General features: G+C 45.2%; 2 protein-coding genes and 1 long non-coding RNA gene across 6 annotated transcripts; 1 reads left to right on the plus strand and 2 right to left on the minus strand.

Annotated features, from left to right (window-relative positions):
* Positions 1–51,511: 51,511 nt before the first annotated feature.
* Positions 51,512–85,093, minus strand: AARS2 (alanyl-tRNA synthetase 2, mitochondrial). The gene is made up of 22 exons (XM_066611607.1): positions 84,866–85,093; positions 83,363–83,551; positions 81,597–81,742; positions 80,500–80,694; positions 79,860–80,004; positions 77,752–77,897; positions 76,774–76,882; positions 74,473–74,511; positions 73,271–73,382; positions 72,497–72,624; positions 71,820–71,961; positions 69,721–69,890; positions 68,889–69,002; positions 67,086–67,226; positions 65,879–66,016; positions 65,247–65,356; positions 64,379–64,487; positions 58,135–58,257; positions 56,866–56,976; positions 55,187–55,270; positions 54,549–54,659; positions 51,512–52,073 (listed from the first exon to the last, which is right to left on the minus strand). Exons 1-22 carry the CDS (start codon positions 85,091–85,093, stop codon positions 51,909–51,911), a joined length of 2,955 nt encoding a protein of 984 aa, XP_066467704.1. The 3' UTR covers positions 51,512–51,908.
* A 3,294-nt stretch (positions 85,094–88,387) lies between these two features.
* Positions 88,388–98,828, minus strand: LOC136636501 (uncharacterized). Its single transcript, XR_010793527.1, has 4 exons — positions 98,729–98,828; positions 95,024–95,184; positions 93,507–94,129; positions 88,388–88,862 (listed from the first exon to the last, which is right to left on the minus strand). It is a non-coding gene; the product is annotated as an uncharacterized lncRNA (long non-coding RNA).
* Positions 98,829–98,939: 111 nt separating this feature from the next.
* RNF8 (ring finger protein 8) lies at positions 98,940–121,630 on the plus strand. 4 transcript variants are annotated; one of them, XM_066618629.1, is made up of 8 exons: positions 98,940–99,097; positions 101,666–101,794; positions 111,092–111,832; positions 112,071–112,133; positions 115,638–115,727; positions 116,047–116,154; positions 118,252–118,456; positions 121,204–121,630. In XM_066618629.1, the coding sequence occupies exons 1-8, from the start codon at positions 98,948–98,950 to the stop codon at positions 121,407–121,409; spliced, it is 1,692 nt and encodes a 563-aa protein (XP_066474726.1). In that variant the 5' UTR covers positions 98,940–98,947; the 3' UTR covers positions 121,410–121,630. The 4 variants fall into 4 exon arrangements, with proteins under 4 accessions (XP_066474726.1, XP_066474727.1, XP_066474730.1 ...); XM_066618630.1 differs by having other exon boundaries at positions 118,252–118,463; positions 121,204–121,328; XM_066618633.1 differs by lacking the exon at positions 118,252–118,456 and having other exon boundaries at positions 121,204–121,399.
* The last annotated feature ends 4,300 nt before the right edge of the window (positions 121,631–125,930 follow it).

Genomic DNA, 125,930 nt, shown 5'->3' on the forward strand with positions numbered 1-125,930 from the left:
TTATGATGCATGTCATATAGAATGTGTGGGTGAGTGTGTAGAGTGTGATTGTTGGAATTGTCGTATATATTTATGCTTGTATTTCAAAGGTGCATAAATTTTGTTGTGCTGTAGCACAATGACAATAAAGTTACTACTACTACTACTACTACTACTACTACTACTACTACTATCAGTAAGGAGACAGCCTTGAGTTCTCAGGGGAGAGAGTTTCAGATACCAGGTACCACAGCAACAACAACAACAAAAATCCCTTTATGCGTTGCCACCAGCCAAACATCTGAAGGTGGCAACCCATAAAGGGATTTTTTTGTTGTGGTGGTGGTGGTACCTGGTATCTGAAACTCTCTCCCCTGAGAAGTCAAGACTGCTTCCAGCAAGGCCACTTGGGATCACATTCATGTGGGGAGAAACAGTCCCTCAAGTATCTAGGTTCCAAACCATTTAAGGCTTTATTAGTCATCATCAGCTCTTGAGTTGTGCCCACAAACATGCAAGTTGAGCAGCATGAGTTTAATATTCAATGTGCTAGAAAACTAACCTGCTTGAGCAGCCTTTTCAGTAGTCCAATGGGATTAATCCCACCTAAATAGAAAAATCAGAGTTAAAGTGGTATATGGAATTTCAAGTTCAAGGAAAAAGTTAACCTTAAAATAAAAAAATGTATAAATGTTGTGCATTATAGATTCACTTGCTTGAGTGGCCTGAAACAATCCGCTCTGCAGGTATCTTACTGCAATGCTCCTTGGAAGTGTCTTCTTCCTCTGATCTGGATTATGGAGGTGGTGTTGTACAGTAGCTGATGTGTTGTGACCTTCTAAAGAAGGATCTTTAGATCAACACATCTTCTGATCCTTTGCAGCTCTAGAATTCTGTGGCTTTGCAAAATAAATGATAATAGCCAAGGATGGAGACAGTCAGCTATAACATAAGGAAAGCTGCATCTAACTACATTTGAAGAACACAAGGTCAAAGCCAACTATCACATTCTCCAACAGCACCACAAATTTGAATTTGTGTGTAAGTTGGGCAAACACAAAAATAAGAAATCTGAACAGCTGTAGGCTGCACGTGAACAAAATGCACGGCAGCAGGAAGATGGAGCTCTGGATCTTTAAAAGAAAGGCTTTGTAAAATATACTCGGAAAATGATATAAAAGACATAATGCACTTCACCTTAGACAAACTGGTCTAATATTTATTTTGTCTAGTATGACTTTTGCCCAGCAATAACTTTTTATATTTCGACAGCTTGTTTTGTCTGGGACATACATTTGAACATTAATTTTAAAAATTAACCTTCCTGATTGCCAACTATTGCCAAGCAACTCATTTGAAGCTGTTTTCTATAATAGCCATATTAAAATACGTTGAGTATGCTGCGTAGAAAGGAATAGCAATGTTGTAGGAAGTCGAGGCTGCAAAGATCTGTATAAAGCTTGTGTGCCTCACTCTATCCTAACTGAACATTCAGTGTGATCACAAATATAGGAAAAACAAGGTTGCTAGGATGTGATAACTATTCCACAAGATGTTTGAATTACTCCATGATCAGATGCTTGGGGAGCTGTAAGGTGTCAGATCTCACAATGAGTCATTTACCACACTGAATGCACAGTAACTCATGATGTGGTGATCAGATATCACAATGAAAGCCCTTTAATTTTCCCCCCTTATCTTACCAGTATAGAAATAAATTTTATAGATTTAAATACTGTACACCATTTTTCTCTATGGTCAGAGTTCACATAAGACAATAAAACACATTACAACAAACCCAAAACAACAAACAATATCTCTATCAAAACTTTGTACAGATCAAAGTAGGCAGAAAATAAGACTGCAATCAAAACAAAGGACTGCATAGGATATATCAGTTTTTCAGCTCTTACAAAAAGACCAGAGGTTGCTCTATTGGGATGACATTCCACAGCTTTGTAATGACTTCCATAAAAGCCCCCCTCTGAGCTCTTGTGGTTTGCACCTGCCATAGGGATGGCATAGAAATAAGGCTTGCTGAGGATTTCAACTGGCAAGTAGGTTAATAGAGAGAAACCTTTGTACAGTATTGCCTGGGTTCACATTCATGAGACAAATTTCGTCTATCTACATCAGTGACTGAGTAAGTACCATAACTGTACCAAATGACAGCTTACCACAAACTATGTGACAACTTGGTAAGTTGGTTGTCAACATACAGTGCCGGCAACATCTTGGATAGCCAATAAATAAAACCCAACAGCATACTTCCTAACTGTCTCACTGGTGTTTGTCTCCTTATGCACATGTGGATGCTTAACCAGTGGTAAAGTACAAAATTTTCAATAGCACCTCTGTCAAAAATGTTGGGCGTGGGCACATCCATTGTCTCCTCAGCCTTTCTGTTAAGCCTCTTCTATCTTTGGTTTGTTTTTTTGCAGATGAGGATTATCTAATATTGTCATACTTAACAACATTGCTGTAAGACCCTAGTGTGCCTCTGGATTCTTGAATACCATATGCTGACTGTTCCTCTTCTCAGGATTGAGGGATCTACTCAGGAAAGCTTCTCCCTATTTTTCAGGATACTGGAAGCTCTTTCTTCAGTGGTTCAAATAGCTTCCCCCCTTTATTTTAACTTTGGGGAGGCAGGAGGCAACCTGCTCCAACATGGTGTAGTGGTTCTGGAGTTGGTCTTAGAACTGGGAGATTTTGGTTCAAATCCCTGCTTGGCCATGAAGCTTCCTGGGTGATCTTGGGCCAGTCCCTTTCTTTCAGCCTCACCTACCTCACAAGGTTGTTGTGAAGGCAAAAGGAAGGGGAGGAACCATGTGTACCTCCCTGAGCTCTTTGGAGGAAGGACAGTATAAAAATGTGAAATAACAAATAAGCTTGCACAGCTTCTATCTGCCCAACAGGCCATTTCTTACTATCCAGACTTCTGGACCAGAAGCTCTCCACTGCCAATATTTCCCCAGTCCACCTCTCCCCGCACCAAAAAACCCAGCAGTACTGTATTTTAAATACTGGCTACAGCATTGGCTTTGCTCAGGAGGTTTCCTCTCCCATCACAGCTCCTGATGGCAGCTCTTAAAAACAAGAACAGGGCTGGATCAGGGCAAAGGCCCATCTAGTCCAGCTTCCTGTATCCCACCAGATACAGTGGCCCACCAGATGCTTTAGGGAGCACCCAAGACAACAAGAGACCCTGGTGCCCTCCCCTGCATCTGGCATTCTGAGGTAGCCTACTTCTACCCATCACATTTGCACATACCCACCACAGCTTGTGACCTGTGATGGACTTTTCCTCCAGAAATTTGTCCAGACCCCTTTTAAAGGTATGTAGGCGAGATGCACCCTGTGGCAAAGAGTTCCACAGACTAATGATGCACTGGGAAAAGACATGTTTTCTTTTGTCTGTCCCGACTCTCCCGACACTCAATGTTAGCGGATGTCCCTGGTTCTGGTGCTGGGTGAGGATCCTCTTGGAAAGGATCGTCCCAGGAAGCAGCTGCAGTTACCCCCAACACCCTCTAAGCAAGCCTGCCCGCGCACTCACAGGCAGCCCAATCCTCTGCGTGTCTTCTCAGAAGTAAGTCCCATTAGAGTCCATGGGGCTTACTCCCAGGAAAGTGTGGCTAGGATGGCAGCCTAAGAGCCCAATCCTGTGCCTGTCTACTCAGAAGTAAGTCCCATTAGAGTCCATGGGGCTTACTCCCAGGAAAGTGTGGCTAGGATGGCAGCCTAAGAGCCCAATCCTGTGCCTGTCTACTCAGAAGTAAGTCCCATTAGAGTCCATGGGGCTTACTCCCAGGAAAGTGTGGCTAGGACTGGGCTGTGAGACCAGCAGACTGGCTGCTGCTGGGGCTCTTCCTCGCCTTCAGAGCGAGCTCGCCTGCCCAGCCATGTCCTTCCTCGCAGGGGCTGCCCGCAGTCACTGACCGCCTCTGCTCAAGGACGTCCCGCGGGCAGCACCTCTTCAACTCTCCCCAGTCCTGCATCGCCCCTCACCGAGCAGCCCCAAGCGAGGGAAACGCCTCGCGGCCTCGCGGCGTTGCTAGGCAAGCGAAGCGTTGTCAAGGGCCCGGGCGGCAGGGTCGCAGGAGCTGGAGGAGCCCAGCCCATTCGGAGGCGCGGCAGCCTCCAGTCCCAAGGCGGGAGCTCTCCCCCTCCCTTCTGCGGAGAGGACCCGGAAGTGGCCCCAGTGGAGACTGTGGGACCTGAGAACCCAACGAGGGAGTCGCTCAGAGGCGGATCCAGTTCCGAAACTCCAGAGCCCAGGTCAACCAGGTGGGTAGACCTGGGCTCCAGCTGGACTTGGAGCCCACATCTACCTTGCTGGGCAGACCTGGGCTCCCACTTGGGCTCGTGGCTTCCGTGGCCATTTGCTGGGCGGGTAGCTCTGGGCTCCCAGCTGGACATGGAGCCCAGACCTACCTGGCAGGGAGACCTGGGCTCCCATTCCAACTCAGCTCCATTGGCCACGAATGCCCAGCCCAGTGGGAGTCCTCCTGGCTCCCTACTTTGATCCCCGCTGGTGTGACAGTTTGGGGGGGCCCACAGCCCCCCTTGATGCACCCATAGAATGGGGTGACATCCATGTTAAGCTCACACAGCCTGGCCTGTTACTGGCCTGCTTTGAGATGGCATCTCTTCCCTTCTTCGTCCCAGCAAGTGATGTGCAGAATGTGTGAGCTCTGCTTTGTGAAGGGAAAGAGAGCTCTGCTCTCTCTCTCTCTCTCTCTCTCTCTTTCTTTGCCACTGTTTGTATACCAGTCCCAATCCAGGGACCACCACTTTGAATAGCACTGCTCTAGAACACTGGATCTTAGAACCCACCGGAGCAGAGGCAACCCTACACTTTATCCTGGGTCACTAGTCTTAGATGTGGGATTTGTTGAACCTTTTACCTCAGGTAGTGGACTGTGATAGGCAGCAAGCTAGCAGAGGGGGCACTCTCTGCCCCACACCTACTTGTCACCTCACCCAGCTGCCCCATCCTCTTCTCACACACTTAGAGAGTGCACAAGAGGAGGCTGGGGAGGGCTTATGCCATCTTCCAATCCCCAGTTTTGTCACTGCTTTTCCAATCCCCACTGTTTTGGCCCTACTGTAAAGTGGCCAGTAGAAAGAATGCTTGGAGTAAAAGGATTCCACTTTCAGCAGTCTCCCTTATAGACACTTTACAAAAAATGATGGCAGAGCTGGAAGTTGGAGCTGGGAAGCCTGCTCCATCTTCTGAACATGGAAACAGGATAGGATTGCTGGCAAACCAGGGGAGGTGACAGGCACACACCACCATAGTACTCACCATCAGTGGGATATATGTATGCTGGAGAAGTGCATTCTCTATGTATGTGTAGCTGGTAGATGGGTGGCAGAATTTGGGGCAAGTTCAGGTGGCATTTTGGGCTGCCCCTCAGTGACCATAGTGCTATCCAGTTCAACATATATGTAGCTGGGAAGTTTCCAAGCATAGACGCATTTGACTTCAAAAAGGGGGGAAAGTAAAAAGGACCCAAAAGGGGAAATTCCAGATAGTGAAATCTCTTCAGAGTTCATGAAGGTTATTTAAAACTGCAACAACAGGAGGAGCTCCAGTTGTGTTCGGTGGAATATGCCAGAGACTTGCAGGGGACCAAAGGATGGCTGTAGGCTGGATAGAGGTTGGCCATGGGCCACATCTGGCCCCCAGGCTGGGGTTTGGAGACCCCTGACTTAATTAGCTTATGGTGAAATTGATTTCGTTATAAGTCATTTCATTTAAAGTTGCTGTTTCCAAGAACCTACCGACAATGTTAAGTGAGGACTAGCTGTATAGGACTTTGTGTAGGTGTTTAAATCAAGTAGCCAGATGTTTTTGGTAATCGAGGTTCAGATATTGAAGGCTTTACTGCCCTCTGTTAGATATTGAGTTGCTACAGACATAAAAGCAGTATAGCTACTGATCTCTCTCACACATTATTTTGCACCTAATCTTTACATATAGCAGTGAAATGACCTGGATGGTTGGATTCAGCAAGATAATCAGGGGAGTAAAAACTGCAGTGATCCCACCTCATGCTGCAAATACAATTTTATTATCCAGGGTTAAGTCTGCAAAAATGAGGATCTGGGCCTCTTTAATTATTCAGATGTAGTACAGAAAATATTTTCAAAAGAAAGAGACTCAAATGCCACAAGATATTCCCTAGCAGAGTAGAGAATCGAAAGGTACAGACGGTCAGATTTTGGGCCTAATCACTTTGACAACCTCTCCTTTGAGCAAAAAGACAACAGGGATAACAGTCAAAAATGCAGCTTGAATAAGGAGGTAGTATAATATAACACAGTGGACCATCAGATATGTACTCAGGAACACCTGCGCCAACCTACAGCTGCTGCTTCTGTGCAAGAAAAAGTGGGAGAAAGGGTGATGATGACGAGGCAGTAAAGATGCCACTTGGAAAAAGAACACCATGCTGCAGGAGAGGTTATAGCTGCAGTAATATTTGCACACTTTCAAACCTGGCCAAATGTTTGAATTTAAAATGTGAATTTCACATTTAGAAACAAAGGGTAGCATTCCAGCGAGCACATCTGGACTAGGTGGTCCTTTGGCCTGATCCAGCAGGGCTCTTCTTATGTTCTAGGACTGTGGTTCCAAATGGTAGGAGATACCAGTACATTAGACAGGGTGTTGTGCTTGCCGGCTCAGTTTCAGGTCCCTAACATGAAGCTCAGTGGGTGGAACTAGGCCAAACATTCTTTCTCAGCAAAAGCCTTGTCACTGATAACAGGCTGCCTTGAGGCTGGGGCTTTGAAGCAGCTCTATGGGATTTCCCTACAAAGGGAAGGAAGAAGTAAGTCTAGACCAAACAGCAGGTGAATCTGCCAAGTAGGGTCCCAAGTAGGCTTGCTAACTCTGACTGAAGTGGATCCTGGAGATGTTTTTTTCCCCAACATGATGTAAAGTGGGAAATTTTTGGAGGGCCTATTAAAATCTCTCAGGATTGCTTTCAGTAGTCACCTGGAGATCAAAGCTGATTCCTGGAGACTTCAGGGCACTCTTGGGGGGGGGGATAACCCTCATCTGAAACAAAGTTAAATTCCTCTTGTTGAATTCTTGTCACTACAAACTTAACGTTCAGTTATCTAAACCAGTGTTTCTCAAATTGTGGGTTGGGACCCACTAGGTGGGTTGCAAGCCAATTTCAGGTGGGGCCCCATTCATTTCAATATTTTATTTTTAATTTATCAGGCTTGATGCTACCATGGTGTGTGACTGCACTTGGGGAAATGTTACACATCTGTACTTTAACAGGCTACTCTGTATATGCTTTAAACAATGACAGTAAATGGGACATTGCTGGGTACATGTGGGTAGGATTGCAACCCAGGATTGTTAAAAATTTTCCTATTTGATGGACATCACTTCTGGTGAGTCCTGAGAGATTCTCATTCTAAAAAGTGGATCCTGGTGCTAAAAGTTTGAGAACCAGTGATCTAAACCAGGGGTCTCCAAACTTTTTGGCCAGAGGGCCGCATCAAATACCAGGCATGGTGTGGAGGGCCAGAAAAAAAAATTTAAATATAAAATTTAAATAAATAAATTAGAGATGGAACTTAGATGAGTGAATAAATGAATGAATGGGCTCATTCATTCAACCTCTCTGGCCCTCAGAACACCCTCCAGACACAATCAGAGCACAGTTCTGGTCGTGTTCAGTTGAGTGGGCCAGAGGTTTCCAGGGGACAAGAGGTTGGCTGCGGACTGGAAAGAGGCTTGCTGCGGGCCGCATCTGGCCCCTGGGCCAGGGTTTAGAGACCCCTAATCTAAACAATACATCTTTTTGGACTCATCCATCCAGTCTCTTACCTGTGCTATTAGGTATGGGCAGCCCTCCTGCAAGCTCAGGTCATAGATAATGGGGAGAGGGGTTGACAGGAATGTGCTCAAGTTCATGACCGAAATCCGGAGTCAAGTCCCATGTCAGCGATCCCGCAACTCGACTTGCGAGTTGTAACATGTAGCCGTAGTGACTCAACTCATGAAAAGTTTCAAGTCTTTCAACTCAAGTTACGTCATTTGGAGAAACAAGTCTCCCCAATAACCCTTAAGTCTTCCCTCACTCCCCTCAGTCCTTGCCTCCTAGAACCAAACTACCTTGCCGCTGCTGAACTTCTGAATGCCAGCTTCGGTTTCTTCCATGAGGTCTTTTGGTGCAATGTGGAAGCAGCAAAGAAAAAAAGTAGACAACAAGAACAAACACTAAATTGAATAGGAACTCGAGTCCTTTCAAGTCCCAACTCATTTTTAGAGTTACTGGCCCTGAGTTGCAAGTTGAGTTGGGATCAGTGAGTCCACAAATTGAGTCAACTTGAGTTGTTCAAAAACACGTTTTTGGGTGATTTGAGTCAAGTCACTCTGAGTCAAGTACCCATCCCTGGGAGCTGGTGGTAGGAAACTCCTGCATGCAGAACAGTGCGCATGGGTGGGAAGATTGCAGCCATTTATGTTTTCTTTCGACATATCTCTTTTGGAGATGATGGAATGTGTGGAATACACTTATTTATAATTCATAGCCCAGACCTAACTGTATCTGCTTGGAAGTAATTTAGACTGCAAACTACACACACTTAATCCTAAGTGTCAGGCTGCGCGGGGCCCCACTGAACTTAGTGAGACTCACTTCTGAATAAACGTGCTCTGATGAAACTTTATCACAGCCTACCTAAACAGTCTTTTACAGTTACAGTGGGGCCCCCATATCTACAGATCTCGTATCCATGGTTTCACTTATCTGCGAATCAGGTCTGCACCCCCCCACCCCCACCCCCTGCGTGCTGCCTGTGCACACCCCCTCCAGAGCAATGTGATGTTTTTATGCCTTTTAAAGGCATAAAACCTTTCATGCCTATATATCATGAATTGGTCTGAGGTCTTGTTTAGGAATGGTGGCAGAATAAAAATACCTTTACATTTCATAAAGATGTGTTTTTGTGGTATTATTCTAAATTTTTAATGGCATGAAATTGAGAGAGGGAAATGTAGACAGACTATTGAGAAAGAATTCCTTATACAAAACTCGAATGAATTCAAAACATTTTGGCCCCAGAGAATGTGGAGAGCCCCATCATTTGGCACACTGGAAACCAGTCTGGACACAGTCCTGTCAAGCAGCCTGCAGCAAAGTTGCATGTATAATAAGATAATGGGGACACATAAATGGGCACAGAATGGCCTTTCTCTTTGAATCTGCTGCACAACTGTGCTGCAGAAATTGAGCATACTTTTTAAAAGGATATTGTCTCTTTTGGTTGTAAAATAACTTCCTAAGCATGACGGTGATGGAAAATGATGCCATCTTGTCTGCCCAGGTCAGGCAGGCAGCCTGAAGCCGTCTCAGCTTGAATAAAGGACTGGACTGACCTGCTGTCAGCTGAGCTGAAGCATAATTCTTCAGTTAATTTTCCCGTGACCTGTGACCTCATAAAGAGAATGTTTATTCTTTTCCTCTCCTTAAATAAACTTTCTTCATTTGAGTGTTTTCTTCTCTTGTCATTTATTTTTCTTTTATTCAAAGATTTAACTCGTTAAGGCTGCAATCCTCTACACACTTTCCTGGAAGCAAGCCCCATAGGACTTACTTTTGAGTAGACCCACTTAGGATTGGGCTGTAACAGCCCATTTGTGAGCTGCCCAGAGCGCAGGCCTGCCATGGCACCAAGATGGCTACCGTAGCATCCTGAGCACAACCAGGCAACCCACAGTGGCTCCTCGGGGAAAGGGGATTTTTGTCCCCTTCACCTGGGCAAGGGAAGTAGCCCCGCAATGGGGCTACTCGATTCTGCGGTGGCTCTGGAGCCGGCACAGAATCGGAGACTCCCATGTTGAGCCGTGTGACACACGGCTCAGGATCCAGTGGAGCTGAGCTCCACTGGTCCTGCCCTCCTCTCGCCCCACTTCCTCCCCGCCACACCCTGCCCCTGCCCTTTTTCCACCTCCGCCCTACCCCAGAACGCCTCCCCCCACACCCTCACTCACCACTTCTAGGTGGTCCAGGTGGCAGCCAGGCAGCAGAACACGGGCCCAGCACTGGAGCTGGCCCAGTGCCTTGTTCTGGGTTAGCTCCTGTGATGGACCCATGGTAAGGGCTTATGGCATGTTTGTGACAGTGCACATTGGCAGTAAGCTGGTGTGCACAGGTCTGGATTGGGCCCTTAATCCTGGAATGGATTGCAACAGTTTTAAAATAATGAATAAACTGAAAAAATGGGTTAAAATATTCCAAATGAATATTAAAGGTATATTAGAGTGCTAGCCATGCACACTCATAAAGTCCCAAAGTTCAACAAAACCTTCTCCAAGGTAAATTTCATAGGAGTGTAGTCTCACTGCTCAATCCTATGCATATCTATGCATGCACAGAAGTGAGTCCCATTATAGTCAATAAGGCTTAATCCTAGGTAAGTGTGGAAAGAATTGCATTCTTAGTGGAACATGAACTCCATACTGTCTCTCAGGTAGTCATTTGGAAAGATGATGGCCTAGGCATTAACATATACTTCTTGGTAAATGTCTCAGTTTGCCTCTGGCTGAACCTGATGCTTCTTCTCAGGTAAGGTTCTTTGGAAACAGTTTCAAAGGCAGCCCATGAGTGCTCTTGCTGATGACATCACTGCTCCTGCCGTAGGGGAACTTCTGGAGCTCTTCTCCCCCTTGACCATACCGCTGACCTCAAAGCTAGAGGTGGCAAGTGCCCAGAGCAAAAAGAGTAACAGACAGATCAGACAGTGACAGCCTTGTAGCTTATCATAGCAACAAATTGCCCAAACTAAGACCCAAAACAAATGTGCAGAAACCCACATGGAAATCTTGCACATGGGTTTTGAACATGCGATTGGAAAATCCACATGGTTTTACGACATCCGTGAGCCCTGAGAGCAAATGAGACAGAATACTAGACTGTTTCCTGAGGAGGGTTTGCAGGAACAGGAAGTTTACTTCCTCAGAAGGGAAAACCCTCAGGTGTAAACTCTTGCTCCTTTTGGTGGGTAAGTGCTGCTGGACACAAGAAGATCCCAAAGGGTGCTTGAGAGCACCAGAGGAGGTACTAGCACCACTTTTTCCGCAGATAAACCCCTTTTGAGTGAATATGTGGTTGTAAATTCTAGGTGGGTTGACACGTGGTGTGATTTCCCACAGATGTATTGCATATTTAGTCTGGATGTGAAAGAAGGTAGACAGAACTTTGAATGACATAGCAGGTAATTGCATGAGCTAGCTCTCTGAAATCATGTGATTTCCAAGACCAAGAGGATTCTGGTCTCTCTAGAGGTATCTCAATTCCATGTTAAGTGGTGTTTTTTGTTTTTTTTAAGTCACTAGTTCTAAATACATGCAAAGCAGCACAAAATGATAGAATTTTGCAAAGACTGACATTTTTGCATATGACACAGAAACCAGAAGAGAGCCATTTTAAAATCAAATGTACACTCTAGCCAATGTAAGTGTATAGCTGAGTTACAGATTTGGGAACTGTAAATGCAATCATTTCTGAAAATGGCTGTGATTCACTGCAACTGTTAAATCCTTATAGGAATTTCAATTCTTTGTTTTGGTTCTTTTTATTTTCAAACAGGGAGCAGTGCTTGCCGTCATGATGAGCAGTGATTAGGGACCTGAGCATCTCTAAATGTGATTATAAAATACCTGTTTGTATCTCGGAAGGAGAATATAATACATATGTAAAACCACCGAGACTTGTGCTGGCACAAACTGTAAATCACATTTACACACTGGCATCTCTTTGGCGTTGCATGCTTCTGGTGCTTTCCACTCTGCCTGGATCCAAGCAAGAGCTGTGTGTCTGCTGGTAACTATTAATAGATAGGAGAGGGAGTGGGTTTTGTCTCCTACAGTTCTCTGGGATGAATGGTAATTACCCTTAATTAGATTGGATTTGCTTCCACCTCCTCCCTCCCCTTCTTTTTATCAAGGGAGAGAGATGATAGCACAGAAATCATCCCATCTGCTGCTCTTAATTGTTTTGCACAGAGTGGTGCTTAACAGTCCAGGATGCGTTTTTGTCTCACTGGGACCTCTTGCTGGTGCTTTGCTGTGGCATCTCATTGCACCAAGGGAGGTGGGCTTACCAGCTGGCAAGATGGCCTTTAAATATAGAATAGCAAGAAGATGAACCATGCAGATAAACCATCAAGAAAGTGCAGTGGAACGTAGGACGAATTCACTAATTCATTAGAGTCAGGACAACCTGATCAGGGCCCCTTGCCAATCAAGGGAGGATGCTCACAAGAGGTTGACCAAAGTGACACACTTACTAGGAAGTAATTGAAATGCGTGGGATGAATAAGTGTGTTAGATCAGGTTGAAAACGTGTTTCCAGCCTGTCCCACTGAGCTCAATGGGACTTCCTCTCATTAGTGCACATAGAATTGCCAACAGAGGGTGATAAGCGTTATTCACAGAAAATCTGCTCCTCGATAGAAAAATCAATTTAGCATTTACTGTCATTTTAGAGGTCAGTCCCTTTTCTCTCTAATTGCCAGCCTCCTAGACGGAGAAATCATGTTCTGTTCTATCAGAACCACAATTAAAAAAGAACAGAAGATTTCTACATGCACTTCTTCAGTTTCCCATTACTGAAAATCCTCAAAAGATGATGAAGAAATGGCTTCAGGCTGATTATTACTGTGTGGGGCAATGTTTCAAGCTTGGAGCGTAGAAGTGGTTGGAAGAGGGGGGCAAACTTAATAGAAGCTTAATAGAAATCATTAGAAGGGACTGGCAGAGCTAATATAAACAGTGTCCACAGAAGAAAAGAGATGAGGTGGAAATTGGTTACAGTTTAATTAATCTTCGCAATAAACAGTTCCCTCCCATTTTTGTTCTCATATCATTTTGACTGCTTTCTTCTTCCAGGTTCCTTTCCATAATAACCAGAAAATGATCTGGCTGAACAGAATTTTAAGCACACAGTTCTAAGTAATCCTAAGCACATTTCTTTGGGAGTAAAACTTACTGAAATCAAGGGGACTGATTTCCAAAGAAATATGGTTAGAATAATGCTGTTGGCATCTCTGCCTGTACGACAATAAATGGTTAATGATGAGTTTCATGTTGAGGAAGACACCCTCCTATCAACACTCAAGTCTGAAGTGAACTAAACCCAGAAGCTATATGAAATATCAATGAATTATCCCAAATTTGCAATGCCCCTTTCAACAACCATCATCAAAAGAATGTTTTTCATTCTATCATAGGAGGTGATCACCTAAGTCAGTGAAACTGTACCACTGTAAGTTGTCAGTGCAGTCCTGTAAGAATCCCAGAAAAGTGGATTTTTAACTGAGTAAAATCTGACTGCTTTCTGTGTATCTGGTGTGTATTTATATTGACAACGATATGAATAATTAGCCAGTGTGCACTCCCATTATTCTAAGAATCCAAAGCCTTCTGGGTGTAGCACACTGTCTCTCTCCCTTTCCAGTACAATTCAGTTTGGTTTCAGTCATTCTTGGAATGACAAGTTGATACAAAAGTTGACATGCCTAATCCATCATGTCTCCAGCCAGCATGGGATCTTCTTGACATTGGTGTAAAGCTAGAGTCATGTATCGAGTGTCAATGAAGTGATGAAAAATGAGGCATCATTTAGTTTTTTTAATGTCAGGCACTTGAACATGTTTCTACGTGCACTCATGGCAGCTGAATCAACCTGGTGTGTAACCTCTGCTCTGTTCCCCAAAGGAGAAGTGCCAAAGTTCAAACCTACCTGGAGGTCATACTCTGTGGAAAGGAAGACTAAGCTCCAGTCACAATTGTTCTATGTGCCATATTTGTGCTATTTAGTGGAAAATGGAATGCACACAAAATAATTTGAATAATCCTCTCATTATTTCCCACATGCCTGCATGACTAGCAAGTTAGACAGTAGTTATTTAGGTAGGAGGTGGTTTGATGGTAGCTACCTCCTACAGAAGCAATAGGTAAGTGGGTGAGTTTTCCTTAACATGGCATTATCTGTCCTTGCCTAAGATCTCAGTTGTGCTCCAGACAGTGCAATGGTCTTCCCTATTACCACTTGTGTCCTTGAGTTGGGCCTTGCCTGCCTCCTCTTCACTGCTGTTACTTAATACTGGACTTAGTGATACCAGAGATGTCATGGTTGTATCCGTTTCCACTGAGGAACACTCATTCAGCAGGAAGAGGCTTCAGCCCCAGGTGATCAGAGCAGGCGTCTCTGTCCATCCAGCTTGGCAAGGACAATGTCATTTAGGCTGAGGTAATGAGCGCTGGACACTGATGGTATACGACAGCTTGGGAATTTGTGCTAAGAGGGCTGCTGAGTTGACACTGTCCTTCAGTGCCCTTTTCTATGCATCCTCGGCCCTTCCAATGGTAGCCGAGAACGATGATGACAGGCCCTTGGAGCCTGTAAGCTACACATCACTGCCCTGACGAAGTGACTCTGTGACAGATCCACCTTCTGTCATTGCTTTAACCAGCTCACTGCTCTAGGCACAGGCAAGAACCACTGCAAGGTACTAGGAACAAGGGACACCCCTTATTCCTTTCTGAGGCTGGGCAGTATAGAAGAAAAAATCCAAAGCCAGGAGTAGTACTGCTGCAAACTGTCAGTGCCTTAATAAGAATTGGGTAGAAAACTTGGTTCCTACTACACATCAGGCCTAGTTTGGGCATTCCTGATGTGCAAAGAGCCACACCAGCTGCTGTAAGATATGGGATTCAAACTCCTGCTTCCAAGTAATAGAACTCTTAAGGAAAAGTTCCTGATATTTGAATAGGTTAAATACACAATGACTTCCAGAATTCATTCCAAATCTCTTATAGTTGTGTATTCTTCAATATTGTTCAAATCAGTGCTGGTGCCAGGTTGCTGAGGGGTCACTGCTTATTCTGTGGTCTCCACTTGCCTTCTCTTGGTGCATTGGGCAGTACCTCCTGTGTTAGTCCTGAGGGTTCAGGGATCTCCAGTGGGCATGGGACTGACCTAGCCAACCCCAGACACTACTTCTGATGCAGTTGAAGAAATTATTAAGGAATGTATGCAAATTATCCTGACTTTTATTCTCTTGATATGAAATTCAAGGTGTTCTGACGGGCATAAGAAGCATGGTCCATCAAGGATCCACAAGGCTTTGGTGTCTGGATGCTGAGGGCAGCCTCAGTGATGCTGGAACGCACCATTCGTTCACGAATCCACTAAGGAGCACATATTGAGCTTTACATTGAGGTTTCTGACTCTTCCCCCTCCGAATAGGGCTTAGTCAGAGCTGTGTCTGAAACCCTGGAGAGCTGCTGCCAATCAAGTGCAGATAATATTGAGCTGGAGGAACCAATGAAATGACAGTGTTGACCCCGAATGAACACACACACGATTCTTTGGATTTTGGAGAGGCAATCAAACAGGCGACAGGAGAATTCAAAGAACTTCTTAACGTTTACTCGTTTGCAAACGGGACCTCCACACATGTAGAGGACCCAGAAGGATTACAATAATGCAGGTTTTATAGGGAAAAAATAACATACAGGCAGACGCCTAAAACAACATTTGGCATGTTATCAGTACAGGATGTTGATCTGAGGATGGCAATTCAATACACATCGGCAGTTTGTTTACAGAGATATCCCTTAGAGGGGGTCTGGTACTCTGACTCATCCCTTTTACCCTAACCTTTTTATCCTCGTTTGTTGATTGCCCTTATCTAGGACCTTTCTGTTCACCCTTGGAGGCCCATATCACAGTTAACTGGTTCTCTGAGAGGGATAGCTTTTTGGTCAGAGAAGAGCCTTATGGGTGAACCGGGATATTTCCATATTGTGAGCTGGGCATATTGTTATCAGTGTAAAGCAGCAATGTATCTTCATATACTTAACCCCTGTTCACAATCACCAATCCCAACCAAAGCAAGGAAAGGCTTAGGTTCATCCTCATCCTTCTTTCTTCAGAGCTCTATCCCAGTGTTTTGCGAAGCTGTTTTTCTTCCCTCCCCTTCTTACAGTCACTGAATTGGCTTTCCTCTCCCCTGGGCATGGTCTAGTGATGATATCACCACCTTGTTTGCTGCTTGCTTCAGCCTCCCCAGGGGCTTGCTGCCTGCTTTCCACTCTCACCCAGGATGCTCTGAAGATCAGCACCAGTGTAATCATTGTCTGTCTTCTTGGGTGTTCCTGAGGGTGAGTTGTGATGGTCACAATATGGAATGAGTTATGACGGTTGCTGAGTGTTCATATGTCGGCCCTCAGTCAGGGAGATGTGTTTGGCCAATGAGCAAAGAGGGTAGAAGTGAATCATCTGGCCATGACCACTGAAACTTAACATCTATCTTTGCCATTACTAGTGTACTGAGTTTCAGTTTTTAGTAAGTGACACCACTACAGTAATACATGTTTTCTGAAAATATTATGTGAAAACTCCCAGACAGTGAATTGATTTGGACATGTGTTCACCAGACTCTGTACATTTTTGTGGGGCAGTAGAAAGTGTGCCAATTTTCTTTTATCCAGTGCACCATTCCACTATTGTACATTTGAACAACAGACACCTGCAGCAGTGGGATGACATGCTAGTGGGGGGAGAGACATGCACTCACATACTTTCCACCATATGATATGGAGAGGGCAGTAAATATATTTTCCTGACCACTGCGGCCACTGAAGGTCACACAGCAACGGAATCTCTTAACAGTGTATTTGGCACATACCTGTACAGGCTCAATGATAGAATCATTAGGTGGATTTGTAACTGGTTGGACAAGCATACATAAAGTGTGCTCATCAATGACTGTGCATCAATGACAGTTTTGAGTGGTGTGTCCCACAGCTCAGTCTTGGTCCTGGTTTTCTGTATCTCTTCATCAATTACTTGGATAAAGGGCTACAAGGAGGCATCAACAAATTTGCAGATGACATCAAGCTGGAAGGAGTAGTAGTAAAGACAACAGAAGATGAGGTAGAAGCCTTCAGGAAGACACTGACAGAATGAAATGCAAAAATAGGCAAAAATAACCAAAGAAGCAGTTACAGAATGGGAGATACCTGGCTTGGCAGCACAACATGTGAGAGGGATCTTGAAGTTGCAGTGGATCACAGAATGAACACAAGTTAGCAATGTGATTGAGCTCCACCACTACAAGGCTAATGCAATTTTAGCCCATATTTGTAGAACCGCAGCTTCCAAGTCATATGAAATAGGTGTTTCTGCTTTACTCTGCATTGGTCAGATCATACCTGATATACTGTGTCCAATTCTGGGTACCACGCTTTAGGAAAGATGCAGCCAAACTTGAGCTGGTTCAGAAAAGAGCAATGAGGATGATCAGAGGGCTAGAGAACAAGCTGTACGAGGAATGGTTGAGAGAATTTGGTCTTTCCAGACTGCAGAAGAGAAGGCTGAGAGGGGATATGATGCCATTCTTCAAATATCTGAAGGGCTGTCATATGGACAAAGGAACACATTTGATCTCGACTGCCTTTGAGAGTAGAACTAGATCAAATGGATACAAACAGCAAGAGAGGAGATTTCAGCTGGATATCAGAAAGAAATTCTTAATGGTGTGGGTGGTTCAGCAGTGGGACGGGAGGTGGTGGATTGTCCCTCACTGGAAGTCTTCAAGCAGGGGCTCAACAGGCATCTGCTGGAGACGCTGTAGGAGTATTTCTGCTCAGGCTAGGGATTGAACTAGATGACCTTGTGGGCACCTTTCAGCTCTATGATTCTGCAAATGGAGAAGACCAGACTAGAAAAGAGAGTTGAGATGATATAGGGTTTATTAGTAGTTAACAAAAGGCTTATTGACCTTTCCCAACTTTATATTTGTTTGATTAAGGGTGCCTAAATATTTCCAAAATAACATAATTTTTTTTGGAAATTTTGCCAGTTACCTTGTAACTTGGACTTTATGGTATTTCTTTTTTATTAAGAGATGACCTTGCAGGTTCCATCCAACTCTATGATTCTATAAGTGGAGGAAACCAGTCTAGAATAGAGTGTCAGGGTGATATATGGTGAGATCAGGATGGCTCAATGAACATAGAGGGGGTATTTGCTATGTTTTCTTACTGCGGGGGCTCGGAGATACACTGAACCTTTACCCGGTTAGTCCCAGTTCAGAGGAAATGGGTCAGTGAGCCAAGTAGGCTGCTCTGCCTTTTCAGGAAGGTGAAAGGTGACTCTGTGGTTTGTTCCAGGCGACTGATTCTGACATTCCTAACAAGGCAGAAGGAGGAAATTAAAAGCATAACTAAGCAGATGAGGCAGCTCAGGCAGCTCGAAACAGGGTAATGTCAGGGGCCAAGAAAAGAGGTGTCCATGGAGGCAGGCTCTCAATTATTGATGGCGCTTATAAATAAATGCAGGCACAGGGAGGGGGAGGGAGCATCTTCCAGCCAAGGCAGGGAACCTGAGTGCCTGGTTGTTCTAAAGGTCAGTCAGTTCTGCATCTCTTTCCCCCTCATCTCTGTAAAACTCAGTGATATTTGAGTTGATGGATTTGCTTCCTTGTGTACCTGCCAGGATCCCAAGGGAGTGGACGAAGCAAAGCGAAGGGGGAGGGAATGCCTTTGGAAATGTGGGACAGCGGGCAATCGAGGAGACAACAAAATTAGTGGAGCAGCAAATTCCAAACCGAGTGGAAGTAATTTCCCTACATGTGAAAATAAGATGCACATAGTTTGGATTTGTCCTGTCCTCCTGGCCCTGTATCTTGGGTACAGTATTATGTTTTCATGGCAGAATGAGGCACAGGCTGATAGAATCCAGAGAGCATTTGGAGATCTTTTTCAATGGGGCAACCAAAGTACTTCAACAGTACACCTAAGAAGTCCCAGACAGACCCCTTAGAAATGCTGTTTGCTACCTCCTAACCTTGGTGTCAAACCAGTCACAAAGAGCAAAGTCTCCCAAATGTTGTTAGCTCCACTTGGCCTCCATTCCCTTAGCTTACTTTTAAGTAGATTGTGTACAAGTGCATCTGAAGCTTACCCAAAGGAAGTGATTACCTGGTTACATCCCCTCTGTTCAAAAAGTACTCCCTTTATTAAAACAAGGAAAGAAGATTTGTTTGGCAAATTCGTTCTTAGTAACCTTCTGTTTTGTTTGGTGATTATTCACAAATATATTGTTTTGTTATGCATAAGGGAATTTATGTTGATCAGCTTCGGGCTCGATCCTATGCAATCTCCAGTGCCGACACAGCTGCAATGCAGCCCCAAGGTAAGGGAGCAAACATTCTCAGGCCTTGAGGAAGCCCCTGTGCCCTGCCCCCCACTGCAGAATGCAGCTCATGCCCTGTTGGTACGGCTATATCAGCGCTGGTAAGTTGGATGGGATTGGGCTCTTAATCCTGCTAATTTATTACAAAATTTGTGGTTTTTTGTTCACTAAGTAGGTGACAGGTGCTACTTGCAAACATTTGCTGGCATGTTCACTTACTACATTTTAGGTGGACATTTAAAGCATAGTTGGCATCCTTCAGTCTCAGAAGACTATGGTGTCGCGCTCTGAATAGTGTTCTGGAACAGAGTGTCCTCTCCAGTGCACGAAGCCTGGGTAAAGTAGATATGGAGGATAGGCTGTTTCCCATGCAGCAAATCCCCCCTCTCCATGTCGCTGGAATGGTCCAATGGAAAGGCAGAAGCCAGTACGGTTGGTTCCAGCAGCGTCGCAGGAGTTGCCAGAACGTGACTGTGTTCAGCCATGAACTACCTCAGGGACTCCGGCTCCGGATTTTGCCTGGAGGTTGACTCCTGAAGCCTTTTCCATAACTGGATGTAGCCACAAGGCAGTGGAGGTTTGGGATCAGAGTTTTCCTTCTCTCAGATGAGCTGCCTTCCCAGGCTGACGAGCCCCATCTACCCGGTGGCTGTTTAGTCGCCTCTTACAACAAGTACAGCCAAACCGAGGGCCTATTCTTTATTCTTTATTCTAAGAATAAAGCATAGGCGTGCACTAAAATGTATTATGCACGCTCTTGTCCTCAGAGATTAACAGATGGCCTCATCTGTGAATGGACATTCTTCTTCGAGGTATCAGGTATCCTCAGACAGTGTCAGAGAGAATCCTCACTACTTATCACAGCACAAAATGGAACAGAATAAAACGTAAGGAATGTCACCAGATGAATAAGTGGAAATTCATGCTCTTGGTTCACATTTACCAAGTCACATTTATATAACTAATAGCTGCCTAGCTGGGGTAACTCTCGCTTGAATGTATTTCCCCCCCAGTATCACATGGATGGATGAAATTGCTCCTGTTGAACTTGCCTGTTCACAAAGCTGTTAAAACACAGGAACATCCTTTTGTCAGGAGTCAACAACACTGTTGCAGGAACGCAAGTGAATTCTAGGATATCCATCAGTGTCTTGTGTTGAACGTTAATCTTCTTGGCCTTTGGGGCTTGTAAATAAAAAGCATTTTCTTCCAATCATGGCCGCATGTCTTCATGCTTAGGAGGCAGACACTCAAGGAGCCCCCTCTGCCACAGCCTAGAGTACTCAGCTGCTGCAGCATCTGCACTGCCAGCCAGCACTGAACAGCTTGTTAGAACCTGAGCCAGGACTCTGTGTTGGGAAGGTGAGTGGGTGAGAAGCCCATCTGTCTCACATGGCAACATGACTAGAAAAGGTTCCTCTGGAGCACACGCACCAAGAGAGATCTGCCTCCTGGGGAAAGGAAAGAGCACTGAGAAAGTTCTAAAATGTAATAGGAATGGAAGGGGAAAAGCTCAGGGCTCCACATCCTCTCCTGGCACTGGGAGGAAGATCATCAAAGCCCATAACTCTTGCTTTGCTTCCAGGGTCGTCATATATAAATACACCAGTCAAAACTACCTCCTGTGTCTGTGTCTTTTTTGCTGCTGAGCCAGGCTAGTGAAGAAGTAACAGTACTAGAGGGAAAGGCAGGCAGACAGAGGCTGGGCTGTAGCTCCACTCCTAATGTCTGTATCGCGGCTATATGTAGTAACTGCTCTATAAGTGATACTGAAATAAGGGCCTCTGTCTGACGGCCTTTCTCTGCAATATTAATTCTTCCTTGCGAGGCTGGCTCAGAGCAAGTAGAACAAGTGGGAGTGGGATATTCAGGTTAGAAGTGGAAATTCCTACAGCTGGAAGGCAAATCCTACCATTGGACCAGAGCCATAAAACTCAAAAGCAAGTCTTTCTCAGGAAACCTCCTCTCCTCTCTAGCTTCCAGTCCAAGACTGTGCATAGATTGGGGGGTGGGGGTGGACAGAGAGGTAGATAGACATTGATCCATCCACACATGGCTGGGGACCCTGCTTTCGGCAAGGTTCCTAATCACATGTACAGAGCCTACATGTGTATACTTTGGACAGATGTGGGCTCTTTTGCAAGTAATACCAAATGTTCATAGAGAGTGTGGGAGAGGCCAGCAGGCAAGAGCAGGCACAATCCCTTTTCCCTATGTTCATTAGCTGCGCATAGTCATATGTGTATGTTTGTATATTCAGTGGCGTAGCACTGCATGATATATGGGAGAAGGTCAAAGAGATGAGAGTGCTGAAACCAATCTGGGTTGACATCACCTGAATCCCTTTTGTCTTCCAGGATGGTGTCCTTGCCACAGGAAGATGAACAGTGGATCCCCGCAGAGCTCCACTGCAGCCCACCCCAGGAGACAGAAAGGTTATGTTCTGAGTCACCGTGCTCTCATCTCAACAGGGCACTACTGTGTGCACACCATGCAATTCTCCCCACCAACACTGAGTGTGCAACCCAATCCAGAGAACAGGTGTGGCTAATGCTGTTGTCAAGTCCTTGTCACTCTCTCTTTGTTTCTCCTTGTGTCCCTCAGGCAGCCATTCACAGCTGAAGACATTGTGCAGATCCCAAGGAAAGCCTAGAGCTACTTCTCTTACAATGATCAGTAAGGACCTAATCCTATGCAGTGTGCGGCAGCTCACTCTCAGCATGCACTGTCACAAACATGCCATAAGGCACATTTGCGGGGGTTAGCACTGGCCCAGTGCCAGAGCTGGCCCAGCGCAAGCCCACACTGTGACGGCACTGGTCAGAGGCTGGCAATCTGCCACCAGGCGCTCTGTGCAAAGCGCCTCTTGGCGGAGGGGTAAGTTGGGTCATGGGGGGAGGCGAGGAGGAGGTGTTCCGGGGTGGGTGGAGGGCAGGGGGAAGGAATGGCAGGGGAGGGAGTGGGGCAGGAGGGAGTGGGACCAACTGAGCTCTGCCGGCTGCTCAGCCCAACACAGGACTCCTTGATTCTGCACCAGCTAAAGAACCACCACAGAACTGAGTAGTTCCATTGCGTAGTTCCATTGAGTAGGTCCCCCCTTACCAGGGGAAGGCAACAAATGTCTCGTTCCCCAAGGAGCCACTGGTGGCTGCCCAGTTGCTCTTAGGATGCTGCGGCAGCCATGTTTGGCGCTGCAGCAGCCCTGTGCGCCGAGCAGCCCAGGATTGGGCTCTAAGAGCTCCGAAATTCCTATTGGTCATTGCAGATGAATGGACTGTGAGTCCATTAGGCCCCATGCATGTCTACTTGGTGGTGGCCTTGCTGGTGTTTCAGGGACCTGGATCCCGGGTGTGCATGCATGGGATTGAGGACCATGGGGCATCCTCCCAGTAGCATGGCTTGGCTGGCTTTGTCTGACTGTGCTTGTGCACTTGTTCCTGTGGGGATGGGGGTCAGGCAGGTGTCTGGGTATGAGCTTGTAGGGGGTATTGTGTGGTCCACCACATTGGACCAGCACTGACCAGCATTGGTGGGTTGCTGGGTAATTAATGCACACACATGTGTTTTCTATGGTGGTACCTATGGTGGTGCTACAAGCAGGGCATGAATGCACAATGACTACCCAGCGTTGAACAGTTGCTGGGCGACTTCCACGCATGCATAGCAGTTGTCCGACAACCCAATGGTGTGCTGCAGTCATCACGGATGTGCATATTTGTTATCGGGGTGTTGGGTGAGCTGTGGTTCAGGCCACGCCATTCTTCCTCCTCAACCCTGGCTTTGCAGGCTTTGGGATATGGTAGCTGTCACACCATTGGCAGGGTGGCATCATGTCCATCTGAATACAATGGGACTTTGGAGCAGAAATGCATAGGATTGCATTGTTACTTGAAAGAGAAAGTAGGCTCGGTGTAAGCAACTAAATGTTACAAGAGCCAAGTGAATAAAAGGAGCAATCCTTTGAAAATCTGAATGACCATTAACCCAGAGACTCCAGTTGTAATTGGCAGCATGGGCTGTTGACAGAACAAAAGATAATGCCAGAGAGAGCAGATATAACACCAGTTGTATTTGATTATGTACATGGCCTTGCTTCCCACAGGCTTCATTTAGAGATCCAGTTTAGTCGGGGGGGGGGGGGGAGCTTCCTTAGAACAGCCCTGGTCCCATTACAGTGACCTTACACGTCTCCATTTGATTAATGGGTTGCCTGCCAGTTATGGTGCAGTAAAAGGAGTGCTAAAGCTTAACCATGCCTGAACTAATCTCCTCCTGTAAGGACCTGGGATATAAACCTTCTGCTGTGACGTCTAGTAGTTCTCTCTGAATAGTTTCTTTATTCTTTATAAAGAGCCTCATGTTGTTCTTAATGGGGGATTTTGTTCCAAAGAGGAAAAAAAGTGACATTTTTAGGAAGAGCAAACAGTGTGGCAATATGATTCAGACATATGATTGCTTTTGTTCCAGTTCAGGAGTGAGTTTCCTAGCTAAAAAGTTGGTGTACATGTCTGTTGCTTATTCTGCTCTCCAGACCTTGACTGTGTCGTGGTATCAAAGGTTTTTGCTAAATTGACACCTGAAAAATAAGTCCATTCTGTGCTGTGGATTTGGAATGCTCTGGAAGAGGAAAGCATCCTCTTAATATTTTATGGAAGAAGAACCAACCAGGTCAATACAGAGCAGATGGATGTTCATTTCAGAGTTTGGAAAAGGAATGCTTATCAGAGAAGAGTGAGACCAGACCAATGATTTCCTAAGAGCAGTAACTTGCCAGTGGAATGTTATAGTCTCCCAGTAAACACAACTGGTAGAAGTGTGGCAGATTACTGAAGATCCAAGGCTGTCACCTACTGGTAAGTTTCAGTATTGATTGCACTGAAGTAGAATCAATGGACTTTTCTTCCAGAAGAATTTATATATTTCTGATTTAAATAGTGCAATGGAACTGAGTTCTTATTGATCCATAGTAAGAGAAATGAAAATACAATTAGTTGTTTCTCTGTTTTTACCATGGGTCAATGTGAACCTAGGAACAGATCCTTGATCCGCTATGCTTCTGCTGCAAACATGGAGATCAGCTGGTTACTTCACTGTCAATATTATATGCATGGAAATCCATAGATAAGATGTCACCAGTATTTCTTGTGAGCAGAGACTTGCATGTGTTTTTTTCAGCCACTTTGCACCTCTTCCCCTCCCTGGTTCAAAGGGGAGCATTGCAATTTTTAATTTTGTTTTTAGAATATACTTTGTATGATGGTGCAAATTTATGTTCCAGCAGTCTCCATAATGGGGAGGAACATAGAAAAAAAAAACATATGCAGTGGTGACATATGAAGCACACAACTACATTGTGTTCAGGAGAATTTTTCAGAGTTAGTTTTGAGGCCAAGGGCTGTCCTGGTGGCTACTGGCATGGAGAGCTTCCATGCAATTACCTGAAACCACCAATATGGTCAGCAGCTTTTCAGTGTTATCTCTGCTGCATGGAGAGTTACCACAAAGAGGTGACTTCTGGAAGCCTTTTTAGTGTGACTCAGGGCTCAATCCTCTCCAACGTTCCAATACTGACGCAGCCACAATGCAGCACAACAAACACTCCTTTATCTTGAGAAGGCCTTTGTGACTACCCCCCACTGCAGGATGCAGCGTACACCCTGTTGGAATGGCTGCATTGCCACTGGAAAGTTGGATAAAATTGGGCTCTGAAATGTATGAAGTGACCATTGGGGGGTGGAAGATGGTAGAACCAAACCATTCATACAAATCTCTGGGGTCAGCTCCTGTTCCCTGCCTCATAAATAACTGAATGTGCATGAATACAGCATAGTTCCTACTATTCTTAATACAGGAACCCTGGAAGGAACAGCCATTCAGGTTGTCGCTGTAGTAATCATATGCAATGTAAGTCAAAACCACATCAAATGGAAGGAAGCAACCTTTCACTGTTGACATGGTCAGAATCTTTCCAGGGCCATGTCAAGTTATTGTGGAGGTTGACTACTTCATTCACTCTGGGGTCAAGCAGAGAGAGCAGCTACAGCAGGTGGAGTGCTAGAGAAGCCATGGCCTGCTCTGGCACTCAGCAACTATACTAAAATCCTTAGCTTAGCAACTGCTGTTTGACAGGGGGAGGTGCCCCAAAACATAAAGGGCACTTCACCCATAAACCAGCTACACAACACTCATTGCTGCGGATCAGGTGGACAGCGCAGGGACTTAGTGAGGCTTAGAAGGCTACTTTGCCCCACCCAGAGACTGACTCAGTTGCCACCAACTGTAAACACCTCCCCAGTAAACAGGTTCTGTTGTGTGTAAGCAAACAGAACAGAGAAGGTGAGAGAACAGCTAAGCGTCTTCTCAACAATGTCCCTTGAAATGCATATTGCAGAAGAAGGACCCAGAACCAAATCTCCAGAGGCAGGTTAGTATCATTTCATCTGAGCATTGGTATGATTTAGAAGAAGCAGATGGGTTGGAGATGAGACTTCTGAAGTAGACTTCATGTTGGATTGAAGAACTGGAACAAAGCAACAACCTGACAATTGAATCACATTCACAGGAAGTTGCCCTTTTCACTGCCCTCACATATTTATGTCCCAATTTTGCCCCACCTAAAAGGGATGTCCCACAGAAAAAACAGAAGCACTTGACTCCCGAGATGAATCTTTCAAATTGTTCTTTATCCCCCCAGCTGAGAAGCATTTCCTTGAGGACAAATTTTCAGATTTACCATTTAAAATGCAAGTTATATTTTTAGGGCATTTAGAGTAGATGGCAACTTTTCTCTGTCAATTCACACAGACACATTTTATTGATAGGAGAATCATAAACGCATTAATTCAATTAAGAGATATACATTTCTTGTTGGCTACAATGTTCCTTATGGAACAGCTGTGATTAAAAACCACAAATTACCTCTGATTCTTCAATTAATTGATGATACAACTTAATCTTTTCAGTAAGCCTCATCATAACACGGAGAAGATTTTATTTTTGGGGTGTCTAATGGGAGATGTTATAGAGATGGTGGTTCTGAAGTTATGATTGCAGCTTGTACTTACTGGGTCTGAGACCATATGAATGAACCACTGGTTTTCTGAGAAACTGTTAAGAATTAGTTGTCACTCAGGGTTCAGTTTAACTCTGGCTTTACTTGTTTCAATGTCTAACCAATAATTCAGTACAGCCTCTGACGGGGATTGTTTATGCATTGATAGTGTCTTTAACTACTTATCTAGGGCCCTATGAATGTAATGAATGTATGAATGCTTATGCTACCTGCTACATAGTGTAAAGAGAATTTTTGGGGTATGGCATAGCCATGTTATATGCTATTCAAGCAGTTTCCTCATGAGGAAGCCATGGCATCAGCTTCCTCATGGGGAAGCTGCTGGAATTAGCATATTCATATGCCATCCCACCAAAACTAGAGCCAGTCAGGTAAAACCAATGCTATCTTTAGTTTCATCACACCAAAAATATCCTAAATTCATTTCTCAGTTTGACCCCTGCTGAGCTTAATGCTTCTCATCTAGAGTCCTTTGATAAGAGTTTTGAAGGCAACATGTGAGCATGCCTGCTGAGGACATCGCTGCTCTTGCTGTAGGCAAAGTTCTGGAGCTCCATTCTCCCTCAACTCTATCTCCAAGTTTAACTAAAGGTTTTATTGCCTTTCTATCAATGCCAGGCAACCAATCACCACTACTTCGCCATCTCAAAGGAGTCAAATGGGTCCAGCTCTTAAAGGAGGCATGCGGCCAATATCTCTCAGGGCTCTTCATTCCAATAGTGTGAGGATAGTAGGATGTGTTATCCTTCACAAATTTGTAACCCTTTCTAGTTGATTTCTCCCCCTTAATATGCTGAGCACAAACTCCTTTAAGCATTTCTTTGTAGAATGTTCCCTTTGTGAAGTTCACAAATCATAACATCACATCTCTTTCCCAAGTGGCCTGCCTGCACTTGCCTGTCCTAAGTTCCTGGTTTGGCAGATATAATTATATATTGTTGCTTAGAAGCATTGACCAAAAACACCTTGGTTTGTTTGAGAAGCCTGAATTGTAATTGTCGTGTAAGGAGACAAGTTAATAGAGGAGAGCAAGCAATAAGAAGTAACAGGATCACACCAATGCTCTCAAATAGGATTAGTTTACTCCAGCAGTTACTTCAACGGAAAAATATTTTGCTCCTGTACTGTTGCCAGGATTAACTCAGTGGGAAATAAATTATTGCATTCTGCAATTAGTGCAGAATGCAGCGGCCCATGTGGTCACTGGAGCTAGGCGGTTTGACTTGGTCAGTCCGCTTCTCCGGGGACTACATTGGCTGCCCATTCATTTCCGGGCCCAATTCAAGGTGCTGGTTTTGACCTTTAAAGCCCTATACTGCTCTGGGCCAGGCTATCTTAGAGATCGCCTACTCCCGTACAATCCGGCTCGTCCTCTCAGGTCATCAGAGAAGGCCTTTTTACAAGTGCCGCCGCCTAGGGAGGTACGTGGGGCGGCGGCAAGAAATAGGGCCTTCTCAGTAGTGGCACCAATGTTGGGGAACCCCCTTCCCCTTGACTTGAGAATGTCTCCCTCTCTTGAGTTTTTTCGGCGAGGCCTGAAGACCGTGCTCTTTAAACAAGCCTTCTGATTCCATGGCCTTTTTAACACTTTTATACATCTTTTAGTTTCTTTTTGACAGGCTGGATTCCTCTATGATTTGCTGTTTTATGCTCTTTTTATTCTGACTTTATTCTGACCACTGTTTTTATGGCCTCTGTTAATGTGTTTTTAATGTTTTTATCTGTGTTAAATCATGCTTTTCAAAATTGTTTTTACACGTTGTAAGCCGCCCTGGGTCCCTTTCAGGGAGAAGGGCGGGATACAAATAAAGTTGTTTATTATTATTATTATTATTATTATTATTATTATTATTATTATTATTATTATTATTATTATTATTTCTGTTCACTTCAGGTGTGTTCCCACCTACCAACACAAAGTGTTTAATGCTATAAGCCACAAAGTTTATGCCGAAATAACATTTGTGTGTCTTTTAATTGCCACCAGATTGTTCATGAAAGCAGTGAAAAGCAACCAACACAGCTACCTCTTCACAATTGATTTAATGCTGAAATTAAAGCTGGAGTCAACTCATGGTTTCAAAGTCCCACGGGGAAAACAATTAAAAACTGTCAGGACACAGAATTTGTCAACTCTTATACTGCTCTCTCTTGATTTGTCTTGTTTGTTTTAGGACATGAACTGCTAGAGGAGTTGCTGACTTACGATGACCTTTTCCTGGAGTATTTCAATGCTTTTCTAGCTCTGCCTGTAAGTCAAGTTCACATTTTGCCTGTTACCTGAGCTGGTTCTGAGGAAAAAACGCAAAGTTAGTTCCCACGGAACAAAACTTGGTCATCACATATTTATGGGTGTGTCTTTATTTGAATAGAAGCAAATCTAAATTTTCCCATTGAATAGAACTGAAGCTGAGGACACAGGTGGCCAGGGGACAATTAAAAGCCTCCCTAAAATAACTGCACTTGTTAAAAGATGGGTGGGGACATAGTGAGAAGATCAGAAGATAGTAAGAGACAAAAATGAAGGGAACCAAAACTGTGATGAGGACCCCATGCCCAGATTATCAAGGATAGGAAGAACATTGATAGAGCTACGGCCTTAGAGAGCAGAACATTTTCAGATCAGTTGAGAGAACAGCAGGCAGACAATCATGTTTAGACATTCCTAGTGAATGGGTGGAGATTTGACTAGTTCAAGAGTAGGAAACATCAGCAGTTTGGGAGAAGCTCAGGGTAAAACTCATTCTTGGTCTAAGTAAAACTTGAAAATGAATGTTAATAATCTAGCCATGCATGGAAAGGGTCTAGGAAAGAAGCACACAGCCCTGATCTTGAACGGAGACAATAGATTTGTTCACATTAGTGAAAGAGTAGTATGGCCATCAGAGTGTGGAGCCTCTCAGCTCCCTCATGGTGCCCGCCTCCTGACTGTGCATTGGATGTTATCACTGCTGTCAGCATGAAGGATTCAGGGCTTGACCCAGTCAGCTGGGTCCTGAAATCGGCATGAGCACTTAGCAAATACTCCAGCTGGTCTAGGAAGGAGGTTTCTCAGAGTTGGCTTGGCTGTGAGTCACAGAGTAAAGACAAATGTAACATATCATAACCCAAATCCTTCTGGGGCCTTGTGTTACCAACTAGCATTTCAACAAGGGTTCTGTGACTAGATTTTTACAGGGAAATTTCTCATAGGATAACATGGAAGTTGTTGTGAGATGAGCTCACCTTGGACTATATTTTTTGTTTTAATGGCCCATCCCTGGTGGAGATGGTTGTCTCCTATTGTGGAGTACCCTGAAAAGAGTGCACCAGGTGTGCATCACTGCTCAGGAAGCATGTGTCTTGAATAGCGTAAGGCTCTTGATTGAATTTCTAATGAAGTTGGTGTGGGAAACTAGGGTCAGAGGTACCTCTTTTGTGACCACAAATGGTCTTGTTTACCTCAGACAGAAAGTTCCCATTATGTGGCATTGCCTACAGTGTGAATAGGCTGACCAGGCAAGGTATGACTTGTCATGGGATTTTCTGAAGAGCAAGGCTTCTCAGTAGGCAACAAGGGGAGAGGGGAGTTGTTCCAACAAACCAAAGTCTAGCCTTTTACCCAAAGACCTGTGGGACCTGCTGCTTCCATGCCAGCAACACAAAAAAGCAACACAAGATGTGGGTCAGATTTTCCTGGTATGCACCCAGCACAGCATATGTGTATATATGTGTCAGGCAACAATTGCTATTGAAAGATCTGCTGTTATTGCTCAAAAGCACAACCATATCTACCTTCACCGTATTCTTCCTTGATCTAAGAAGTGACCTCTGCACTGGCCTGCCAGTCCTCCATGTGACGTGTCTCCACTTTCCTGCCTGAAGGAAATATTTTTATCTTCCAAGCAGGCTTTCCCTCTTAGACTGCGTTATGATCGACTCACAGGATGGCTGCAGGAACTAGATGGCTTCCTCTTGGAATCTGTCAGCCGACAGGAAGTTGGGCCAAATTCTCCTTCCTATGGAGCAACGGAGGCAGAGAGGGAAAAGTGCCTGAACTGGTTAGCGAGCGAGCGCTTCCTCCCGTTTCAAAGGTTGAGTACTGAGATGTGTTTGGATTTCCTTGCCTTCTGCGTGACAATCTGCACTGTTCATTGTCTTTCCATTGAGTGTTGCCAAGATGCAGATACTGTTTTCTCTGTGCTGGACTTCTCTACCTTGGAGGAGCTAAGTTCTGTCTCTGCAGCTGCCACTGCAATGAATTCCTAAGTGTTTATGGATTGGTTTGCAATCTGTGTGATAGGCCTGCTCCAAGCCAAGTGGGCAACCAAAATGGTGCCAAATTCCTTGCCACCCTTTCCTCATTTTTGACATGTGCGCCAGTGTGCACACAGTCTGTTACTGTTTCCACCTTCTCCTTGTATCCTCTGCTTCTAAAGCCACTTCTAAAGTACCTGGGCTGGGAAGATCCTGGGAGGAGAACTTCTCAGGTCTCTGCATTTCCCCCACCTGATTGGTTTCAAAGAAGTGGCAGGGGAGGAAAGAAGATGGAGGAGGAAAACTGATGTAGGTGATGGCCCTTCTCCCAATTTCAAGAGCAAAAGGGCACAGGATCTACCTCCTCCTACAGCTCCACCACCATTGTCTTTGGCAGTGCTGCTGGAAGAAGGAGGTAGGCTGCACTCTCCTCTCACTCGCTCTCCAAAAAGACCATGCACAAAGAGGGTGGGGCTGCATTTGGGAAGGTGGTGGGTCATGCAGGGCACCCTTACCAGTTTGCTACCTCCCCCAGCCTGTCACTTGAAGCAGCCACTTCACCTGGCCTCATGGGTGGGTTGCCACTGCTGTTGGGGCATCTGCATTACCAAAGGCTATTAGAGTTTTGCTTTAGGTTCCTGTCTGTGGCTTGGTTTCTCTGAATCATCCTCCATCACAAGTTTCTGCCTACTGTCTGTAGCTTTCAGTGGTTGCTTGTTTCCTCCCTAGGACTGTCTTTTATTTGGAGTACAAATTAGCAAAGCTGCTGATATGCCCACTGGATGACAAGTACCCCGTGAGCCGCTATGCAATTCGTGGCTACAGTCGTCAGTCTGACACGGTCGCTCTCTCCAGCATCCCCAGTCATCCTTCTACAACCAGGCAGCCTACCGGGGTCCAAAGCTGTATCCTGCTCAGACTTCCCAGCCAAACACGGAGCACCCCAGTCTGCTTGGGTGAGTCTCCCAAAGCTCCTCTTTGCTATGTCTACTGTACTTTCAGGAGGGGCTCTCATCAGCATTTCTCAGTCCCTTTCTTTTGCCTGGAAGTCTCTTTGTACAACCAGTGCTAAGGTTGCTGTTAGGCTGCCACTTGGACTGAGAAAGGCAGCCTGGCAAATCCATCTTTCCTCTTAACCTCAACAGGATTCTGATATTCTTAACACAGATTATATGTGAATTGTAATTACTTGCAATTTCTTTGCAGTGTTGTGCAAAGCAGCTGCTCTGTCTGTACCCTGTATTTTCAGCTCTGTATTTTTAGTGGCAACTGAGCTAGGTATTAACGTGACTCAACTGAAATTGACTCTCAACTCTCCTACTGGATCCCAACACATAGTTTGAGAAACTCTGGCCTAGATGGGAGTTAGGAGCTTGGTGTGTGGGGGTGGGTGGGTACACATGCAGAAGTCTCAGGTTCAATCTCTGGCATCTCCATTTGGGCCTGGAGGAGACTTCTGGAGAATTGCTACCAGTCATCCTTAACTTTCACTTCTTCTCTGCTCCTCTGCAGGCCGCTCTGCAAGATTTTCTGGGCAAATTCCCATCGAGTTCTCCTTGGAATTCCCAGGAGTCTGGAGTTTGGGCCAGTCTCCAGCTGGGGAACGTCTGAGTAGGCTACAGCTTCAGAGACTCCTGACAGACTCTAGTGTGGAAACTGCAAAAGGTGAGAAGCCTGCAACCAGGTAGAAGAAAGTGGAGACTTTTATTTTAGCAACATATCACATTAAAGCCCAGTTCACATGCTAGCTTTGTGTCTGCAGTCAATTCACACTGGTGATGTCTGAACTAGGCTTAAAACGTTGACTGTGATAGTCACCAAAGGATGGGGGCAATTTGACCAGGTGTTGAGAGGATGGTCTTGGGTCTTTCCGTCCCTAAATTGCCCTTAAAAGTTCTTTGAATTCTTCAACTGTCTGTAGTCTAAATGTCTCTGCAGTGCTGCACTTCCAGGGGTGGCTTGGTGTCTCTGGGCACTTTTGTAGATGGCTTCCTTGGTGCGGAAATGCTGAAAGCTAAATAAATAAATAATAGACAAGTCCCCAGACCAATTGATCAATTCTGTCTTCAGACCCTGAACTCACAGACAAAAGAAGAGATCCTCAGACTGATCTGTCACATGGGCGTCTGCTCAGACATATGTAGGAAGTGGCTGGGGAAAGGGTGCTTTGTCTTGGCCCCTGGAAGAAAGGACATTCAAGACTGAGGTAGTTGGTCTTGGTTCTGATCTATGTTCTCGTTATAGGAAAGCTCAGGAGTGGCGTCACAATTGCTGGTGAGTCAGTCATGTCTCCAGTCCATCTGAGCAGAGATACTCTTGTCCCCTCGCCTGACCAAGAGTGTACTGAGCTTCATGTGGGAGGGTAAGCTGAATACATCTGCTGTGCTGATCCAAGGGGCCCTCTTGATAGTGTCCCCCCAATCAATTGCTGGATACAGTCTTGCGGGCAACCCTTCTAGTGGTTTTTGTATGATGTCCTCTTGACAAATACAATGTATTTGAACAACGTTGTATCTACAGCACATCATGTCTGGTGCTGCTCACTTTTAACATGACTTCAAATGCCCATTTTCCATTTTGGGAGGCTATCCTGCTGCACTGTTCCACTGGAAGGAAATGCAAGCAGAAGGATATCATACTAAAGGTCCAGTCCTGCCAGCTGTTTAGCTGGTGTGAGTCTGGGGAGACTCAGGGTGGGGAAAGGGGGATGGGATCTGTGTGTGCGGCTGCTACTGAGATCCTCCCCCTCCTGCTCCTGAACCACCCTGACTCCCCCCACTTGCCTCCGCTGCCAACCTATCTGCTCTGCCAGGTGTCTGCGGGCCACTGTCCCGTGCAGGGGGCCTCCAACCATTTTTGCTGGCAGACCTGACGGTGCAGCTCTCACGCCATCAGTCCAGGACTTACGGTGGTGAATTGTGAATCTGCCACCATAAGTCCCAGATAAGAGTAGGCTGTAAGGCTGCAATCCTATGCCCACTTACACAAGAGAAAGTCTCATTTAATGTAATTGGACTTACTTCTGAGTAGACATCCACAGATCTTACTGTAAGGTGTGTGAACTCATTGCCTGTTTTAAACACACTGACTGCTTTGATCAGCTTTTGATCTGCTCTATTTCTTCTTTCAGAGGTTCTGGAAAGCCCATTTCAGGAGGCAAGAAAGTTTTGCAGTTTGACTTGAATGAGGCAGATAAACCTGAAGGTGGGCAGAAGGACTCTTGTCTGTCTCATGGCTTTGGAAGTGCTGCTCTGCAGCAGCTGAAAGAAGACCTCCTGGGGACTGTGAGTAACTAGTCATCCAGCTAAGAAACGTGGTTTGGAGAGGTTTCCTCTCTATTGCTTCTGAGCCCTCCTTGTAGTACCCACATCTGCATGGATCACATTGTATGCTGGCTACCAAAGTCACGAGAGGAAAGAGGATTATCTCAAGAAATCCACAGAAGGGCTAACTGATGGTCACGTTCTATTCTTTTGGGACCACTAGGAGTTGTAATGTTGCCTTGGTGCATCCTGAAGGAGTGAGAATAACAGTCTTGCACGTGCACACTGAAGAGTAGAGTACTGTTGTTGACACTGAGACTTTCTGTAATAGTAGGGAGACCTTGATGGAGATTATGTACAGATGTAACAAAGGAAGAGTGCATTCCCTCTACTGGGTTAGTTATGTGCTTCCTGATATGCCTGAAAAAGGAGAACCTGCCAGTTTCTTCTGCCAGGGTCCTAGAGAGCTGACAGCAAATTTGGCAAGCACATAGTGAGACGAGAGGTTCTCCCTGCTGATAGGATTTCCACTGATTGTCCATTCATAAGCCAAGTCTACCTGAGAATGGGCCAGTGTGGAGGCAGAAAGAGCCTGCTTTTAATAAACGAGCCACTGCTTCTGCAATGTTTCTTCTCATTTCTGTTCTTCCAATATCAATAGTTCCACCAGTACACACACACACACATTCTTTCCAACATCTTGTATACGTTTTCCCTAGAAAGAACCTTCAATGTGTGGCAATGTGGTGATCTTCCTTTCTCCAAGAACCAGCTTTCTTCCCTTCCTCCTTTTTATTGCAGAAGGCTGGTATGGACCACTTCAGGGAGTTCCTCCATGGTACTCTGGGGATCCACCTTCTAGACTTCTGGGTTGACTGTGAGGATTTCCTGGAGCACTCCAGGCACTTGGAAGCCAGTGCTACACCCCAAGAGATCCAGCTGTTCTTCTTCAGTGCTGTTCGGTAGAGATGCAAATGAATTTCTCAAACTATGTGAAGGGGATATCTTGTGCTAACATGGCAGGGGGGAGCTGCTCAAATTTTTACTAGGGTTGGTGATGTTGTTCTTTCTTTGAAAGGAGCCTTCAAGCCAAGTACAAGTTGACTACACCTCCTGTCTCTCAGGTGAGTGATGCTCTGGGGTTCAGGTGCCCTTGCCTTTATCCTGGTCACAGCTTTAGCAGCCAGAATCTTCACTCTCCCCAGGGAAACGGACAATTCTGCAGATTGCACAGCTTGGTTTCTAGTATCAGGGAAAAAACAGAGACCCAGCGATTAATCATAGGCCCCCTACCACCTCCCGTATCTGGAAATGCCTTGCTTAATTACATAGTAGGCCCAAGTTAGGGGTGGGTTGCTTCCCAACTTTCGGAAAACGATTAGGTCCCATTGCCTCTTTCTAACCTCTGACTTATGCCAGGTTTGTTATGTTTTTGCCCACTTTTGCACTGGAACTCTGATGTTAAAATAGCACATTGTGGGCACAATCCTAACCCCTTATGTCAGTGCTTTCCAACACTGGCTTAAGGGCAGTGCAGCTCTGCGGTAAGGGAACAAACATTCCCTTACTTTGAGGAGGCCTCCGTGAGTGACACCCAACTGCAGGATGCAGCACACGTCCCATTGGCACTCCTATGCCAGTGCTGGAAAGTACTGACATAAGGGGTTAGGATTGTGCCCTGTCTATGTAGCAAAATGCTGTCGTTTTTTCCCCCTTTGCCTTCACCTTGCAATAGTGAATTCTGCACTTGATGGTAACTAATTGCTGGCAGTGTGACACAGTCCAAGAACACAAAGATTTTTCCCGTAGGAGAACTGACAATGTATGAAAGCAGAATTTGGAGAAAGAAAAGGCATACCTGGCCCCTTGGGGTCTTGCAAAAGTCCAGGGAGAAAGTAATTTAGAATAAGATGAAACCAGTTTATCTCTCCAGTTTAAACCAGGCAGCAATTGGAAAAATGACACGATGCCTGATGGCCCAATCCTATGACTGCCTACTCAGAAGTAAGTCCCATTAGAGTCAATGAGGCTTACTCCCAGGTAAGCAGGGATAGGATTGGGCTGTCAGTCTGCACTGTCACATAATTATTAATTGGAAATTACCTGTAATTTTGGCTTGGCTGCATCAAGTAGAAATACGAATGTTCATGTTTTCATGCATGGATCTTAAAGGTCTCTAGCTACAGTCAGGTTTAGGAGTAGGAAACTGGGATTTAGGAGTAGGAAACTGCCTTTATACTGAGTCAGACCAGTAGTCCACCTAGCTTGATATTGTCTGTGCTTGCTAATAGGCAAGCAGCTCTCCAGGGGTTCAGCTCTCCAGAAGAGTTCTTCTCTGGCCTACCTGGAAATTAACCTGGAACCTTCCGTATGCAGAGCAGATGCTCTACCACTGAGCTATGGTTTCTGCCTCCTGAAAGCCATTACAAATGAGTTCGTAGTGGGAACGTAAAGTGATGCACATTGGTTTGTAATGTGAATGGCAAGAGTGCTCATTCATGTGGCAAATGCGTCTTCTGCATGAACAATGATCAGATCTGACTTGACATACATAGTGTGAGAGCACCTTATTTATAGGTGATTTGAACCTGGCCATGTACTAAAATGCTCTGAACCCCTTATAGGTGTATCTGCACAGGCATGGTTGCTCCCATGCCAGCTGCAATCTGTGAAAAGGCAGAGAACCTACATGGATTCTCTAAAAGCACATTTGGCATGCTCCATGAGGGACACTGAGGGAGCTGTATTGCTTGCTAAACATTCTACCATATGGGTAGAAGACTTTACTAGGACTCATCCAGTGAGAGGACAAGCATGGAGGTGGGGGCAGAAAGTCAATTGCAAGCAAGTCTTGCAAGTGACAGCAAGTCACTTGCTTGTAAGCATTTGAAAGAATTGTGAACAGCCCTATTTTTCCATCTGAAACTACTCTTACTGTCCATCTGCTGGCAGGAGCAGCTTGAAGAAACAACGAGTGATGAGGAGACAGCTTTTGCTGCCTTGAGCAGGAACCAATATGATGCTCTGAGGCGCCTGCGCTTTTACTGGGTCCCCCGATTTCTCATCCATTACCAGAGGATCAGGCAACTGAGGTTTGTGCTGGGAGGGATCATGAAATTCGTGGGGGGAAGCCAACCCAAGACATTCTGGCATCTGAGGTAGTGTGCCAAATGCTGCCCCTCTTACAGGGTGATGTGTCAGCCTCCTCTTCTGCCACTTCCTGAATTAGAAAAGGAAGAGGGGAAGAAGCAGAAGAGAGTAGAGGAGAGAGTAGTAGGCTAGCGTGACACTCTAGCCCAGTGATTTTCAATATTTTTCATCTCACAGCACACTGGCAAGACACTACAATGGTCAAGGCGCACCATCAGTTTTTGGATAATTGACAAGACACACTGTGCTGTCAGTGGGGGGGGGCTCACATCCCCCAATGGCCCTACTAATAAATGACCCTCTCCCAAATTCCCGTGGCATGCCTGAGGACCATTTGCAGCACACCAGTGTGCCACGGCACAGTGGTTGAAAATGGCTGCTCTAGCCTACTACTCTCTTCCCTTTACACCAGTGGTCAGCAACAATTTGGCCATGGAGGCAAGAATTTGGTGATGACATCATCATGTTATTGCTGAACTTCTGGGTTGTTGAGCTCCCAGAAATGGCTCTGCGTGGGCTGGATGACTTTGGGTGGTGGGTGGATCCGGCCCAGAGGTTGTAGGTTGCTGACCCTGCTCTACACTTTCGCTTAACTCTTCAGCCTCCTCTTCCCTTTCCAATCCAATCTAATCCAATCCAATCCTTCCAATGGGAAGGAGGGACAGTGGAAGTAAGTGAGTGGATGGAGGTGAGTATCTCTTACCAACCTGCTGCCTGAAGCAACTATCTCAATTGGCTGCATGGATGGACCGGCCTTGAGCGAGAGCATAAACCTGGGTGGAGCAGGGGGACAAAAAGCATTTCAGCCATGTTGGACCTGCCTGGGGCCAGAAAACTAACTTCCTCAGATGGCAGTGGGAGAGACCTTTACAGGAAGGCAAAGAGGGCTGAAGCAATTACAGCAGAGAACTGGGCATGTGGATTGCTCTAGTTTTGGCTAGACCATTTACCTTAAGTGGAGCCACTCTAGAATCGCGAATTCATGCCATTTCAGATGACTGTCACATGAAGACAGCTTGAAATTACTGCACAAGTCTGTTGTTCCCACAAGCCATGGTGGCCTGCAGAGGTGCAGCAGTTCACCATGCAGATTGTTCACCACATCTCTTAAACCTCTTCCTTTATACTTTTGTAGTAATTGTGAAAATGTCCTCATTTGTGTCGTGAGAGACTGCACATATGTAGAAAAGTTCCTGTGTAGCAACCTATTTTTTTTGTACCACCTGAGAAGATACTTGGTGAAATGTACCTTCTCTCTCTATCCCAGTGTCTTCCTATTTCAATTGGAAGATTGAAATGTTAAAATGAAGTAATGCTACCTAATTATTTTAACTTTACTGTAGTATTGAGCCCAATTCAGAGTTCCAGATGAAGGAGCAGTTCCACTTGAATTCTGACTTCCTGCCTTCTCTGAACATGGTCTTGTCACTTCCTGTCATAGCTGACCAGAGAGACATGATGGGTGAAATGAAAAGCAACAAAGATTGGAGAATGGTGTGCGTATCAACTATTTAAAGCTCTGAATGCAAGTTTAGTTTGTCTCAGTATTTGTGTCTGTGTGGTTTCAGTGATGGTTATTGTGGAACATGATGCTGTATAAGGATTTGAGTTTAGAGCTGCTTTGAATGGTCCTTCCTGAACTCTGAACCGATTCAGTGGCATAGCTAAGAGGGTGCAGGGGGTAGCAGTTGCACCGGGCATCAAACTTTAGGGGGGTAACAAGCTGAGCTTGACACTAGTTACCAAAATTGTGAAAATCTTGGTATGTATGAATAATACCATCATGTTATATATCATTGGAAGGGTAATTTTATGCTGAATGCAATGAAACAAACTGCATTGGAATATTTTTATTCTATCAAAAGTTATGGCCAATTAACCATAAAATGAAAACAGCTGCCTTATGGAACAAAAAGTGGATTTTCTTGTCTCAAAACTGACCTATGAAACTGATTGTTCTGAGAGGCAACAACATGTTATTATGTTATTGACATGTTGTAATGGCATGTTATCATGATGAAGCATGAAACCAATAAGGTGTTAATATGAGTCAACTCTCATTTCCATGTATCATAATACAGTTACCCCTGCTAACTGGGTAAAAAGGCACTTTTTCAAGTGGTGCCCTTCTTATATTTAGCAAGGGGGAATAACCATCCCTCTTCACCCCAGCACAGTGTCTCTGACCGATAAGGGGCACACTTTTTATTTATTTACTTAATTAAATTTGATTTTGTCTGGCGGAGGCTACAAATCTTCTTTTACCCCAGGTAGTAGATAGAGCCCAATCTTGTGGTTGGCGGCATAGCTCCGTGCTGCCGGCCACAGTCGCAAATGTGCCATAAGGCACGTTTATGGGGCCCACCACCGGGCTCCCACCAGTGCTAGCCCAGCGTTGGCTGATGCTGGCCGGGCATTGGCCCAGGTTCCGTGGCTTGGTGGTCTCCCAGACAGCCAGGCTGCGGGACGGGAGGTGGGGCGGGGATTGGGGTGTGGGGGAGGTGTTCCGGGAAGGGGGAAGGCCAGCAGGGGCAGGCGGGAGGCAAGCCGGGGGGCAGGCGGGAAGAGGATCTGTGGAGCGGAGCTCCGCAGGATCTGGGGCGCTTGTGGAGGGCTGCGTGCCCAACACGAGCGCCTTTACCACTGACCTTTTGGTCTGTGGTAAAGCGAGTAGCCCCATTGTGGGACTGCTTACCCTACTCAAGGGAAGGGGACGAAAGTTCCCTTCTCTCGAGGAGCCTCCTGTGGTAGTGCGGGAGGCACAGGATTCGGCAGCAGCCCTTTTCAGTGCCGCTGAGCATGGGCGCTCCGGGCAGCTCAGGATTGGGCTGCCCGCTAGGCCACTGGCAGAGCAAGTGGGTGGTGTGCTGCTGGGGCGAGGAGGTGGGTTCCTCCCAAGTTTCACTTTTTTAAAAGCCCGGGCGTGATGTCACTTCTGGGGCAACATTTTGAACTGAGCACCGGGCTACACGATCATTAGCTGCACCACTGATGCAACTCTCTGCCTGCCTTGAACCAAATAGGATACGTTTTTAGAAAGCTAATGTGTTGTTTTCTTTCTGACCAATGCTGTTACCCTTTTGTAATCCTAAATAACTTTTATGACTTCCTGGCACCTGAAAAGGTATGCCAAATGCTGCTCCCCTTTACCTGGTGATGCGTCATCTCTGCCACTCCCTGATTTGGGAAAGGAAGAATGGAATGGAGAAGAAGAGGAAGTGTGGGGGAGCGTGGGGGGGGGGGTTAGAGTATTGGAGATTCTAGCCCACCACTCTCCTGTCCTCCATGTGTCCTCTTCTGCTCCATACCCCTCTTCCTTTTCCAAATCAGGAAGTGACGTGCACATTTAGGGGCAGATTGAATGATCCCACATGTGATTATGCTGCAGCAGGATGGCAAGGCAAATGGAGGAAACATGTTCACCCACAATGCTCCTCCACATGATGCAGAGAGACTGCAGATGTGACCAAATCAAGCCATAGTCCAGGTTTCAGAAACTTCCTTCTAGAGGGAGGGGGCAGGAGCTCCAGATGGACTCAAGGGCTGGTTGATGGTGAAGATGTCAGCCCATAGAAGCAGGCCCTTCATGGATCTTCAGAGATCTCTTTTGCAATATGATTTTAAAAATGCAGTCTTTTTTCTCAACTGCTTCACCAGCACGTGGTCTTTAAGCACACAGGCTTGCTATTTAAAATATGGTTACCTGCTATTAGGGCTTTTGGAAAGCTCAGTATTAGCTTGATCAGGGGTGCCCAAACCCTGACCCGGGGGCCACTTGCAACCCTCGGGAGCTCCCAATCCAGCCCGCAGGGAACCCCCAGTCTCCAATGAGCCTCTGGCCCTCCAGAGACTTGCTGGAGCCTGTGCTGGCCCGACCCAACTGCTCTCAGTGTGAGGACGACTGTTCGACCTCTCACCTGAGCTGTGGGATGAGGGCTCCCTCTACTGCTTGGTGTTTCACGTCTGTGATGCAGCAGTGGCAGCAAAGGAAAGGCTGGCCTTGCTTTGTGCAAGGCCTTTTATAGGCCTTGAGTTATTGCAAGACCTTCATTCATTCATATAAGTTCCATCCCTAATATATTCATTTATGCAAATTTATTCAAATTTTAAATGTAAATGAAGTCTTCCCCCCCCCCCCGGCTCCTAACACAGTATCAGAGAGATGATGTGGCCCTCCTGCCAAAATGTTTGGGCACCCCTGAGCTAGATGTAATTGTGAGGCTGGCAGTCAGGTTCCTTCAGGGTGTTCACTAGCAATAGAGTCCACTTGCATATACAGTGGGCCCTCCTTATCTCTGGGCTTGGCCTCTACAGATTTCAGTTTTGCTGGATGCTGAGCCCACAGCTGGAGGGTCTCAGAGGACCTCCCAGATGCAACCAGACACAACCCTCAAGTCATACCTGGAAGGTGTTCTGCGGCCCTCCGGTTGTGGATGTAATTATCTCTGGAATTCTGTATCCACTGAGGGTTCTGGAATGGATTCCTTGCGGATATCAAGGGCCCACTGTATTTATGGTAATTGCTTCATCTGATGAGAAGAGCTTCAAAGTGAACTTAGAGAATTTGGATGCAATTTGGATCTCAGCTCCATTGTCTCTAGCAGCAAAGCCCAGCATGATGATTTAACTCTTCACCACTCCTTTGATATCTGTCCTTTTGGGATTCAGCAACTGAGGGAGAGTGGAAGAGGTGGAATTCATCCAACTGAGCAGCTGGGCCTTCCAGCAGACCCCTTTGAAGTCATGACAACCACCCGGTTTCTCCAGGCTTTGATGTGTGATCTGGGGGAAGGCGATGGCTTTCTTCACTACTTGACTAGGTGAGTTGAGAGGCTTCTGAGCTGCCTGAGGGCTTACTATTCCACATCAGGGGTAGTTATGCTTTGTCAGAGAAGGATATTCAGTGGTGGATATATATTCTAAAACAAGGTCATGCCAGTGTAGTCATTCACAGATCAATCACACCTATTAATTACTTACTGGCAGCATTCTTCCAATTCACCATTAATTTCATTGAGCTCCAAACTGAGGTATGATCCTTCCCTGTTAACTTTCCAGGTATGAAGATCCTCAGATGGTTCATAACCTGTTGCTGTGGAGGAAGTTGAAGGTATATGGGGCAGCATGGAAGCAACAGTCAAGCCAACCTGAAATCCAGCATATTGCTTGGCAGATCTTTCACACATTTCTGGAACCTTCTGCAGGATGCAACACAGGTGAGCCAGTTCAGAATGCTGAGAATGGGGGAATCAAAATCTCATCCAGGTCCATCCTAGTGACTACATGCCTAGATGTAGTTCCTCAGAAGAACTTCCATGGCTTAACAAATATACTCTCCAATGCTGGAGTTCTAAGCCAGCTATTCTGCTTCTTGTTTCCCTGCAGGGCTTAGCTCCAGTATGCCAGAATATATCCATCATCTTGAGAGGGTGCTTCACTTTGATGAGGGGGACCTGAAGCCTTCCATTTTTGAACCAGTGACTCGCTATGTACTGGCTCTTCTGGGAGGGGTATGGCTTGACTATATTCACCATGAAGTTCCAACTTTCCTCCAGTGAGTAGCCAGATGTCTTAGATGTTCCAGTCTGGATTGTAAAAAGAATATATTCCACATGTTTTCAACTGGAAGGAGTTATCATACCCTGTCATACCCTAACAATGCCAGGTAATGGCTTGGGTTCAGATGATCCAAAAAATCAGTGGTTTGTTGGAATGTGAATGTGAGCTGATGGAACACCAAGATTTTACATTCTCCCTCACCTCATGCTTGAAGAAATCATGATTTGTTACCCTGTAGTACTGACTGTTGTTTGTTGTCGCTTACAAACCAGGATGTGAAATCAAGATCAAATTCTGATTTCATACAATGGATTATAAAAACCAGAGTTAAATTACAGAGCCAAGGTTCAGAGCTGTGGCTTACCAAACCATGGTTCCTATGTGTGCAAGGTAAAAAGGAGGGGGTGTGTGTGAACTCTGGACTCTGCCAGCTCACATTCCTGATCCAACAAACCATGGTTTATTGGAGCACCTGAACCAGGTCAATAGTGAAAGGTGGTGCAATCTGAGATGACAGATCCAATTGTTTTCTCAAGCAAGGAGGTTTCTGACAGTAAAACAAGATAACTGATTGAGGCTGCAATCCTAACCACACTTTCCTGAGAGTAATCCCCATTGAACGAAATAGGACTTACTTCTGAGTAGACCTGATTAGGCTTGTGCTCTGAGTGAGACATTATTCCTTTCCCAAGTAGCCTTGTCCTAAGAACATAAGAAGAACCCTGCTGGATCAGTCCAAAGGCCCATCTAGTCCAGCTTCCTGTATCTCACAGTGGCCCACCAAATGCTTCAGGGAGCACACAAGATCAGAGACACAACCTGCATCCTGGTGCCCTCCCCTGCATCTGGCAATCAGAGGCAGCCTGCCTCTAAAACCAGGAGCATGCACATACCTATCATGACTTGTAACCCCTGATGAACTTTGCCTCCAGAAATTTGTCCAATCCCCTTTTCAAGGCATCTAGGCAAGATGACATCACTACTTCCTGTGGCAAGGAGTTCTACAGACTAATTACACGCTGGGTAAAGAAATAGTTTCTTTTGTCTGTCCTAACTCTCCCAACACTCAGCTTTAGTGGATGTCCCCTGGTTGTGGTGTTATGTGAGAGGGAAAAGAGCATCTCTCTAGCCACTCTGTCCATCCCCTGCATAATTTTGTATGTCTCAATCATGTCCCCTCTCAGGCGCCTCTTTTCTAGACTGAAAAGCCCCAAACGCTGTAGCCTTTCCTTGTAAGGGAGGTGCCCAAGCCCAGTAATCATTTTGGTTGGTCTCTTCTGCACTTTTTCCATTTCCACGATATCCTTTTTGAGACGTGGTGACCCAAACTGGACACAATACTCTAGGTATGGTCTTAACATTGATTGGTACAACGGCATTATAATATTGTAATTTATTGTCAAATAATTCTTCAACTTGCAGATTGCAAGAGAAACTTATTCTCATCTGATCCATTCTCTTTGTTGCAGGAACTGTGTTCCAGCATCGTTTTTTGATGTCCAAAGCGTTGGGAGCAAAGACCATACAGTGAAGCAAGAAAGACATAAAAGGTACTCTGCAGGGCTGACAAATTATTTCTACGGAACTCTTGGCCAACTTTTCATTAGAGGGGAGACCTCCTATCTAAATAAGGTGAAGTTATGATTTTGGGATTATTTTTCAGTGCTGCAGTTACCTTTATATCTCTGGCCTTTATCCTCTTGCAGGATAAAGAAGCAGAAGCAAAATACCTGGTTTCATGACCTGAAAGACAGAAGAACGCACAAGAAAAAGGCCAGGAAAAAGGCCATTCTCAAGTCTCATGCCACAGGCAGTGCTGACCAAGAATCCAGAGAAAGGACACCGCATTCCCAAGATGCACCAACCCCTCAAGATGTGCCGGACCTGCTCAGCAACAGCATTATTTTAAATGTCTATAGAAAGGCAGCTCATAAAATGCAGGATGCAGAGCTGCAGCTCGTGCTGGGGTTGTTGCAGGAAATGGAGGCCTGTCAGGATATGCCCCAGAATGTAAAGCACCTGGACTGTGCAGTGAAGTTTCTAGAAGTCGTGGACCAAGTGGGGGGTCTGGGATCAAGTACGTGTCTCCCGAAAGAGCTGAAAATGAGGCTGAAGAACGAGGTGGTCCAAGGAGAAATCAGCGACTTCAGCAGGCATGAAATGAGGCTTGCTTTACGTTCTTTCATTGCCCCTGCTTTTGAGCAGTTTTGGGATGAGCTGAGTGAGGGGCTGAAGAAACACGGGGTGCAGCCCTCCCACCTCCCAGAAGAGGACTGGTGCAAGCTGGAACCCTTCTTGCACTCGATTGCTGCCAAAGTGGCTCTCAGGCATTTGAGGATACAGAAAGCTGGACTGGCAGCCACAGCTCAGCCTACCAGGGAAGACAAACCCTCTTTCTGGCAGGCTCTCAAGAATGCTGCCGAGGGCTGGCCCACCATAGAGATGCTCCATTTCCTCAAACACCTTCAGGTCCATGGCCCTCCTGTGCTGGAGAGTGGCCTGCAGTTTCTTCTGGAGCTGCAGAAATTCAAGAATGCTCACCATGCCTGGCCTGACCTGACTCTCCTGAAGAAGAAGGTCGTCGTGATACGCGACTGCTTCCTTGCCTCCCAGATTGAGCCCCGGCTACAGGTACAGTTTATGCGCTTGATTTCTACCCTGCCTTTTAACCCAAAGTGGCACATGTAGGGTTAAGTGCCCAGTCCTATCCAGCCTTCCAACACTGATGCAGCTGTGCCAATGAGCATGTGCTGCATCTGACAGTGGGAAGAGGGTAGTCACGGAGGCCTCCTCAAGGTAAGGGGACTATTTGTTCCCTTATCTCAGGGCTGCACTGCAGCTGCATTAGCGCCAGAAAGTTGGATAGGATTGGGCCCATAGTTCCATGAGGACTGCTCTTCCTCCTCTGATAGGGAGCATTGCTATGGGAGTAGTACATCCTGCTCCCCAAACCCAGTTCTCGTTGAGTAGCTGTGGCTGTTCATGTCTCCTCTTGCAGATTCCTGCTTGCAGTTGGATTGTTTCGTTGCCGGGGTCTACGCTTCTTCCTGCTTTCCCTCTAGGGTGGGCAGGTTTTGTTGCAGTCCAGGGTGAAGAGGCAAGAGCCAGGTGCTGCAGCTGCCCCTCAGGAGAGCTGCTGAGTGATGGCAGTTGGATGCTCCATTGCCTGACTGTGCACTCCTTCCTCCCTCCCTCCCTCCCTCCCCTGGTCATATCACTGATTTGTTGCAATTCAGAAGCCTTGATAAAGGACTGTGTAGCAGGGATATATTTCAAGGTTCTGCAGGAGACACAGAAGTCCAAGTAACAGCAGTTTTCAGGAGGTCAGTAGCTGCTAATCCAGTTGTACATATTTCCTGCAGCATAAGTCCTTGTACAATAATGAAACTCTGTCATCCTCCTCCTGCTAGAAGGATTCAAGGCAGCTCTTCCTAGCCCCTGGCTCATCTTCTCTAGGGTTCTGCCTGAGCACAGCTGCTGTTTCTTGGCACTGGGACTGAGAAGCAGGCTTTACACCCAAACAGAGGCCAAAGGAGCAAGAAAATAATGTGAGTCAGCGCACATGCCTAACCTTGAGTTAATGCCTCAGTTTTTTGTGTGTTGCTGGAGAGAGGGAAGGCAAGCCAGGATTCCCACAGGCTCATTTGGCACACTCCCAAATCCTGGATGCTGAGTGTGTGTGGCTTGCCCTCCAGGTGGCAGTGGACCCTCAGAGGCTGGGGAGAGCAATCAGGGCAGCTGGGCAGGCCCTCCAGAAGGACATTCCAGCACCACCGCCCAGCTTGTTTGACGAGCTGAAAGATTCAGTCTTCAACCTCCTGCTGCCGTACTGGGCTGCCTTCCGAAAGCAATGGCGCAAGTGGTCCCCTGCGAGTGCGGAGAAAGCCCCAGGTGGGTTTATTGCCACTCAGAAACCCAAAGAAAGAAAACCACATAGCTGCACACAGAATTCATGGGGGCCCAGCTCTTCCTTCCCAGATTTGGCTTGCTTCCTGTGGGGTCTCAGAGGTACATAATGATCACACCAATAGAAGTAGCAGGTAGCAAATGCCATCATTAGCAGCATCTCAAGGTGTCAAGCCAAGCAGGGGCTCAGGAGAGGAAACACGAAGCTGTAGGGCTGGCAACACAAAAACAGGGCAGTTGCTTGAGGCTGCCTCAGTAACTATGACAGCATTTCATTTGCTTCAAAAATCCACTTTGATTGTTCTGAACTTGCCTTGCCTTGCCTCTTTCTGTGGGTGTGACTACGGTATGTTGCACAGAGGGACTTCTCATGCAGCCTGACCTTCTTACAAGCTCCCAAGTATGGAGGAGAATGCAGTAGCTGAACTGTCTTTGAAAGGCGATGAGAGAGCCTGGTAATCAGGCATCTATCTGGCTACAGCATACAATGTGCTCCCTTTCTAGTCAGAATGTTATTTGACCTGGGTTGTCGTTGTACAACTACCGCACATTTATGTATAAATGTAAGGCAGATTGAGAAGCAACTGCCTCAAGTGAGTCAGAGAGTGATCCATTTAGCCCAATACTGTCAAGGTCTCCATGGTGACAGGTAGGTTGTCCCCAAACCTGCAAGCCAGGATCCTTTCAACAGGACCTCAACAGCATTCACCCCTGTTGGTGTGAGCAGAACAAGTGGGTGGACTGCAGAAGATGGGGTGGTAAGAGCCAGTTCAAAGTGGAGGGCAAGGTATGCCATTTGGCCAACTCAAAACCTTCCAATACCAAGGAGCAGAGGGAAGAAATAGCTCTAGTGAGTTGGACTCTCATTCTTTGCAGTGCTGAGAAGAGAGCTGCTCCTCCAGAAGAGACAGGCCATCGCTGAAGGGCCTCCAGGGCCAGCACAGCCTCTCCAGCTGCCACCATTGCAGCAGCCCAGAGGAGTCCCAAGAGGCAGATGGCAGGATGGCCTGACTTACACATTCTCCATCAGTGAAGGTCTTATGCTACAGGTCAGTCTGCCACACTTAAGCTTTACATAGCGTTCAGTAGTCAGAATCTGCTGGGAGGGGAGTTGAGAGCATGGTGTTTTCCTTGTTAAGTGATGCAGGCTGATATTCCTTAGGGCAGTTCCCAATCTGCTTCTAATCTCAGAAAAGATGACTTCCTCATCTTTTGATGAATTCAGTCACATGAATGAATTGCAGGAACATGCCGGCATGCAAAACGCTGTAGCTTGCTCTTATGAAACCAGCTTCTAGGAGCTGCACAAACAAGCATGAACTGTGGCTTCAGCTGTGAGGTTTACTGCCAGCAACAATTTTTCCTTTTATATCTAAGTAACGCTGGAGACCTGGTGCCCATAGATGAGCTCTGGTTTGTTTCCCTGTTGAAGGAGTGAATTAAGATGCCAATAGCTATAGTATTTACTGCCTTCAAGATTAAACAGAATGAACAAACTAAGATATATATCATTGTCAGAATACAAACAGTTAATACAGGCTTTGGATATATATGCATTGGAAATAACACATTAGACCCCAGTATATGAATGAAGAATGGCCCCATATTTATTTTGCCATTTCTTCAAAAGACTGAAGCATCCTTTAATGACACACTTACTTATGTAAACTGTCCATGCGACTGCCATCTCATTTAAACATGCTTACTGCATGTGCCAGTGCATGCAAATGCAGTATTAGCACACCAGAGATCCGTGGCTAAAGCGGCCTTTCAGCTGGCTTATTTACACTGCCTATAGCTTCGGGCATTGATTTGTGTACTGCAGACAAGCTTGTGCTCTTGCTCCCCCCCCCCCAATTCATTCAGAAACTGTGCTACACTTCCATGTGACTGTAGCCGGGCAGAAGACAGGATGTTAATACAGAAATCTCTCTTCTTCTTAGAATGTAAACAAAGAAACCAGAAGCCAGAGCAAAACTAGCTCCTCTGTGTTTGGAAATAGGAAAAGGTCAACTGGATTTCAGCTTCCCTCAATTCCAAATGTGCCAGTGCTGGCTTGAGCCAGGAAGACAGACGGGGCAGCGGTGGCACTGACTGGCAGCCAGAAGCATCCTGTGAAGAGTTTTACAAATAATCTTTTGAGACATACTAGCACAGGCAGGAGGTAATTCAACTGCATGTCCTCCTCCCCCCCCCCCCCAAACACGTGCTGCTGGCCAGGGCACCAGAGTCACCAAGTTTACATTCAGCAGAGAATGCCAGCGAGCCTTTAGGTGCCAAATATTGCCAGGGTTGACTTCAGGTCCCTACTGTCATTCTTTCCTAATGCAAGATATGTGTCTGCTTGCCTGAGATAGGTCTTAGCTCTTGCTAAACACAGAACTGAGGCAGCTTCTGGGGGATGTAGCTGTTGACATGGATCCTGAGATGCACAGAGCCTCAAAAATAAACTAAAGCTTGTTTTCCCTCCAGAGAAGAGTCACTGGCCCCTCCTGAAGACTTTCATCTCCTACTCTATTAAACTCATAAAATTTCAAACAAACAGTTACAGCAGTGAAATAACACTAGAAGTTAATCTACAAATGAAGTTTACAAGGCACAGAGCAGCTGCACTCAACATGGCATTTCCAGCCTGAGTTTTGTGCTACAAGTGTCCCATATTGCAAAAAGTCCCCATTCATTATCTGGCCTCCATACTCATTGGTGAACAGAATAGGGTTGCTAGCCTCTCCTTCCTTCAAAGTCCAATGAAAATCTTTTGGGGGGGGGGGGAAGGTTTGAGGCACCAAAATGCAAGGGTGTGGCTTTAGAGACACTGTCTATGGCAAAGAACATTACTGGCTTGTGATCAATATAAAGGAGCAACAAAATATGGCATAAGTGGTGTTGACCCAGCGACAGATGAATCCATTTAGATTGATGCTACGCCACCAAAATCTTGTTCATAATTACAAGCAGGTGGGTGCTGAGTTCTAATTACCTACAGTCAGATCGCACCTTACATAAGGGTTATGTTTTTAAGTCAGTACTTAAGGTGAAAATCACATTGTCTAAATTACCTTCACATCCCAAAAATATGTATTAAAAAAGTAAAATCACATTTTAAGACATGTGGGAACTAAGGGAGTAGCAGATTTATTCTTTCATCTCACACTCACTCCAGGGCATTTAGTTAGTAAGTGGAATAGTGAGCAGAATAGCCCATTAAATTTAAATATGGGCTATTCCGTCCACTTACTAAGGGCGCAATTCTAACCCACTTTCCAGCACTGGCATAGCTGTGCCAGCGGGGCATGTGCTGCATCCTGCAGCTGGGGGGCAGCCATGGGGGCCTCCCCAAGGTAAGGCAATGTTTGTTCCCTTATCTCCAAGTCGCATTACCCTTATGTCAGTGCTGGAAAGTGGGTTAGGATTGCACCCTAAGAGCCCAATCCTGAGCTCCCATGGCGCGCGGCTGTGGTTGCACCAAAATTGCCTGCTGCCGCATCCTACATTACCACTGCGGCTGCAGGTGGCACCTCAAGAGGAGACTTTCACCCCCTTCCCCTAGGTAAAGGGAGTAGCCCCACAATGGGACTACTCGTTTCACCACTGACCAAAAGGTTGACGGTGAGGTAAGAGCCTTTGTGTCAGGCGCCAAGCCTAACATGAAGGCTCTGGATCAGGGGGAGTGTTGCTCCACCGGTCCTGCCTCCCTCCCTCCCCCTTCTCCCCGTCTCCCCCTGGAACACCTCCTCCCCACCCCAAACCCAGCTTCCTCTTCATGGCTTGGCAGTCCATGCGACTGCTGAGTGGCAGAGGCCAGGTGCCTGCCTGGTGCTAGCCCAACAACAGCCAGCACTGGGCTAGCATAGGCGCTCACCTGGCATTAGAGCTTGCAAGCATGCCTTATGGCATGTTTGCAACAGTGCACGCCAGCAGTAAGCTGGTGCGTTGAGCTCAGGATTGGGCTCTAAATGCACTGGAATGAGTGCAAGATGGGAGAATTAATCTGCTACTCCCTTTAAATTTGAACTGTTTCTGAAATCTACAGATATTCCTAATAGAGAAAAGTTAATAGATAAGATTTATGAAATTGCAAAAATGGCTGTATTAACAGAAAGAATGAATGAAAGATTTAGATAAAATAAGAAGATACTGGAAGCCATTTTACGATTGAATAGATAGTATTGGATAAATATTATCCAATTGTGTAGAATGGATTGTGTAGATTAAGTTAAGTATTTTAATGATATATGTGGTGACGATTTATATGGATAAGTTTGTGTTTAGTTTTCATATGTTGTATAAACTTTGTTTTATAATGCATTTTGTGACCCAATGGCCAATATCCTCTTGTGTAACCTGTGTAACCCTATACCTAAGTTTATACCATAATCCCTGTCCCGTATCTGTAATAAATAAATAAAAATTTGAATTTTTTTTAACTGTTTCTTTTTGGTTGTTGTTCCCAAGTGTGTATATTTAAATTTGCCCAAGTAAAATGCACATATGATACTACCTGACTGTAGCATATATAATCAATGTTGTTTTATTCTTGTTGACTCTCTGCCAGTCTCTATTTTATCCACTTAAGTCACTTCCTAGAAAGAAATTCATAATCTTTGTGACATTTGATTACATTTACAGCATCTAGCACAATGAGCAATACAAACAGATTCTAAGCCCTCCAGTCAGTGAAGTCTGTTCTGTGTACAGCACCGAGCACACACTGCTGCGGCAAAATAAAGGCTCTGCAGCAGCAAGAAACTGCATTACAATTACCCAGTTACCAGTGCTACTCTATTATCAGTGCTGCATGCATTCATTTAGGAAAAATATGTATTAAGTGAATAAATATGTATTATAATATGTACTATACTCTGTTTTGGGAGAAATTTCAGAGAGTGGGATCTGTGCAGAATGTTTCAGAATGCAGCCAGCGTTGGGCTACAAGTGTATGCAAACCCAACTGGGAGTACCTTCATTGAGCTTTATATGACTTTCTTATGAGTGCTCATGCATCGGATCATGTTGCTCAGTTTCCAGACTGCTTTGTACAGGCTGAACGTCGACAAGGAGGAAGAGATCACACCTTGCTATGCATAGGAAAAATAACTCAGCAGTCAGACATAAGCACACCCGTCTATGGTCTTTATCATCAGTGTGGTAGGGCTGAATAGTTCATTTTCTCTTGCCAGAGTCCTTGTGTCACAATGTGGCAGACTCATTATGCCAGTATCCACAGCTTTCCTCTGCACTGACATAGGAAGACCCCAGTCTTGCTCTTCCTACAATATAATCTTCAAATCTCAAATCATGTTTTAATCTCTCCGAGTACATGGGCCAGGTCAGTCAGGACCATACAGTCACCAATAATCCAGTCAGAAACTGCAGTCCAAGGCAAATCCACAGCAACTGGTGCTGCTGAGCAAATGTGTGCAGATCTCATGGGAGTCTCCGTCAAATAACTGTCCTGCCTCAATGTTCTTGCACACGATGCACTGCAAGATCAGTCAGGCGTCAGAGTTTATTCTTTGTATATTCCATAGCTGCAATCAAGATCCTCTGCAAATCGCTGGTGCTCCCCATCCCCCTGGCCACTACTGTGGAACCACCTGCCTTGCCCTCCATTTGAGTACAGACAGCCAGGGCCCAATCAGCAGCAGAAAACATTGGCAAGGAACTCTGGGGAGGGAGAGAGGGAAATAGAGAAGTTAGCTGAATGGCAGACTGCAAGAAATGGGCTGAGTGGTTCTCAAACTGCGGGTTCCGGACCCACCAGTGGATCACGATCCAATTTTTGGTGATTCGCAAAACTGACAGGACAGATTAGGCTATGTGCAGCAAGGGTTAAATATGCTACTTCTTTGAGGAGGGCACTGCTGCCCAATCACCATTATAGCCACACCCTTTTGCACCTATAAATCAGGCAGCAGCCTCTAGGGCTGGGATCGGCAACCTGTGTTTTTAGAGCCGCATGCAGCTCTTTCAGCCATCTGCTCTGGCTCCTGCAAGCTGGGATTTAAAGGGGCAGGAAGGGCGGCTGCTGCTCTGGCTCCTGCAGGCTGGGATTTAAAGGGGCAGGATGGGCAGCTGCTGCTCTGGCTCCTGCACGCTGGGATTTAAAGGGGCAGGATGGCGGCTGCTGCTTTCCCCTTGGGCAGAGGGGGAGATGGTTTTGTGCAGGACGGGCTGCTGCTGCTTTCCCCTTGGGGGGAGCAGGAGATTGTTTTGTGCTGCGGGGGAGGGAAAGGGGGGCTTGGCCGCTCCTGCCTGGGAAGATGGTGTGCTGGGGCTTCGCCTGCTCCCATAATGCGCTGTGCACCCTCTACGTCGTGTATATGGTGAGTGTGGCTGACAGCAGCCAGGCTCCCCTTCTGGCTTCCTGCCACCCTGAGTGTGGCTGGCAAGGGGTGGGGGCGCCAGGCAGGTGGGCTTCCAGTGGGGGGTCGGTGGGGGGCGCAGAGGCAGGAGGGGGAGCCCAGGCAGGGCTGCCTGGGTGGGGGGAGGCAGGGGCAGCTCCCAGGAGAGGGCAGAAGGCGCCTGCAGTCCCCTTGTGGGCATCTCCTGTGCACACAGCTGTGGGGTGGGGCTTGGCACAGTGAGGCAATGGGGATGACCTCACTTTTGTCTTGTAGGGCAATAGGTGAGGTAGAGCAGTGGGAGAGGGGGGAGTGTTGACTTTGCAAGGGTGGGTGGGTGGGGAAGAGGGAGGCTGTGGAAGGGCTGCCTGTGTAACTCCGTCTTTACCTTGCTTTTCTGGGGTGCCATGGGGAGCAGGAGGGCAGAGATGGGGCTGTGGGAGCCTTAGAAAGGGGTGCTCTTTCAGGAGCAAGAAAGATGGGGGTTGACCTGGGGAAAATGAAGAGTGCTAAATTCAAGGGTGCCGTCTTAGCATGCACCGCCCCAGTATGTGCCCAGGGTGACCAGAGGTCCTCTTATTCCAGGACATGTCCTATTTTTTAGCCCCATGTCCTGGAAAAGAACTTAAATGTCCTGCTCTTCCCTGTGAGCAGGCAACGCATCCCCTCTTGTAATTAATAAATTATATGTAATACAGTTTTAAATTCAATAATAAGTAATTTTAAATTAGGCACGTGAGATCAATAATACAATATATAATAAATATATAATCTATATATTGATCAATATATACTCAATATAGATGAGTGTTTTTAGCTTTTATTTTGTGGTCCTACATTTTTCTTCAATATCCTACATTTTGGGGTGACTTGTCCTCTTTTATTGTTATGACATCTGGTCACCCTGTGTGTGCCTCAGAGTGCCGTCTCAGGGCCCAATCCTATCCAGTTTTCCAGTGTCGGTGCAGCCATTCTAATGGGGCATGCACTGCATCTTGTAGTGGGGAGTCAGTCACAGAGGCCTCCTCAAGGTATGGGAACATTTGTTTCCTTATGTTTGGGCTGCATCAGTGCTGGAAAGTTAGATAGGATTGGGCCCTCAGTCAAGATATATCTATCTTGACAATAAGGATATTGTCTGGTTAGCACAGGAAAGAGAGCTTGCAGCAGATCATAAAGGTAAAAAAAACTATATATGCAGTGTTATCTTCATTTTAGATGTCAAAAGGGTTTTGTGGCTCCCGAGGTTTTCTTTTCTCCGGAAAAGGGGTCCAAATGGCTCTTTGAATGTTTAAGGTTGCCGACCCCTGCTCTAGGGCCTCAAATGTTTGAGAACCACTGGGCTAGTGGATCAAATGTAAGCAGCCTGAACTCATTCATTTCCTGGGCTTTTGGTGGTCAAAGCAGATATCACAGATGCAAAGCCAAGAAATGGCTACATAATACAAATGTATAAATTCACTGGTAATCTACAGAAAACAAACAAACAAAAAACTGGTGCTATTCTGCCCCACAAAGATCTTGTAAAGACTGCCAAGAAGTTGGCCGATTCCTAGTGTTCCCTCCAAACTAATGGGAGTGTTGGTCTATAATCCTTTATGGTCACTGAATGAACCAAGACAGCTGCTACAAGTCAAATCTTGTGTTTCAAACTGGAATAGATTTTACTCATTTATTTAAAGGATTTATATCCCATCTAAAATATAGGGCACTCAATGCAGTTTCTTCTCATGCACTGCATTGAGTCTTTACAGAACTGTAGAGGCCCTTCACAAAGGAAAAGACAGGACCGGCTTACCTTGGATACCTGGCAAGCACAGAACACCTGGCCAGAAGCTTGTGGACTTAACAACATCACTGACGCCCCTGGTACTTTGTCACACAGCTGGTTGACCGCTTTCATCAAGACCTAGTAACAGCAGAGCAAGGAGGGGTGAAAACCAGGCCCTTTGTGTTTGTGACACTCTCCTGGTCTTTTCCTTCCACAGGCACACTGCTCTCAAAATCCTACAGCTTTACTCTCATTCTGATTACAACATTTAACTTCCAACATTTGGAAGTATATCTTGATGGTCTAAAGTTTCTATGGGACACTAAATGCAGCAGAAGAGGAATTGGGTGATGATAGTCACGTCTAGAGGTAGCAAAAAGAGAGCTTATAGGGTCCTGGTTACCGGTCAAATAGCCTGCAAGGAAAGGGGAACCCATCCTCAGTAAAGTATTCAGAGCCAGTCAGTTCACTCTTAATGGATGTTTAACATACTGAGCAATTCTGACATATCTCCTCTAGCCTTCCAAAATTCTTCTGAACTGTGAGCTCAGCTCACAGTCCTTCCTGCAGTAGCACAGTCAGACCTGCTTAAAAGTAGTTAAAAAATCCAGCTTGGCCCTCATATCTTGCCTTCCAGTAGAAATACATGGCTGGTAGACACTCACCGAGGGAGAGTCAACAGGGATAGTATCAACGATGACCGGCTTGTTGGAATGCTTTGCAAGCAGGTCCTGCACCTTCTCTGCAGCCTGGAAGAAAACGTGTATGGTAAATCAGTGACAGGAATGGCATCGTTGACCGACACCAGCTTGTTCCATAAGGAGAGGGAGTGATGAAAGCGAAGATCACTCTCAAACCTTTGAAGAACAATGATAGAGGATTGTAGTTCTAACCATTTACTGACTCATTTTGCTGTATAAACTGCTTTTGTGAACTACTTTTTGTTGAAAAGTGGTCTATTATTATTATTATTATTATTAATAAGGCAGCTTCTCTTTCTGCCCACAGCACTCACACCAGGCATCCTGATCTGCCTAGAGACATACCTGGAGAAGGGACTTAAGAGAATCTGGCCTCCTGGTAGTTTGGCCTTGACTTTTTAAATAGCAGTTTCACATATATGGCAAATTAGCTCTGAGGTGGAAGTGAGTCAAGAACACCCTGCTGAACCAGGACAGAGTCCTGTCTATTTCAGCATCCTGCTTCCCACAGTGGCCAACCAGATGCTTCTGGGAAGCCACAATGGGTTCAAAGGGCATGAAGGCATCCATTTCCAATGCTGTTGGCTGCACCCCAACAACTGGCATTCAGTGGCATATGGCCTCTGAACACATTGCAAAATGGACTTTTAAAAACCCTACATTTGATGAACCCCTGAACTGGATCTACCATGGGAGAAGTACAGTGGGTGGTACTTTCCAATGACTAAGCAATGGCTTAATCTGTTGAGATGTATGCAAAGCCCTAACATGCAAAGAAGAACTAAACGGGTTGCCCAGCGCTGGATGAGAAATCAGCATGTCAGCCACTTTGTTCTGCATATTCTGCCATGAGCTGCTGCTTAATCTGATGGCCCTTTAAAGGAAAACTATTTATTCCTATCTGTGTTTATTAGCACCTTCTTAACAGGAAAAGTAAGGCTGCAGTCCTGTGCACATTTACTTGGGAGTAAGTTCCACTGAACTCAGTGGAATGTACTAAGTAAACCTGCACAAAATTGGCCTGCTGGGCTGGGAAAACAGCTTCCATTTGGTCCAAGGCCTTGCGCTAGAGACCAATAGGATTTTGATTTTCCTTTGAACAGCAAACTACTATGACAGAAGCCACATCTCTTAATCAGAATTTAATTCACACCACTGGTTACAGCTTTTCTGTACAGAAGAGTCATGCTCAGTAACAGATACCCTCTCTCTAGGCCAGTGTTTCTCAAACCGTGGGTCAGGACCCACTAGGTGAGTCACGAGCCAATTTTAGGTGTGTCCTCATTCATTTCAATCTTTTATTTTTAATATATTAGACCTGATGCTGCCATGGTATGTGACTGCATTTGGGAAAATGTTACAGACTGGAACTTTTAGCAAGCTACTAAGTATATTTTTTTAACAATGTTAGTAAATGGAACTTACTCCTGGGTAAGTGTGGGTAGGATTCCAGTCTAGGATTGTTAAAATTTTTCCTGCTCGATGATGTCACTTCCGGTCCTGACATCACTTCCAGTGGGTCCTGACAGATTCTCATTCGAAAAAGTGGGTCCGGGTGCTAAATATGTGAGAACCACTGCTCTAGGCATAATTTTCTCACGATTTCAGAGTAGAGAGCTGATCTACTGCTGGATACCACTTACCAGTTTGGTTTCCAATTTCCTAACGGCAGTATTGGCTGTTCGCTGCAGAGTTTTGAGAGTGGCGTGCAGTTCCCTTTTTTGCCACTGAGGCATTGCAGTACTTTCCACTGTCTGAAAAACATACCAGCTCCATAAGCACATTTGCTCAGGTACAATTCCTAGCATTTTAATTCTTGAGAAGATACAATGGATTCTTGACCAGGTGAGACAGAACCGTCAAAGAAAAAGTGTCCCAGGGATGCAGCTGAGGGGAGGGATTTTTATTCCTACGGCAAAGGAATGGAGTCTCTTGCCTCCTAGCGAGTAAAGCTGTAATAACACTCTTGAGCAGAGGCATCAGCTAGCTCTTTGGACATGGTGGTCATCCATGAAAAAATACCAATCCTGTAGCGGGTGTGATGCTGCCAGCTGCCCCAACTACACCTCTCCAACACTGTGGTCATGCTCCTGTTGATGGTCACTCATTTTGCTTAATCAAGGACAAAAGGTGGTGGAAGGAGAGACAGAAGGACAAAAAAAAGCCCACTAAGGCCACATGTGATCTGACCCACTAGCTATCAAAACAGGAGACATCCCAAAATTCTTGCTACAGTGGGCTGGCCACTCAGATGGCTGAAGAAGACCTCAGGAAGACCTTCATCATGGGTTAAATCAGTGGTCTTCAAACTACAACCTATGGGCCACACCTGATCCACCAACACATTTGGACTCGACTGCCAAGTCCAGTGACATTACAGTGATGAGTGCTCCCTCATTCTTTCTTCTCTCTGCTTGCACACATCTTTATCCTGGGTTGCTGTTACTAAATGCCCAGCTATGTATGGGTCAGGGAGGTAGCAAGCAGCCCCACAGATGCAAATATCACAAGTTTTTTTTTTGCACATCTTTTTCTCCTATTGTCAAAATTCTTCGTTATGTGCAAAATGTACATATTTTCAATAACTGACCTGCCCCAGCCTATCATAAGAGCGACGTGGCCCTGGCAGCTGAAAGCTTGGTGACACCTGGGTTAAGTGATCAAACCACCCTGCTCCAAAATCATGCATCTTGCTCCCTTGTACCATGTACCAGAGATGCTTCAACCAGACAGATGCAGACCACAACACAGGCAAACTAAATGGCTCTTCAGGGAATGCGTCAATCATTCAACAGGCATCAGAGAATCTAAGACTGTTGGAAGCAACAAGAAACTGGCAGAGATACAGGTCATATACTAGTTTTAAATCCACTTTCTTGGGCCCTTTTGGCAAGAAGGCAGGCAGCACTCACATCAATCAGGAGGCCCACTTCCTTGGAGAGTCTCTGAGCCTCATCAATGGAGGCCTTTCCACATTTCACTTGCACACAAAGAGAGTTCACATCTTCAGCCAAGGACTGGCCAGCTTCCCGGGCCTAGGAGAGTAAGAAAGAGCACATTTCAGAAGAAACTATCTACAAAGAGCGCAGATATATGAAGTGCACAAGGGTCTGACTATAACTCAAAGTGTTAAATATTTAGGCTGTGATCCTGTACATACTTTCCTGGATGTGTTTTCATTAAACTCACTTCCGAGTAGACACGTATAAGAGTAGACTTACTTCTGAGTAGACATGTATAAGAATGCTTGCAATGACATTTCAGGGGCTACAGCCTGGGGCTCTGCTATTCTTGTATTTGTGTGTATTTTTTTTAAATTAATCAAGGAAAAAGTTTTGTGGATCCCCCCCCCCCCCCAAGTGGGATCTCACTGGGTATTTTTCATCACTAAAAAAAACATTCCAGAAAAGAAAAGGGAGACCAATCCTTTTTGGAAAACACTCTACATCACACTGAAATCAGAACATTATCACTGATTAAATGTGTCCTCATATTGCCCAATCAAAAATTAAATATTAAAATGGGAATCCCTGCCATAGATTCCAAAAATTTACGTTCTCCATTATGAGGTGTGACAAGGAGCCTGAAGAGAAGTCAGGAGAAGAGTTTTTTTCGCTCTCCCACTCCTACTTACTAATTCAGCTGTCTGGAACCACATTGCCAGGCAGTCCAGGAACACTTAGAGCTGCCAGATTACTGCAGTGCCATGAAGTGTAGATGCACAGATGAGAGAATTTTAAGAGAGACAGCTTCTGCTATCCTGATCCGGCAGTGGCAGGAGAAGTGCTCTTTGCCAGTATTCTTCCTTCTGAAGAGTCATGGAGGACCATTATTATGAGTGCAAAATAGATCCTGTCCTGTTTTGAATTTGACAAATTTAGGCAGATTCCTCCTATATCAAGGAGGGACAAGAAGGAGCAGCCAGTGTTGGAAATGTCGGTCAGGCCCCGCATTTTGTCATTGGAGAACACACAAGGGAGATCTATTTTAATTGGTGGCCAAGCCAACCACACTAACATATATATGAATGCTTTCAATCCTAGCTCACAGTTTGATGGGCTTCAAGAGCTTGTGCTGATGATACAAATACTGTCCTGATATGCCAAGATTCAGAGACTGATGGGACACCTTTCACCAGACAATTTGCAGCAATCTGATCAATCCAATGTGGGACTGCTTTTCAATAAGATCCTACTTCATCCCAAGGAAATTAAGAACATATTATCAATGCCTTTATTTTGAAAAGGGTAGCTTCCCACTCTCCCACAAATAACAGCTTTTTTCCCCCCAAGAACAGAAGGCAGAGGATAGAATAAGGACAACTCAGATTATCCTCTTTATTTTATTGATCAGCTTACAAAATGAAGTTTCTGACATAATGAGAAGCTGATCTCACTCCTCCTCCTATCCACTAGGCTCCAGGTTACTCAAAGATGGAACAGAGCCAATTCACTCTCTCTATGGCATGCTAATATTTTAAAGACACTGGTGATGCAGAAACGATGCCACTGAAAATCGTTTCTGAAAATTAGTGTTCGAACACTGAAAATTAGTGTTCGAACACTGAAAATTAGTGTTCGAAAATCAGAACACTAAATGTGTCTACTTACAGGCAGATGTTCCATTTGCAAGGTACACAGTAATTAGCAACCAGAAACACATTTGCTTTAGCATTTTAGAAAAAAAAACCCCAAAGACTTTAGCTATTGCAAACATTTGTTATACCTTGAAGGTTTCTATATATACACTCATGCAGAATAATCCTCTGTAGCCACCATGTGTTTTTCTCAACAGCTGCTATGGTTTGATAGCAAGACTATATTGAAAAATGCTATAAAGGATTTTTAGCCGTTTCCTTCAGAGGCCAATTTCACAGCTAAATAACTTTGTTACACAATGAAAATTCAGATCCCAATGTTGTGAAAATGTTCCCTCCAGTTATTTTTTTCAGAAAGACAGATCAGAGGAGTAGAGAAGGGTTAGCCCTGCTTCCTGCCTCACTTCCCTAAGAGGGAAGACTACTTTTCCGAGGTACAGTAGGCTGCGTTGCCAAAAAAGGAATATTCCCAGAAGTTTCTTAGGAGGCCCTATATAAGGAAGGAAAACAACTTGCTTGGGGCTTAGTTGTATGGACTGAAGCCACTTCAGGTAACAGGGAATTGTTACATCACAGATGCCATCCAGAGGGGCTGCAATACTGTCCTGTGGGTAGGTAGGTTATGTACAGTTGATTAAGAAGTGCAGGGGGGCCCCCATATTCGTGGATTCACTTATCCATGGATCGGGTCTGGTCCCCGTCCCCCCCATTGCACGCACGCCCTCCAGAGGAGAAGGGAGCTCTGTTCCCTTTGCTTCAGGAGAGGGTTGGCCTCCCTGACTACAGAGAAAGGCATTTGCCCCTATCCACGATTTCAGCTATTCTGGGAGGTTCTGGAACAGAACCCCCATGTATAAGTGAGCATGCTTATATTGCTATAAGACTATAATGCTGACCGTGTTATAAATTTGTTAAACCATTAAATTCACTAATAAATATTGCGTTTTACAAGCTACTGTATTTAATTTTCTGTGCTCTCCTATTGGTTTGGTCACCCAATACTGGGGAGACAGGAACCATGAAAACTGGATTTCCCCAGGACCAAGACAGAAATGGTTCAAGTCGCCTCATCTCCTTGTAGCCTATCTGCGATCATTCACAAGTTTTTGCATCTCTGAACTCCACCCAACTAAGGAGCACATAAGGCCTGTTGTTGTTTACATGATCCCTTAGTTCTGAATGAAAGAGTGGTGTGATAAGGACCACTGCTTGGAAAGCTTTTGAGGCCTCCCTCTCTCCTAGGACCCAGGGTGGAGTACAACCAAACAGCAGTATAAGCTGCAATCACAGTCAATACATTTTTCAGTTGTTGAAGCCAGCTGTACACATATCAGAGGCTGAAGGAAGTTCAGAGATGCTCAACCCAGACTGTGTAAACAGGCCTAGAGAGTGTTCAGATGGACAGTTGCCCTGGCAAGCATCCCAACACTTCAATCTATCTCTGTCATGTTTGTGGTATTGACATCTGTGGGATCTCCAAGCAATGTTCAGCAGAATGAGACAAACTCCACAACAGGACCTTGAAATGGTAATCTGAGAATCCACTCAGAAAAATAAGTCCCAGTCACAGGAAAGTAGGAGCTGCAAGAGCCGATTTAGCGCAGGACCGTGACCCACTCTTGCTTCTCCCTGCTGTCAGAAGGTCTTAGCTAGAGACAACATGACAGTCCCTCACATCTGCTTGCCAAACAGAGCCTCAAGTGCAGGCATTCCCTCCAGAATGCACATAAAGGGAAAACTGTAGGTCAACCCAAACCATTCACACAAAGCTGCCTTGGGTCAGAGCTTCCAGTAATCTGGGCAAGCCTGCCCTGAAATCTTCACTCTCCTCTGGCAGTCAGAGCCTTATGAGAAATGTAACCGAGATGGAGATGACTCAACAAGCAACACAAGCATGAGAGATGATCACAGCTCCTCCAACACATCTAATCATTTGCCTTCACAGCTGCAAGGAGGCAGCAGATGATGGCAGCTTCCCCACTATGCAGGTACCAAAGTTCACAGGACCTTGTGCCCTTGAGTAATGAAGCAGATTTCCAGAGGCAAGCCAGATGGGATCACTGCTCAACAAAAGCCAGAGCAAAATACTGGCAGAACGCTGGGGTAGAACGGGACCAGAGCAACAGAAGCACAAGGGGCCCATACTCACAAGCCAGTAGCATAGTGCTTACATATATCCAGTGCTGTGACCCAGTTTCGGGAGACAATCTGAATACCATGTGAAGCAATGGCACTATAATAAAACACAGCAAGAGTTCATGCCCTACTACATTCTTGTTGAAGATAGCAGAGAGGACAAAAAAAGCAGAGCTTGGAAAGTGCTGGATGTATCTGTTGAACAGGTAGAGCCTGTGCAAAGACACTAATCATCAAGGCAGTGAAACATCAATGGCCCGTACAGCTTCTTACCCCCTGACAGGGACATGCTTGCATCCTCATTCTCTCTCCCCACTACCCTTGGGTCTGCCGCCCATACAGAACTATCCTTCCCACCTTGCCCTCCCAAATCTTAGTCAATGATGGACTGGATGGAGGCCAACAAGCTCAAATTCAATCCAGACAACACAGAGATGCCATTAATGAGACAACCAAAAACTGGATTGTCAACTTGTCCTGGACTGGGTTCTGCTCCCTTTAAAGATGAGGTTTGTGGTTTCAGAGTTCTTCTAAATCGGGCTTTGATCCTGAATGTGCAGGTGATGGCTGTGGCCTGGAGTGCCTTTAACCAACTTAGGCTAGTATGCCAGCTGCCTCCTTTTTTGGGTCAGGCAGGTCTGGTTTCAGTTACCCATGATCTGGTGACATACAGTTTGGAATACTGTAACACACCCTTATTAGGAGCCATCTCTGAAGACTGTTTGGAAAATCCAACTGGTTTAGAATGCACTTGCAAAGTTATTGACTGATACCAGGGTTGCAACCATGTCACACCACCCGCTCTGGTTGCCTGGTTTCAAGGCACAATTCAAAGAACTGGCAATGACCTATAAAGCCCTTAATGCAGCCATTTTCAACCACTGTGCCTTGGCACACTGGTGTGCTGCAAATGGTCTGCAGGTGTGCGCGGGAGTTTGGGGGAGGGTCATTTATTTATTTGGGGGGGGTGAGCCCCCCACCAACAGCATGGTGTGCCTTGTCAATTGTAAAAAAAAAATCGATGGTGTGCCTTGACAATTTTAGTACCTTGTCAGTGTGCCGTGAGACGAAAAAGGTTGAAAATCACTGCCTTAATGGTTTGGGACCTATATACTTCGATGACTCTCTTCCGGCCATTCGGCTCTGCCTGTTACATGAAATCATCGTGTATGACCTGTTGCTGGCACCACTGCCTTTAACTATAGAGTGGGCAGTGACTTGCAACATAGTATTTGGGTAGTTGTGCCCAACCAATGGAATACATTCCTAATTGAGATCAGAACTGCCCCTTCTCTGCTGGCATTGCAAAACAGAGTCCAAACTTTTGTTTCTCTATCTAGCCTTCAATTTTTTTTCCATTGCTGTGGTGGCTCCCAGGGATTTTTGGATCTCTTGTGCTGTCTGTTTGGCTGTGGTGGTGGTTTGACAATTCATGATGCTTGAGGCTTTTATTTTTGGGGTTTTATTTTGCTCACATTGTTTTATTCTTTTCGTAAGCTGTCTTGAACTGCCAGACAGAACTTGAAAGGGTGATATAAATGCTTAAAATAGTCTTTGCCACAATAAGCAATTATTATTTATGCCAAACAAAGTTTCAAAACAGTTTTTCAAGGTTGTTTGCAGATTAAAAAAACATGGTTGGTGGAATCAATAGCTGCTGAGAAATCCAGAACTAACAAGGTTATACTCCAATTGTCGCTCCCCCAGTAACTGTCAACCATCAGGGCCACCAGGGCTGTTTCTGTGCCACAAAGAGGCCCGACACCAGACTTAGCCAGATCCAAATGGATACTTAGGGCCCAATCCTTTCCAACTTTCCAGCATGGGTGCAGGTACAATGCAGTCCCAAGGTAAGGGACAAATGTTCCCTAACCTTAAGGAGGCCTCCATGACTGCCTCCCCACCAAAGGATGCCGCACACGCCCCATTGACAAGGCTGCACCAGCACTGGAAAATTGGCTAGGATTGGGCCCCCAGTCTCCTCCAAAATAGCCTGACACTGAATGGCCACCACGTTTTGAAGCACCTTGCCCAGAAAGGGCAGGTTTACAATCCCCTTGGTCCAAGGAACTTTTTTTAAAGATAGGCTTTATGACCACTACTTTCAAGGCAAGCTTATATAATTGATTCCAAGTTGCACCAATGAGATTCTTTGAAGCAGAACTTGAGGGTGGCAGGAGGCCTGGCAATCCTAATCGTTACACTGGAACTGAAGGGCAGCTGTTTGTGAGCAGGAGAATGAGGCAGCTGATAAAAAGCAGTGATGAGTGTTGGAGAAAATAAGGTTGGGTGAAACACTGGTAGAGCTCTCCAGTGACTGCACAGTGTAACAAGTGAACAGGCAACGGCAGGACTGTGGGGATGATTACAGAGCACTTGCACCCTCAGATAAAAGCAAGTCAGTGTCATCAATATGACCTTACCTGCTTGGCTTGCCCTCTGGTCACTGCAATGATGTGGCTGATCCCTTTGACCAGCTGCCGCTCAGAAACAATAGTGAAGTCCTGCACAGCTCCTGTCTGAAGAAGGTGCCTGGGCAGGAGAGAAGGGGAAACAAATCCAGGCCTCAGTATTTTCACTACTTAGGCCGGGGGGTGGGGGGGGTGGAGGCCTAACAGCACAGGAGAACACAGGCTTTGCATGCCGAAAGGTCTGAGGTTCTATGCCTGGTAGCTTCCCAGTTAGAGGATGTCATGTTGCAGAGCTGAAAAAGATCTTTCCAACCTTGGGGAGCCACTACCTTTCCAGAAATAAAAGAAGGGGGTTGAAATAAGGCAGCTCCTTCTATTTAGAACCATGGGTCTGGCATTACAGGAATGATAGACGTTCTAATTGGACCAATGGGATTTCAAGTCCTTGCAAGAGATCTGAAATTCATTCGCAGGGCATGAGCAGTGATAAATAACCACAGTGGAACAAAAACAGAAAATGAATCCACATTTCAGCATCACTTTTTGTTTAGAGAGTCCTTTCTAAAGCAGTTCTGCCCCCCCCCCAATATAGCAGAACCAATCATTTCACAGTAATAACTGAAGCCACGAAGAAATGGAAGGAAGCTCACCCCCAAAGCCACGAATGATACCTGCTGAGGAAGGCTCTAATCACTAAGTAATATTTGCTAAGTTACAATGATGAAGGGGAGCAACACCAATTCTGATCCTTCCCTTGAATCTGGGAAAACACAGTTGTTTTTCAAGGAGGGAGAGGGAGGAAAAGAGTTCACAAGCACAGTTACAGGCCTCTGCAGCAAGTCTCTGATCTGGGAGAATGAGGGGCCAGGACAACACTTACGTGCCACAGCAGAGCTCCACAGAGGTGTGCATGGCATCCTTGGAGCCCTGGGCCACCACTCTCTCCACTGGAACCCCCACAGACACAACTCGCACCTGATCTGGGTACACCTGAAGAAGGACAAAAAAAAAAAAAAAGGAGGAAGCCCAGATCAGCAAAAACACCTCAGACTGCTCCCAGTATAACTACTCAGCCGATTTTGCTTTGGTAAATTGAACAGGAGAAAGGCATGCAGCACACATCTGTTGAAGGTTCAAGGGGTTCAATTCACTTATCTAGTAAGGGGAATTATTTGGCAGTTGCACTAAAAATAGAAGCAGGGGAAACTGTGTCAGCAGTTTCAGTGGGAGTGCTTTTAGTGATAGACAGGAAGGAGAGAGTACCACAGTTTTTGAGCTCTTCTCTCATTCAGTTATAGCAATGGAGATATACAGCTTGTTTGGTTGAATCTAGCTACAAGGCAGAAGGCTGTTTAAAAAAAAAGATCTTCTGCAGTCCTCCTTTCAGGGATATCACCCTGCTGGATCTGAATCTGCAACCCCCTCCAAACTGCATCGAGGCCATAAACGTTTTGGATATGACTTTGATTAAATTAAGACTCCTGCTTTTGTCAGTACATTCTCCTGTCTTACTTCATCCAGTTTCCGGAGTCCTTCCACACCCCTTGTCAGCTCAATGGGAACTTCTGCTGTGTAGACAAACTCATTTCGCTTGATCAATTCGTGCATCACATCTTCTATGTCTTGCAGATGATGTGTCTTTACAGGAACCTGGTGAAGGGGATTGTATGTTCGTTAGAGAGATGCCAAGTTAAGCTACATGAGGAATGAAGCACTGGAAGAGGGCAGAGGCCCAAGAGGCAGGACGATGGCATTCTATTTCAGGTTTTAACAGTACTTGTCCTCCTTTTATGTCTTCATTTCCCTGCCTATAAAATAGAGCTAGTGCTCTTCATACTGATTCCCTAGCTATTTTCTCAACACTTATAACAATCCTTGGGAGAGATGCAAAAGCAGCTTATCAAGATTTACAGTGCAATCCTAGGCATGTCTACTAAGAACTAAGTCACCAAAAGTTCAGGTACGCTCTGAAGGTCAGATAAACATTTATTCCCAAGTAAACGCACATAGGATTGCATCCCTAATGAATCAGGCTCTTTCAAATGCAGTTAGTTAGGAAAGTACACAAAGCATATGTCTCTATATCAGTACAAGACAGTAATTGTGCTCTCAGCTAGTTTCACCGTGGTAAAGGCTCCCACCATACTTAGTGCGAGAGCAGCTTTGGACTGCACCTTTAGTGTAATCCACTGGTGCAAGTGGCAATACTACATGGTTGACAGTTAAATAATAATAATAATAATAATAATAATAATAATAATAATAATAATAATAACAGGTATTTATATACCGCCTTTCTTGGTCTTTATTCAAAACTTTATTCAAGGCGGTTTACATAGGCAGGCTTTATTAAATCCCTATTAAATGGGGATTTTTACAATTTCAAAGAAGGTTCTTTCTTTCAAGAACGACTACATTCAAGGTGTTTCATTCCGATCTGGCTTCACATTCTGGCCTCCATCCTCCCATGCTCAGAGCAGATGGAATTGCTCGGCTTCAGCTTGTCAGCTGCTCCAAGGTCGCACGGTGCCGGTGGCCTCGAACTGGCGACCTTGTGGATGTTATCTTCAGGCAGATGGAGGCTCTACCCTCTAGACCAGACCTCCTGCCCTGGAGGAGAGCAGAAGTGTCAGGTTTACTCTTGCAGACTAACTTCATAGATGCTCTGGCTTCTTCGTCCTCACTGCTTCAACACTGCATGCCTCAAGATCTTAGTTACCTTGGTGCTGACGTCGAATCGCAGGTGCTCAGCGGTCACATGGGATCCCCGCTGCTCCGTACTGTCTCCTAAGACCTGGTGAAGCGCAAAGTTCAGCAGGTGGGTAGCAGTGTGGTTCACCATGCAGGCCAGCCGTTTGACCTGAAAGTTAATGTAGAAGAAATGCTCCAAATAAAAAGTGAGGCCTGGGCACCGAAGCCTTTTCCAGTAAAAGGGAGGAAAGTAAGGGCAAAATACACAATGAATGTGTTGTGCAGTATCTGTGAACATATGAAAGTGCCTTGTAAAGCCAGACCACTGGAGCATCTACTCCAGAGCTATCTGCTCCGGCTGGTAATGGCTCTCCAAGTTTGATCCAGGGGTATACTACTACACTACTACTACACAGACCTACTACTACTTGAGATTCTTTTAAACTAGAGTTGCCAAGGATTGACTCAAGAACCTTCTGCATGCAAAACATGTAATCTTCCACAGGACCATGGCTCTTCCTCCTCCAACCCACTTTTGTTAGCACCAAGGGAAGCACAGCATATCATGCCTGTGTGCAGTGGGGCAATGCCTGCATCCGTAGTGTGATAACACCTAACAATGCACTAACTCCACATTTGTTTTTTCTTATTCTCCTAGGAATGGGAGGGGAAAGAGTCTGCACAATGGGGTAAAAACAACAACAAAAACCCCTGGGTCCTTGTTATACCTCCTGAAATACAACTCTTGATTTCCAAGACATTCACTTCATAGCAGTGATTAATTTAAACTCTTTATACTCCAAATCAGTGAATGGGTTCGATAAAGAAACAAGGTAAATAATAAAAAGGGAATGGCCTTCTCAGTTGTGGTGCCCTTCCCCTTTTTATTATTCAGCTTCTTTCTTCCTGATTATGGAAGGCTGTCTCCAAGAAGACCTGCCTGACACTTACCTTTTTCATTTTCCTAAGCTTTAAATCTGCAATGAAAATTGTTTTTAACTGTTGCTTGTTTATCTCTTTTTCATAATTAAAATATCTCTCCTCTCTAATCAGGGCAGTAGTTAAGGCAGCTTACAATTAGAAATACAACACAATCAAAAACAGAAGATTGTTTTAGATTTTATTGGCTAAGTTGCCTTGAAGATTTTCGTGCAGTGAAGGGTAGAATATAAATAGTAACGAGAAATAATAAAAGCAAACTTGAACAACCTAAAAGATTCTGTATCACATGTCAAACTCCTAATGTGATATTTCACTTCTGCTATGTACCTACCATTACAGAAGGGTAGTTTCCCCAAAAAGCCTTTGAAGGTAACTTGCCTAATAAAGACTATTCATTTCACTTGGCAGTGACCTATCTCAAAATGGTGTTGTAATGAACTATGATCAAAAAGCACTTCACAGATTCCTGTGTGTGGGGCACACAAGAGAGAATTATTGGGGATTTCTTCCTTCTATTCTAGTTAAAAGTTATAACACTTTATTGCTTATTAAGAACAGTAAAAAAAATGATTGAAAGGAACATAGCGTGCAAGTGCAATGGAGGTAAAATCTGAACTCTGTACAGGATTTCTATACCCTGAACCCCCTTTCGTGGCTATGATGTAACATTCTTTCACTCCGTTCCTTTCCTGTCCATCAAGGCTGTTATGTGGAAGACTTGAAAACTACTTGAAAACCACTACTTTGGTGGGCCGCTGTGAGATACAGGAAGCTGGACTAGATGGGCCTATGGCCTGATCCAGTGGGGCTGTTCTTATGTTATTATGTACTGTACAAGACACAGAATAAATCCAGACATTCCCAAGCATCAAAAAGTAAGAACGATTACCTCATCCACAAAGAGCTGAACTTGGTCCCCAACCTTCAGGGTCTCAGAGACTATCACTTCATGGACCACGTAGCCTCCAGAGACTTGTACCGACTCCACTGGGAAAAGCACATCCTCAAAGACAGACAAATGAGAAGATTAGTACAGACGCTTGATTCTTTTCCCAGAGCAGATCCAACAGAGCAATACAGGGAACTTGGACCATTTTAGCAGCTCTGAAAAAGCATTAATTCAACGACCTTTGAAAACTCAGAGATTAACCTCAAGTACATAATGAAATACACAAAACACAAGTCTTCTGTGCCCAGCAATGATGCTACTAATGATGTATCTCTTAGGTCCCTCAAGGAACTCACATCCATGACCAATGAGTTCTCTAGCTTCTTTGTCAGCAGTGGAGAAAGGCTCTGCAATGACCTTATACACTGTTTGGTTCACCAAGGGGTGGCACTAATGAACCCGGAAGGAATTCTGGCCAATCCCTAGCTAGAGCAGTAGCCATCTACAACAAGGGAGTGTGGCACAGCTAAGGCAACAAAGAAAATATTTGATTCAACTGCTGGTGCAATAACAGTGTACCACCACAACAGTGTTCACCTTCATAGTGAACACATTTCCTGCATTAGAATTTCCCTAGCATTCTTCTGTTAGGCAACAGTTCTTTTGCTCCTATTTCAGGTAGTGGCCAAGACACAGACAAAGCAGCCTGGACAAAGAAAAGAGTGGTAGTGCTGCTGCTCAGTGACTAAATCCAAGATGGACAATCAGTTTCTGGCCATGGTCAGCCTAAGAGTAAACCCAGGGCTCAGTAAGTTCCTGTGATGAAGCTCACCTGCTGCCCCACGTGCACCATGTAGCCTTGATCAGGTGCCTGGCCTCCCTGTTCTGCATAGAAGCAAGTCCTGTCCAGGAGGACACCGCAGCGTTGCCCTCCACCAACTTCCTTTTGGAGCGACCCATCTTTGTATAGCGCCAGAACAGTGGCTTGACATGGCTTGAACACTGCAAAGAACAAGAAGAATATCATGTTCTACATTTCTTTGTGTAAACCTAGACTCAGTGGTCAAGCCTAGACTACTGCCAGACCATCGATCCACTTAGGTCAGTATTGTCAACACTGACAGACAGGGGTGAGTACTGCTCATGGCCTACAAGTTCATAACCTGCCTGATTTACTTTTATTTTAAAGTATGTGTATTATGGATGAACTATTACTGATCACTCCTTGTTATGTTAACCAATTACTTTGCAATGGGGGACAAGCTAGAAGGCAGTAAGCTGAACTTTAAACTGATCATGTGAACTCATTCAAGAACACACTTATAAACCTGTTTTATGTTATGTAAGAAACAGCGACACCCTGAGGCTTGCTTCAATTAAGACAAGCATACAACTTGCATAAATTTGTCATTTTTACCCCTGCAAAGATCCAACCCAAAAGATATCTTGCTAGAAACTATTACTTGATCAATTGTTGTCTATCAACAGGAACACTCAAGTGATACTTTTGAAGTGAGCAGGCATTTAAAACTCAGATACAACCATCTCCATCAAACAGGGCTGTTGGGTTATTTTCCCCCCAACATAAACATTAGTACCTGCGATAAAAAGTGAGAAAGATTGCCTGTATGTGCATTTCAACCCTGATGTATGCTCAGGTCCACTACTGCTTCTCAGTGCTTATACTGAAACAACATACATACCTCCATGGCCATTGTCACATTATATTATGTGCTCTCATCCCAACCTTTAGAAAGCCTAGCTATCACTTTGCTCTCTACTAAAAGACTATAATGCCACAGTTACTATAATGCCCCCAGTTACTGGTAACTGGTAAGGTTTAAGCACCTTGTTTCCACATATTTCTAAATTGAAAGCTATTGAGTACATTGAAGCCAGGAAACTAAAACATAAGTGTGCGTTTTACTAAAGGGAACAGTAAACAACCATTAAAAAAAATCAAACCACAATATCACAAGATGATTACGGGGCTGGGGCACCTTCCTTATGAGGAAAGGCTACGGCGTTTGGGCCTCTTCAGCCTAGAAAAGAGACGCCTGAGGGGGGACATGATTGAGACATACAAAATTATGCAGGGGATGGACAGAGTGGATAGGGAGATGCTCTTTACACTCTCACATAATACCAGAACCAGGGGACATCCACTAAAATTGAGTGTTGGGCGGGTTAGGACAGACAAAAGAAAATATTTCTTTACTCAGCGTGTGGTTGGTCTGTGGAACTCCTTGCCACAGGATGTGGTGCTGGCGTCTAGCCTAGACGCCTTTAAAAGGGGATTGGACAAGTTTCTGAAGGAAAAATCCATTATGGGGTACAAGCCATGATGTGTATGCGCAACCTCCTGATTTTAGAAATGGGTTATATCAGAATGCCAGATGCAAGGGAGGGCACCATGATGAGGTCTCTTGTTATCTGGTGTGCTCCCTGGGGCATTTGGAGGGCCGCTGTGAGATACAGGAAGCTGGACTAGATGGGCCTATGGCCTGATCCAGTGGGGCTGTTCTTATGTTCTTATGTTTTAATATCCTAATTGCCTTAAATCTGGCCTCTGTAAATGAAATTTTTATGTATAGGTAAGCAGTTATGTAAAATTCTTGCCTCAGCAGGAAGAAATAGTGAACATATTTGAATAAGTCACAAATGATCCCCTTGCTAGACTTACAGCAACTTAATGACATAGTCTGTATGTCTGTAATGACATTACTTTGGTGATCTGGGGTAGCATATGCAGTTTTTCATAGACTAAGGTAAACATTAGTTTACAAAGTATAGACAGCATTTATCCTGTGCAACGAATCTCAGACACTTAAGATGAAGGATCTCCTTCAGAGATTTCCTGGGTGCCAGCTAGAATTCCTTTTCCTCCAGAGGGCTCTCTCAACACTCCTTCAGACACATCAGGAGCCTTACCATATCTTCCATCCTGCCCAAGTTCATAGGCATACTTGGGAGAGTCATCAGTAGGAGACACACCATCCTGCCGCAACTTGGCCAATGAATGCACATCCAGCTGCACCGCAGAGCTCTGCTCTTGCTGACTATGAACTTTGCGCTGCACAGGTATAGAAAAGAAAAAATTTAGGGACAGCCGAGGCCCACTCGTTTCGTAACATTTATTGTACAGAACTCTTTGATACTTCCACAAGCAATCTGGCATTGGGGACTGAATTTGGATTCCTGAGAATCTCAATTCAAATCAAGCTTGTAGATATTGTGCCCCTACCTATAACATTCCCTGCTATATGATCAGATTTCCTTTCCTGCTGCTGCTGCACAAACCTGGGAAAATTCTATATGCAGCAGACATTTGAAAGAGCAGATCCAGAATAAGGAAAGGAGGTTGAATGTTTTGCATCTCCTGTGCAAATGTATTTGCTGAATTTGAACTGCTTTAGGATAAAATTAAGATTTTGGGGTGGAGTTTAGAACTAGTGTCCAATATCATTTGTGGATTTTGAGTCACTAATACAAGCATAGGGGCTTCTTCAATTAAATATTCCCTTAAAACCACTTCTAAGGATGGTAATTAGAGGCAATGTTTGAGGTTTGTTAATGTGGTTTATGAAAGAGGAAAGTTTGTGTCTTACTTCAGCATCTTCCTGAATCAAACGGTTCAAAGCAGCACTGTCCAGCTGGATCCCCTTTTCTTCAAGCATCAAGCCAATGAGATCCAGGGGGAACCCCAAGTTGGTATAGAGAGACCACGCTATGTCCACTGCAGACAGAAATAAGACCAATGAACAAGACACGAGGAAAAAGAACACAATATGGACTTCAGATACTACAATTACTTAGCGGGAGTCTCAGCATATTCTGATCTATAAAATTCTGGGGGTGGCAGCTAAACAAAAATTGTTCTGGCAAGCAGATAATGTTGTTGAACAGGCTTGGACTAAGCATTCACTCCTCCGGAAGTGTGTCTTGTGGGACTTTAGCATGTTAGCATGCTAGTTCAGCTTCAGTTAGTTAGCATGTACTTTACAATAGCAGTTGCAAACTTTTTTGGCACACGGGCCGCACACACTATAGTACACATGCAGCCCATCAGGCCTTGAGATGAATTTGTCTCTAGCCTACTGAGCTGGAGAGACCAGAAAGAACAAGGCTGATTCCTTGTAGGAACCAGCAGGTCAGGAGAAAGCCAGAAAACCCCAAACCCAATCACTGCTCTACTACTGAACATGCATGTTAAGCACATTACGTGTGCATTTGAATGCATTTATTTTCCAAAGAAGATTTATCTTCTCTTTCCAGAGTCAAGGACAGGGAAGCTCAACAGAAACATACCACTGGCGATGCCTCAGTTTCATTCACGGATCTCCTTCAGTTATTACACAAAAAAAAAAACCCCAAATCCTTACCTGGGAAGACTTTGGAATTACCCATCTGCTGGAGCGTCCTGTTTATTACACGACGTCCCCGCAAGAGGGAGGAGAGGAATGCATCCTCATTCTCATTGATGACATTCATGACCTGCAAGGAGATGAAAGACACATTCAGGAATGCCACCTTAGGGAGGGGTTAGCTGAATCAATTCTTCATGAGAAGGACCACAACAGATGCTAAAGTATGCCAGAACTGTTAAACCTTTTTGTTGAAAAGTGGTATATAAATATACTCAATATAATGAAAACAGAAAAAGAAACGGTTACTCAAAAAGTTGCCAAGCTATTAACAGATTTCATACAAGAGTCTGTAGGCTCAATCCAATGTACAAAATTTGTGCAAAATAAACAAGAGGAGCTATAGCAAAGAGACCCTATACTAGATAGATTTTCATTTAGACTCTCACATGATTCAAGTAGTTTGGAAAAAGCCAATACAGAGATTAAAGTGGATGTTGCATTTTTCTGCCTCCTTTTAGAGTCATTTAACAACAAGGGACCTGAATTTGGGACAATAGGCCAACAATTCCTGCAAATTCAATGAGCATTCTAAAGCATGAACAGTAGAGAACCACATGCAGAACCAAGCACAATGTGTCTGAAGAACCCTGGGCTGAAATCTGATGAAGACAGCAGCAAGGTCAGAGTTAAGGGGTTTTAGCAGAACTGGGTGGCAGAAAGAAGATTTGAAGTTCAGTTATGCTCACTGTGCCTGCAAAAAAAAAAAAAAGTCATTTATATGAGTATCACCATGCCCAACATTAGACTGTAGGAGCAATAGCTGTACAAGAAAGAACTCCAAGTTGTGCACAATTTTCAGAACTGGGTTCCAAGTGAATCTAATCAGCACATGAACTGATTCACTAAAAACGTCCAATTGTGGCACAGAAACAAACTGCACAGCTGACTTTCAAATTGCAGGGGGGAATCATTAATATGCACCTATTCAGCATGTGTCACTTATGCTAGTCTACAGCTTATTTTTCTCATTAGTATGAAAGATGCAGAGGAAACATGCAGCCAGAATAAAATATACCACCAGTCTCTATGACAGTCACTTGGAGGTTGCTGTACAAGTCTGCACTGATGAGGGTGCTTAAAGAGGTCCTCCCACTCATCAACTCTGTAATAGTAAGTGATTAGACAGAAGTTTTACTCCACCAGATCCATCTGCTCACCTTGTCTGTATCTCTCCTCAGCTCTGGATAAGCATCTCCCTGTAAAAGGAGAATCACAGGTCAATGGATGACATTATGAAAAAGAATCTTCCCACCCACAAACCACATTCCTTCTAGAGAACAACTTGACACATTACAGCAGGTTTTTAACAGGGCTCATGTCAAGAATTATTCAATTTAAAGTGACAGTTTATGCTTTGATGTGCCCAGCAATACATAAAGTCTTTTATCCTACGCACTATATATGCCTTTCTTTCCTGAGGCAGCATGAGAGGATGGCTAATGTTCACCCAAGAAAAACGCGAAATAGTAAGGACGCAGCCAAAGTGTCCTTACTATAAATTTCCTGATCTCAATGTCTTCAAATATAACTGCCTGATATGCATCATGATGCAGATATTGCAGTGACTCTAGCAGATGCTCTATAAAACAGCTCATTGGAAGAGAAGATCTGCTGCACCTATCAGTGTTTTTCCTTATATTGGGGGGGGGGGGGCACAGCTTGAACTTTATTTCCAGTGATCTTTATGTTTTCATATTCCACCTTAAGAACATAAGAACAACCCAGCTGGATCAGACCCAGAGCCCATCTAGTCCATCTTCCTGTATCTCAAAGTGGCCCACTATATGCCTCAGGGAGCACACATAAGACCACAAGACACTTGCATCTCGCTGTCACCTCTCTGCATCTAGCATTCTATTTACGCTCACACCAGAAAAGACACCAGATTGCAATTATGTTTAAGCTGTGCTACTTTATTAAACACAGTGACCAACTTTAACGCACGAAACCTACTGAATATACCTTCTCTCCCTCGCCAGTCTGGCGTAGGTGAAAAAACAGCCATCCACAGCCAATGCAGGTGACAGAAAAAAATTCCTACCCGGCCCTCATAATGTGTAACCAGCTAATCTCAGACTGTACATACCCATCACGGCTTGTAACATGTGATGAACTTTTCCTCCAGAAATCTCACCGATCCTGTTTTAAAAGCATCTAGACTGGATGCCATCACCACATCCTGTGGCAAGGCGTTCTACAGACTAATTACATGCTGTATAAAGAAATATTTTCTTTTGCCTGTTCTAACTCTCCCCACACTCAATTTTAGTGGATGTCCCCTGGTTCTGGTGTTGTGTGAGAGGAAAAAGAGCATCCCTCTAACCACTGTGTTGATCCCCTGTTCAATTTTGTATGTCTCAATCATGTCCCCCCTCAGGCACCTCTTTTCTAGACTGAAGAGCATCAAGCACTGCAGCCTTTCCTCATAAGGGAGGTGAGCCCCAGCCCAGTAATCATTTTGCATCTCTTCTGCATCTTTTCTAGTTCCGATATGTCCTTTTTAAGATGTGGGGACCAGAACTGAACACAATACTCTAAGTGTAGCTGTACCACTGATTTGTGTAGTAGCATTATAATATTAGCTGTTTTATTCTCAATCCCCTTTTTAATGATCCCTAGCATGAAATTGGTCTTCTTCACTACTGCAACACATTGGGTTGACACTTTCATTAAGCTGTCCACCAACACCCCAAGATCTGTCTCCTGAGCTGACCTTCCATCCCTTGTGCCAGCCCTAGCAATTTCAGCAACAACTGGGAGACAGGGAACACAAGAACAATGTATTATAATTCAAGAGTTTTCTTTTTCTTTGTTCAGATAATGGTTTTAGGAACACTAAGAAAGAAAAACTATGATTTACCAATATGTCATGATCATAAATCAGTGACCAAATATTGGGTGCATCATCTCAGGGAAACATGTCTGATCATCTTTTGCCATTCCACTAGGACTCCTAGTCTAGGTAACAGTTAGGGGAAACTGCTACGACAGTGTTTCTCAAACCATGGGTCAGGACACAGTAGGTGGGCCAATTTGGGTCCCAGCCAATTTGGGTCCCAGCCAATTTGGGTCCCCATTCATTTCAATATTTTATTTTTAATAAATTAGACTTGATGCTACCATGGTATGTGACTGCATTTGGGGAAATGTTACAGACCTGTACTTTTAACAAGCTACTATGTATATTCTTTTAACAATGATAGTCAATGGAACTTACTCCTGGATAAGTGTGGGTAGGTTGCAGCCTAGGATAGTTAAAAATTTTCCTGCTTGATGATATCACTTCTGGTCATGATATCACTTCCGGTGGGTCCTGACAGATTCTCAGTCTAAAAACTGGGTCCCAGTGCTAAATGTGTGAGAACCACTGTGCTACAATATTTGAAAGAAAATTTTTTAGCACTATGTAAGATGATAGCTTTAAGCAGTGTCTCTCCCCAGGAAAATAAATCAATTACCAGAATTTCTACCACAACAGGCACCAAACTGGCCAGGAACCCAGGTGGAGCATGGAGAACTTCAGAGCAAAATCGCACAGCTCTACGCAAGATTTGACGTAAAACAAGCCTGCAGACAAAATATGGTTTTCAATATGCTTCATTGTTCTCAATGCTCAAATCCCATTGGTCAGACCATCTCACATGTACCCACTCAGCTTCCCACCGACATACTTTAGAATCCACTACCACTGTTCATCATTCCACATACATCTCACATGTGCCACATGCAGTCAACTCTTTTGTCTGTTTCCCACCCAGTTTCCTAACTCCACTACCTATCCTAACTCTCCATGCAGAGATACAGAGGTGCCAACGCCACAGGGGAGTTTTGGCCTCTGGAGGTCCCCCTGAGGTAAAGATTTGTTCCCCTGCCCAGGCATAAGCCCAAGCAACTGCTATGGGTCATCCAGGAACTGTGCGAGCTTGATAACTTGTGCAAATCCATTCTGAGCTGTGCAGCTGGATCAGGCCTGGGAAGGTGGTTAGAACTTGGCAGGTGCTGCTGAAGCTGAACCTTCCCCCTTCCTGCACCCAATCTGCCCCTCCCTGCCCCATCCACCCACTCCTCCCTCCCACCTTCCCTGCTGGCCTGCCTTCCATGGCAGAGCTTTGGCCACCCACTGGAGCCCAGGAGGCTGGTCTGGACTGGCTGGTGATGGCCTGACAGAGCACACCATCAGTGGTTCCTTCACATCAGCCATAAAGCAGCAGCTGCTAGCACAATGTGCATTACGTCTGGAACCAGGGACCACAGGCCACTAGTCACCATGCTTATCTTAAGATGCTGCCTTAAGCACCCAAAATATTCTTAAACAACCTTCTCCCTCCAGTTTTCTCACATTTTTTTCCCATCCTGCTCAAGCATCCCTAAGCTTTCTCAAGATGAGTGTGATTTCTTCTTCCCACCCAAACCTTATTATTGTTCTTCTTCCTTACTCGGCACCAGACATGCCTGGGTAAACACCGTCAGCAATGCACACAGCCAAGGTGCGAGCATGGTCTGCCACAACTCTGTAGGCCATGTTGATACCCCCAGTGTCAGCCTCACCAACCAGGCCCTGGTAGCTGGGCCCACCACAGCCCTGAAAGAGAAAGACAGAAATGTTTTAGGAAATCTGAGAGTCTCACCTAAAAGTCACGGTATAACACACTAAATCTGAGACTAGCGCTCTTACAGTACCTTATTATAGACCTTACCTTATATGTCAGCTATGTACAACATGAGCTGGGATAGCATAAGCAGGTTTTAGTATAGTTATAGTAGATGTGTATATTGCAGATGTTTCCTTCAAATTACCACTGTATAACGTTTCCCTCAGCATTTCTGTTTGAAGATGTCTAATAGTTCCCCTGGGTTCAAAGACGCTTACTGCCAGGAAAATGAGCTTTGGATCACAGCAAAAATGAACTTTTAATGGACAGGCTAAAGCCCTTCAAACTAATGGACTACATACAGAAGAACATCCTCTCCCTATATATGTAATCAATTTCTATATGTGTATTTTTGTAAGTGCACACATGTATTTTGCAAACACTTTTGCACTGATACAACTGCCCCCTATTCTTCCTTCCTCTTTGTACATAGCTTCACTTTCCACTCTGAAATGAATATTGGGGGACTGATGTGGCTGTGCGGCCAACGCTTTAGACTTGAAGAGACAGCTAAGAAAGTGCCAGGGAACTCACCCCCTGATCTCAAGACTGCAAGGGTGTTAGTGCTGCCACTTAGGGCCCAATCCTATCCAACATTCCAGCACTGGTGTAGCCGCAATGCAGCCCGGAGATAAGGGAACAAGTGTTCCCTTACCTTGAGGAGGCCTCTGTGACTGCCTCCCCACCAAAGGATGCAGCTCACATCCCACTGACACCACTGCACTGGCCCAGGAAAATGGGATAGGATTGGGCCCTCAATCCACACCTTGGAGACTTGGTTTTTCCATTCAGGAATCAATTTCCAAGCCCATTCCTATATACACATGGGGCAGGAATCAAGGCCCATAGTTCTATCAGTAGCAAGTGAGGAGGAGCATCAGCAAACTGTTGTTTTTCCTGACCCTTTTAGGGCTTCTGCCAGAGAAGCAGGGGCAGTATAGAGCAGGGATTCAAACTCATTTCATACAGAGGGCTGAAGCTAGTATTCATGGTGCCTGCTGAGGGCCAGAAGTGGCATCATTAAGCAGATGCTCACCAGAAACAAGCACTTTTTTTTCCTCAGAAACTCACTACATACAAATGACAAAAGCTAAAATGTGCAAATTTTGTTCATATTTTCAAGATATGGAAGAGCCCAATTACCATGCTGGGAGAGCCCAGTTATAATGGGAGCTGGATAAATTGCTTCACGGGGGTCTCATTTGGCTTGCAGGCCTTATGTCTGACACCCCTATTCTACAGAGGAACAGGCACTGGTGCTTCCCAGCTGTCCACATTGCCTTTCCTCTAAAGAGTCAGAGCATGTGTGTACCAAGGTGTTCTTTCCTGCCAAATCAAAAAACCAACCAAGTTGCTGGGAGAAACTTCACACAATCAAGAGGAGGGGCCAAAGTTCACTGGGAGAGTAGAGATTTTGCATGTGAACGCTCTAGGTTGAATCCTTGGCATCTCCAGTAGGACTGGGAAACATCCCTGCCTAACATCTCGGAGAACCACTGCCAGTCAGCCAGCCACTGCAAAGGTCAGGGGGCAATCTGCAGGAGAATGGAGAGGCCCCCAGCTGGAACAAGAAGCTTTGTCCGAACTGGGGACGCCTTTACCGGCATACAGCAGTCTCCACTTTGGAGACCGCTGGTGTAGCCGACATGAGATAGAGGGTCCAATGATCTGGCTCAGCAGAAGCAGTTTCATTTGTTCATAGTGATTGTTTTTATCTGGCGATCATCTACTAGTGCTGCTCATACCTCTTCTCAAGAGAAAATTTCAAACTATGATGCTAGTGACCACAGGGTCAATAAGTAGGTCAGCAGCCTACTGAGCGGGCATGCAGCTTTCACATGAAAACTTCACAGCTGAAGTGTTGGCTGTGTTTCTCCAGCAGTGATAATCACCTTATGGATGGCATCCAGAATAGGTGCAAAGAGATCTGTGTCGTAATTGGAGCGCTTGTTCTGCAGAACAGTCATCAACCTTTCCAAGCCCATTCCTGTATCCACATGGTGCTGGGGCAGCTGACGAAGACTCCCATCAGCCTCTCTGGAAATGCACCAGTTGACAAGGGAAAAAAAATAGAGACAGGTCTGAAGTGGAGGCCAAGAGCTTATTCACACAGCTAAAGGTGAAGATAAGAAAGCAACAGGAACCAAAGAAAGAAAGAAGCTTTTTTTTTTTTTGGAGAACACAATTTGGAAGTAACAGGAAAACTGCCACGAAAGTTAGCAGATGCATTACCGTAGAGCAGGGGTGTCAAACATAAGGCCCAGGGGATGGACTCAGCCCTGGTAAAAATTTATCCAACCCCCGTTATCATTAGGCTCTACATGAGAACGAAGTGCTCATTTCTGGCCATCATCTGCTTAATGAGGCCACTTCCTGCTTAATGATGTCACTTGCAGCCCTCAGCAGGTGTTATGAATGCTATTTGGCTCACTATATGAAACGGACACCCCTGCTATAGAGCATGTGAGCCACTGCCTAAGAAATGAGGCTCTGAAATAAGTCCAGATCCCAAGTAATCCAACTATTTGATACCTGCTGTACTGCATAAAAACCAAGTTCCAGATCTCCACCACGTCAGGACTCCCCTGGTTGACCAGTGCTGCCACATTTCTGCCACCGCCCACATGATCGTAATGGATCTCTGTGCAGGGACCGCAGGGACCAGTATCACCCATCTCCCAGAAGTTTTCTTTCAGGTGAAAAGGAAGCACGTGGCTGGGAGGTACACTGAAAAGGAAGAGAACAGCTAACAGAGCTAGGACAAACAATATACACTCTCCTTTCTTTTCCCAAACACTTCAACTTATGAACCTGTGGCCTGTAGGGGAGAAGAAGAATGTTCCCTCTAGGTTCCTGCCACTGCACTGTGGCAGGAGAGTAACTGCAGCTTCAAAGTTAACTTGCTGTTGACATGCTTCTTCTTGATAACCACAGCCTCTGTTAGGTAGGCCATTAAGCAAGAAAAAGGACAGTAGATGTCCAAGATGTTCCTGTTTTTTGATGCCATCTCTTCTTTACAAAGACAACTCTGATGTAAGAGAAAAACTCCCTAACTATTAGTCAAGGGAAAAGATTTAAGATCCCTTTTTCTATCTCATTTCAAAAAAAAAAGAGAAAGGAAAAATGTTTACTCCTGGTTGATTACCTACACCACCAGTTCCCAAACTGTGGGGTCATGACCCACCAGTGGATCGCGAGGCCTCCGGGGGGGAAGCATTCAGTGGCCTCCAGACCCAGCAGGAGACCCAAGCCAGCTGTGCAGGGACCTGAGCATGATCAAGTGGGCCAGGTGCCAGCTGTGGTGCTGTAAGGCATTCTGGGACACTACCCGGCCAACAACGCTTTGGAAACCATGCTCAGGCTTGCTGACTGACTTAGCATCATGTTATTTAAATTATTAGTCACAGTGCTAAAAGTTTGAGAACCACTGACAGGACCGACTGTGTCAAGTCATCCTAGTACTGCATATTCAGAATAGTCATAATTTGCATAAATACATTAATATGCATAACTAATCATCATTGCAACCTTTCATTTGCATTGCAACCTTTCATTGCAACGTGGGAAATAATGCATGAATACAAACAACTCTGGACAACACATAGGTCAGATTTTTCTTAGTTACATACCCTAGGCTGAGCCATATTTCCATGCTCTCTTCATCAGCACTTAGGCCAAGTGAGGCATCCCCTCCAAAATAGGTGACGTAGAGACGGTCCTTTGGGATCTCATAGACTTGTGTCAGGAGCTCCCATGCCATGCCACATGCTTCCTCCTGAAGATGAAGAGTGGAAGTGAAATGATGAAGGGAACATCCAAATATTAGGGTAGGACAAGAACTTCCTCAATGCAAAGTGGACCGAGTATCATTGTTGCTTATCTTGCTGTTTCAGGAAATTGTGGAGTAGCAGACAAAGGGCGCAATCCTAACTAACTCTCCAGCACTGGCATAGCTGTGCCGGTGGGGCATGTGCTGCATCCTGCAGTTGGGGGCCAGTCACAGAGGCTTCCTCAAGGTAAGGGAATGTTTGTTCCCTTACCCCAGTGCTGGAAAATTGGTTAGGATTGTGCCCAAAGTCACATCTCAAAGCCAAAAGAGCCCAGAGTCCTTATCCCTGTTCAGCCATCCCACTCACTGTGTAATTTTGGTTCAGTCAATATTTCTCAGTCTAATTATCTAATACGTACTACCTAATACATATTAGGGCAGGAGGTCTGTTCTAGAGGGTAGAGCCTCCGTCTGCCTGAAGATAACATCCACAAGGTCGCCTGTTCGAGGCCACCGGCACCGTGCGACCTTGGAGCAGCTGACAAGCTGAAGCCGAGCAATTCCATCTGCTCTGAGCGTGGGAGGATGGAGGCCAGAATGTGAAACCAGATCGGAATGAAACACCTTGAATGTAGTAGTTCTTGAAAGAAAGAACCTTCTTTGAAATTGTAAAAACCCCTATTTAATAGGGATTTAATAAAGCCTGCCTATGTAAACCGCCTTGAATAAAGTCTTGAATAAAGACCAAGAAAGGCGGTATATAAATACCTGTTATTATTATTATTATTAATACGGTGGCTGTCAGAACCAAACGTATGATGCCTGAAACTTTTTGATGGAAAGACCATATATAAAAACCTGATGGCATCAACTTTGGTAGAGGAAAAATGCAAGTAACCTCTCTCACACTGTCTAAAGCAGGGGTGGGCAAACTTTCAGCTTTAGGGCTCCTGTGCCTTTAACAATTGTACAGAAGAGGGAATTTCAGCAGGTATAGCTTGTCATTTCACAGGTAACAAGCTGCCCCTGCTGAAATTCCCTTCTCTACACAATTGTTAAAGGTCCAGGAGCCCCAAAGCTGAAAGTTTGCCCACCCCTGGTTTAAAGCATAAAAGGCAAAAGTATGGGATAGAAAGACACATCAAGTTAAATTTCTAAATACTAATGCTAAGAAAATTAGAACCTCATTTGTCTCACAGTTCTGTACGTTGTCACTTTGCAATAAGAGGGTCTCCTTGACTCTGCCTTAGCCACAATGGAGATTTGTGCAACAGCAGCAGTGCAACTGTGCTTGCTGACATAAAGATGCCTGGTGTGTGGAAACCAAACTGAAGGCTATGCTCACTCTCTCTTGAAAAGTTGTTTTGACACCAGGCATTCTTGACATGGGGGAACATTCAAATACAAAATTCTACAACAGCAGTCTGAAGAGGTCTGGTCAAGAAAGGATTTACTGCATTTTACTTCTATATCTTTGAATCGGTTCTTAAGAATCTGTGGTTCAAAGCAAACCATTCACAGAGAATCTCAAGGGTCTGAAACGTAACCTTGCCTTCAGTATTAAAAGATATTTAAAGAAAGACAGACCCAACATCTGATTTACAAGAAAATGGTCTGATATCTTACTTTAAAGTAATCACCAAAGGACCAGTTTCCCAGCATTTCAAAGAATGTGTGGTGATAAACATCCCGGCCCACATCTTCCAAATCGTTATGCTTTCCACCTGCACGCACACACTTCTGGCTGTTCACGACTCGCCTGTAGCGTGCCAACTCACTCTGGGGATCTGCTGTGCCCAGGAAAATGGGCTTGAACTGGAAATGTAAGAAGGAACAAGCATATTGCATACTACTGCAGAGGTTAGGCTATGAAGCTGTTACAAGGAAAGAACAAAAAGTGGGGATTCATAATTCTCTCTACAGACAGCAACTGTAGCCCTCCTTTGTTTTCATTAAAACAAAAGTGGTTTGACTTAATGGATACTACTCTGCTTTCAACCATTCATACCAATTTAAGTGCAGTTAGATCAGCCAAATTCCTAGTACTTGGCACAAGCTAAAAAACCAAAACAAATCTAACATTCAACCAACACCTGAAGGTTGCCTTTTAATAATATTATCAGTATGCCAAGTTACCACACTGCACAACGTAGAAAAGTTCCTATCCAAAACACTGAACAGGCTTGAAGTGTTAAAGACAACATCTTTATTTGACAGCTAGGCTTATGACAGTGTTTTCAACATTCATCCTCTGCCATACCACTTCACATAAGAACAGCCCCACTGGATCAGGTCATAGACCCATCTAGTCCAGCTTACTGTATCTCAGTGGCCCAGCAATGCCCCAAGGAGCACACCAGAACAACAATTCTGGTGCCCTCCCTTGCATCTGACATAGCCCATTGCATCCGACATGGCTTCACCTATCTGAAGTACCACTGGAAGAAACTAGAGATGACACCATCACCAGTTAGTTCTGGGTTGGGAGGGCAGATGTGACACCACAAACACCAGTATGTGGCTCAGGGTGGACAGGAAGGCTTTTTCAAGCATGGAAAAGTGTGCTTTGGAGCTCTGCCCACCAAGCCGAGCCTCCTACTGCTGTTTGTTGTGTCATGTTACTGGTCTTGCTCCCAGGTGGCAGGTGTCCAGGGGTTCTGTGAGTACCACCAGGCACCACCTCAAGTGCCAATGGTGGTGCCCGCGCCACCGGCTGAGACACACTGGCTTATGCTATAGTTTCTGCATCCAAGGCAAGCAGTGGTAGCTATGAGGAACTGCTCTCTGGCCTCTTCTCTCCCTACAGGGAGGCAGCTGCGCAAGGGATGGGTTGTTGCCAGGGCAACGGCAGGAGGGAGCATAGCTCAGTCACATCTGCACCTTTTCCTGCCTCCAGCAGAGGACTGACCTCATGACAAAGAAGTGGAGGCTGCATCCCACCCACACTTTCCCGGGAGTAAGCCCCTGAACTCAATGGAGCTTGCTTCAGAGTAGACACGCATGGGATCGCGCCCTCCGCTTATGAGGCTGCGAGACCAAGGATGCAGACGGAACGACTGAAGCCTCAGAGCCCCGGCGGAACCTTCTGTGCCGTCCTCGTTTCCCGCCGCGCCCTTTTCGAGGACGCACCTGGTTCATGCCCGCGTTGACGAACAGCAGAGCGGGGTCACCGCGAGGCCGCACAGGGGCCGAGGGCACCACTCGGTGCCCGTAGCGCTCCCGGAAGAAGCGGAGGAAAGCCTGCCGCACGCTCGCGGCCGCGGGAGGAGCGGTAGAGCGAGCGCGGCAGAGCCCGCGCGGCCCCCCGGGGGGCCTTCGGAGAAGGCACCCGATAGAGCGCTGGGCGGCGGCCGCCATTTTGACTGCGGGCGGAAGTGGGGCGCTCCCGGCTGCGGGGTTGGGCGGAAGGGGGCGTTCCCTGCTGCAAGAGCGCGACGGGGTGGTGGTGGTCCGAGGCTTCGTGGCTGAGCGTTCGGGCGCCCTGAACCTCTCTGGGCAACCCTCTCAGCGTGGCGTCCCTCACAGGGTTGTTGTGAGGATAAAAGTAGGGAAGCGCCCAAGGCTATGCATAGCTGCTCAGAAGTAAGCCCATTGCAGCCAGTGGAGCTGACTCCCAGGAAAGTCTGGACAGGATTGTGGCCTTAGGCTGCAGCCCTAACCACACTTTCCTGGGAGTAAGCCCCATTGAACAAAATAGGACTTTCTTCTGAGTAGACCTGGTTAGGATTGTGCCCTTCCTCTGTATGCTGCATTCTTCCAGTTGAATCCTGGCTCTTTCCATTACACACTTTCACTTATGACAGAGTAAGAGCCCAATCTAATCGGGCCGGCACTGAGTGCTGCAAATGTGCCGTAAGGCTGCGACACTCACGGCCAGGCCAAGTCCAGTGCCGGCCCAGCGCAAGCCCACGCTGAACCAGCACAGGGGACGGCTCGTTGCACGCTGCCCAGAGTTCTGGGCGAGCACCGGGTGGCGGAACGAGGAAGGAAGCGTTCTGGGGCAGGAGGGGATGGAGACGGCAGCGGGCTCTGCCGCCATATCTTAAACCCCTCCTGGGCCAGGAAACACATGGGTCATATACTGTTCTGTACATCTAGTAATCTCTCTGCAGAGTGAAAAAGTAAGAACCTTGCAAAGAATGCCAGGCATTCACAAAGAACAGTAGTGCCAAAATGGCTGCCGCTTTATCCTGCAGGGCTGGGGCCGCCACCATTCAGCCTCAGTGGGTCTCCTTGGAGCTGCACCAGCACTTGAACTGGTGCAGAAGGCCCGTGTAGGGGTCTGCAGCTTGGGAGTGGACATAGGATTTGAGCATAGAAGCAGCCTCTGCTGCTGACTCCATCCCCCTCCCAGGCCCAATGTTTCTCTGGCTCTCCTTCTCACCACCCAGTTCTCCCCCCCACCCCAAAAAGCCTTCCTGCTGACTGGTGGGAATACTGCCTGGTGTTTCAGCAACAGGTCCTGCTGGCACAGAGGTTCAGCGCCAACGGACGCTGGCCTCATTGCTGGCGGAGTGCCAGAGTGCCTTACAGCACTTTTACAATGCCCAGAATTGGCAGTGGGCAAGGAGCACCGGTGCTGCAGCCCTTAAGTAGAGCAATAATACTGCAACACTGTGTGATGCCTTTGCAGGAACATTGTAATTGCTGTTGCTAAAATTAACGTAGAAGCAGGAGAGCACTGGAACAGATCTGTAGCAGCAATCCATTTTTTACACATGCCAATCCACTGAGGATGAGTCTCTTCCTTAATTTCACTGCTGAACAGCCTTTTGGAGTGGAAAACCCCTCCTTGGAAAACAAATGTCCCATTTACTTGAATAGATTCTGTACCAAATAAGCAGGGTACAAAATAAGCAATATGGGATAAGGTAGTTCACAATCGTTTCATGTACCATGTCCTTTTTTATGGCTTTTAAATATTGCTGCTTTTTAACAAAATCTTATATCATTCTCCAGCAAAATTAAACACAAACTTGCACAAAAATACAACTACTAAATTCAATGTGTAAGTAAAGGAACACTGCTATCTGTGGAGGTTAAAAAATTATAGCAAGGTGGTTCCTTGCTCTGATCTGAAAACTCTGATCCTAAACCTCCATTGCCTTGTGGCTACATCCAGTTATGGAAGAGGTTGACTTCAGGAGTCAACCTCAAGGCAAAATCCGGAGCCGGAGTCCCTGAGGCAGTTCATGGCTGAACATAGTCACGCTCTGGCAACTCCTGCGACACCACTGGAACCAACCGTATTGGCTTCTGCCTTTCATTTGGACCATTTCAGCGATGTGGAGAGGGGGGATTTGTTGAATGGGAAACAGTCTATCTTCCATATCTACTTTACCCAGGCTTCACGCACTGGAGAGGACACTCTGTTCCAGAACCACCATTCAGAGCGCGATACCATAGTCTTCCGAGACTGAAGGATGCCAAGAGGTGGTTCCTTTCCACAAGTTTTCCTCAATGAAAGGTTTCTTGGAATAATAAACTCTTTCTGAAGAACCAACAGAGAGTTGTTCCAGCATTTGCATTATTTGCATAGTCAGTGCATCTTTTTTATTATCCCACACCCACTTATTCTGGTGTCAGCCCTACTGAGAAGAGTAGTTATTTCCAAAGAAACGTGCACGCACTGGGGCTGCAAGGCTGCAACCTTCTGCGCGGAAGCCTCCATGGGCTGCAGTCTCCTGACTAGAGCAACAGAGAGACCACTGGGCTGGCATTTGAGTGTCAGCCAACACAGAGATTTGGGAGGAAGCCATCCTGAACAGAGGCAAGGATGCTCATGGAACAAGCCATTGGCTACACTTCCTCAGTTCATCCTGGCCTTTCTCCTGTCTCATATGGCTGCCTGGGCTGCAGTGGTGTTGCTCGGAGCGTGCGGGGGGTGCAGGCTGCACCGGGTGACGCACCAGGGGGTGACGCGATAAAATTGTGATGTTAGCAGCTACCACGTCGTGCCATACACTGTTGGATGTGGAATGGCCAGCAGAGTGCAGTGCAAAAAACATAACTGAAATCGCTGCTTTCCTTCAAAAGTTATGGTCAAAAAACCAGAAGGAAAAAATGCATGGAGCACTATGGAAAGCGAAAGTGAGCCATGTCGCGCATTTACTCGTGAGTAGGTGAACATGCCTCAGTGCATTGGAAAGGGCAGGCTAAGAGGAATCCAACGGCACCACAATGGTCCCGATCCAGAAAATGCAACCCCCCCAAAACACCTGAGAAGGAGGTTTCCCCTCTCAGCTGCTAGTGTATTCAGCTCTATGGGAAGGGAAAGGAAGCCACATGGCCGTGTTTACTTGCGAGTAGGCAGACCACTTGGCTGGTGGTCAGGCCAGGCAAAGGGGAATGTGAAGACACCAGAATGGTGACTGACTCACCAGCAATTGTGACGCCACTCCTGAGTTTCCTATAATGAGAACATAGATCAGAACCAAGACCAACTACCTCAGTCTTGAATGTCCTTTCTTCCAGAGACCAAGACAAAGCACCCTTTTCCCAGCCACTTCCTACATATGTCTGAGCAGACGCCCATGTGACAGATCAGTCTGAGGATCTCTTCTTTTGTCTGTGAGTTTGGCAGGGTCTGAAGACAGAATTGATCAATTGGTCTGGGGACTTGTCTATTATTTATTTATTTAGCTTTCAGCATTTCAGCACCAAGGAAGCCATCTACAAAAGTGCCCAGAGACACCAAGCCACCCCTGGGAATGTAGCACCGCAGAGACATTTAGACCACAGACCACTGAAGAATTCAAAGAACTTTTAAGGGCATTTAGGGAAGGAAAGACCCAAGACCATCCTCTCAACACCTGGTCAAATTGTCCCCATCCTTTGGTGACTATCACAGTCAACGTTTTAAGCCCAGTTCAGACATCACCAATGTAGACTGACTGCAGACACAAAGCTAGCATGTGAACTGGGCTTTAATGTGATATTTTGCTAAAATAAAAGTCTCCACTTTCTTCTACCTGGTTGCAGGCTTCTCACCTTTTGTTGTTTCCACACTAGAGTCTGTCAGGAGTCTCCGAAGCTGTAGCCTACTCAGACATTCCCCAACTCCAGACTCCTGGAAATTCCAAGGAGAACTCGATGGGAATTTGGCCAGAAAAGCTTGCAGAGCGGCCTGGAGGAGAGCAGAGGAGAAGTGGAAGTTTAGTATTTGCTGCTGGATGGTAAGGTTTGGGTCCTCAGTGCAGTAGCATTATGAGACAAGAGGAAATCTGGGTTGAACATATGAATCTGCATTACACAGAGTCAGACCATTGATCCATTTAGGTCAGTATTATTCACACTGACTGGTAGCGATTCTCCAGAAGTCGCCCCTAGGCCCAAATGGAGATACCAGAGATTGAACCTGAGACTTCTGCATGTGTTATAGCACTGAGTACCCACCCACTTCCATACACCAATCTCCTAACTCCCATCTAGGCCAGGGTTTCTCAAACTGTGGGTTGGGACCCATGAGGAGGGTTGAAAGACAATTTCAGGTGAGTCGCATTACCACCTAGCTTGGTTGCCACTGAAAATACAGACAGAGAAGCTGCTTTGTGCAACATTGCAAAGAAATTAAAAGTATTTACAATTCACATATAATCTGTGTTAAGAATATCTCAATCCTGTTGAGGTTAAGACAAAAGATTTGTCAGACTGCCTTTCTCAGTCCAAGTGGCAGCCTAACAGCGACCTTAGCACTGGTTGTACCAAGAGACTTCCAGGTAAAGGAAAGGGGCTGAGAAATGCTGATGAGAGCCCCTCCTGAAAGTGCAGTAGACATAGCAAAGAGCAGCTTTGGGAGACTCACCCAAGCAGGCTCTGTGTTTGGCTGGGAAGTCTGGGCAGGATGTGGCTTCAGACCCTAGTAGGCTGCCTAGTTGTAGAAGGATGACTGGGGATGCTGGAGAGAGCAACAGTCTGACGGAGGACTGTAGCCATGAATTACATAGTGGCTCATGGGGTACTTGTCATCCAGTGGGCCTATCAGCAGCTTTGCTAATTTGTACTCCAAATAAAACACAGTCCTAAGCAATCAACAAGCAATCATTGAAAGCTAAAGACAGTAGGCAAAAACTTGTGATGGAGGATGATTCAGAGAAACAAATCACAGGCAGGAGCCTAAAGCAACAATCTAACAGCCTATGGTAATACAGATGACCCAATGGCAGTGGCAGCCAAACCCATGAGGTCGGGTGGAGTTACTGCTTCAAGTGAGAGGCTGGGGGAGGTAGCAAAATGGTAAGAGTGCCCTGCATGACCCACCAGCTGCCCAAATTCATCCCTAATCTCTTTGTACATGGTCTTCTTGGAGAGTGAGTGGGAAGAGAAGGAGGGTGCAGCCACTCCCTTCCTTATGCAGCACTGCCAAAGATCATGGTGGTGGAGCTGGAGGAGGAGGTAGCCACTAGGAGTAGTAGAATAGGAGCCCTATTGCTCCTGGAACTGGAAGAAGGACCATCACCTACATCACTTTTCCTCCTCTACCTCCTTTCCTCCCCTGCCACTTCTTTGGAACCAGTCAGGTGGGGAAGATGCAGAGACCTGAGAAGTTCTCCCAGGATCTTCCCAGCCCAAGCACTTTAGAAGTGGCTTTTGAAGCAGAGGATGCAAGGAGAAGGTGGAAACAGTGACAGATTGTGTGCACACTGGCGCACGTGTAAAAAATGAGGAAAGGGTGGGCAGGGAATTTGTACTGTATGTATATTTGTATGTATATTTTTTTTAACAATGACAGTAAACATCCATTACTGTTTGATTTTCTCTGTAAACCGCTTTGTGAACTTTTTGTTGAAAAGCGGTATCTAAATACTGTTAATAAGAACATAAGAACAGCCCCACTGGATCAGGCCATAGGCCCATCTAGTCCAACTTCCTGTATCTCACAGCGGCCCCACCAAATGCCCCAGGGAGCACACCAGATAACAAGAGACCTGCATCCTGGTGCCCTCCCTTGCATTGGCATTCTGACATAGCCCATTTCTAAAATCAGGAGGTTGCACATACACATCATGGCTTGTAACCCATAATGGATTTTTCCTCCAGAAACATGTCCAATCCCCTTTTAAAGGCATCCAGGCCAGATACTGTCACCACATCCTGCGGCAAGGAGTTCCACAGACCAACCACACGCTGAGTAAAGAAATATTTTCTTTTGTCTGTCCTAACCCTCCCAACACTCAATTTGAGTGGATGTCCCCTGGTTCTGATGTTATATGAGAGTATAAAGAGCATCTCTCTATCCACTTTATTCTTCCCATGCATAATTTTGTATGTCTCAGTCATGTCCCCTCTTTGGAGCCTCTTTTCTAGGCTGAAGAGGCCCAAACGCCGTGGCCTTACCTCATAAGGAAGGTGCCCCAGCCCCGTAATCATCTTAGTTGCTCTCTTTTGCACCTTTTCCATTTCCATTATGTCCTTTTTGAGATGTGGCGACCAGAACTGGACACAGTACTCCAGGTGTGGCCTTACCATCGATTATTGTAATAATAATAATAATAATAATAATAATAATGTTAGTAATATGCTAACAGTGATAGTCAAAGGGACTTACTCCTGGGTAAGCGTGGGCAGGACTGCAGCCTAGGATTGTGAAAAATGTTCCTGCTTGATACTGTCACTTCCGGTGGGTCCTGACAGATTCTCCTTCTAAAAAGTGGGTCCTGGTGCTAGATGTGTGAGAACCACTGCTATACGTTATCTAGGGTGGTGGATTTTTGGTGAGGATTCCATGTCTCCTCTGCATCTTCTTGGGAACCAGTGAAGTAAGTGTTTGGGGTCTTTGGGCCCTATCCTGTTCAACTTTCCAGCTCTTGAAACCCTGCACATGCCCACCTCGACATCAGACTGTCAGATCGCACTCCTGGCAGATTGCACTACTCTGCCATGCCCGGTCGCAGCGGTCAGGGACCCAAGACTGCCCTTCCAGCGGGAGATAGGCGTGTGCCTGAAGGGGACACATGGATCCCTTGCGCCCTGCAGCGGCGGCTCAGGTGGGGCCGGGGTTCTGCTTTGTTCATACTTCTGGCCGCATGGCAGCCAGGAGCCAGCTGGCACTCAAGACCCTGTGCCCTGGCACGCGCGGGGGGTGAGGAACCTTAGTGCGAACACCTGGGCAAACCCGGAGGAGCCACTCACAATCTACCTGGCCACGTCCCTGGCGCGAGCCTCCAAGTAGGGCAGCACGCACCGGGTGGGGCCCAAGAAGGCCTCCCACTGCTGCTGCCGCTGCCGTGCGCATTCCAGGGGATGCCAGCAGCAAGGATGCAAGAGGATAACCCGCCACCCTCAGGAGTTTGCAGTCCAGGCATTGGCATCAGGGGAGTGGTGGAAGCACGTGGGAAAGAACTGGGAGATGTTTCCGTGCAAGCCCCTGCCCAGGGGGACTGACAGCCCAGCAGTGGCATCACTAGGATTCGCGTCACCTGGTGCGGAAGGCCTGTGCGTCACCCCATGCAGTGGGCTGGGGCAACGCCCCAGGTGGGTGTGGTGATTTGCCATTGCCCCATCCCCAACGATTTTTTGGCTGTACCTTTTGTTATAATACAGATATTTCAATGTGGTTTGTTTCATTGCATTCTGCATGAAATTACGCATTGATTGAAATATAACATGATGGTCTTATTCCTCCAAACTCTGATTTTAGTGATTTTGAAAACTTGTGGAGTCACACACACACACACACACACACACACGTCAACTTACTAACACCTTATTGCAGCAGTTCTCAAACATTTAGCACTGGGATCCACTTTTTAGAATGACAATCTGTCCAGTACCCACTGGAAGTGATGTCATGGCCAGAAGTGACATCATCAAGCAATTAAAACAAATAATTATAAATAATTAAATTAAAATAAAAGAAATAATTAAATAAGGGGGAACCAATATATTGGCTTAAATTGTTTTTAAATTCTCATTCAGGTTCTTTTTTATATGATTTGTTAAGTGATTCTTATTCTTCTCCTTGGTTTCAGTTGATTGAAAATAAACTTGTTTCTCTTGATCTCTCTTTAGAATCCTTGGCAGATTTGAGTCTTACAAGAGCATACTCATTGATAAAAGACAAGCTTTTAGCATTTGAATTTAATTATTTAAGTATTAATCTTAACCCTATTTGTTCCCCTCTTTCTTTTGGCTTGGCCCCATCCTTTAATCATGTATCAAATTATTTTTATACATTAATCAATCCATTACATAGGCGAGCCTTTATGTTAGCTCGTTTTAACATCTTCCCCTCGGCAGTTCATTCTGGCCTTTTTTTTAACATTCCACGGGAGAAAAGGCTCTGTCTCTTTTGTCATGAGTCACCTGATTTTTTGTTTCATATACTCTTTTTTTGTCCAGTTCATCTTGACATTCGTAATCATTATTTAAATTCTTGGATTTCTCCTGACCTAACCCCTTCTGATATTACCCTCTCTAGGTTCATGAGTGATGTTTGTGACTCTTTAACCGCAGCTGTTGCTGGTTATTTATCTGAGATTCTTAAAATAACGTTGTCAGAATTTAAATAATTCTGGTATCTTGTTTTTAAGTTGTTGGGTCGGTATGCAAGTTGTTGCGACAATTGTAAAATATGTCTTAATTGTGTTGTGTTGATATGCCAATAAAGGTTTCAGACAGACAGAAGGGGGAACCAGTCCTGTTCCACCAACTGAATCTACTCTGAAGTAAGTCCTATTGTGGTCAATGGGGCTTAATCTCAGGAAAGTGTGGGTAGGATTGGGCCATGAGGGAAATTTTGCAAGTGCAAAACAGAAAACATTCCCCTTACCAGTTCAAGCCTCTTTGTTGGTCCTTTCTAGTGTGTGTGTGTGTGGGGGGGAGGCTGCCTTCTGGGGCTTTTGTTGCACTCCAGTTCCATCGGACCACTCTGGTGTGGCAGAATGTGTGGCAATGCGGTGATCTTTCTCCCTTCAAGAACCAGCTTTCTTCCCTCCCTCCTTTTTATTGCAGAAGGCTGGTATCAACTGCTTCAGGGAGTTCCTCCATGGTACTCTGGGGATCCACCTTCTAGACTTCTGGGTTGACTGTGAGGATTTCCTGGAGCACTCCAGGCACTTGGAAGCCAGTGCTACACCCCAAGAGATCCAGCTGTTCTTCTTCAGTGCTGTTCGGTAGAGATGCAAATGAATTTCTCAAACTATGTGAAGGGGATATCTTGTGCTAACATGGCAGGGGGGAGCTGCTCAAATTTTTACTAGGGTTGGTGATGTTGTTCTTTCTTTGAAAGGAGCCTTCAAGCCAAGTACAAGTTGACTACACCTCCTGTCTCTCAGGTGAGTGATGCTCTGGGATTCAGGTGCCCTTGCCTTTATCCTGGTCACAGCTTTAGCAGCCAGAATCTTCACTCTCCCCAGGGAAACGGACAATTCTGCAGATTGCACAGCTTGGTTTCTAGTATCAGGGAAAAAACAGAGACCCAGAGATTAATCATAGGCCCCCTACCACCTCCCATATCTGGAAATGCTTTGCTTAATTACATAGTAGGCCCAAGCTAGGGGTGGGTTGCTTCCCACTTTCGGAAAACGACTAGGTTCCATTGCTCTTTCTAACCTTTGACTTATGCCAGGCTTGTTATGTTTTTGCCCACATTTGCACAGGAATTCTGATGTTACATGGATTCTCTAAAAGCACATTCACCATGCTCCATGAGGGACACTCAGCACCATGAGCTGTATTGCTTGCTAAACATGCTGTTAGAGGTACCACATGGGTAGAAGACTTTACTAGGACTCATCCAGTGAGAGGACAAGTATGGAGGTGGTGCAAGTCTTGCAAGCAAGTCCCTTGCTTGTAAGCGTTTGAAAGAATTGTGAACAGCCCTATTTTTCCATCTGAAACTACTCTTACTGTCCATCTGCTGGCAGGAGCAGCTTGAGGAAACGGCAAGTGATGAGGAGACAGCTTTTGGTGCCTTGAGCAGGAACCAATATGATGCTCTGAGACGTCTGTGCTTTTACTGGGTCTCCCGATTTCTCATCCATTACCAGAGGATCAGGCAACTGAGGTTTGTGCTGCGAGGAATCATGAAATTAGTGGGAGGAAGCCAACCCAAGACATTTTGGCATCTGAGGTAGTGTGCCAAATGCTGCCCCTCTTACAGGGTTATGTGTCAGCCTCCTCTTCTGCCCACTCCCTGAATTAGAAGGAAAAGGGGGAAGAAGGAGAAGGGAGTGGAGGAGAAGAGAGTAGTAGGCTAGAGTGACACTCTAGCCCAGTGATTTTCAACATTTTTCATCTCACGGTGATGGAAAGTGTTATCAGTAGAAGTTTAGTAGGGATGCTCACCTGAAATGTAAAAAGCATCCTTCTGGGTCCATCTCTCTCTGTATGTTAAACTAGAGAAAGGTTTCGGTTTCAAAGTTAAGCGGTTGGCTGAACTTGGCTGCGTGCTGCAGATGTTCTCGGCACAGTAGATAAGAATGCATTTGAATGAAAAGCCTTTTGTTCTTCCAAAGAAGAGAAAAAAAATGGTTTGCGGTTTAAAATCAGTCTGGAGGTTTTTTGAGAGCTACAGGTTGCACACACATGCTGTAAAAAGTATAATGGCCAGTATTTACACTACATCTTATAGCCATACCATATAGAAGAACACCAGTCAACTTATGTTTCTTAGTTTTTCTTATTTTTCTTATTCTTCATTTTAAAACCAGTTTGGTGCATAAACAAGTGTAAATAACATTATTTTAAGTAAGTTTTAGTGGCCTAACTGCATTAAAGGGTTTAAGACAACATATCAAAGCCATTTCTGGCTCACATCAAAGGCATTTCCAGGTTAACATCAAAGGTCAGGTTCCCAGAGAAAACCCATAAGGCTGCAATTTTTTTTAGCTGAGCCCGCAAAACTTTTTTCTCAGCTGCAAGTAAGTTGCATTTCGAAGGCCAAAACAAAGTCATGATGAGATGAGGTCATGAGCAAAATTGAAAGTGCAGTACCACCTACCGGCTGCTCAGAATCTGTGAATTGTATATGATGAATGTAATCTGAACAACTGGTGATTTGTAACCCCACCAATCAAATGTCTATCATGAGCCAATGATGTGTCTCAAGGAGGGAACCCCACATTGTAATAAAAGTGAGCTGGAGTGGGTGCCCAGGGCTTCTCTTCTTCCCACTTCTGATGCTCACACACAGGCACACACATTATCAATGCTTGGAAAGAATCCCTTGAGACGCTGTTTGTGTGGCTTCTCTTCTTCCCACTTCTGACGCACACACACACTCTTACTTCTGGCACTCAATGCTTGGACATGAATCCCTTGAGACGTTGTGGCTTCACTTACTCTCACCTCTCACACACAGGCTTCTCTTCTTCCCACTTCTGATGCTCACACACAGGCTTCTCTTTTTCCCACTTCTGATGCTCACACACAGGCACACACATTCTCAATGCTTGGAAAGAATCCCTTGAGATGCTGTTTGTGTGACTTCTCTCATTCCCACTTCTGATTCTCACACACAGGCTTCTCTGCTTCCCACTTCTGACTTACGCACACGCGCTTCTCTCTTCTTCTCACTTATGATTCACACACACTCGATGCTTGAACATGAATCCCTTGAGACGTTGTGGCTTCACTCACTCTCACCTCTCACACACAGGCTTCTCTGCTTCCCACTTCTGACTCTGACACTCTCTCAATGCTTGGAAATGTTCCCTTGAGATGCTGTGTTTTGGAATACAACCTTTTGCTGAAATCTGACTTTCACATTCACTCTCAATGCTTGGAAATAATCCCTTGAGATGTTTGGATTTACAATAAAGGCCTGGATTTGATCACTACTGCCTACTGAATTTGCTTTTGAACCTGGGATTACCCTGCAACATCTGGGATCACCTTGCAACAACGGCACACGGGCAAGACACTAAAATGGTCAAGGCGCACCATCAGTTTTTGGATAATTGACAAGACACACTGTTCTGTCAGTGGGGGGGGGGCTCACATCCCCCAATGGCCCTACTAATAAATGACCCTCTCCCAAATTCCTATGGCACACCTGGAGACCATTCGCGGCACACCAGTGTGCACAGCACAGTAGTTGAAAATGGCTGCGGTAGCCCATTGCTCTCCTTCTACACCAGTGGTCAGCAACAATTTGGCCATGGAGGCAAGACATTTGGTGATGACATCATGTCATTGCTGAACTTCTGGGTTGCTGAGCTCCCTGAAATGGCTCTGCATGGGCTGGATGACTTTGGGTGGTGGGCCAGATCTGGCCTAGAGGCTGAAGGTTGCTGCCCCTGCTCTACACTTTCCCTTACACTTCAGCCTCCTCTTCCCTTTCCAATCAAAGGAATGGGAGGAGGGACAGTGGAAGTGAGTGTGTGGATGGAGGTGAGTATCTTTTACCAACCTGCTGCCTGAAGCAACTATCTCAATTGGCTGTATGGATGGACCAACCTTGAGTGAGAGCATAAACCTGGGTGGAGCAGGGGACAAAAAGCATTTCAGCCATGTTGGACCTGCCTGGGGCCAGAAAACTAACTTCCTCAGATGGCAGTGGGAGAGGCCTTTACAAGAAGGCAAAGAGGGCTGAAGCAATTACAGCAGAGAACCGGGCACCTGGATTACTCTAGTTTTGGCTAGACAGTTTTCCTTAAGTGGAGCCACTCCAGAATTGCAAATTCATGCCATTTCAGATGACTGTCACATGGAGGCAGCTTAAAATTACTGCACAAATTATTGCATTTGCGTCCTCAGCAACTGCACTTAGAAAAGTTCCTGTGTGGTAACTTATGTTCTATTTTTTTTGTACCACCTGAGAAGAAGCTTGGTGAAATCCTATCTTTTCTCTCTAAACCAGTCTCCTATCGTCCTATAAATGAGGAGGGGAGGGGAGGGGAGGGGCTGCTCAGTCAGCGCTCAGCGGTCCCGCAAGCTGCTTTTGCAGAGGGGGGGCAGGGCCCCCTGCTCCGTTTCTTAAACCTTTTGGCCGGTTCCCAGGAGAGCTGACAGCCCAACCCAGGCATGTCTACTCAGAAGCAAGCCCCATTGTAGTCAATGGGACTTACTCCCAGGAAAGAGTGGGAAGGATTGTAGCCTGACAGCCCAAGCCAGGCATGTCTACTCAGAAGTAAACCCCATTGTAGTCAACGGGACTTACTCCCAGGAAAAAGTGGGTAGGCTGGGCCTAACAGCCCAACCGAGGCATGTCTACTCAGAAGTATGCCCCATTGTAGTCAATGGAACTTACTGCCAGGAAAGTGTGGGTAGTATTGTAAGCCTGACAGCCCAGTCTAGGCATGTGTACTCAGGCTGGGCTCTATGCGACTTCTGTCGCGCTGCCGCTCTAGGCTGCCCATCTCCTATTCTCCTATAAAAGAGATCGGGAGGGGCGGGGCTGCTCAGTGGATGCTTGGAGCGCTGCTTTTCCAGTGGGGGAAGGGGGGCGGGAGCAGCCTGTCTGAAGCTGCTGGCTTCTCTCCCTTCAAGAAAAAGGTGGGAGGGCGTGAGGAGGCGGCAAGAGGCCTGCCTTTGGGTTTCTTCCAGGCCAGGCCCTCCTGCATCCACAGTCGTCGCAGCTGGAAGCAGGGCTGCGCGAAAGCAAGTAGCGGATGGCAAGAACCGCTTCGGGGCCTCGTAAAATCTGTTCCAGGCAGGGGACTGTCAGGGAGTGTCTCTCGAAAATAAATTTATGAGAAGAATCTGGATCCTGCGCGCGAAGGAGCCGCTGTGCAGGACCCTTATGAACCTCCTTCCGTCCGGGGAAGGCATTACAGCCTTTGAGGAGCCTACAGAGCTCCTTCTCAGGGACCGATCCCCGCCCCCCTCTGTGAAGACCAACGGTCGCTCAACCGTGCCTTCAACGGACACACGCAGAGGCCACGCCCCTTGCATTCCATCCAATCGGAAATAAGGGGCGGAGCCCAAGTGAGACCTCGCCCCGCCTTTCTCTCAGGCCGCAGTGCGAGCTAGTAAACGTCATTGACCATAATGCGCCGGCTGGGGGGTCCGAAGCGGGTCTGGTTCGTGGCAGCCCGCAACTGAGCTTACCCAACCGCAGTGTCATCTTGGCAGCTGCCAAATCTCGATTGATCTCGCCTGTCACGGCTCTCGTTTGTGCGGCGGCTATTACGGGACCATCTTAACGACGGGCAGGTTGCAGCGGCCGGGGCGGGGTTTGCGCTGCCCACAGTTGGGCGGAGCTAGCCGCTCGCAGGCCATATCGGGCGATTGATTGGTGCTGCCTGGAGCTGGCGGGGGCCGCGGAAGATGGCGGAGTGTTTTGGCGGCGCCGGTGGCGGCGGCGCTGCCGACGATGAGGACCGGCTCTCGTGCCCCTCGGGGGGGCCGGGCCAGACCTGGTGCCTCAAGCGAGTGGGGCTGAGCGGGGAATGGCTGCGGTTGGAGGACGGGGGCGAGGTGAGGGGGGCGAGGAAGGCTCGGTTGTAGCACCTGGGCATGGGGGGGAGGCCCGCCCGCGCGCCTGCCCCCTGGCCGTTCCTCCGAGTACTGCAGGCAGGTCAGCTGGGGCGACTTAGCCCTTTGGCACCGAGTGGTCCAGTGTGGGGCAGAGCAGGCTGACCAGTTTGAGGGGGGGAGTGCCTGCCCTCCCTCTACTCCAGGCCTAGAGTGCCTGTGCCTCTAACCCCCTACAGCAGCGGGCATTTGGGCAGGTGCAGGCTTTAACCAGTGTTTCTCACGCTGTGGGTCGGGACCCACTAGGTGGGTTGTGAGTCCCCATTCATGTCAGTATTCTATTTTCAACATGTTAGACATGATGCTACCCGGTCTGTGACTGCATTTGGGGAATTGTGACAGACCTGTACTTTGAACAGGCTACTGCTTTTAACAATGATAGTCAACGGGGCTTACTCCTGGGTAAGTGTGGGTAGGATTCTGAAAAAGTTTCCTGCTTGATGATGTCACTTTCAGTCTTGGCATCACTTCCAGTGGGTCCTGACAGATTCTCATTCTAAAAAGTGGGTTCCAGTGCTCCAAGTTTGAGAACCACAGTTTTAAACCCATGCGTGCATCTGCCCAAGTGCCCTCTTCTGCACAGTGGTTAGGGTTAGAGGCACTCTGCCACCCCTTTGTATCTGGGCACCTTGGGGCAGAGGGGAGATGATTCTCGCCCTACCTTTTGCACCACAGTTGTCTTGACACAGCTCAGCGGTCGCAACTGTAGGTTTGCGAGCCCCGGAGCTCTCTGGAGGTTCACCAGAGCTCCAGCCTGCGTGGAATGAGAGTGTATGAAACTTTTCAGAGTAGCAGCATAGGGTAACCAGATACAAAGGGGGACAGAGTGCCTATACCTGTAACCATTATATAGAAGAGGGAATTTGAACAGGTGCAGCTCAACATGGGAGGGTTTAAAAAGCTGCACCTGCCCAAATTCCCTCTTCCATACAATGGTTAAAGGTACAGGCACTCTGTTCCCCTTTGTAACTGGTCACCCTAGATATGGTTGGCATTTCCACTCTATATTTTCTTCCCAAGTCAAGAGCAGTGGCTTGAAGCACCATTAGAAGTGCTTATAGAAGTGACTAATTCTTAGTTTAGATGTATTTAGATGTAAATTGGATGAATATGTCATCATTGGATGTATACATCAGAACCCCCTGAAAGAAACAGTCCACTGCAGATTTGGGGCAATACAACTCTGTACTGGTTTTAGCTAGTATAGTAATGAGTTTGTTTGAGGAAGATGACTTCTTAGGGTTGGTTCTTTGACAAAGATCAGATTCTGCTTTGGCCACAATGCTAAGAGCCGCTTTGTGTGCTACTGCAGGTAATACACACCTGTGGGATTAGTCTGTAGCATAAGGCTGTAACATAAGGCCCATGGACCAGATGCTTTATGACGTCACTTCTGGCCCTCAGCAGGAACTATGAATGCTAACTTCAGCCCTCTGTATGAAATGAGTTTGACACCCCAGTCTATAGGATATTTAGCCATAGGATATAGTTGGTTCTGCTATAGTCATTGGAGGCAGACTTTGCACAAGAAACAGTTATTCATCGATGAATGTCATCAGATCAATTGCTTCAGTTCTGCCTTGATGTTCGTTGGATTTAGTAATGAAAGACACCATTTGGAGAACCTTTACTTTAAAGTCTTACTGAGAACTTTGAGCCTACATGCTCTAATATACTTACAGTTTAATGTATTTCCATCCTACTGCAGACACCTGAACATAAATCGATCTCACAGATAAGTCAAGGGCAGGTTTTGAGCCCCAAATCTTGGATTTTCTGTGACCCTTGGATAAGTTGGGGGAGGGTTAAACTTGGGGGGGGGGTTGACTATAGCTTGTCTGATTTTACCTAAGGTCAGAACCTGAAAAATAACCTACCAGTCATTGTTACCTAAGAGCTGCAGTCTCTAATTTATTAAAAACGTAGTAAAGGTCATAAGATACGTTAGATTTTTGCAACATTCTTCCTTCACTGAAGAATGTGACATGCAGGCAACTAGCCTGCATGCTAGAGGGAGTTTAACTGAACATTAATAGGAACTGTTGTGTTAGTCTGCTCCCTGTAGCATGCAGGCTGGCTGCCTGCATGTCATTTTCTTCAGTGAAGCAAGAATGTTGCTTTGTTAAGCAAGAAACTCCTGTGCTTCAGGTGCTGCTAAAGGAAAGTGAAGGTAATGACCATGGGGACTGTGTTTATACAGGGTTTCTCTGTATCTGTGGTTTCTGTACCCACGGAGAGGGCGAATGGAACCCCCATGGATGGGTGGACACGTGTACTGTATCTTTGTACAGTATTGTTAACTTTTTTACTTTTGCAAACAGAATACATACAAAACAGAATGGATTTTTTAAAAGGACTAACATTAGTCATACAACCGAAAGGTTTTCAACAACATTTAAACACAAAACAGATAATTTGCTGATAGTTTATAACAGTAATTGTTTTTTTAAATTCTTATTTAACATTTCAAACAAAGGAAGGTTTTTAACAATTGTTATTTTTATTTTTTAGGTTACTATAGGTCGAGGAGCAGGTGTTACCTACCAACTGATATCAAAAGCTTGTCCATTGATGATCTCTCGAAACCACTGTGTTTTCAAACAGAATGCTGATGGACAATGGACTGTGACGGACAATAAGGTACAGAAGGATACTGGAACTCAGCAGAATTCTCAGATATTAAAAGTGGAATCCATTTTGAAAATATGGTATGGAAATCTGAAGAGCATAGAAATACAGTGAACCTGTTGTATCCGTGGATTCAGGACCCACAAATTTCATTATCTGAATTTTGGAGGCCCTGTAATCGTTCGGGGGTAATGGGAGCTGTATTTACATTGCCTCTGGTGGGTGTTTGAGGCCATGCACGGGTCTCTCCATCCCTTAGAAAATCCTCCAGAGGCAATGGGATCACAACTTCCATCGCCCCCGGAGGATTACAGGGCCCCCCAAACCTGCAGATTTCATTATCCATGGGTTTTCTTATCCATGGGGTTTCCTGGAACATAACCCCTATGGGTCTATATTCTGTAACTATAGAAAATACTCTAGTTGTGTACACAGTTTGTGTACAGTTAGTTCTAACCCTAGCAAATAACAAGGTTCCTGGAAAATCTAGTGGTTGTTGTATCACTGAGCCTGTGAAAATCGGATTAGGTTCCAGGGCACCCTTTTCATCATACTCTATGGATTTTACAAACCCGAATCTTAACTTGAAATCTGTGGGGTTGATTGATAGCTAGGGTTCATCAGCATCCCCATCATCTGATACTTCCTTGTCTTTCTAACTCCCTGTCTTCTAACCTTAACCTTACCTTTAAAGCAACCTTAAATCAAAATTGAAAGTTAGCACCTAAGGGAGGTACATAGGGCTACTCTGAGCAGGAGCAGAGTCCTACACGTGAGTAAGAGCAGCGTCCTACTCGTGAGTAAGTGCCCAAGGGGCAGGCATTTAAATCAAAATTGAAAGTTAGCTGCACCTAAGGTAGCACTTAATCGAAGGAAGGGAGGAGGATAAAGTGAAAAGCAGGTTTTCTACTTGTTTAAATTAAACCTATACTTAACCCAGGTTAAACCTAATCTAAGTTAGAACATAACCTAAACAGGTCAGTAAATTGGGACACAGGATCTAGAGAGCAATAAATAATTAAACAAACCCAAATAAAAACTAGCTTGAGGTTACAAAAACAGTCCAGCCTAAGAGAACAGAACTAGGAGGGAAAGGATCTAGGAAGGGCCAATTCCCAACCCATTAAGAGCCCCATTAGGCTAATCCAAGCAGTCCATTCAGGAGCCTGCAGAGTAGGTCACGCCCATCAGCAGCCATTTGCCTTCCTGAGCTTTTGTAAACTCACCTGGGAAGGCCAGCCCCCTTTCAATCAGGAAGGAAGGAGGGGGGAGGAGCCAGCCAGGAGTATAAAGCTAGGCAGGCCATCGCGTGAGGCTCTCTGCAGACGCGTGTGGCCTCTGGGAACCAAGTGCCAGGTAAGGCACAAGAGTTTAGCATCTGGGCGAGTTCAGCAGCAGGGCGAGGAGGCCAGGGCCCCAGACACTGCCCTTCCTCTTCCCTAGAGAAAAGGGCTGCTATCCAGTGTACGGTTTTTAAAAGGACCCCTAAATAAAACAACAACAACAACAACAAAAGCTATGCAGTCAGACAGCCAGCAGCAGAGTGGGGGCTATCCAGTGTTCTGCATCGAGTGCCACATGTATGATTATATGCCTCTGGGGCATAAGTCATGGGTGTGTCCTCGGTGCAAGGAGCTCCAGGGTCTCAGGTAACGCGTCCGCTCCCTTGAAGCCTTGGTGGCCGACCTGGAGAAGCGCAGGCAGCCAGAGGAGGACCGTGGGGAGACTTCTGGGGACGATCAGGCTTCGTCCCAACCTCAGGCGTGCAGCTCCTCGGCTGCCCGGGTGGGAAGTCTCGGGACTGGAGGACGTCATCCTGGAGAGGAGGGAAACATTCCCTTGGGGGGATCCCTTCTCCAGGGGATGGGCCCGTATCCGAGCGCACTCGGGATACTCCTCGGCGGGAGGGGGGTCCGGGGCTTCTTGTAGTGGGGGATTCGATTATTAGAAACATAGAGAGGGGGGTTTGCAACGGATGTGAGGACCGCATGGTGACTTGCCTGCCTGGTGCGAAGGTTGCGGACATCACTTCTCGTCTAGACAGGCTAGTAGACAGTGCTGGGGGAGAGGTAGCGGCTGTGGTGCATGTCGGCACCAACGACGTGGGCAAGTGTAGCTGGGAGGTCCTGGAGGCCAAATTTAGGCTTTTAGGCAGGAAGCTGAAAGCCAGGACCTCAAAGGTAGCGTTCTCTGAAGTGCTACCTGTTCCACACGCAGGGCCAGCTAGGCAGGCGGAGATCAGGGGTCTCAATGCGTGGATGAGACGGTGGTGTAGGGAGGAGGGGTTTAGATTCGTTAGGCACTGGGGAACGTTTTGGGACAAGCGGGGCCTGTACAAGAGGGACGGGCTCCATTTGAACCAGAATGGAACCAGACTGCTGGCGCATAACATTAAAAAGGTGGCAGAGCAGCTTTTAAACTGATCCCTGGGGGAAGGCCGACAGGAGCCGAGGGGCATCCGGTTCGGGACTCCTCATCCCTATGGGATGAGGATGGGGAGGTTAGAGAACAACAAGACAAAGGCAGGGTAGGAGAAGAAATTGGGAAAGGTAGGGAGATGGGATGTGATAGACGGTTTGGCACAATGAGAGGATGCGGGGACAAAGGAGCGAATAAGCAGCCCATCCTGGGGCATTCCGTGTATAAATGCTTTTATGCGAATGCACGAAGTCTACGAGCAAAGGTGGGAGAACTGGAATGTCTGGTGACAAGGGAAAATATTGACATAGTGGGCATAACGGAAACCTGGTGGAATGCGGAGAATCAGTGGGATACCGCACTCCCGGGCTATAAACTCTACAGGAGGGACAGGCAGGGGCGTGTTGGAGGTGGGGTGGCCCTTTATGTTAAGGAAGGGATAGAATCCAGCAAAGTAGAGATTGAAGGTGGGTCCGACTCCACCGTAGAATCTCTGTGGGTTAAATTACCAGGCTTGAGCAGCGATGTAATACTGGGGGTGTGCTATCGTCCTCCAGACCAGAAATCTGATGGGGACCTTGAAATGAGGAAACAGATCAGGGAGGTGACAAGGAAGGACAGGGTTGTAATCATGGGGGACTTCAATTATCCTCATATTGACTGGGTCAATTTGTGTTCTGGTCACGATAAGGAAACCGGATTTCTTGACGTGCTAAATGACTGTGGCTTAGATCAGCTAGTCACGGAGCCCACCAGAGGACAGGTGACTCTGGATTTAATTTTGTGCGGTACGCAGGACCTGGTTAGAGATGTAAACGTTACTGAGCCATTGGGGAACAGTGATCATGCTGCGATCCGTTTTGACGTGCACGTTGGGGGAAGAATACCAGGCAAATCTCTAACAAAAACCCTTGACTTCCGACGGGCGGACTTCCCTCAAATGAGGAGGCTGGTTAGAAGGAGGTTGAAAGGGAGGGTAAAAAGAGTCCAGTCTCTCCAGAGTGCATGGAGGCTGCTTAAAACAACAGTAATAGAGGCCCAGCAGAGGTGTATACCGCAAAGAAAGAAGGGTTCCACTAAATCCAGGAGAGTGCCCGCATGGCTAACCAGCCAAGTTAGAGAGGCTGTGAAGGGCAAGGAAGCTTCCTTCCGTAAATGGAAGTCTTGCCCTAATGAAGAGAATAAAAAGGAACATAAACTGTGGCAAAAGAAATGTAAGAAGGTGATAGGGGAGGCCAAGCGAGACTATGAGGAACGCATGGCCAGCAACATTAAGGGGAATAATAAAAGCTTCTTCAAATATGTTAGAAGCAGGAAACCCGCCAGAGAAGCGGTTGGCCCTCTGGATGGTGAGGGAGGAAAAGGGGAGATAAAAGGAGACTTAGAGATGGCAGAGAAATTAAATGAGTTCTTTGCATCTGTCTTCACGGCAGAAGACCTCGGGCAGATACCGCTGCCCGAACGGCCCCTCCTGACCGAGGAGTTAAGTCAGATAGAGGTTAAAAGAGAAGATGTTTCAGACCTCATTGATAAATTAAAGATCAATAAGTCACCGGGCCCTGATGGCATACACCCAAGGGTTATTAAGGAATTGAAGAATGAAGTTGCAGATCTCTTGACTAAGGTATGCAACTTGTCCCTCAAAACGGCCACGGTGCCAGAAGATTGGAGGATAGCAAATGTCACGCCTATTTTTAAAAAGGGAAAGAGGGGGGACCCGGGAAACTATAGGCCGGTCAGCCTAACATCTATACCGGGTAAGATGGTGGAATGCCTCATCAAAGATAGGATCTCAAAACACATAGACGAACAGGCCTTGCTGAGGGAGAGTCAGCATGGCTTCTGTAAGGGTAAGTCTTGCCTCACAAACCTTATGGAATTCTTTGAAAAGGTCAACAGGCATGTGGATGCGGGAGAACCCGTGGACATTATATATCTGGACTTTCAGAAGGCGTTTGACACGGTCCCTCACCAAAGGCTACTGAAAAAACTCCACAGTCAGGGAATTAGAGGACAGGTCCTCTCGTGGATTGAGAACTGGTTGGAGGCCAGGAAGCAGAGAGTGGGTGTCAATGGGCAATTTTCACAATGGAGAGAGGTGAAAAGCGGTGTGCCCCAAGGACCGGTGCTTTTCAACCTCTTCATAAATGACCTGGAGACAGGGTTGAGCAGTGAAGTGGCTAAGTTTGCAGACGACACCAAACTTTTCCGAGTGGTAAAGACCGGAAGTGATTGTGAGGAGCTCCAGAAGGATCTCTCCAGACTGGCAGAATGGGCAGCAAAATGGCAGATGCGCTTCAATGTCAGTAAGTGTAAAGTCATGCACATTGGGGCAAAAAATCAAAACTTTAGATATAGGCTGATGGGTTCTGAGCTGTCTGTGACAGATCAGGAGAGAGATCTTGGGGTGGTGGTGGACAGGTCGATGAAAGTGTCGACCCAATGTGCGGCGGCAGTGAAGAAGGCCAATTCTATGCTTGGGATCATTAGGAAGGGTATTGAGAACAAAACGGTTAGTATTATAATGCCGTTGTACAAATCTATGGTAAGGCCACACCTGGAGTATTGTGTACAGTTCTGGTCGCCGCATCTCAAAAAAGACATAGTGGAAATGGAAAAGGTGCAAAAGAGAGCGACTAAGATGATTACGGGGCTGGGGCACCTTCCTTATGAGGAAAGGCTACGGCGTTTGGGCCTCTTCAGCCTAGAGAAGAGACGCTTGAGGGGGGACATGATTGAGACATACAAAATTATGCAGGGGATGGACAGAGTGGATAGGGAGATGCTCTTTACACTCTCACATAATACCAGAACCAGGGGACATCCACTAAAATTGAGTGTTGGGCGGGTTAGGACAGACAAAAGAAAATATTTCTTTACTCAGCGTGTGGTCGGTCTGTGGAACTCCTTGCCGCAGGATGTGGTGCTGGCGTCTAGCCTAGACGCCTTTAAAAGGGGATTGGACGAGTTTCTGGGGGAAAAATCCATTATGGGGTACAAGCCATGATGTGTATGCGCAACCTCCTGATTTTAGGAATGGGTTAAGTCAGAATGCCAGATGTAGGGGAGAGCACCAGGATGAGTTCTCTTGTTATCTGGTGTGCTCCCTGGGGCATTTGGTGGGCCGCTGTGAGATACAGGAAGCTGGACTAGATGGGCCTATGGCCTGATCCAGTGGGGCTGTTCTTATGTTCTTATGTTCCTCCTTCATGCTGGCTATCCCTTAGCATTGAAGGCTGTGCTGACAGTGATTTCTCTGTTCAGTTAATGGAGAATGATGTCCAACATGGTGAAGCAAGTCTGGAAGTGGACACAAATGTGTCCATCGGTTCTCCATGTGCAATACCAATGCCCACTTGATGTGGAAAATTGACCCAATCCAGACAACTTTCAAAAATCCGAGGAGTATAATTGGCTATATGCAATTACTGCAACTCCTTCCCCATAGGCCATATACTGTATAGGCATCTCTTTCTCTCCCTTCCCCCTTCATGGTGCTGGCACTGCTTTCTGCTTGCAAGGAAGCAACTGTCACTTCTCCTCCTGCAAACTCTCTCAGCCCTGCCTGCCTGCTCATAGCTGTACCGAGCTGCCCTCCTGCCCGAAGTGTGCTGGCGCAGTATTTGCAGATCATGAGAGTAGGTGGCAATTCTGCCCCTCGCAGACAAGTGAATTTGCGGATTGTAAATTCCCGTATAAAGAGAACTGAGCGTATACTGTAAATACAAACTAAGTGCTGGCTATGATAAATAAACGTGTAAGATTACACTGTTCACTCAAAAGTAAGTCTCACTGAGTTCAGCAGGGCTTATCCCCAGGAAAGTGCATATAGGATTGCAGCCTAAGTCAACTTCAGTCACCTTTGTGTCTGGATGTGAAAATTGCCTCTAGAATATGGGGTTATTTTCTTTGATAAAGCACTCTGAATTATCAGTTATGGAAATGATATAAGTTCTTAGTTACTGAATTGATAATTGTATCTTGCCTTTCCTTCCAGTAGTTTATGAGAGTTATCCCATTTCATCTGCACATCTTAAAATATAGCATTGGTTAATGGCACCTAGTAAGCTTTGTAACTGAGCAGGGATTTAAACCTAGCTGTCCCTGGTTCCAAGCCTATTGACACACTGACTTTCATATATTGATTTAGATTCTAAATTTTAGAAGCTATTTTGTATTGCTGTACAGGAAGCCATTTTGAGTTTTCACATAAACAAATATTTTTATTAATAGAAATGTTGATTCATTTTTGTGTACTGTGAGGTTGGTTAGCGAAGCTAATGAGAAGGAACAATCTGGATTTCCCAACATACGAATTAGTTCCTTAAGCAGCTTCTTCCTCAATACAGTAAATACAGTATATATTTTTTAAATGCCTGTTTGCTGAATCATAGTAGATTTAAATTAAGGTCTCAGTTGATCTTCATTTCTAAATATTTCTCTGAATGGATATTCTAAACCCACTACTGAAACAAGTGTGTTTCACAGAATGGTGATATATTCCCTAAATTATTTGCCGTGCTCATGTAGATTTTATGCAAAACATGTCAACCATTTGTGACTAAAGTATGTCCTGTAGCTGTGGACTTATTATCCTAAAAATCAAGTTTCTTTCCTCTAGGACAGTGATTTTTCAACCAATGTGCCGTTGCTCATTGGTTTGCGTGAATGGTCTACAGGTGTGCTGCAGGAATTTGGAGGACGGTCATTTATTGGTAGGGCTGTTGGGGATATGAGCCCCCCACCATCAGCATGGTGTGCCTTGTCAATTATTTAAAAAAAAATTGAAAGTGTGCCTTGCCAATTTTAGTGCCTTGTCAGTGTGCCATGAGATTAAAAAGGTTGAAAATTGCTGTTCTAGGAGATATTTGCATTTAATTTATTGAGATATATTTATTACAAATGAGCAGTGTTTTTAAAAACCTATTTGTTAATCACGGTGACAAAGGTAAAAGGAGTACGTGAATTAAGAATTTCTTTTTTTATTGTTCTAGAACTTCTGAGTAAAGTGACTACTGTAAAGGGTTTTTCCTTGCGGCCTTTAACCAGTAGCACTATATCTCTGCATTTTTAGAACTCTTAGTTTGAAATGCTTGATATATGTTTGTGAATTGTACAAAAGACACTTTTTAGGAAGACAGAATTTTGCCAGTAATTGGACAACTTCAGACACCTCCCACTATTGGTGGCTGTCTATTGGCTCATGGTACAGTCCATAATGAAAGCACTCTGACAGTTAGCCAATCAGCTGCAGAAGTGAATTGTGGAGAGGTGGTAGTTTTACAAGGCTCCAGAAACAACCAGCAACCACTTCCTGCTCCAACAAGTATTTGTACATTCCAAGTTGGTAAGGTTGCGCTGAATCCACATATAGTGGAAAGTGCTTGGGCTATGTTTACTAAGCTGATTTATGTCTTTGACCAACAATCATGTAACAGAGTTTTTCAAGCACTGAGCTCTCAAATTTGCCTCCACAAGTTTTAGTAGGAAAAAACAAATCAATTGGGTGTTTAAACTTTAATATTGTAGTGGTTACCAAATAAGTCATAAGAGTCTTTGTGATACTAGTGTTGTTAATAGCTGCCAAAGCCACATCCATGTGGTCAGACATTTATAAATGGTAAACTGTATTGTTTGGTGCTGTTGTGTGGGAAACTTCCATTGAGGTTCCTCCATTGAAGAGGGTATATATCCACGAGACAAGTTGAATTGTGTAGTTCAGAATTTCCAGATGTTATGCTAGATGCATGAAATCCCTCTCATGTGGAAGAGGCTTTTGGCATATATCGGGCTGTTAACATGTTTGAAGTGAGCCATGGATGGCTTATGGTCTAAGTCTTGTGGCTGGTTGAGATAGTAGCTTCCTGTTTTAATGCTGTCTCAGGCAACTGAGGATACAGGAAGAGGGGAGAGAAGAATGTTGAAAAGGAATTTTCATCATGTTATTATGTAGCTTACTATGCTGACATTGAACCTAGGTGAGTGGCAAATCAGGAGGCTGTTAGGCTACTATAGCTACTTTGACGTGTTGACTTTCATTTATGGGCTGTAGTTGGAAAGCTTGCCACTGAATGTTGCTTGAGCTGAAATTGATTATTGTATACTTCTTTTTGAGTTGCTTTGTATGCATTTTCAGGCAGTTTAACAGCTGACCAGTTTTACCTTCTTATTTTTTCTTTTCCATTTTATTGTAGCCCACGATTGCAGTAAATAAACTACTGCCTTGAGATGAAGTGTTGCAAATGCTTGTGTTAATGATATCTAATGGTTTGCTCTAGTTCTCTTTCCATCGGGAGCGTCTGTAATGTCTGATATCAGAGGAATACCTTTTGCGTTAAAATCATTGTTTTGTGGCATTTAGCAAAATGTCAATTTTTCTATGTTTGCCTGCAGTTTTGAGCCCAGTTGCATGTGTTCAGTACCACGGACATCCAGTGGATTCAGTGAGCCTGGTAGCAGGAGTGCTGTCTATATTTTTGTCAGATTGTAGTGCTGTGTTTACCTCTTCTGTATTTACTTAAAGTTCTTGGGGGGTGTGTGTGGAAAGCCTTCCTAGTCATATTCTTAAGCAGTCATATTTTTAGCTCTATTGTTAAATCTCTTGCTTAAATATTTCCTATTGAGATTTATTCTCATTTTAAAGTAGGGAATGAACAAATTATGTTCATATCAGGCATATTAAACCTGCTCATATCAGTTGTCATGGAAGTGTTGATTTGATGAGTCAAGTGGATCACTGCACTTTTAGTTTGACATTATCTAAGGAGCTTGTTGCTTTTACTACTTCTTTTTATCTGAAAGTACATTATATTTTACCGAACACATAAATGACTTCTGCAGCTTTCTTTTATGTTTAAAACAAAAAATTCAGTTTGTTCCCTTCTTTCCTAGAGTCTAAATGGTGTCTGGCTGAACTGTAGACGCATTGATCCATCAAAGGCCTATCCCTTGGAAGAAGGTGACTGTATCCAATTAGGAGTGCCTTTAAAACACAAAGAAACAGCAGAGTATGAATATACATTAATAAAGGAAGAATGGAAGAAAGTTAGTCCATTTTTAGCACTGAAAAATGACCAGCTGACTGAGCAAACAAAGGATTTGAGAGTTAAACGTAAAATTAATGTGGAGGAACTGGATGCATCTGGAGCAGAAGGGCCTTCCAATTTCAGATCTAAAAGAGACAGAATGTCTTGTGATAGTGACTCTTTGGGGAAATCAGAGGGAGGGAGGGCAGAACTGTGCAAGCAGCCAACGGAAAACATGGACGTAGTGCTACTTTCTCCACAACCAAGCAAGAAGGAAAAGAAGAAAAATCACTGTAGTGTTGGGCAGCCTGAGCATGAGTTCTGTCTTCCCTCTAAGGACCAAAAAGCCCCCAACTTGGCACAGTCCTGGAATGGTTTGGAACAGATAATGAAAACTCTGGCAGATATGACAAGGCTAAAAGCTAAGATGCAGGAGAAGCAGACAGCAGTCTTAAATGTGAGACAAAAGAACAAGAAGTGTGCTCCAAAAGAAATCCAGGTTTTGGAACAGGAGTTACAAGACCTACAAAACCAGTTATGCACTGAGCAGGAACACCAGAAGCAGAGGGTAGAGCAGCTGGAGAAGACTTTCTCTGAAAAGCTGGAGGTAGGTGCAACCATTAAAAAAAACAAAACATACTGCTAATCTAAAACTGCACTGGTTCAATAGTATTGTGGGTCCTTACCCTACCCCAATACCAAATTCCATGGATAATGAAATTCTCAGTGGGGCCCACATTGGAAAACTGGCAGTACCTTTTAGAAGCATCTGGGAAGCCTTCAGAGGCTGCTTGTAAGTTTTGTTCTTATTGCTATACTTGACTGACATCCTTTTATTTGTTCAGGGAGCAAAAGAGGACCAAGGAGGAATGAAACTGAAGGAACAACTGGCACAGGTCCTGATGCAGGTAACATAGTACAGTGTTAAGCTGCTGGCAGTGTTATGATTCAAGGACACACTGATGCTGTTCCTCACTGATAAATTGCAGGAAATTCAATAATGTATCTACATCTTGTAGTGAGGCAGATTATAGCTGTCTTGTTTTCTCTGATGGGGTGTGGCTGGCCAGGCTCTGGCTGTAGGGTAATTAACAAAGACAGGAGCATTGATGTAGGAAATCAAGAAAAAGATAGACATCTGCAAACTGTCATGAGGTCTTGTTCAAGTTGCCAAGGTGACTTATTCTCATAATTTTGTAGCTTACTGCTGTTCCCTTTCACTGCTGCACATTCTCTTTTGTCTCAGCACATCATTGGCCCTTTTGCTTTTCCGCAGGAAAAGTAATGGGCAACCCAATCTTGAGCTACCTGGCACGTAAGGTTGCTTCAGCACCAAAATGGCTACTGCGGCATACAGCACGCGCGCTGGGCAGCGTTCTCCTGGGTAAGGGAAGTAGTCCCGCATTTGGGCTACTTGATTCTGTGGTGGCTCTTGAGCCGCCGCAGAATCAAGATGTCCTGTATCGGGCCTTGAGGCCCAATATAGGGCTCAGGATCCAGTGAAACTGAGCTCCACTAGTCCCGCTCCCTCCTCCAGCCACACATCCCCCTGCTTCCCCCCATGCCTCCATTCACCTCTCTGCTGCCCAGCTGTCCTTATGGCATGTTTGCAACAGTGCGCCAGTGGTAAGCTAGTGCGCTGGGCTCTGGATTGGCCCTAAGAAGAATTAGTGCAAAACATATTTTTCCCAAATAGGTGGTGTGCTCAGGGTAATCAGAAATAGTGTAGTCTGCAGTGCTGTGCTCTGAGTGCAGAGAAGCAGCTTAATCCACTATACACGTGTGCACTATAGGGCCACTTAATTACATTTTGCAGTTACATGAATTATCTACTATGACAATGCAGCTGTTATAAGCATAGCAACAACTTCCATGACCAAGGTGGGAACTTTTTCTAGGTACCACCAATCATGAGAACTGCTCTTGGTTAATATCAGGGATGTGCAAATGTGCTTAATGCATGTGGGTACATGTGGGAGTAGCTTTGCAAAACTGTCCGTATGCCCACAAAGCTCCTGGGAGTGTCTGCTGCCCTCCATGTGCAGCGATTGAGCCCCATGCCTGGGTCATCTAAACAATTTACTAGCTCACCGCTACCAAATCAGTCACTAACTGTACAGAAACACTTCAGCCAGTTGGCAGGCCATAGTTATGTCCTTCAACTGCTTGTGCCAGATTCTGGGTTGGAAAGGAGGTGGGGCTGGGTATAAAGGGCTGAGTCTGTGGCAGTGATGAGGCAGTAGCAGCAGACAGCAGAAGGGCTGTCTAAGGCCTGTCCTGTGGAGAAGAGGATGTGGTATAACCCCCTCCCTTTTTGAAGCCAATCTGAGGCAACAGGGAAGGCTCTGCATGCTAGGCAGCAGGATCCTTCCCAGGCAGATAGAGAGGGATGACCTGGAGGCCCAGTAAGTAGGTACTGTGAATACAAGAAACCAGGAATTCCTTTCCATTCTAGACCGGGGGCTGGAGAGCCCCGCAAGTACATTCTTGGGGATGGCAGAAGCAACATATGGGCAAGAAAGTTGTCTGAGCTGGCCCTTACTTTGGCAATTATTATAAATTATATTTGACAGTTTAATTATGTAAACTGGTTTCATTGCTATGGCATCCTTCTGTGAATGGAGCTCCATTAATGGAAGATGCCTCTACTGCCTTGCTCTGTAGTATGGACTATCCTGTTCCAAAATGTCCCCTGATCCTCATGAGTAGCTTTTCTTGGGGGGCACAGGGAGCTGAGGTGGGAAAGTCCTCTTCTGTGAACATTTCTCTGTTCCTGGTTATTTGAGTATAACCAAGAATCTTGTGTTGTCAGGATGCAGAAAAATTGTGCAAGCTGTCCAAACTATGACGATTAAGTAAATATTCTTTCTGCTAGTCATGGGGAGGATCAAAGAACTACTTTCCTACCCTGTAACTTCGGGAAATAATCATGATAGTTCTTTACATTTTTATTGCTTTCAAGTGTTTAAGGAACTTCACATGTAGTGTTTTGTTGTAATTCTTACAACATCTCTATAAGGTTTTATTATCCTCATATAGCAAATGGGGGGGGCTGAGAGTGAGTGGCTTTACTAAAGCCACCCAGTGAGTTCATGGAAGAGGTGAGATTGAGGATTCTGGATTTGTAACTCAGTCTCTTAGCCGCTAAATTACCCCAGCTCCTGCTGAGATTTCACCAGGCATTGCCTGCATCTGTTGAGACTTGTCTAAAGGCTTGCTTTTGGCTCAGTTATAGAACATGAGTTTGATATTCAGAAAGTCTAGGGTTGAATCCCTGGCATCTCCAGTTAAAATAATCTTAGGTGGAAGGGCTGAGAAGACCCCATGAGAAACCAGCACAGTTGGGGTTGGCTGAGCTAGATGAACCAACAGTTGATTCCATAGAAAAATGGAATTGGAATAATGGAATAATTCTATGATTCCATAGAATCACTAGTATCAATAGTATTATAGTTACTATGTCAGTCTGAAGCAGCAGACCATAAACAGACCCAAGCCAAAAGGTGGCTGAATAAACATACAGATGATACTAAAGAATGAATTGCTGGACTATGACATTATTCCATAAAACAGTGATGTTCAACCTTGATTTTGGGGAATCTTTGGGTCACCCCTTATAAACCATTAGGGGTGCACCAAGGAGGTGAACACATGCTCAGCCTTGATCAGTCAGATTCTGCAGTGCTCTTAGGCTGCAATCGTATCCACACTTATCTGGGAGTAAGCCCCATTGACTCTGATGTGACTTACTTCTGAGTAGACATGCATAGGTTTGGGCTCTTAGTTGCCTTCAGCTATGGTAGTATCTTTTATAATAGTTTTTGAATAAAGGCAAGGATAACTCAGAGGGCAGCCTCCTTGCTTTGCTCAGAATATAAGTTGGTGGCAAGTATCTCTCAAGACCCCTCATATTGATCCAAGAGCCATGGTTTGCAGATACATTTTTCTGATTTGAAGCATCTGAGTCCATAAAGACATCATGCACTTAGAAAAAGTCAATAGTTTCCATTTATTTAGAGTAGGGGTGTCAAACATAAGTTTTGTGTGCTGAATGCGGCCTGAAAGCAATTTATCCGCACACCGCCCATTATCATTGGGCTCTCCCAGCTTGATACTTAGGCTTTCTCATATCTTCAAAATATGAATAAGATTTGCACATTTCTCTTCTGTCATTTGCAGCTAATGAGTTTCTGTGTGAGACCAAAGTGCTTATTCTGGCAATCCTCTTCTTAATAATGTCACTTCTGGCCCTCAGCAGGCACCATGAATGCTAACTTCAGTCCTTTGTATGAAACAAGTTTGACACCCCTGATTTGGGGAGTTGACAAATTGGGAAGTGTAAAATAACATGTGGTTTGACTACAGTAATTGGCTTGTTGATGAGAATTTCTGTTTCACTTCTGATTTCTCAGCATCGTGTTTTGATGGAAGAACTGAGCCGAAGCAAGAAGGATTTTGAAGAAATAATTAAAGCCAAGGATAGGGAATTGAAAGAGACCAAGGTATTGAACAGAAGTAAGATTCATCATAGTGGAGGATATTGGTGGTTCAGACCCTGTTAGAAGGCTACCTGCTCTCTTCAAGATGCTGCTGTTTAGCATCATGGGGAAGTCTTTTGCTTGCTCTTCAGAGGCAAGCCATCTTGTTTTTTGACCTCTGATCTGGGCTGGAGGGCGAGGTCAATTCTGGACTGAACTTCAGGGGCATTTTCTCATTGTTTGCTGCTACTTAGTAAAATCCCATTTTCCACTTCTTAGACAATGTTTCCCTAATCCACAACTTTCTCATTCCTTGACACTTGTTGGCCTTGTGTTTTTATAGGAGGAAAAGGAGAAGGCAAGAGCACAAAAGGATGAGGCTTTGAACCAGATGAATGATGTACTGGAGAATGAGCTGCAGTGTACAATCTGCTCTGAATACTTTATTGAGGTAAATATCCAAAATGGTTTGGTTTGGAAAGGAAAATATCCAAGAAGCATTACTATAGCTTTATGTGTATTTTGGTGCCCCCCTTTTCTGTGCAGTGAACAAATTTTAAATTTGTTTAATTAAGGCTTAAATCCAGGAAGAAGGCTTAAATCCAGGAAGCCTTCTCTGGCACTCGCACAACATCTGCACAATAATTTCAACATCAACGCTCAATGGAAATTTAAATGGGCAGTCGAACATCCAGAAACAGGTAGATATATAGACAATCCTATACTTAAGGTGCCAGTTTTCGACTTAGCTCACCAGCACTGGAAAACTTTGAACAGGGTCCATACCCTACATGGTGTTTGCCAGGACTCAGTGTTTAAATGGGGCTAGTATCTACCCCACAATGTGATTGCAGGTTTTCCCGCCAAACCATATACAATATTGTGTCTGGCTGCAAACTGAGGGCGTATACTGGCCCATGGTCTGACTTTTTCAATGAAGGTAACTCTGTCCTTGAATGGCTGGACGAACTGGACATTGATATTTGATCTAAATTGTTACATAAGTCCATGTATTATATGCCATATGCTAAATAAATAAATTCATTCAACCCCATTTTGTTCATGAATTATGACTTTCTATAGCTATAGAATGTGGGTTCCTATCTATAACCATCTACATAACATATTCCCTTAGATTGAATTGAAATGTTTCTGTTTTAGCACAGTAGTATGAATGACAAATGTACTTAGAATTTTAGTCTGAAACATTTAAACATGACACCTTGGAGTTGCTGTCTGGGAATTGCTGCACAGAGCCAGGATGCTGGTATGGTTTGGGAGTTGGAATATCCAGGTTCAAATCACCGCTTGGTCCTGAAGCTTGTTGGGTGACCTTGGACCAGTCACTCTTTCTCAGCCTTGCCTACTTCACAGGGTTGTTGTGAGGACAAAAGAGAAGGAACCATGTGTACCACCCTAAGCTCCTTGGAGAAAGTGCAATATAAAAAATGTTGAAAAATAATATTTAATAAATAAAACAGAGCTACTGTAAAAGAAAAAGGGGACTTGATAAAGGAGGTTGCCTGCCATTCTGCAGTGATGGATAGGTCCGCTGGACCTTTTTGGGGGAAGGGCCACAATGCCATGGTAAAGTCAGGCCTGCTCTAGATCTTGGGAGAAACAATTGCATCTCTTGGGAAGAGAGCTGGTCAGCTTGCACCTGTGCAGTTAAGGGGTGCGCGTGTTAGAGTTGTATAATTGCATATCTTGTGAAAATGTTTTGCCCAGCTATTTAGAAGAGGAATGTGAGGAATAGCATCAGTTTGAATTAAGGCTCTGCAGGAGCTCGAGCTCAATTCTTGCTTTCACAACTTGCCTGCCCAGCCTTTCTCTTCTCTCCCATTCCCCTCTTTCCTTTCTCAGTAATCTTCTGATTCTCTTTTCCTTCTCTGTTCCTAGCAATCTGTCTAGTTTCTATATTTCTCTTAATCCCTTTCTCAATCTTTTTCTCCCAAGCCACAATGAGCCTAATTAAAACCAAAACTTGCCTCCTGAATCCTGCTGTCTTGTTCTGGGCAGTGTTTGCCAAAGCAAAGAAAAATTTGCAGATGGAATGTAGGCCAGACCACTAATTTGCAGAAGACTGCCCATCCTTCCCAAGAGGAGCAAGGGAAAAGAAAATCAACTAGCCCCTCACACCCCTTTTCTGTGGTGTTCCCCCTTTAGTGAAGGAAAAGGAACTGTGATAGTTCAAATCTTGGTTTTTTGGTTGATTTAAGCATTCTTCCCTCTTTTCCCACCTTACCCGAGAAGTGGAGAAAGAGAGAGCACATGAGTCCAACCAGTCTGCCGCACCCTTCAGAGACAGAACACAAGTCTTTTTCTTCCTTTAAAAGGATAGGGAGAGAGAAACCGCCTTCAGAATAGAGCTTAGGGTTCATTTTGTTCTTTCGTCATATTGCACTGAAGTAAATTTTCCAAAAAGCATATAAACCATTAATTTGAGACTTTACTGTAACTGTTCTCGCACCAGTACATGAATATACCATCTCACCTTTTCCTGTTGTGAATGAGAGAGCGATATTACCCTTCAGACTTGCTTTTACAGGCTGTCACTCTAAACTGTGCACATAGCTTCTGCTCCTATTGCATCAATGAATGGACAAAGCGCAAGTTGGAGTGTCCAATCTGTAGAGGGAAAATATCGTCCAAAACACGGTCACTGGTTCTGGACAACTGTATAGATAGGATGGTGGAAAATCTGGATGTTGAGACAAAGCATCGTCGCCTGACCCTCATCCAAGAACGAAAAGGTGAGAGGTGGGTCCTGTTTTCTTAGACTTTTATGTCTTTCTTTCTGGCTGTAATAATGAAGTGGAAATGTATGAATAGCAAAGTGAACTGAAACTTGATTATGCCTGTTCATGATGAGAGGTTTTTAAGCATTTCCAGTGCACTTCCAGAAATTGCTCTTGGGGTCAGCTTTTCAAGGCTAGGCCGTCTTGGGAAAAGGTGGGTGGTTGTATTGGAACGATACATTTTGGCATAATCTTTTTTTGCTATAGTTCAGAAAAAGTGAGCCACAGTCTTGTGGACTGATTTAAAATCTAAACCTTCAACTGGGTAGAGCAGTGGTTCTCAAACTGGTGGGTTGCAACACACCAGCTTGTGTAAAGCTCCCCTGGTCCCTTTAAGGGGTGGGGGAGGGGGCAAGGGCAGTGACACGATCCCCAGGATCATATTGCTAATGGGGGTGGAAGGGAGGTTTAGACATTTTACCTTTTACCTACTGATGTGTGCAGGACGTTGCAGGAGGAGCAGGGAGCCCTGTGTAGCCATCTACAGGACTCCCTGAGTCTTAGAACGTTGGGAAAATGTGAGTGCAAAGAAGTTCTTCATTGCAAACGTTCTAAGACTTGGGGAGTCCTGTGGATGGCTACACAGGGTTCCCTGCTTCATCTGCAATGTCTTGCACACATCAGTAGGTAAAAGCACCTCCCTTCCACCCCTTTAGCGACGTGATCCTGGGAATTGTATTGCTGCCCTAGCCCCCTCCCTCGCAGAGACTTACCCTGGGAGTAAAGCTCCTGGGAAGCTTGAGAACCACTGGGGTAGAGCATAGATCAAATAGGACACCCTAGGTCTGGGTGGGAGGTATGTTATGTAGTCACTGTGTTACCAGTGGAATCCAAGTTGTTGGCTCATCACTTGAGTGTAGCCTGGTACATTTGTCCCACATCCTTTGAAGATAGGGGAGTGCTTCTTTCACCATGGTTCACTGTACAGGATGTACATATGGGCAACTGAGAGTCACTCAGAGATTAATCATTGTGGAACTGATGAAAATGTTAAATACTATTCCTTCACTTTTGCAGTGCTTCTAGAAAAGAAACCCCTTTACCTTAGATGTAAATATGCAGGACTTGGTAGGGAAATCTTTTGGTGACAAGAGAGTTCCTCTGTACTGAGATAATTTCTTCTCTGACAGTAAGAATCAGGGGTATAGACATAATGCATTCTTGCCTTTTAAAACGCTAAGAATTGGGGCCCAGCTTCTGTATTTATTGCAGAAAAACTTAGCCATTTAAAGTTGTATATACCTTTACAGCGGCTAGTGCCACATTTGCATTTAGCCTTTTTTTGTTTGGGTACTTAAACTTTGCAAGTTTAGAAAGTAAAGTGTCAGTTGTGTAAGCATTCCAGTTTAAAATATTATACGCAATTTGGTTGTGGGAAAACAAAGCAATACATCCTGGAGGCAGTAGCATTTGACTTATGTTGCAATTTTCTTATTTCCAAAACAAATTCTAATTCATTCAAAGTTTATTTTAAAAAATCTTAAAAATAAGTACAGTATTTTAGTTCCATCAAGGCACTCTTTGAATCCCAAATGTATTTTTCACATTTCTATACCTCCCTTCCCTCAAGGAGCTCAGGGTGGTGTACATGGTTCCTTCTCTCCTTTTGTCCTCACAACAGTTCTGTGAGGTGGGTGAGGCTGAGATAGTGACTGGCACACAGTCACTTCATGACGATGTGGGAATTTGAACCTGTATCTTCCAGTTCTGAATCAAAACACCAGAATCACTACACAATAGTAAGTGGAGACATTACAAAATCTAAGAATTTTTGTAATGTATATATGGGTCACTGGCTAGACTATGTTGGACCAGTGCTGCAATCTTCTGCTCATTTGTTGTATACATGCGCACCAGATGCTATTGCACAAGTCCTTGTCAATCATCTTTGGTCCATTATTATTATTATTATTATTATTATTATTATTATTATTATTATTATTAATAATAATAATAATAATAATAATAATAATAATAATAATAATAATAATAATAATAATAATAATAATAATAATAACAGTATTTATATACTGCTTTTCAACTAAAAGTTCCCAAAGTGGTTTACAGAGAAAAATCAAATAACTAAATGGCTCCCTGTCCAAAAGGGCTCACAATCTAAAAAGATGCAAATGAATACCAGCAGACAGCCACTAGGACAGACAGTGCTGGGGTAAGGTGGGCCAGTTACTCTCCCCCTGCTAAAAAAAGGAGCACCCACTTGAAAAAGTGCCTCTTACCCAGTTAGCAAGGGTTAATCCTGTAGAGCAGAACAATAGCCCTATGTCACGGGATTGATTGAGGATGAATGACTTAAAATTGTGGATTAAAGAGTCTGCTATGTTTTATTAGCCTAAATCAGTGGTTCTCACACATTTAGCATTGGGACCCACTTTTAGAATGAGAATCTGTCAGGACCCACCGGAAGTGACATCATCAAGCAGGAAAATTTTTAGCAATCCTGCCCACACTTGCCCAGGAGTAAGTCCCATTTACTATCATTGTTAAAAGAATATACATAGTAGCTTGTTAGAAGTACAGGTCTGTAACATTTCCTCAAATGCAGTCACATACCATGGTAGCATCAAGTCTAATATATTAAAAATAAAATATTGAAATTTTTAATAATGGGGACTCACTGGCCTAAATAAAGTATTTGTATTGCCTGTCAGCTAATTGCTCTATTTGTGTGTTTTTCATTGCAGGGAAGCAGGTTGTTCTGGAGAGCCCGGAGTCGGACAGTGAAAGCAGTAATCTTTCATCTTCCTCAGACAGCGAGAGCACTAGTCTTAGCTCATCAATAGACAGCGAGACCAGTAGCCTTGTTTCTATGCACTCCATCATGTCAATAAGCAGCATTGAAAGTGATGACTATGAGGGAGACTCTGATAGCCACCATTTATCTGAATGATCTGCTCTGCCATTTTGCAGCTTTTCAGAACCTACTTCGGGTACTTTCTGTGAGAAAAGATTGAACATTTGGAACAATGAAGAGACTGGAATTTAAATTGTAGATTAAAAGGGCTTAGCAGGGTCCTGTTTTTTTTTTTTTTCTTAAATGGATTTATGATATCCTCATCTGGAGCATATGAGCCAAAGCAGTGCGACTCAAAATCCATATTTCATACTTTAGCCACAATGACTCAGTTTCTGTTTGTTTTTGCAGTGAGAGTTGAAAACGATAATGCTTGAAGACACCACTTCCCTCTCAAAGGCTGAACAATACCAGTTTTTAAGCTAAATAACTATCTGAATGTTTCTGACATCCAGGGATTTCTTAAGCACACTAGCAGAGCCAGATTCAGTGGTAGCTTTTATTTTATAACTGGTTGACTCTTTGGATCCAGGCAAGGATTAAAGTTGCTTTTCTTCCTTATGTACTTCTGTCAGTATAGCCATAGCTGGACAAAGCTAAAAGGGTGAGGAAGGGAGCAGAGGCAAGAGGAACAATGTGGCCTTGACTGCTTGTGTGTTTCTGGCAGCCTCATGCCAAGTTCCCTCCTCCCTTTCCATAACATCCAGTTTGATTTAACCCATTTTCAAATGTTATGGTGTGTATTTCCTTCTCCACCCATCTTTGTTTGCTGCTAGCAGGGGCACAGAAATGCAAATCATAAGGATTTCAGGCTACGGGGCCAGTCAAACTAGATGTTAAGACCTTGGGTATCTTCATGTTCTTGGTGAAGTTGTAAATCCTGAAGCCTCATAAACTCACCTTGGTGATGGTAAGCAGTTTGCATGGGACTGATTCTCCTTGTGTACCCATAACGATGTTAAGTCTGTGGCTGCTCAGTCGTCATTTAAAAAAAAAAAAGTTGTCAGGGCTAAATTTGTCCTTCCCTCAACCTCAATCATTTTCTCACAAGATTGGTTTCCAAAGAAAAATAGTCAAAACCATAGCAGTGCTTTGTGAAGGCAGGAAGGACTTTGGCCTGTTGTTGAGTAGCTGAGTAAAGGAGCAACATTTTTGAATAAGCGATGTGGTCACAGGGGGTTGCTAGTGTAACACTGTTTGCAGTAATCCAGGTTCCATGGTGAAGGAGAGGCTTTGGCTTCAAACTACAAAGCAAGTGACTCAAAGGCAGTCTTGTCTGTCTTTGCTTGCTATAATTTGAGTTTGTTGTTGATTTATCTTTATTGATTGATTGAAAGGGCTCAAGTTGTGCAAAATGAAGAAAAGCCTCTTTATTTCTTTGTTCATGATTTTTTATAAGGTTATGTCTGTTTTCATGTTTGAGGAAACAAATGTGTAGATAGTGCTTCTAGCTGTGTCTGTACAGCCAGTTGAATTTGGTTGCTTTTTCTTTTGTTTTCATGCTAAAGTTCAACTCCAAATTCTACTGAATAATTTGGCTATTTTAATGTCACTACCTAACAATCTCCCTCCACAGAGTAGTTGTAAGCCACCTTGGTAGTTTACTACTGTCAATAAATTATTGCAGCTGTTTCATAAATTCCAGGATTTTGTTCACGCCACTTGCTCTTGATGCTGTTGATGGTTCTAGGTGCCTGCAACTGATAAATAAGATGCAAAGGCATATAGCACATTTGCTCTTGGTTTGGATTGTTATACCCTATGTAAAAGTTTTTTGTTGTACTTTATAAAATAGACAGCAGGGTTGTTGTTCGTTAGCTTTAGAAAATTGGCACAGTGTCTTCATACCAAAAAATGCATGATCGCAGAGAGATGGTTCTCAGCTGACCAGCCTCCACCTTGCCATCCCATTTCTGCAGCTGCCAAATGGTAGGATTTAGTGCCAACTAAGGTATTCAATGAGACAGACCATTAGTGTCAATTTCATTGCTAGTTGGACTGCTTTGCTTTTACAGTGCTGCACCTCATTCTTGGTTTCTACCATCTGGCAGCTGCAAAGGTCATTTGGAAGGATGCTGCTTTCCATGCAACTTTCTTTACACTGATAGTGCCACCACACAGGAAGGTCATATGTCTACTACTGGGTGACAAGTGGAAATGTGTGTTGCACTGTAGTGCAAAGTTGCTGCTGCTGATATTGTATACACGGTATGAAATGATATATGCATTAACTCATGCATGGTAGCATACATTTTTGCCTTTATCACAAAGCTGATATTTCAGGGGAAATTATTTAAAGAATATTTATACCGCTTTTCTTAAAATCTAAAACGATATGTGAAGCAGCTCCATGTACCAGATTGGGGCCAGATCTGCTCTGGGAATGAACTATGTATTTATTGATAAGCTGAGGGAAGAAAAATACCTATAAATGGCACACCCCTGATCCGGTGGATCTGGCAGAAGTCTTAATGAGGTCAGTCCTATGTCTGAGTGCTTTTCTAGTGCACACCTTGTTTAAACTAATGGGCTTACACTGCTGGAGAGTACAGAAAACTGAGCTTCTTGTGCCTGTCCTGGCTTTTTAAAGGGGGTTGCTTATAGTGCATGCATTTCTTTAGGAATATTTGCAGGTGTTATATCAACTATTAGATGCAAAATTAACTTTTTCTATAGAAAAGATGTGAACATCTTTCCAGAGCCCCAAGATTAGAATGACTTCATCTGGTACATGTGTATCCATGTTGTACAACTGTTTTTGTTTTTTTGCCTGTTCCATTTTGTCAAATATATATATATTGCTTTTTTCTAATTTGTGACCCTTCCAGTTTACCCCTTTTCTTTCAGCAAAAGATAAACCTTTTGGTGTTTTGATTTTTGGATAGTTCCCTTTCTCAGTCACCTAGTTGAACAGACAGCAGAGAGTTGACTGCTACTCTCGCAAAAGGCAAGGCTGGCTGTTTTCTTTCTAGGGAGGAGAAAACAGCCAGTTTTCTGGCTCTGTCTTTGACCATGAAACATGCTGTACTTTTCTTGGCAGCGGAGTCCTACATGCATAGGCTTGCAGAGCCATAACTGTTATTATGTACATGCACAAGGATCTAAAGGGAACAGAAAAGCACCTCCTGGCACTTTCTACTGATTGCTGCATTCTCTGCACCCATTCACCCCTTGACCTGAAAAGGAATTATCTCTGTGCCATACCCCAACAGATCTCTGAGAGGAAGGTAAATTAGCACGTGCCATAGGTTCTTTTGCCATTTTAAATCTAGATATAGTAGCTGTCTTAATTACAGGCTTTCTCTTTTACATTGGCCAGGACAGGCTTGCCTCATTGCTTGCAGGAGGTGGTTAAATGGGGAACTGGCCTACACCCTTCCTTATCACCTGACGCCTAGGAAGAGGTGTTGGACCTGAGAAGAGCCCTACTGGATCAAGCCAAGGCCTATCTAGTCAAGTTTCCTATATCTCACAGTAGCCCATCAGATGCCTTTGTGAACACATAAGACAACAAGATACCTGTATTTTGGTGTCATCTTGCTCCTACCTTTCAGAAATAGGCACTCTAAAACTCAGAGGTTGCATATGTCATCACAGCTTGCAACCTGTGATGGACTTTACTTCCAATGCCCTATTAAAGGCTTCTGGGCCTAGTGCCTTCACCACATCCTGTGGCAATGGAGTTCTGCACTGGGTAAAGAAATATTTTCTTTAGTCTGTTCCAACTCTTTCACCCATCAGTTTTAGTGGATGTTCCCTGGTTCTGGTGTTGTGTGAGAGGGAAAAGAACATCCCTCTATCCATCTGCATAATTTTGTATGTCTCAATCATGTCCCCCCTCAGATGCCTTTTTTTGTAGACTGAAGAGGCCTCAACACTGTAACCTTTCTCAATCCCCTTTTTAATGATCTCAGGCATGGAATTGGCCTTCTTCACTGCCACTACACACTGGGTTGTCAGTTTCATTGAGCTGTCCATCAGCACCCCAATGTCTTCTAAATTCTCCACAAGCTGCTTGTAGTTGTATCTTCCTATTTCTAACAAATTCAGTCACAATTGGATGAAATTACTACTAGGAGTCCCTTTCAAGATAAGTCATTTTGCTCTCAAGTTCTTCTGAGATCAGCACTACCTTTATCTGTGGTACCACAAATATACCACCTTTTACTTTGGCATCTGAGAGATTGGGGAACATTGAGAAAATGAACTTGAATGTACATCAGGATTCAGTGCTTTCACAAAGTGCTTCATCAGTCCCAACTTGATATGCAATGAGGGTAAAAGATTTTCTGTACTGGAATGAGGGCATTGGATACCACCTTCAGTACACTAGCTTGCAACTTAAATTGTGGAGGCCATTCTTTTGTTTGGTAATGTTCGCTGTCTGCTCTGCTGTCCCACAAGCAATGATACTTTGTGAAGCTAGGTTGCAGGCCTAGAAGGAACCCAATCATTATGAAATCACCACATAGATCCCAATTGTATTCATTAAATTTGAGTTTTTCTAGAGGAAGCTTGACATTGGTATAGTCTTCTTTCAGGTGCATGGAGTGTGATACTGGCATTTTGAAGGGTATATATTTCCATTGTGCAATAGCACCACCTTCAGATTTCTAA

This window comes from Tiliqua scincoides, chromosome 1 (assembly GCF_035046505.1).
Source record: "Tiliqua scincoides isolate rTilSci1 chromosome 1, rTilSci1.hap2, whole genome shotgun sequence".
Lineage (NCBI taxonomy): Eukaryota > Metazoa > Chordata > Lepidosauria > Squamata > Scincidae > Tiliqua > Tiliqua scincoides.

Coding starts and splice junctions, on each gene's coding strand:
- AARS2 (XM_066611607.1), bottom strand. CDS start 85,093: ATGGCGGCCGCCGCCCAGCGCTCTATCGGGTGCCTTCTCCGAAGGCCC. Junction 69,003..69,720: donor TGGTGCACGTGGGGCAGCAG/GTGAGCTTCATC, acceptor TCTGTCTTTGAG/GATGTGCTTTTCCCAGTGGA. Junction 66,017..67,085: donor GATTCGACGTCAGCACCAAG/GTAACTAAGATC, acceptor CCCCTTCACCAG/GTTCCTGTAAAGACACATCA.
- RNF8 (XM_066618629.1), top strand. CDS start 98,948: ATGGCGGAGTGTTTTGGCGGCGCCGGTGGCGGCGGCGCTGCCGACGAT. Junction 101,795..111,091: donor GGACTGTGACGGACAATAAG/GTACAGAAGGAT, acceptor CTTCTTTCCTAG/AGTCTAAATGGTGTCTGGCT. Junction 118,457..121,203: donor CCTCATCCAAGAACGAAAAG/GTGAGAGGTGGG, acceptor TTTTCATTGCAG/GGAAGCAGGTTGTTCTGGAG.